This window comes from Eulemur rufifrons, chromosome 24 (assembly GCF_041146395.1).
Source record: "Eulemur rufifrons isolate Redbay chromosome 24, OSU_ERuf_1, whole genome shotgun sequence".
Taxonomy (NCBI): Eukaryota; Metazoa; Chordata; class Mammalia; order Primates; family Lemuridae; genus Eulemur; species Eulemur rufifrons.
The window spans coordinates 31,000,201-31,144,379 of NC_091006.1; the positions used below are offsets into that span (position 1 = coordinate 31,000,201).

A 144,179-nucleotide genomic window follows, 5' to 3' on the forward strand; every position below is an offset into this window, starting at 1 on the left:
AAACAGAAACGGTCCTATAAGATTCCAATATCACTATGGGACAGGAGCCCCTAAATACCCTGGTGAGAATTAGTTCTTGACTGTGGCAATTATAGTAGGGAAGAAGGAGAGACAGATGTACAGAAAAAAAGGAATAACCTTTCACTGAAAATGAGCTTGCAAACCCAAATGCCAAAACAATGAAGAAATTTTATGCTAACAAAGATAGCCAACAAAATAGTCAAAACATGAATTCTCTCCAGATGAAATGAATCTTACGAAGCCTTTAAAATGAGTATTTTTTAAATGATCTAGACCAAGGTTTTTCAACCTCAGCACTTCTCCTTCCTTCCTTCCCTTTCTCCCTGCCTTCTTTTTCTTTCTTCTTCCCTGCCTCCATTTCTGGCTTTTTGTTTTACTCAAAAGCCCAAATTTTCCATCCTGTTTATCTGTGGCTGGGGTTGGAGCCAGATGGGGAGCTATCGAGGTAAAAGAGAAAAAAATCAATAATGTGTAAAAACATTATTCTGCCGTGGCTATATACTGAAACAGGGTAGTATGTCTCCTGCCCTCGGACATCAGAGTGCCTGGTTCTGGGGCTTTCGGACTCAGGCTGAATTATACCACCAGCTTTCCTGGTTCTCCAGCTTGCAGATGGCAGATGGTGGGACTTCTCAGTCTCCAAGATCACATTAGCCTATATAAATTATATATATATATATATATATATATATATATATACCTACTGGTTCTGTTTCTCTGGAAAACCCTGATTAATAAACTTGGTTTCTAATAGAGGAGATGAAGGTGAATAAAAGAATTTGGAAAGTCCTCTCCCAATAAAATAGCCTATTTTTTTGAGACTATTGTTTGGTTGCATAATCTTATTTTGAAGGTCAGAAGCTGAATATTAATTCTTTTTCTTCACATTACGTGTAAATTGCTTAGAACAGTGACTAGCACACAGTAAGCAATAAATGTTGTCATTCAATAACAAATCTCTGAATCTCCGTCTGAGACTGGTTAGTGTCTTGGGCCAACTAAGAAAAATATATGCTAGAAAAAGCAAAAGAGAAAAATCTGGTGAATAATTTCCAAGATATTAACCTCATAAACATTTACATTTTATCATATTTCAAAATTATCAATTCATAGCTTGTAAAGCAATTCAAACAATGTACAAGTGTTAAGATTACAAAGTGAAAGTCCCCATTTATTTATTATGATTATTTTTTAGAGACAGGGTCTCGCTATGTTGCCCAGGCTATACTCCCTGGGCTCAAGGGATCCTCTTGCCTCAGCCTCCCAAGCTGGGATTACAGATATGTGCCACCCAACCCGGTGAAAGTCCCTACTTAACTTGGAACATTTTCCTTGTCCTGGCTCCTATTTTATTCTTTTCTCTAAAGGTGAAGACTTTAAGCCTTTTGGTTGTATCTTTTTACTTATCCATCTTCCCCATGACACAGTGAGCATTTGGAAGTTAGTAACCTTGTCTGTATAGCCACATAGGCCATCAATAACTGTTTGATGAATGAATAAATTATTGAATAATGAAGGAATACAATTATCAAACTATAGTAAACTATAGTAATATAAAGTAAACTAAATATCTTTAAAAAATGTACTGTTACACACACTTGTTAAGATGCTTAGTTATTTTTGAGCTTTTTCAAAGATTGCCTCTGATTAAAATAGAACAGAGATTAAATTATGAGGGCTTTATTTACAGTTTCCTTTTAACTGCTTCTTATATAAGTGCTTCATACATAAGTTACCTCACACTGCATAACAGAATGAGGCGATTGGATGATGACAAGGCATTTCATCAAAGCTCTCGTGTTTTTAATGTGACTATCTGATACCATAGCAGTAATGTCCAAAGCATTCATGGCCTATTTTATTGTTGATGCATTATGTAACATATAGCCAATACAGCCTCTGCTGTCTAATGTGCGAGAGTAAAATGGAATGCACTGGTGATTGATCAATTGGGTTTGTCAATGTCTTAAAAGATAATATATGATTCTTTTTTTAAATTAAAGGAGACATAACTTTGACAGGCTGATTAAAATGGGGACAAGATATGCTAGTCTAGTGAATAGATTATTGGCATATAAATAAGAAACAGGATCCAGTTTACGTCTAGTTTCTAGGACTGGTGAATGGGTCTCATTTTGGAGGATTCTAAATTAATTCCTTGGAAGGTCTGTTGAGGATAAAAGCCCTTCTTCTCCGCTTTGTCCCAAGTGGGCAGGTGGCAAACATCTCTGCTTGGTGACCACCAGGGAAGCACACCTGAAGCCAGACAGGCCTGGCTTTGAATGGTGGCTCCATCACTTCTTAGCAATGTGACCTTGGAGAACAGCTCAAGTGGGCAGTTGACATGCCTTGTGAGAATTCAACTAGATGATACATTTTGACTGCAGTGCTTGGCACGTGGTGCTCTAGGTTCATTACAAACAACCAGTCATTTGGAAACAAGGGCTGTCTTTCTAACTAGTGTGTGTTTGGGTTGCTGCTGGAAGGAGCAAGCCTCCACTTCCTGTTTCCATATCCACAGTCATCTAAACCGCACCCGTCCTTCATCCTTCTCCGGTCTGTCTCACAGGTGGAGTAGGGAGGCTGCGGTGGTGCAGCTATGGTGGTAGCAGTGGTGGAAGCTGTGGATTGCAGAGGTAGGGATGTGATCTTATTTATTTTTTTTTGAGACAGAGTCTTGCTCTGTTGCCCAGGCTAGAGTGCCATGGCATTAGCCTAGCTCACAGCAACCTCAAACTCCTGGGCTCAAGCAATCCTCCTGCCTCAGCCTCCCGAGTAGCTAAGACTACAGGTGTGCACCACTATGTCTGGCTAATTCTTTTTTTCTATTTTTTTTTTTTTTTTTAGTTGCCTGGCTAACTTCTTTCTATTTTTAGTAGAGATGGGGTCTCGCTGTTGCTGAGGCTGGTCTCGAACTCCTCACCTCAAGCGATCCTTCTGCCTCGGCCTCTCAGAGTGCTAGGATTACAGGCATGAGCCACCACGCCCAGCAAATTTTTTTTCTATTTTTAGTTGCTCATGTAATTTATTTTTATTTTTAGTAGAGATGGGGTCTCGCTCTTGCTCAGGCTGATCTTGAACTCCTGAGCTCAAGCAATCCTCTGGCCTCAGCCTCCCCGAGTGCTAGGATTATAGATTTGAGCCACCACACCCAACCAATAGTGATGTGATCTTGAAGCCAAGAAGATCAATGATGGCCCTTTGACTTGTGGCCCTCCAGCCCTTCTACTGATTTTGTAAGCACATAATTTCATGAATTAAATTATTTTTCAAATACTTAGAATGCTTTTCATTTCCCTCACTAAACTCTGACAAATACACAAGCTTAAGATCATTTTAATAAAATCCTGCCTTCGACCCTGGCTACCTGTCTGGGTCACTACTCTTCTTTTCTTCATCATCAAGCTTTTAGAAACAGTAGTTTTTTTATACCATAAAATTTTCTATGCATCTTTGTGCTTAATTCTACCACAATCAGGCTTTCTCTCTGCTACTGAAGCACTGACATGCCTTGACCAAGGTCAGTAATGATCAACCAAATGCCAATTTCAATGGACTCTTTCTGTCCTTGTCTTATTGAGCCACTATTGGAGACTGTTGATCACAGCTTTCTTTCTGGAACATCCTCTCCTCTTGGTTCCTGTGACAGTCTTTCCGGACTTCCTCTTCCTTCTTTGACCACTCCTGGTCAACCTCTGTCGTGAGCTCTGTATTCTCTCTAAATGTTGGTGCTCCGCGGTGTTCCAGGCTCAGAAGTTTTTCCTTCTTAGGACATCGGGCAATTGAATAGAGTTCTGTGAATTCAGCTACTGTCCCAGTGGTAATGACTCTCAAGTCTCCACCCCTCCTCTGTGTGCAAATCCTACATGTTCTGGGCACTGCAGGAGATGAGTTTGGAGAGGTAGGGGGGGATCCAGACTGCACAGGGCCCTACAAACTGTGGGTAGGAGTTTGCTTTTCTAGAGCTACAGGAAGCCACCCAAAGGTGCAGCAGATGGAACGTTCCAAAGATAGCTGCTCTAGTATATACCCCATCCACACGTTCTTCTTACAAAGTGGCTGATGCCCTCCACTGAGGGATCTCTGTTCCCTCAATTTGAGTCTAGGCAAGGGGCTTGTCACTTCTCTGACCAATAGAGTATGGCAGAAGTGAAGTTATGTGACTTTTGCAGGTGGGTTATAATCATTCTCTGTCTCTCTTTCTCTCTCTCTCTCTCCCCCGCTGCCGCCTCCCTTGGAACCCAGCCACTATGCTGTGACAGAGCCCAAACAAGTCTTTACAGAGAAACCACCTGGAGGGGCCCATGTGGAGAGGTCCTGAAGTCCCCAGCCATGAGCCAGTCATGTAAGAAAAGGAATCTTCGGATGATCGCAGCCCCCAGCCTGGGAGTTACACCCGCTGGGGCTCCGGACATCATGGAGCAAAGATGAGCCGTCTCCGCTGTGCCCGAATGCTGACCCACAGAATCCATGAGGATAAAAATGGTTATTTTTCCCCATCTCAGTTTGGAGTAATTTGCTACACAGCTAAAGTAACTGGGACAAAAGGGTATAAACAAGGAAGTTTGTGTGATCTATTTTATTTTATTACTTTATTTTTTAGTTTTAGAGACTCCGTCACCCAGGCTGGAGTGCAGTGACATGATCAGAGTTCATTGCAGCCTCAAACTCCTGGGCTTAAGTGATCCTCCCACTTCGGCCTCCCAAAGTGCTAGGATTACAGGTGTGAGCCACAGCCCCATTTCCTGTATAAAATCTTCCTTGACTTTATCAGACCATATATGTATCTGGCTCCTTTGAGCTATTACAACACTTACTGTCTGTATTATTCACTTGGCATCTATCATTGACTGTATTGTCCTATATAGTTTATTTGATTTTGTGTATATATGTGTTTTGTGTTTGCATCAATGGGGGAGCTCTGGTTGCAAACTACAAGCTAACTTAAGTGCTCCCTACCACCCACCCCCCCTAATATGGGAAGAATATTGGGCAATTCATAGAATCAAAGGAAAACAGAACCATCTGACCATGGGAGGGATAGAAACCAGGACAACTCTGGGAGTCTTTATAGAATAAATTTATGAACAGCCTCTTGGTATGACCACTGGAAGGATTCAGGACACTGCTCAAGATTCAGATGCCTGGTGGAGAGGCAGAAGGTCTGGTTGGTCCAGCTAGTATAATCATAGCCCAATCCTTGAGATGGATATTCCACTGGGATCCAGAATGATTCTAGTGTGATATAGAATGGGAGACAATGCAATTCATTTCTACAGTAATTTGATACATTTTATACTTCCTGGTGAAGAGCAACATAATTTTTCAGGCAGAAAAAGAACTGTGTATGTCCAAAGAGAAGGCTAAGAGGCAGGGAATTATTTAAAAGACAAGGAACCCTGAGAATAAACAGAGAAATCATAGTTCTTAGAGTGATGCCCTAGAGGAACAGCACTTCAGGCTTCATCAGTAAAAATCAAAGTATTCAGTCTATTATACTCTCATTAACTGTCCTCCTCGCTTCTGTTTAGAGCCCTGTTCATTGCAATGCATTTTATGGTTTGATCAATCATACAGATTACTCCTCCCGAATAAACAAATATGAATATGAATTTTTATGAGCAGAGGTTAGAAGTAGTACAATTTATAGCTATAAAGTAAACTTCGTTTATAAATTCCAAGTGAAGTTATCGTAAGTAAATTTGAGTACTGCAAGATTATTTTTATTCACATTAAATTTTAGGACCTACTAACTTTTTTTATGACAGCATGTGGTATTGTGGATTAAATGTTGTATTATTCCAGTACTTTAAAATCCTTTAGAAAGGTCTCCTTCCTTAAGAGCTGTAATATTGACTGGTCAATGTTGACTTCAAAGTAGTTGCACAGTAATCGATATTGGCTTGGTTACAACTTGGCAAAGCCTGGGGCATAAACTAATAAGAATGGCTGGTCCAGAAAAATTAGCAGGAAAAAGATCTCTTTCAAAAGATAGCAAACACTAGACATGTTAAATTCTAATGAAACAACATAAAATTTCTTCTAAAGAACTCTCAAACTTTTCTGCATAAATTATTATGTAATTATACCTACAAAACACAAAAGGATCATGATTGTGCTTCTCAAGATCCCCAAATATTAAATAACTTGCCTAAAGTTACCCACTAAATAAATGTAAAAGTTTGGGGAAGATTTTTTTTATCCTATTTAGTCCATTATGCAATGGAAGTTAAATAGAAACTCCTGATGAATAGTAACATATAGATAATCATTAAAGAAATTAAGAACAGTCTTTTAAAATTTTAAATGATTGCACGCACACTCTACTGTTTATATACATGTTATTTTTACATATTTGTTATTAAAGCAGACGTATCATTCGGGGATCTACAATTTTCTTTGATCCCTCGGTATAATTCTCCTACCTTTCCCCTCATATCAGATACAAGAAACCAAATTAATACCTCTCACTTCAGAAAGCTCCTTCTTCTGTGAAATGCCTAAATAAGTTTTTTTGGTCCTTTTATCTATATTTCTTTTTCTTTCTTTTTTTTTAAAGAGACAGAATCTCACTCTCTTGCCCAAGCTGGAGTGCAGTGATGTGATCACAGCTCACTACAGCCTCGAACTCCCGGGCTTGAGTGATCCAACTGCCTCAGCCTCCTGAGTAGTTGGGACTACAGGCACATGCCACCACATCTGGCTAATTTTTAAATTTTTTGTAGAGACGGGGTCTCACTATGTTGCCCAGGCTGGCCTTGAACTCCTGGGCTCAAGCAATCCTCCTGCCTGAGCCTTCCAAAGTGCTGGGATTACAAGTGTGAGCCACTATAACTAGTCCATTTTTAAACTCATTTTTAGGAATTTTTAAATAAGTTTTGGATGCTAATTGCTTTGTTACATGTGTTGCAGTTATTTTTCTCTCAATTTGTGGATTGTCATTTCACTTTCATCAAAAAATGACAAGTTCTAGAAACATGAAATATTCCTCCACTTATTTAGGCCTTCTTTATTATCTTTCGATAGTCTTATGATTTTTCCATACAGGCCTTATACATCTTATAGCAGTCAGCTTGGGTTGCCATAAAAGAATACCATAGACTAGGTGGCTTAAGCAATTTATTTTCTCACAGTTTTGGAGTTTTGGAAGCTGAAAGTCTGAGATCAGGGCATCACTACAGTCAGGTTCTGGTGAAGGCCATCTTCCTGGCTTGCAGACAGCTGCCTTCTCACTGTGTCCTCACATGGCAGAGAGAGAGCTCTCATGTTTCTTCCTCTTTATATAACGGCACCAGGTCTATTGGACCAGGATTCCACCCTCATGACCTCATTAACCTTTATCACGTCCCTAAAGGCCCTATCTCTAATATAGTCATATGGAGGGTTAGGGCTTCAACATATAAATTTTGGGGGGACACAAAAGCACATATTTTATTAGATTTAGTCCTAAATACTAAATATCTTTGATGGTATCATAAATTGTTTTATTTTTATCTCATTACTCTTATTATAATACTTTTAAGTGTTTTATGGTATATAAACTTGTAATTAATTTTGTATATTGATTTTGTAACAACTTGCTTTTATATAGAAGATAGCATATAACAGACTTAAAATATTATCAAATGTCAACTTTTTTGAAAATTTCTTTATTTCACATTTATTACTACACAGAGTTACATAATCCTCAAAATCTAAGCTTATAACTGATCATCACACTAGCTCCCTTATCTATATACACATCTGTTAGACAGTGGGAAAAAAGCAATTCTGTACAATATTTTAGTAGTTACATGATGTGTAAGCAACAGAGAAGTAGTGAAAGCCGAAGAACTCCCAATGTATTACTCCCAGGATAACCACTCCGAAACACAAGAAACTAGGCAATAAAGGAAAATTTCCTGTTCAGTCACTGAAAAATGCTAACAGCACTTTATGATAAGATAAATGCTTTAAGTTAACACACAACCCATTGGGCAAATAAAACTGCACATAGGTTGTAGTTTTGCACTTAAATATTTGTAGTATGGCACTACCCATTTATCTGACATTTAATAATACATAAAATTTTAAGTATGCGTTCTCACAGCAGTTGCTTGATATTTTGGTATAGTGTCTGGTGTGCTTTCTTCATTTACCTGTTGTTCTTTCACAAGGTTTAGTGGGACTGTGCAATGCTGGAACAATAATCCAGAATGTCCTGAATAGTGAATTCCATTGTAACACCAGAGCCAGGGTAACAGCGAGCTATCAAACCTTCAAAGTGCTTGTATTGGCGTATAAATTCATCTTGCATGGAGTGCCACACCACCTATTATAAAAAAGAGAATAAAAGTCACTAAACTATGAATGGAAATAATATTAATATATAATCACATATGTAGAAATAATGTCAACACATATTCTAAGAATTTGGCATAGTACAGTAGTTACGAACATGTATTCTGAAGCCAGAATCTTAGCTCCTTTCCAAAAAATTTTTTTTTTTGTAGAGACAGGGTCTCACTATGTTGCCCAGGCTGGTCTCGAACTCTTGGCCTCAAGTGATCTTCCCATCTTGGCCTCCCAAAGCAGTGAGATTACAGGTGTGAGCCACCGCACCTGGCCTTTATCCTAGCTCCTTTTACTTACAAGATTTGTGACCACCAGTGTGTGACATCACTACCCTGTATCTCAAGTTCCTTATCTGTAAACCAGAGTAATAATACTTTCCTCATAAGTTTTTTGTGAGGATTAAACAAGTAAATGTACATAAAGTGCTTAGAATAGCGTTTGACACAAGTAAGCACTGATTGCATTTTAGCTATTATTATATATACTCCAAGATCTAACACAGATGTAGATACAGACAATTGTGGATGGAACTAAGACTAGTGATTAAATGAAGTGCAACAGTTAATGCTTCAGTTTCACTTCTGATAAAATTTAAACGTTTCTTTATCTAAAATTGATGATGTAAAACACTGCTTAACGCCATGGAGGACACCAAAATGAGTCCGACCTACTTTCGGCAATCAAGTGATTTATAATCTACTAGTGGAGACTAATATGTAGACAATTGTCAAGACAGACTGTGATACACACATGGACGTAACAGCTCTATTAACAGATTACAGCTTACTCTACATCAGCACAGCGCACAGTGCCTTATGAATGTGTTATCCTATTTAAGTCTCACGCCGACTTGACGAGGGTGGGTATTATGATCATCATTTCTACTTGACAGCTGAGGGAATGTATTCTTTCAGGATTTTTTCTGATAAACCCTAAATCTCATAAATCCCAAATTCCTATCAAAACCAATCACTATTCCCTAACAGTATTGCAATTTTTGCTTTTCACTATTTAGCTCATGCTATTTCTTACACCTAAAACACCATTTCTCCCCAAGCCCACTTGACCTGTTAAAATACTATCTGGCTTTCAGAGGTTAACACAATTAATGAGTTTCCTTCAGGAAACCTTCCATGATCTTGACATCAGAATTATTTTCACTCCTCTCTGAGCCTCTCAGTATGGTTTATAAAGAATAATGGCCTAACTCAGGGTTTAAATCCGGCTCCAGTACCCCATTAGTCATGGGATCTTGGTCTTCTTACTCCACCTCTCTAAGCTTGATTTTCTTACCTATAAAATGACAATGACAATAACAGCAGTGCCTACTATATGAGAGAGGTGTTGTTTCTGCTTTTCAAGTAAGGAAACTGAGGCTCAAAGAGGTTCAATAACTTGCCCAAAGTCATATAGCTTAATCTGGAGCCAGATTATGAACCCATTTCTAACTCCAAACACTTAACCAATCAAACAAACAAAAGAAAAACAAACTTCTGCACCAGAAAATAATAGAAATACAAAATAGGCAGCAACAGCCATATAAGCTTACATAAATATTATTTCTTTCTTCCTTACAATTCATTAATCTGGTCTGTACTTTATGGAACTTTCTTCCTGGTCTAGATCTGTAGCATTTCTAGAGAAATATTTAGACAAAAACAATATATGTACGGATCTTTAAGCAAGGATGGTCAAAAGAACTAAGCATACCTGAAGTAAGTTCTCCTCTTCACACAAGTGTTTGTCAACCTTCTTGTAGAGGTTATCCAGGCCTTTTTTCACTTCTTTTCCAGGATACTCTTTAATAACTTTACGAAGTTCTTGTTTGTTAAATGCAAGTTGGTAGCTTACTTCCTCCTCTCTTATACCCTGTGCTACTCGAGCTTCAACGCCTTCAAAGAAATGCTTCACGGAAATGAAAAGAAACAATGGTTAAGACTTGCTTTTATTACTGCTTACATTTTTTAAAAATCTGATTACAAAATAGTATATATATAATCACTGTGTAAAACTCAGGTGGGAAAGTATAAAGAATAAAATAACAATCACATATTCTCATGCCTCTCAGATAACCACTGTTAACATTTTAGGTTTCTTTATCCTTTAATATGTGAAAAAGTACATGAGACTATTAATTTCATATGTGCTTTTAAAATTTTGTCTCTACATAGGCTTTTAATTGGTTATTACTGGCATAGACAAAATAAATTGTTTTTAAATTTATTTTTAATCCAACCACTTTATCAGAGACCAATAACTTCATTGCCTGTATACAGGCAATGATAATCTTGAAACTCCTTTCCACATCTCTTACTTATGTTTCAGGGCTTGTTGCATTGGCCACGGCTTCAAAAACAATAATAATAAAGGATCTAGCAATGTTTCTGCTTTAAATTGTCAAAGGGAATGTTTCTAATGTTGCAGTTAAGTATCATGTGGGCTTTAGGCCTAAGACATCTTTTATCTGATTAAAAGAATAGCTGTCTGTTCTTGAATTTTATAAGGAATTAGGTCCATATCTGATTAAATGTCTTTTAAGTAATTCTTTGAATAGTTGACAACACATACATATTCTTTACTTAACTCTAATTTTAAGTTAAAAATACATAAAAGATGACTAATCTAACTAACAAAGTTAGTTAGAAGGTTCATTTAAGCGTCCACTATTGTTCAGAGTTCTCTAAAACCATCATTTCTTAACTTTAATTATCAGACTTGCTCTGGGAAATGACTCAAGTCAGGAAAGAAAAGGAAACGAAAGCAAAAGACAATGTACAAAACAATTTTTGGTTTTACTTGTATCTTGATAACGTTTTTGGAATCTCCACCTAAACTAGCCACAAAGATTGGCCATTTATGAAGAAATGGGAAATGGTAAAATGGAAAAGCCTAATCTAGGTTCATCCCCCAGCTTTGTAACTTATAAGCTATTATAACATGAGACAAGTTTATACACTTTTGATTTCTTCATTTGTGAAATGGAAATAATACTACCTTAGCTCACATCATTGTTTATAAGAAATAATGTATGGATAATATTAATTATTAACCAATATTATATTATTATTAATAAAATTATTAAAATATACAGATAATAAATAATATATAGAAATAATGTACAGATAAAAGGTATAATGTATAGGGCATCTAGCAGTGTCTGGCACACAAGCAGCTTCAATAACTGAGTCCTTCCTTCCTTATTCCCCTACGTCAATACACGGGAAAATTTACGATAAATGTCGACATGTTATTCACATGCACACAGACGGATACAGGTTCAAAACCAGGAAAAAACACTGAATGAAAATATATTTACATTTAGCTTTTCAAGAGGTTGTCCTAAAGAGTAAATGACGTAAGACTGAAGGTGATCTGTGTATTTCTGTTTGGCTTCTTTTTTTTCAGCTTCTAGACATGAGATTTTCAAACGAGAAAGAGTTGCAAAAATATGGTGAAAGTTTTCCATCATGACCACATCCCTGGGGGTCTTCTGGCTTTCGTTTGCTACTTTCTCCACTAAAATCAAAACAAAAAATAAAATAACATCACTGATATGAGTATGACCACATTTAGCTACAAACACATTTGTATGATTAATTTTCTTCATTTGTAAGTTTAAGAATTAAGCACATTTCTCTGGACTTAATAAAATATACCATATTAGAGGGTCTTCACATATCTGAACATAATAAAAAGTCATCCTAAAACAGTACCATGTATATATGGAAATTTATATATAATAAAGGTATCTTTTCGAATCAATGGGGCATTGATGAATTATTCAAATTGTGTTAGGACAACCGGGTGGACCTTTTGAATACACTAAAGTTAGATTCTTATTTCAAATCTTTCAGCCAATTCTAAATTGCTCAAGTACTTAAAATGTAAAAAACAAATAAATAAATACAATCGTAAGTACTAAAGAAAATATTGCTAATTAAAAAATAATAATTTTTGTGGTAGTGTGACCATTCTAAGAATGGCCCAAAATGTAGAAGCCATAAAAGGAAAGATGGATAAATTTGACATAAAATTTGAAAAATCCTGTAAAGTAAAAGACATCATAAACAAAATCAATGAAATGCAAATTAAATAGTGACGTAATTTATAGCCTATTAGAGGCTGACAAAGAATAATAAGGCTGGTAACACCTGGTAATATCCAGCACTAGTACAGGTGTGATGGAAACTTTCACCAAGTGCTCATAGCACTAAATGGGTATGAGCTTTCTATACTGCAATTTGGCAACAGCCTTGAGATACACACAAACCTTTTGATCCAATAACTGCATTTCTAGTAATTTACTTTAACGAAATTATCTGACAAGTATATAAAGACATATAAACTATAAACTAACTAAATGCCTATTAATAGAAGATCTGGTAAATAGATAATGATACATGAAAGACTATGTAATCATTAAAAATGATTATGTGCTGACTCGGGAAGGGGGGGTGGGGAAGGGAGGGATATATACCTACACGATGGGTGCAACGCGCATGACCTGGGGAACAGACACGCCTGGAGCTCTGACTTGGGGGGAAAGGCGGTACAGGAGCAACGTATGTAACCTGCAATTCTGTATCCCCCATAACAAGATGAAAAAAAAAAAAAAAAAATTCAGACCCAAAAACTTTGAGAAAAAATAAAAATGGTTAACATTTGTAAAGTAAAAAGAAAAAAAAAAGTATGCATATAAGATATATCCATATACACACATATTTATACATATATATATATATAAGTTATCAAGGAAGAAATAAGGCTTCAGCTCAGAGAAGCTGTTACTTGAAGCAGTTTTTCTTCACATGCTATTGCTCAAAGGGTGGAACTAAGAGGAATGTAAATATAAGTTATGCTTGAAAAACTAAAAAAAAAAAAAAAGATTATGATTATCTAAATTAATTCAGAAGGAAAGACACTAGGATTATACAGTCCAGCAGCTTCCAAAACAGTGTGACATATAATAAAATTTTTATATTAAAGAACACACACATACACATAATATGCCCACACATAGGAAAGAGAGTGAGTGACAATGAAAAGTTTAGAAGAATAAAAATTAAATATTATTTCTGCACAATGAGATTACAAATGATCTTTATTTACTTCTTGACTTTTAAAATCAGTTTTCTGATTTTTGGGGTAGACAGTGAGCATATATTACTTTAGAATCAGATAAAGCAAAGCTACTTTGAATTGATTTGCTTAAGGTTACACGGACATCACTGCCCATCATCTCCAGAAGACCCTTGTTAAAATGCAATTGTTGTAATCTGGAAGGTCATTTTTTGTGTTTAAAAAATGATTTTCAGTTTTGCAAAAGTGATAAGCTCATGTCTGTCCCCAACTTCTGAGTTATCAAAAATAATGAAAATAATAACCACAAAAATTCTTTAGAATATAACAAAAACTTACCATTAACAAACACTCCTCTGATAAGTTTGGTGTATGCTTTATCTAGGTCTCCACGACGCTCAGCATTTTTAAAGATTGATTCTGCGAGTCCAGCAAATTCTTCAAATTCAGCAACAAATGGAAGAATTCCAACTTTACTCTTCTTTGAAATCTTTACTTCTTCCATTTGCCTTATTTGATTGCTCTAAAGTTAGGCAGAAAGCAAGGGAGAGAAATAGCTAAGCAACTAAGCAACTACGTTTAATTAAATAATCAAATATATACATTGTAGAGGCAGGACATTATGTAGTACCTAGACCATTTTTGATGCCTACTAATTGAAGATGAATCAACAGGGATAACTAAGAAAAATTAATCCCACAGATAAAAAAAATTCTTCTAGTAAGTTTTATTTAAGAAAATTTTTAAAAATCCAAATTACTTAAAACAAAATACAATCAAGGCTTGTGAACCATCAAGTCTGTGGTTCAAAGTAAAAATAATCAATATACATTTCTATTATTTATGAAAGACAAGTACAAGGCAATTGCCTATTTTAGGTTAAAGTAGAGCAGATACCAGAGCATATACAGGATCTCTCCAGGTAATTTCTGGCTGGAGCCTATGTGGCCAAGCTTGAGAACCACAGACATTTCCAATTCTCATCACTCTGAAATTTCTATTTGTATAGACAAGTTTTCTATTTTTGGGGTGTAGGGACAGGGAGGATAGGCATTTCTATATGGATTTGCATTATATAGTTTTCCATATATTACTTATTTTAAGTTAGTTCAGCAAAATGCTTGTGCATGATGATGACAAAGTGCAAAAAGAAATGTTTCATGCAGGCAAGAATCCAGACATCTGGGTTCAAAAAGATCCATGGATTCAATTATGGTTCTATGTAACTCTCAGGGGATCTAGATCTGCTCATGGTAGGAATTACACTGCCAAATACTGTTGAGTCATTTCAACTTCTACCTAAAATTTCATTGGGTTGACATTTTGGGGGTATAACTTAAAAACCTATGACATGTGGATTAGAAAAATAATTATCTCTAGGCCGCAGGCATTAATATAAGAAAGCCCTGTGAGTACGGTCAAGTATTTACTGATGTTCCATTTCATCAGTATTGATAACTGTGTGGTATAAAGATGAATGCAGTAGAGAAGATAGTGGTCAGATTGCATGTGCTGGAAACAGACCATGTGGGTCTGTATACCAGCTCCATCACTTTTTAACTGTTGAGTTGGGGAAAGTAACTTCACCTCTCGAAGCACCTATGATATGCAGGGAGTGAGGAATAGATGAGAAAGTGTGTGCAAAGTACTTGGACTTGTGCCTGGTACACAGTAGGCACTCACTTATGAATGTTGGTCTATTGTTTTTATTATGCTACATACAGATTTTTGCTTTGTGCGGCATTTAAATGTACAGAATATAGAATGTAGTCTGAACATATTTGAACATTAATAGGAAGTTCTAAATGACAATTGTCCTCTCTGGTTTTGTGACCAGGATTGAAATTGCATTCATTTATGAAAAGAGCCAACTATGAACAAATTCTGACAAAAATCATCCAAGTTTCTCTCAAGGTGTAAGTATACATTATTTCCAGTTGGTTGCCCAATATTGCCATCACAGAAGGACAGGGAGGCTATTAGCGTTTAAGACTACAACTTTGATATAGCCGTGTATCACTATATTACTAGTCCATCCTTTGTCCAGGGCAATTTATAACCAAATCATATAATTCTCAAAAGTTTAAGAGCGTATGTCTATGTCACTATAGTGCAAGGAATACAGAAAAGTAAACTAAATGCAGTTAAGAAATGTACTAGACTGCAGAATCCAGCTTGGTAGTACTTGACGTTGTAAGTTACTTTCTATTTTAGCTCTAGTTCAGGTGATGGCAGCTTTCTTAGCTCTTTTCCTTGAAGAACACCAGATACTCTGGGCTTGGGCACCAGATGAAACTGCCAGGTGCTATCTGTCCTGTTTTCTGCAGCCACCCAACGTTCATGCTTTTTGCTCAATATTCACAGACCCATTCATTACCTTTTCAACTTCTTTATGCCCTAGGTCCTGCTCTTGTCCCAAATACCAAAATATACAACTTACTAAGCACATATAATCTACCAGATGTCATGAAAAGACCTGAATTAAAATGAAACAGAGGCATGAAAGGCAGAAGGAAACACCCTTCTCTTTAGTGGCAAAAGGTAGGCCCATTTAGAGAGATATGCAATTTAGGAGAAAATGTGAATTTATACTTTTGTCTAGGTTACTTTATTTCTCTACCGCCCTGTCTTGAGAGTAACATGACCATTCTTTAATAAGCTATTATTAATTACTGCTGTTACCACCACCACCACCACCACCACCACTACCATGACAAGCTATGAGTTAGCAGTAAGCTCTTATTCTGTGCCAGGCAATGTGCTAAGCACTGCATTTGAACCCATGGCTACATCTGCCTGACACTACATCCTATGTTACACCAGCTTGGGAGGGCCTGTATGAAGTTATATTTTACTGATGTAAGCAACTAAGCCTTTATAGTCTGGAAATGTATAGTGTCCTTATGATTTAGTAGTCCAGCTGTGTCATGTGGGACTCATTATCTTAGCCTCTGGCAACTCTCTTCCTTTTCCTTTTGGCTATCAGCCTGCAGTCAGACCTTCCCGGTTTATTATCACTTCTGGAGAAGAAGGGGTAGGAGGTAGAGGGAAGATCAAATTTAAATAGCGAAATTTCATAGTTTTAAAAATTCCAAGTGAAATCATTTAGTAGAGAAGGAGGATTGAGCCTATTGAGGTGACATTTAAGTTTCTACAGTGGACGTAGGTTGCTTTTATACCTTTCAAAGACTCAAAAAGTATTATTTTGTAAAAGTATAAAAAAATGACATGATTTTAATTGCCCTGAATATTCTTACCTCCCATTATTTTATGGATATTTAAGAACTGGATATAACTTAGAGGTTAATATAGTAGAAATATTCAGATGATACAAAACTACTTTTACATAGTAAGTATATTAATAAAGTGAAACTTTCTTTAAGGGCCTGGTCCAGACCAATTCATAAATACAAGCTCACCAAAATGTAAGACAAGAAAGTTGCTAATAATTTTTATCTATTAGAAGGAGTGAGATGATGCCTGCTGAAAGTTATTATAAAAACAATTTTTCTTAAACAATTATTAGAGCTAAACTGTTAATTAAAATTAATTTGAACAATCAAATTAATTTTCTTATTAGGATATATTAAAAGAACAACAACAAATCCAAGTGATACTTTCAATTGTTTCCTTAAGTCAGTGGTCGTTGATCAGTAAGCTGAGATGTCAGTAACCCAGTGGATCTCCTAAGCAGCTGCTGTCACTATGTCACTCTCTCCAGAACATGCCGAGATTCACAGCACAGGAGGGAAACAAGCTGGCACGGTGCCATCCAACTAACTCTGTTCATATACATTGCTGCCAACACCTTGCTTCAAGGCTTTGAGGGACATAAACAATAGACCTTCAACAGAATGCTGGAGATCCCTTAATTTAAATACATCTACCTATTTTTTATTTTTTTGCAATGATTAGGATTCTAAGTTTTTTTTTTTTAAACTTACAATGCATTTGTCAAAGTTCCTTTTGACAGTCACCAAAACATTTCCCAATGTAGTACTTAGAAAAGAAGCAGGGTCCACATTTTGGGCAGTCCACACATGATGACTCATTTTGACTAGCATGTAAAGGGAGTTGAAGCTATCAATTTTATCTCCTAATGCAATTAGGTTGTTCAGTTCTGGCTCAATGCAGCGAAATATTTTAGTCATCATTTGGCGGATCATATCTTTCCTGTTCAGAAAACATACAAAATGTAGAAAGTCATTACAAGCTTCATGTGAATTCACCTTTAATTTTAATCCACTGAGTAGATACAAAAAGACTAAAATACCACAATTAAATTTCAATTAATAATGTCCAAATATGATGAACTAATTATTCTATAGCAATTTTGATATAAACATATTTTACTGAAGTTAAGTTTTATCATTCACATCAGCTTTATGTCATTTGTAAAGCTGGGTTCTGAAATGTGCCTTGTGAACTCTAACAAACACACTGCAATTCAAAGCTTATCTCCAATGAGCAAACATGATAATTGATTGCATTTTGTTATTACTGGAATAAAGAAGAGTTGACAAGCCAGACAATAGGACCAATTTTAATCCAGTAAAATGTTCAGTGAGACAACGGACACATATGTCAGCATTCTGAGGGCTGTCAGGTTACTGAGAATTATCTGGACCTCTCAATGAGCAGCACTCCTCTGTGCCTCAATTTAAAGTTGATTTTTCTCCCAGGATAAACAATAGATAATAACAAACACGTACTCAGATGAAACAGGCAGTGGCACACCAGAATTATGTTGCCGTGGTGTTCCTCCATCCAGGTCCTCTGCTTCAGTCTGCAAAAATTAGTCAGGTACTTTACATACTAAAAGACCAACAATTTGACTGGTTCATATAGCAAAAACCTGCTCAGTCTTAAAATTCCTAGGAGAGAATACATTATGAAAAATGATGATTTTTAAAGGTGGATTACTGATAAAGCTAGCTAGATAACTTAGCGTGTTATTTAAGAATGCTTATGAAATGCCTTGTTCTTAGATTTTATCTGAGAGTTTTTGTGGGTGAGAAGCTGCATTAGTGTGTGTGCATGTGAGGGGAAGGAGGGTGCAGGAGGGTGGGAGAGGGGTGGAATATGAAAATGAGAAGGCAATTCAACAAAAAAAATAGAAAATATCCAAAAACAACTTTCAAAAGAGAACTTAAAAAATTAAGGAAATCTCATCAATCATTCTAATAAAACATCAGCATTTAAAAAAATGCTATAGAGTGCTCGCTTTGGCAGCACATATACTAAAATTGGAACGATACAGAGAAGATTAGCATGGCCCCTGCGCAAGGATGACACTCAAATTCGTGAAGCGTTCCATATTTTTTAAAATAAAGCAAATGACAAAATGCAACATATGTGACAAATAAAGGTTAATACTATTAAAATATGTAAGAGCTCTTACACAACAACAAAAAAAAAATAAAAAAATGCTATAGAAATTCTTACAAAAGCTCACACTTAAGCAAATATGCCACCAATAGCACCACTGACAAAGATAAACTCCAAACAATTTGAAATAACAATGAATTTCTCATTTTTATGACTGCTTTTTATATGTTAGTTATGTCAAGGCATAAATTTTTGAGATGACTTTAATATAAAAATGACTCTATTTGCACTGTGTTTTAAAGTTCTTCAAAATAGTCTAGAAAATCTCTCATTTTATTCTTTTACATTTATGCCACCTGAAAGGCATGCTGAATAAGCATTATTATATCCACTTTACAGAAAGCTGTAATGAGTTTAAGATCTCATAGGTGTTAGTAACAAAGCCATAAGAAAGATTCAGATTCAGATCTGAGGACTCACTTTCTTTTCTTTTCTTTTTTTTGCTATACTGTGGTGTACACACTCAAACATCATCTTTTTTTTTTTTTGAATTATATTTTTTCTTGATAACTACTAAAATGTAAAAATTACTTTTTAAATAATGTTCTTTGCAAAGTAAACTCAGACATTTTTCCACCTAATTTAGAAAATGTTTAGGTTTATGACATTCTGAGATATTAAATTATTAATAGCTGCCCAAACTTCAACTATCACTGTTTTTATCATGTGGTATCACAAAAATTGTTTTAAAAATGCTTACATCATAAATTCTCTTCTTTTCTATTCTGATAATGAAATTGTGACCACATATTAATTAGATTAATTAGGTCATAAATACTAGCCAAAATAAAAGTGAGCCATACCATAGTTCCAGGCATACTTTGATGCTGCTGCAGTTTGAAAAATTTACTTATGAAATCCTGTTCTGCCAGACATAGGGGCTCCAGTTCACTCAGCACCTGTTCAAAGATCTGAAGAAAACCAAAATGATCCTATAATAAAAGAACTGCACCAAATGCTTAAAATAACATTTCAAACTTAATTCTCTTTTCTGCAGGGACCATGGATCTATAATCTTAATAGAATGCCAAAGACAAACTCTTCTAACATTGACAGGGCAATGCAGTATTACCAAGGTAAAACAGGGCCATAGAACGTATCTAAAATAAAACTCATACTCACTTCAAATCTGGAAAGAGAAACACAAAGTTAAACTTTTAAAACTTATTTGCTTCACAAGAGCTGTTATTTTCTCTCTACTTTGCAGCTGCTCAAACTTAGATTTGAGATGCCAGCACTTTATAATTTATAAAAAATACATTTTAATAAAGCTTTAATGTTAATTAACTGATGATTCACATTTCAGTTGCCATTTGAGTAGCAGTTTTTTTTTCCGATTCCATTCGGAATTGGAAAGTTAAGTCACGGTTAATATTTAAGAGAGCCAAAAGAGTCCAAATCTTTGAACACACTTAAAGCAATCACAAACTGCTGCTGGAAAAAGAAAACTAATGTTAACGTTTAAGAAGTACTTGTTTTTTATTTTACCTTATCAAACTTGGTTCTGTCGGCAACATCAAGATCAGAGGCAGACATATTTCCCATATCCAACAAGGAAGATGACTGAGATCTGCGACTTCCTGAACTCTGCACACTGAGTTTATTTAGACTAGAAGTAGATCCAGTTAATTTCCCTGAACTTCCATGAAGACCTAAGAAATAATAAGACTTTGAAAGTTGTGATCTTCATGAATAAAAGATCCAGAGTATGAGTCAGGGCTATCTCCTCTATCTTCCATTGGCTTGGAGCTCCAGGGCTCATATGAGTTAGTGCACAAGTTTACCACATGGGACAGGTTGTTAGTGTCCTTATCATTCATTATTATTTGTGTCCTACTCTGAGCATCTTATAAAGAGAAGTGAAACTACACAGATCCATGGAATAGCATTGAAAGGGACCTGAAGGGTCACATAATTTATGTCCTGCCCAGTATGATCATAAAGTTGCCTGGGTATATCTCTAAAGTAGGTGAGGATTTCTTTCCCATTCAAAAGACAGGAATAGGAAGGAAGGTCATTGAGTACTGTGTTACCACACTAGCTAATATGACTTGCTTGTATTTTGGAAGAAAAGAGCAATATCCCAATGTAACTCGCTTCCACATTAAAACGATATATTAAGTTGAACCACAGGAAATTGCCCATACTTGATTATTTTGCCCTACCAAATAAAGTCAATTACATTCAATTTAACATGTTCTGAACTCAGAAACTCTGCTTTTCCAGTAAATGAACTCATTAATTATAGTCCTTTAAAAACTAAACAAGGAAAAAAAAAATACCCTGAAAACTTGTTATATTTAAAATACCACTGAATGAAATACATATATCACTAATCACATTAATATGGGACATCTGTTTTTAGGTAGAATTTAGGTATCCATCATAGACATGGGGAAAAATGAGAACATATGGTGGGACAATATCCCACATACACCAAGAGATTACAGTATTCAATTTTTAGAAGAAAATGTGATTTTTAAATTCAGAATTAGAGATAAACACTATAAAACATTTTAAAGACATTCTTCTTGAGTATTTCTCACTTAACTTTACAGAAGGGACAAATGAAGACATAATAGGGACAATTAAAGACAAACTTTGGCTTCATTAATTCAAAATCTGACCATATCTATAAGAATTTTTATAGATTTTCTAAACACAGCCTGAAAACAGAAGTATAATGGTTAAGTCTTTTCATAAATTTCTGACACAAAGTTCTACTACTCGCCAAATAATTTTAACTATATTACATATTTCTTGGATATAGCCATACCACTACCATCATGTTGGTTTTCTTTCACCAATACCTGGCAATCCAGAGCAATCAGTATTTTTGGTGTTAACTTTTTTCAAGACAAACAACTAATTTCTAGACATTTAACAAACATGCATTGAGAATACCTGCTAATACACTAAGCATACTCACTCTCTGTTTCCTGTTTGACAGCACTTTCTTTTCGAGGCAGTGTAGCTGTGATGGATTAGGTTGCAAGCATCAAAGACAAAGACAAGTTAATAAACTGCAATTTGCACAAACCATGCACAAGAGGAAGTTAAAGCTCTAGTTTAAAAGACACATGCAAAGAACCATGAACATCAAGTAACAAGAGGGGCAAACACATGTTTAGTTGGTCAGCTGTTTGAGAAATTCTATGAGAGAAAAAAATTTAATGTATTGGTTTTACACAAATATTCAGGTAAAAATATCTATATTTGTTACCCCCACACTTTAAACATTTTTTTTAAGTTTATAAGCCGGTACACTTAAATTTAAAAGACTGAATTTGTAAGTTTTAGTTTCCTGAGAAATGTAATTCAAATAAATAATTTAATACAGTGGAAATTTATTAGAATGAAGTTGTAGATTTAGACATCAACAATCTTGTATTCCCTGAAAGCTCCTGAAGTGAATCTCCACTGTACTAAATAATTTTATACTACATCTAATCAAAAAATTAGGGACTTTAAAATCATTTTAATATTAAAACCAACTATCAAGCTGAGTTACTTAGTAACTGGCTTTGTGAACACCCAGAATGAAAGGTATATATCATAATACTAACAATCAAGAGATGTGTGGATGGAAAGGTAAAGTCAAGGAAACAGATGTAAGAATTTGAACGCCTTTAGGGTCATTTGGCATTTCTTTTATTCTAAAACTTCTCTCTATATATTTACTAGATCAATTTTAGAGCTCATTTTGTGAAACATTCTAAACTGAAAGTAGAAGTTGATGTGAAAGGCAAAGAAAGAAATCTAAGGATGAAACAGAAAATTAAAAAATAAAATTATAACCTAAAAATATCTTAAAAACAGAGAACAATGTGTCAACTCACACTATCCCTGCCAAATTTTAAGGAAAAAGCCCAAATATAAGCTACTAACTTGTCACACCAGTGACATGTATATCTTCCCAGACTTGGCTAGCTGAAGCTTAAGGGAATGAATATGAAACAACGCTAGACATTAAAGTGGCAGGCAGGGATCATGCCAGCCAATCTGAACAATACTTTCTAGAGGCCTTAAAGTGTCACTATGCTATGTGCACCAGGTCCAGAGCAAAGCCTAACATTTCATATAGCTTTTTTTTTTTTTTAGTAGCTAATAAAGAATACAGAGTTACTAGTAGTACCTATTAACTATAATTTTGGGCTCATAAAAAGTCTATATCATTTATCAGCAACAAGCAATACTATGCAGGTAAAATGTTAAATATCTTTAAATAATCCCCAGTGGAATATAAGCTTAAGGGTAAGGTTTTTGTTCATTGCTGTATTCCCAGCACTTAAACAGTACTTATTATATAATACATGATTAATAAATATTTACTGAATTAATCTTTCAGCCAGCCCTGAATTCAGCCTTATATTCCAGACTCTCTTTGAAATCAACAAGATCTTTTAGTTTAGTCAAGAAAAAATGATAAAATAATTTTGGCCCACCATTTTTGAGATTTTGGAATATTAAATAGGAGGGAGCGTAATAATTGTGTAAATGTATATATTAAGAGGCTAAAATCTCATGTATATGATATCACATATATGACATATAATCTTAACTGTAGAAAGAAAAAACATGATTTTAAAAATAATTACTAAATTTTCTTTGCCTGTCATTTCATTAAATACATTTGTAGAATACAAGGAGAAAAACACTAAAATATCCATCCTGTGGGGAAAAATTCCATGCCTCTGAGAATATCAAAATAAGCCTATTAATCAAAAAGGGCCATAACCTAGGCCAAGCGCGGTGGCTCACGCCTGTAATTCTGGCACTTTGGGAAGCCGAGGTGGGAGGATCGCTTGAGACCAGGAGACCAGCCTAAGCAAGAATGAGATCAGGTCTCTACAAAAAACAGGAAAATTAGCCAGACTGGTAGCTCATGCCTGTAGTCCCAACTACTTGGGAGGTGGAGGCAGGAGGATCTCTTGAGCCCAAAGTTTGAGGTTGCAGTGAACAATGATGACACCGCTTCATTCTAGCCCAGGCTGCACTGTAGCCAGGTGACAGAACGAGACTCTGGCTTTAAAAAAAAAATCCAGAACCTAAAGACTTTTTTTTTTTTTTTTTTTTTTTTTGGTTGCATCGAGGATTCTGTTGCTGTATAGAACCTAAAGACCTTATCAAAAGAAAAGATACTTTCCTGGTACTTCAACATATTCTGAATTATTTGAATTACGTAGATGTTAAAGACTTGAGTCAAGAATCATTCAAAAAGAGAAATTCCACTGTTTCTCTATTATTATTATTGACTATGCTGTTTCCTTTTGTTAAGAAACATTCATTCTGACCATTCTTATCAGCATCTGTGAACCAGAATTTTAGGAGCAAGTAAAAAGCAAAACAAATTTAAATTTCATTTATAGTTACTTAATTTTGATTCACTGAAAAGTTGTATTTCCAAAATTTAAGGTTTTTATTTTAATTATAATTATAGATGATCCTCAACTTACAATTGTAAATTGGAAATATTATAAATCAAAAGTGCATTTAATACACCTAACTTACCAAATATCATAGCTGAGTCTAGCCTACCTTAAATGTGCTCAGAACATTTATATTAGCCTACAGTTGGACAAAATCATCTAACAGAAAGCCTATTTTGTAATAAAGTATTTACTATCACATGTAATTTACTGAATACTGTATTGAAAGTGAAAAACAGAATGGTTGTTTGGGTACTTGAAGTACGATTTCTACTGAATGTGTATGGCTTTCGCACCATCGTAAAGTAAAAAAAAATCATTAAGTCAAACCATTGTACGTTAGGGACCACCTGTCCTATTAAAAATTAATTTAATTTGAAACATTGAAAAGATATCTTTGAAAAACTGTACATTCTACCTTATTCAGAACTTCTCAAGTCATTGGTATTTAACTTGAAATTTATTTGTAAAATGTGGACTAACAAGTTAGAGCTCCAAAAATAAGCCAAACCATTTTTACCCCCTGAATTGTTTAGTTTTTCTTCTCTAGTAGCTGATATCAAAATAATTAACACTGTAATTTTCTATGCCATCAATTGTCATAAGTTAGTCTCTTATTCCTTACTACTTAATAGATACATAAAAGAGGTGTAATTTTAACACTTTTAAAATTATAAAAATGGCTTCCAAACCTGTATTATGTGATTTAAAAATATTTTTAACAAGATAATTTAAGAACATCTCAAGGAGTAAGCAAAGAAAAAATTTAGGTTTCAGGTTATGCAACGATAACATTAAGATATTACTGCACTTTATTTCTTATATTTTTATTATTTCATTTATCTTAATGTGAATCTTAGACTTGATAAACTATTATATAATGATACTGGGATTAATGGCCTACTCAGGAGATAATTTTAGAAATATTTCCCTTTTACCTCCATTTTTCATATACTGAAGAAGAATTCTCTCAAAATAAAATGGTTTACTAACAAGTGGTGACAAATATACTTAATGAAAACATTAAACATGTAACTGCGTTAATAATAGGCTGTTTACTCAAAAAAAAGCATAACATATCCACAGTGAAACATTAACAAGGATATAAACACACTGCTGTTTAAGAACAATTAACCTTTAGGATGAGTTAGCATTTCTGTTTCCAAAAGCCTATTGTCCCAAGTGTATCAGTATCTTTACCAAAGTGTAGTATATTTACACACAAATTCAATCCATTTCAAATGTCTGGACTTGTATAATCAATATATTAATATTGCATTTAAAAAAGAAAAAACAGTGAATTACAAAATAATTACCGACTAAAGACAGTCACCCCAGCCTAAAGAATGGAAACATGTGCTATCAATTTTCACTTGTGTTTCCTGATGAACTGAAGTTGCTTAGGGAATAGGCTCCTTTCAACAAGCAAATGCTAAACTCATTATTCTAAAGGGGAGCTAGGCAGACACACTAAGGACTACACAATGTAGCCACTTAAGGCCAGGTCTTGACTTGAAAAGGCACAGAACTCCATCCAAAAGGAACTTCAGAGATGGGTACATGCAAGAGCGGAATGTGGCCTCGGCAAATCACCTTCCTCATAACTTGATACTTTCACTGGCTATTCTTTACGTTTTTGTGCATTTCAAGTATTTAGAAGCAACATAAATTAACACATTTCAAAAACATCTCTTTAGAAAAATAAGGTATTATCACAGTAGAAATTTTGGTGACAGTTTTATAGCCCCTTAGTAGGGGGAGAAAACAAACTTTCTTTTTGGTTGAGAACAGCCAGTGAGAAGTAAGAAGTCAGGAATCACTTTCATTTCTCTGTGGAGAGCAATGACTTAAGAGATCAGTGAGTTGCCCCCAGCTGTTATAAAAGGTCTTTTAGGGAATCAGAAACTGAACTCTCTACATCTGTCTCTCAGTCTAATACTTTCTCTACTTGACTGCTCTTGTTTTTCTCACCAACTGCCTTTCTTGTGAATATGTCTTTTTAATTATAGCATGAATGCACAATTGCTGTCATATTCACATCCTGTTGTATTTTAATTAGTAAAAAAATGTTTACAGATATACATATTTGTTCTATGAAACAGCTATAAACCAAGTCAATATATTAGACCTCCTCTTTCATCAATTCTACTGTATCTTCTTCCACTTTGCTTTAAAAGTCTTAGACTCATTTGTCATAAACAAAGTCATTTTTAATAGGAAGACAATAAACTGACATGCCTAAGCTTACCAAACTTCTTGCTTTCTTTAGTTGTGCCAGTCATCTTGATCTTTGCAACTTCAAAGAAATCTTTAATTTCTCTTTCATACAGTCGGGATAAATAATCCATGTAATTCTTAAAATAAAAGTAAGACACACTTTTTAGTAATAAAACACATATAACAATTCCCATTTTTCACCTCCCCAAATTCTTCGTTCTTAATTTAAATTTTGTGGTCCAAAACTTTGATGCATTTCATAGGATATAAAAGCAGGCTATTTTCTGACTTAAAAAAATCAAATAGGCATCATAACAATTTATAAAAATATGAAGTCAAACATAGCCACACTTATATTTTCACTTTTCTATATTATCTGTTGCATATTTTAATTATCATTGCAATCATATTATATAGGATATCTGAATCAGAGCCATCAGATTTCTCCAGTCTCATGCTGTAATGACAGCACAGTATTCCATTTTGTTGATGTACCATAATTTAGTAAACCAAACCCCTAACATAGGACACGGAAGTTGTTTCAATGTTTTGCTAAGATAGACAATGTTACAGTAAGATTTCATCTCTAATGACTTGTTTCCCTGGAATAATTTCTTAAGGGTGGAATTATGAGGTCAAAAAGAGTATGGCAATCTTTATCACTCTTCCTCCATACTGCCATGTTGCTTTAAAAATGGTTATACTGACGATAAACAGCATCAGTGGCAAGGAAGGAGAACATTTTGTTTCAGTGAGCCTTTGTCAGTTCAGGGTATTACCCCAAATAGGTTATTTTCAGTGAGAATTTACTTAGTATACCTCACAGTTTTCAAAATTAAATAATTTATTTTGTTAAAACATTTGATTAATTCTTGCTTAAATAAAATCATCTATTTATTCAGCATACAGACTCATTTCTTCATTCGTATCTGGTTTTTATCACATAAAAATACCTTATACTCTCAAGAAGGGTTCCTCAGCAGTGGAAGATCATTTATTTTTCTGAGTCCTAAGTTAAATGTCACACACAGGAGTTTGACTAAATTTAAATAAATCCACAACAGAAAAATTGTACCTAGCTTTTAAATTTATCATGGAATCTAAATTTTAACTTCTTTTATTATTTCAAATTAATATAACTGCTTTTAGAATAGGTTCATCTTGCTTTACGGATCAACTACACCTTTCAAAAGGTACATATTATGTAAATTCTTGTATATTGACTCATAGTTCACCACTGCTTTTCTTAGATTATTTTATATCCCTATAAAATAGTATTTTGACCAAGCATAATACAGATCCTGCCCTTTTGAAATTTGTAGGTCATATACACTTCCCACATAGTCTCTATAAGAAAACTTAGTCAAATGAGCAATTCTTTCCCACGATCTTCGTACAACTTTAAAAGCAAATATAAATTAAAATCTACCTTAAAATTCCTATTTCATTGGGCTGTCTCACTTTTTCAATGGGATTCAAATGACCAGATACCTTTTTTCTGGTACTCAACAGAACTCACTGATGGCAAAGGCCACAGATTGGTATTACTATATCGGTTCATTCATTTAACAAACACTGCAAGATGGTTCTCACTCTAAGTATAGATTCCTCTTAGCACCTGTATACAGCACCTAACTTAATATTTAACTATCTTGAGTTTAAATACTGTTATCCTGAGCAGTCTTTTCAATTTTATTTTGTGCTAACTATAGAGTCTTCCAGAGACCTCCATGTTTTACTTTTTCTATACACAATAAGATGAATTCTACAAATGTGGAACTCAGGTTGAGAGAAGACACCTGAATAATCTTCAAGACTGACTATCAATCTCAGGAGGTTATTAGAAGAGGAAAGCTTGGGTCCTACCTAAGCAGGATGGACCATCTCTACTAAATGCATAGCCCAGAGTCGCAGATAGGAGCAGCAGTCCTGGGGAGGAAGGAATCCGGGCAGTTGAGCTACCTCTGTTTTCCACAGGCTCTGATTACGTATACCAAAAGTCAGGGTTTTGCTTACATTCAGCCTAAGTACAGCTGGGGGCAGTGCTAATAATAATTATTATTCCTAAAGAATTTGGAACAGACTTTTCCTGTTCCTGCTAGAAAGTATTTCTTACTAAAAAAATACTGGTTTGTTTGTTGCCTTCTTTCTTTTCTTCTTTCATTCCTTCCTTCCTTCCTTTTTCCTTTTTTTATGAAATTCCTGTCTTTGGCAACACTGCGGCAACCAAATTAGTTTAAAAACACATAACTTGTCCAAAGCTCAAACCACAGGATCAGGTAACATTCCTGGGAAAAAGTCAATTTCACCAAAAAAGCTCACTAATATTGACAATCAAAAATATACTCTGAGCAGAGAATAATTCCATAAATCATCACTAGGTTGGCTATAGTCTTGTTTCTTCACTTTGAATTACATTCATGAGTACTGCATTATATATAAAGATAGGGCAATAATACTGAGAACACAATTAAGCAAAAAGCTTATTGATTACTTATTTGAATATTCACTAGGGGACAAAGCACTTGTTGGCACAAAACTCTTGAGGAGATATAATTTATGATTAATTATTCAAAATTATTAATCCTCCTAAAACTCCAAAAGGCAAAGAATTCCAGTAATGTAAATATTTTTCCTTAAGATATTTCTAAATCAGAATTCTGTTGAATGAAAACAAAATAAAATATAACATAATAGTAGAGTTGCACAACATTTAATAAACTAATTCTGAGGAACAAAAATAACTTTACATAAAATAGCTAGCCAGATAAGATGTATATAAATACCTCAGAGGATAAATTTTTTAAAAGTATTTTTCAAGTTATAATTTTAAATATTATTTATTCTACCAGAGTTTATGTCCCCTGTCTTATGACCACAGTTTAGAAACAGAGGAAGCCAGATTTTACTTTTAAACGGGGAAAGGCACTTCAACGAGAAAATACAGGAAGATTGCCACATAAAAATGTCCTACTCTCAAATACGTTATCAATGGATCGATAGGAACACACAATTTGCCTCTTTTAATTCTTTTTCTGTTTAGATAGCCACAGAAGGTGTGAATTTAAAAACAATTTTTTTTTTCTTTTTCAACTTGCCTCTTTCTATCACACTTCTCATAAATCTCCACCTAACCTTCTGTCTTCTCTTGAAGCATGGGTCTAAGATACTATATAGAAGTTGCTTTTATATTAGCAATCCTAATATTCTCATTTCACAGACACAAAATGTACCACTCTTTCCAATTCCAGAACATCATTTAGGGCCACATTATCCACATAATTATTATGAATTATTAACATAGCTTATGCATTACTTAGATTTCTTATTTTTAAACTCCAAATTCACAAAAAAATAGAGATAAAAGATTTTCAAGTGTTTCTCATGGTATTTCACAATTTTAACTAAACTGTTCTTTCAGCCAGGACTACCTAGCATTAAGTATTAGCTATTGATATATCTGAATTAGATAGGTGGTAATTCTTTGGCTACATTTTTTAAAAAGGGACATGATATTCAATTCCTAAACTAAAGGTCACAGCATAAACACCAGAAAAGTAGTCTCCCTGTGGCTTTCTGCTACAATGGCTATTAAATCTAAGTCAGATCGTGTCATTCTATGCCTCAAAGCCCACCAATACCTCCCCTCCCCACCCCACAATGTCATGCCAAAATCCTTACAGTGGTCCACAATTCCTTCCAGATCCACCCTGTTCATGACTCCTTCTCTGACTACCCTATGTGAAATTGTACCCTTCCCCTAGTCCTGGCATTCCCTGCTTTATTTTCCTGAAAGCACTCAGCAGCACCTTCTAACACACTATATAATTAGGATTTTTGTCTTTCTTTCTCCTCTAGAACACATGCTCTGAGAAGCCAACTATTCGAGTGTTTCCTTCAATGATATATCTCTAGTGCTTATAAGTGTTACCACATAACAGGTATTCAATTCATTTACTGAATGAATATATGAAAAAATGACCCTGATATTCCTCAATTGGTGAATTTTAGGCAATGGTATTAATATATATACCACTGTTCCAATTTCCAAGCCCAGCAAGTTTGGCATCATGCTGTTTCTTCTGCCTTTGGAGTTTCTCTTTTGGTTTACATTCTCTCTCTATTCCTACCACCATCTTCCTGGTTCAAGATTTCATTTTATCTGAACTATTACATTAGGTTCTTAATTAATTTTCCTTGTGCTTGAGGAATGCTGTTAAGTCCCAGAGCTCATCTTTTTCAACATAATTTCTCACTGCTCTAGAATATGAAATTTCTGCTTCAGTCACACTTAACCTACTCGTTGTCCTAGACAAGGGCCTATTTTTCCTGGCTTTGTCTGTACATCTTGCACCCCACCCCTGGGATGCCCTTCCTCTTATTTGTGGTTTATCTAATTGCACTCATTATTTAAAACTCAATGGACTGTAGAGTCTAGCTACTCAGGAGGCTAAGGCAGGAGTATCACTTGAGCCTAGGAGGTTCGAGGCTACAATAAGCTATGATTGGTGAAAATGCCTCTAAAAAAAAGAAAAAACCACCTCAACTGAAGTTCAGTATCTTCCATGATGTTTCACCCATGGCTTCAGGACATGAATTTCCCTTCTCTAAACTGCCACATATTTAAACTCATTTCCAGTTTAGTACTTAATTTTTTGCAGATTGTTTTATGTATGATTCTTCCTAGTCAGATTTAAGGTTCTTTGGAGGTAGCAGCTTGTTTGTTAGGCCTCAGGTAACTGGAATAGTGGAATATTTGCTTAATAAAGAGGCATTTTGTATTTTCTTTGCAGAACAGATTATAAATTCTTAGAGGACAAATATCTCACATGTCTTCACACTTCCTAGTTTCTATATTGTACATAAAGAAGCCCAGGAAATAATCAGAGCATTTAATGAAACTGAATGTGCCTTAGTCTACAATATGGTTTAATACTATCTTATACTGAAGTTCAAAATTTAGCTCTTCCTTATCTAAGTAAATAAAATAAATGTTATCCCTGGTTAATGAGCACTGAGAAACTCCATCATTTTCTGCTTTGCTAAAAACATGCAATAGAGTATTTCAAACTTGGGGAACTGAACACATGACCCTTTTCCCCCTTCCCACCTCCAACTTTCCCATACATGACGTTCTGATTCTAAAAGACTACACTTTATATGCAGTGAGTAAAACGGATGTCAAATCCTCACCTTTGTCAGTCCCTCATATTTTGCATAATCTGTACTCTTTAGCCACTCCATCAGCTTGGCATATCGGAGCAAATCTCTATGAAATGGATGATGATTGGGTAGAGTCAGTTCAATAGAATGTTGAGCAAGAGTTGAACTCTGATCATGACCCTAGAGTGAGTAAATATGTAAATAAATATCATTTACAAAGAAACATTGTTACAATAAAAAATTTTCAACAATGACCAAGTGTGACCAAGCAAAACCAACAAAACATAGAAAAATAAAAAACAAATACTTACTTGTTTACTTTCATCATCCAGTCACTGAAAACCACCACCATAAAATAATCATAAACATAGAAGAATGGCACTCTGATAAATCAACTACTCACTCCACCTTTTAAAGGAGTTGAGAATGAATGTTTTAATCAAGGTTATCTCTCCCATACCATATCATTTTATAATTTACTAAGCAAATGAACTTCTTGATACAGTCTGAATTAAGAAACACACCCAATAGGGAAGTCATTCAAAACAAATGGTCTACATTTACAGTACTCACACTAGAGTCTACACTATTGAAAACAACAGATAAAAATATATAGAATTTTAGAGCTCAGAAGGACCATAGCTGGCTATATCCAGGCTTTCTAGGATAATCCTTATAATAACAATGTAATTTAAATTTTTACATTAAAGTGCTTTGTGAAATAAATAACTATTCATGATTTTGTTTTTTAACTTTAACAAGACTTTTATATGAGTAAATTAATAAGTTAACAAACAGGCCGGGCGTGGTGGCTCACGCCTGTAATCCTAGCACTCTGGGAGGCCGAGGTGGGCGGATCGTTTGAGCTCAGGAGTTCGAGACCAGCCTGAGCAAGAGCGAGACCCCATCTCTACTAAAAATAGAAAGAAATTATATGGACAGCTAAAAATATATACAGAAAAAATTAGCCGGGCATGGTGGTGCATGCCTGTAGTCCCAGCTACTCGGGAGGCTGAGACAGGAGGATCCCTTGAGCTCAGGAGTTTGAGGTTGCTGTGAGCTAGGCTGACGCCACGGCACTCACTCTAGCCTGGGCAACAAAGTGAGACTCTGTCTCAAAAAAAAAAAAAAAAAAAAAACAAACAGCCTTAGATGATGTATCTTGACTTTTGCTCTTAAAAATACAGACCTGGTAGATCATCAGATCCAATAATCCTATTTTCTAGAAGAAATTGAGGCTCAAAGGGTAAGTGATTTGCTCATACCACATAGGAAGAAAGCCAGAATTGGAACCTTGGTCATCTGTGTCTCACTTGTGTTTTCTTTTAAAAACCTGTCATATGAAATCGTTTTAACCAAACTCAAAAATTGCAATTGCCTACTAGTTATTGGTATATTAAAAAAAATCTTCCCAGTTTTCTTTTGAAACTGTCTAGTTCTCCTTCTCTGCTACTTGGTCAACATTTGTCATGGGACTCAAAGTTAGTGTCTAAGAGACGGGGAGTTGAAAGATCAAAGAGTAGATTCCCCTGAAAACCTAATTTACCAACAACAAGCAAAGGGCAAAACAAGATAGATTTATTTGAAGCCATTCTCAATTTGATTTGCTTAGATAGAAGTTATTTCTTAGCATTCTGTGTAAACTCTATTAAAATGAGACTGATGGGATTTCACGGTTGGTTAACTCATTTCCTGGTAAAATTACTTAAAGCTAATTATGAATGTGTGTTATACTAGTCGATATACATTTGCTTAATAAGCATCCTGAATTTAAAGAATTTAAAGTATTATTTTTTCTGTCTCTTGAATCAGAATAAATTCTTTTACTTTAAAAGAGATTTCTTTCATCTAATTTATGTGCTTTGCTATACACATAAAATATGAACTTAATGGTTATGGATTTTTTAAAAAATTTTCTTTTAAATACTAGTATCCAGAAAGAAAAATTTCTGGCTCAGAGGAATAGAGTTTCCTAGTAATTGAGGAGTACCTTTAGAGCAAGAAAGATGGTAGTATAAGACATACCAAATACTAAATTTCCATCACTGAGTCCCTTCTTCATTAAAGTTTTCAAATTAATCTGATGGAAAATTTCCTTCATGTGAGACTATATTCCCAATTTAAAATGGAAATTAAAAAAAGGAAGGATCCATTAGACATTACGTATAAAATGGTATAGAACAATCCATATACTTCTCGAATTTGTCTTACTGGTATCTACTTAGGTTAACTTGGGAAACTGAACTAGAAATGACAGAAAAGTATCATAAAACTGGACTGACCAATTCAAAATAACAAGAATGAGAATACAGAGGCAACGGAAGTTCACAGCTATCACAGATGTTATATACAACTGTATACACATCCATAATTCCTTCCTGTAATTCTAAAATCCAAAAAGCTCTGAAAATTCAGTTTAAGCTTGGTACCTAAACTATTTTGTTGGTGAAACTTGACCTGACCTGCCATGGGTCTATTTATAGTGTTTAGAATGACTATTCATATTTTTTGCTGCAGAAACATTATGTGCTTGCTTGGAATGATTATATAATATACAGCATATACACTGCATTACTTTTCTAAAATCTGATGAATTCTAAAAACACAATTACTACTTTGGCGACCTTGTCATCAGGAAAATAAAAAATAAAAATAAATAAATAAATAAAAACACAATTAACTCCAAGAGTTTTGGATAAGGGAGAATGGACCTGTGTGTATGTTCTTTTCTAGACGGCTAAATGAATATAAAACAATTACATCTTCCAACAGAATCAACGAGGACTAAGAGCTACAGTGTTGAAAAATGGAACAATTCTACATATTCAGAACGCCTAGGCACCCATATCTTTTCTGTAAAGGCTAACAATAAACATGAACAAAATTAATATTAAACAAAACACACAGGTATTACCATTATCCATCTCTATAGTTGCCAAAGGTCAACATAAACATTACATTAATGTTTATTAATTGCCACATCAGAAGAATGATAGGGATTCTACAGAATCTCATGTATTAGACACTAGATATACATAGATAGTACAGTATTAGGTCTACTAATGTCTCCAAACTGTGTGTCTTAATTAGTCACACTGACTTAAAGGGGAAGAATATTTGACAGGCTTATTGTATCTTATACATGTTTTCTAAATATTTTGTTTTTATTAACAATAATGTGTCATTATCTAAAACAATCTTCCTCAATTTTTCTCAATGATTCAAGATTCAAAATTATCATTTATGCTCTCCTACAACTGTTTATCCAGGCTAGTAAATGTTAAGTTACATTACGTACTTTAGTGCCAGGAAATCAATCATTAAAAACTTCTCCCGAAAACAGAAGAATTAATTATTATCATTTGTAGAATATTTTACAGTTTACAAAGCTCTTTTACATCTATTACTATTTAAAGCTTTCCTGTGAAAACAGAATTTTAACATCATTATCAACTGAAAAATTCACTTCTAATATAAAGAACATCATTACCTGCAAACCATACCTATTAAAATGTATTAAATGTTACTAGTGTTAACAAAAGAAGATTTAATTTTAGAGAAAAAAACTCCGAGCAAAGTTATAATGAACATCATGAGAACAGATCTTAATCCTAATTCTTTCTCTAGCTTTTAACCAGAGATCAGTCTGTGGTTAGGAAAATGTGACATGCGCTTAAATAATTTTTGTAAAATGAACTGAATAATAATGGTCTACCATACAGGTTTTATTTTACTATATGATCTTTCTGTAAATATATGTTGAAAGAAAATTTCCAAACATGAGCTTATAGCAAAAAATTCCACAACTTCAGTTTTTTTTCTGTTTGTACTTTTAGGCCAGTGCATCTTAGTTCATTTTCATTTTCTTTATTTGCATAATCAGTCTCCTCATGCTGCTAAAGACAGTACAGAATCATGAGGTCTTTGAACCAACAAAAAAAAGGGCTGACAGCAGTTATCCTTTCAAAACAAATCTTTCAAAAAAAAAAAAATAAGAATTTTCAAAAGGACATATTCTTTATGCAAATATTTCCTGAATTTCATTAGCCTTAATTTGACTGTCTGCTTTCAATATCATAATCCTAATTAGATTCTCCTGGCTGAATATCCTTCAGGACACACAAATCCCTATCTAGTAAATGTAAAAATTATGAGTAAGATAATTTCAATGGAAGCTGAATGTATGAGATCTAAAAGATCCAAAAGCAGCTAGCCACCTGTTAAAAATATTACTCTATTATATTATAGTAAGAAGTGAATATTACATAAAAATGCATTTCAAGTTTCACTGAGGTATTAATATGAAAGTTGCATAGATAGCATGCTCTGGATCAGTGATTCCCAAAGTCAATTTTTTTTTTTTTTTTTTTTTACTGGCTTACAACAATATGAGAAAAATAAAATGAAGTGAGTTTCTCAAAGAAATAAATGTATGAATTTTTAAAGTCCAAAAGTAAGTCCTTCCTATTCTTTTAGTGCCAAAGTGTCATTTTTAGAATGAAAAGATAGTGAAAGTAGATGGCAGTATTTCTTTCTAAAGGCCTTTACTTGACAAAATAAAATATTGGTGACTGGGTCAGTCTCCAAATTTTATTTCTTTTAGCTTTACTGATTTGTGAATTTTAAAAAGACTGGGAATCAATGGTCTTCAATTACTGCTATGCTGTGATCAATAGATTATTTTCACTGGGTTCTTCCATACAATATTTATAAATGTTCTAATAACTATACATTTGCTGTAAACTGTACTACATGGACTCTGTTCCACTTCTACCTTATCTGTGATTCTACATCTGACTCCTTAAATCCTCAGTGAATTCACTTTTGATTAAACCTCTTTAGCACTTACAATCCATAATACAATTATAGCAACTGTATTATACACATTGCTGCAGAGCTTTAAGTACATTACTCTTAACTCCATTTTATAAGCAACTCAAGGGCAGGAGTCATTTCTTATTCTTACATATGGGGGACAACAGTGAGTATACAATGGGCATACAATAAAAATTTCATGATTGACAAAGAAATGTATCATAATATGTTAATCAAATTTTCCCAGCTAGTTTCTCTTCCAGCCAGGAATAGAAATACCCATGTTTCCTGACTCTTTTGCTAGGTAACCTGATGCACTGAATTCAACATACAGAACACTTCTTTCTTATACGTGGGGATATCCGCTTCCACCTTCTTCAGCATATCCTAGGTTGTTGTAGCATTCAGGTTTTTAACATGCATCACACACATGTAACAATACATATTATATTGTCAGAAATGGGAAGCATTCATTTTAAAACAAAGCTATTAGTTTACAAGGCAAAGAAGCAAAATCATAAATAACTGCATGTTAAACAGTTAAGGGTACGGAAAGGACGATTATTTATCATATAGTATTTTCAGTATCATCTATTAATACAAATGGGGATAACTCATTGTCAATAGTGTCATTTTTAAAAACTAAGGAACTATGTAGGAATAGATGTTACTGAAATGATAATGTTAGCAAAATGTAAATTAGGATTTCCTATATGTGACTTCTAAGTTTACTTTTTTCTTGACACTTTTCAGGTCAAGTGAAATGTTGAGCGAGTCTTCCCTGACCTCCCCCTCCCATGCTTTAGTGAGGTGGTCTTCCTTTACCTTCCCACAGTACCACTGACACAACATTTATTCTTCCTGAGTATATTTGTTTGTCTCCCTTCCCTAGACTGTGAACTACTCAAGGGCACAATCAGCCTCTCAGTTACCCCAAGTCAATGTCTGGTATGTACCTCAATCACCTGGCAAATAAATGATTACTAAATAAATGAAGGAACAAATGGGTGAAAAAATCACAGAAAGAAAGGCAAGCAGAATGAGATTAAATGCCTTTTTAACCAAAATAAACTCTTATCTACTATGGGCCATTAAAAAGCTGCTACAAATGTGGTTAACGGGTAGCTTAAATCAGTAAGTTATGTTATAATCTATACAGATTCTGCTGCTGTTAAGTTTAGCAAACTTTATAGAAAATTAAAAAAAGGAATTAGAGAAGCTTGAGCCAAATTTGATGTACTCACAGGAACCGAAAGAAAGTAGGACCTGTTATAGAGCTGAAGGAGGGCCTGAGTAAACTAATTGGAAATAAAATACAGTGAATACAATTGTTTTAGAATATTGCCAAGTAAAAACTAAGAATCCAATGTTTTCAAATAGCATTTCTAGATGAACAAGATTACCCCCCAATTTTTTTCACTCAGTAACCCTAATAAAATAAAAGGAATAAAAGAGACAAAAAACCATAAGAAACCTATTTCATTATGCTAGATATTAAAATGCTTTTTATTCAAATCCCTCTAAGGTGCTTTCAATATGGTTAACATTATTACCATATCCTTAATTATAACATTCCTTTCCATATAAAAGAGTAGGCAAAGCATTTATACAAAGATTAAATCAACTGAAGTTCACAGTTGAGCTATAGTCATTTTCTCATATGTATACTATGTATATAAGTACATAGAGCTTATGAAACATTTAAAACACTAAGTCAAGTCCTGATTCTCACCTCAAAATAGTGAAAAATCAAACAGGTCCAACAGTAAACATATAACAAGTTTGGACCTACTTTTATAAATAAGAATGTCTAAATGATATATGCAATTGATACATAGTTATTTATTGATTTCTAGAATCAGAGAGTTCAGCCTAAAGGAACTAGACTACCTACCTAAGGAGGTAGCTAAGCCCAAAGTACATCTCATAAGCAAATAAGCACATATTTAAAAACCTTAAAATCAAATAAACGTGTGAAGAAATTTATTGCAACCTCAGTTAAACACATCAATTTTTTTCTGTGGAAATTTAAGTTTTAGGTAATATGTAAGTGAACTACAGCAACATGCCAGTTTTAATAATAAACGGAAATTACCTGCTGAACAAAAACATTGTTGAGGTGATTGGCCAGTCTCCGGGCAAAATGCTCTCGCAAATCACTGAAACGCTGCTGCTGCTGTTTGACCGCCAAAAGCATGTCATGGCCTAAAACAGAATGACGTTTCTTGACAGATGTAATGGCTACAGAGATTTCCTTGATGTTCAATGAAACATTAAACATGTCTAAAGTTTTGAAGAACTCAGTTTTACCAGTTTATTCATTTGCTTTATAAAAAGTAAGCAGGAGAAAAAAATGGTAAAGCCCAGTGGTTCTCAAAGTGTGGTCCTGCCTCGGCATCACTTGTGAGCTGTTAGAAACGTGGATTCTAGGACCTGGGCCCAGACCTACTGAATCTCGGGATGGGGCCTGGCAGTCTATGTTTTAGCAAGCCCTCCAGGTGATTCTGACGCACACTCAAGTTTTGAAACCACGGCCTAGAAAAACCTTATGCTCTCTGGTCTAACCAGAGCATCTACTTTGTGCTAGGTTCTATGGACAGTACTAAAGAAAGATCATGGTGTTAACTAGAGTCATTGATGGAAATGAAGTGAGAAGGAAATGAAGTCAGAAGGAAATGAAGTGAAAAAGTTCTCAGTGTCAACAGAAATAAGTTGGGCAATCTGTGAAACTTGTTGAGTAGCTAATGATGTAACCCAAACCACGTGTCCCATGCATTTCTTGTCAAAATCTTTATACCAAGTTACAGGATTAGTTTCAAATTCTTGGTTAGATTGTTATCACTTCCAACAAACATACCTGGTCGAAGAGCTACATTCATGCACTGCAGGAGGGCATCAGCAGCATTGGTGCAGGCCTCAATACCTTTGGAAGAAGCAAGATCTCCTTCCTGAAGGGCCTTTATGTGACCTTTGGCTAAGTCCATGTGGTTCTGGAATATATGCCAAATATACAATTTGGACATGTAATTTTGGGAAATTTACAGACGTTACTCAATTCTATCACTAAGTCTTTGAAATTATTTTGAATCCTGTTCTCATAAGGAAATTAGGAAATGTTTGCAAGTGGGTTTTATATATTGTCATTAGTGGGTTTTTTGTTGTTGTCGTTGGTAATTCACACTTACCACAAGGAACTCTATCTCGGACAGGAGTTTTACAATATTAGTGTTACTAAGATGAATTAGGTGGTTGCTTTCAGAGATCTGATCCATTTGTTCTTTTACACTTTGGAGCATTTCCTCGTAACTGCTCAGTTTCAACTCAATCTGATCCACCTCCTTTAGAGCCTCATCCAGCAATTGCATCAGGATGTTCACTTGTTTTTCAGAGGCCATGATTGACTGGATGTTGGCCTACAAAGTTAAAGACAAGAAAACACCTCATGTTATTTAAATGTGTAAAAGAAGTATAAAGATAAAATGTTGCTAAATCTCTCTGAAACCTGAACAACAAAAATGGATACACATGTACCCATCTACTTTGGCTTATCACTTTATGTTTATGCTCCTCCACCTTTTAACAGTATTTCATGATGGGACACTTGCCTCAATGTCAAGGTTAGGTACCATGCCTTAGTATTTTATAGTTCCACAGACGACACAAGTAGGGTTCTGTCCCAGAATGTGTCATCAGTAATGGCACATTCTCAAGAAATTTAGGGGCCGTAGGCCATGTCATTTGTAACATATCTTCCAATTCTACCAGCTACTGAAATTTTCTAGTCTTCTTAACATCTTTGTGGAACCCTAAATAAAAGCACAATCACTTTTGTAATATCTTAGGTGAGAGGGTAGCAGTGGTGTACCAGTCTTTGAATCCTGTATACCATTTTGAAACTAATTTATAACTGTAGTGTGATTGGTACTAATAAGAAGTGGAAGAGCATGTGGCCAAAAGATAGAGCCTTCTATTATCTTTTTTCTTTTCTCTTTCATTTGCAACTTTGGATTTTTTTTCCAGGCAAAGTAGTAATGAATTACCATCTCCATATCACTATTTTCTAAATCAGCGGTCCCCAACCTTTTTGGCACCAGGGACTGGTTTCATGAAGACAATTTTTCCATGGACTGAGGACGGGGGTGGGGGGGGTGGGGTGGGGTGTTTTGTGTGTGTGTGTGTGTGTGTGTGTGTGTGTGGTGTGGAGCTCAGGTGGTGATGCATGGCCTATTTTCTAATAGACTGGTAATGGGCCACAGCCTAGGGGTTAGGGATCACAGTTTTAAATGATTCTGAATTCCCTGAAATAAGAAAATTGCCCAATGCAAAATTAAATTGCAAAGCAATATGACGACTTGGGACATATATACAATATTAATTAGAATGGAAAATATAAATCACGAAGCCATACTAAGATGGCAAGTAACATAGTATGATTAAAAAACTTGGACAAGAAATTAAAATCATATTGTACAGTTGATGTTGTGGTTTCACACATTATTTTATATACTATTCATAGTAATTCAAAGACAGCAGGGCTCAGAACCCATTGATATCTCTTAAGTAACAGAACTGGGGTTTGAATCTGCCCAGGAAAATTCCCACTTTGACACTTTGAAATCTCGTCTAAGCTTTGCTTCCAGTGTATTTTATAAATTTGTAAGGTTGGACTATTCATATAATCTCTCTAGGCCTAATTTAGATTCCATGACTTCTGTACCTTATATGTATAAAACATGAAAAATTTTTAAGTCTTTAAAATGTTCCTTATTCTATAAGGGATTTCTCAAATACTTACCTTTTCTTAAAAACAAAACAAAATTTTAAAAGCCCAAATGATTTGTTTTAGATTATTCTCACATAAGTGGTTCTCTGCATTTAGATTACAGACTCAGAAACTGTGCATACAATTTAAAAGGCTCTATGCTAAAATATTTTAGTGGAGAAGTCAAAGATCTTTTCTCCTGGCTCTCCTGTTTTCACCACACTTACTCTGCTCCCTTTTGGTAAATGATTCACTTATTTCAGCCAACATTCTTTCTAATTCATCCCTGTTTTCTTTTCAAACCAAAAAATGCTATTCTTTGGCACTGAGCTCTTTTGAAGTGTTTCAGAGGCTGGAGCAATCAACCCCCAAGATGTTTTCTGGTTGTCTACTTTTTACTTCCATTACTTTATATCAAGAACCTCCTAAAATCCAGAACCTCAGCCAACTGCCTTCATTGGCTTAATAGGAATGGTTCTATCTTTTGAACAAGAACAGTGCAACACCGATGGCAGCTGCTAATGTGCTTATAGATAAAGACAGCAATAAGTTGTCTATAAAGGCTTAAGTGCTGAGGTAGTAAAATATGAACATCACCAGCTTCCAATCCACTATGAATCACTTATTCATAGATTATAAGCAAATCTTACCCCATCTAGCACCTGCAGCTCTCTGGACAATTTTTCTGCAAAGGCCTCAGCATTAGAGATTGCATATTCACAGCCTTCCATCATTATCTCAATATCCTGCTCTTCTCTTGCATTTAATTCTTGGTATTCGTCTACTGCTTCTTCATCACCTCCTGCCACACTCTGATTTTCTCCACTTGGAACAGACTCTTAAAGAAGGTAAAAATTCAAAATAAAATAGTCAAAAAGTAGGAAGAACTATGACATGGTACTCATAGCTAGGTAAGATCAGTTTTAAGCACAGGTTACATTTAGTGGCTGAAAAATAGGAAAAAATGATTCAAAATATATGAGGAAAAAAACTTATTTTTATAAAGAATTTCATGTTAATGTAATAAAGTCCTAAAAAATAACAAGCATGCAGTCTAACACACTGACTTGTAAGTGTTAAAACAGGCTTTCATCACAATTCCCCAAACACAATTGATCTAAAATACAAAAACAAAACACAAAAACAGGTGGAAATAAACCTAACTGCTTGTTCCTACCTGAGGTGGTTGTTGCCCTAATAAAACAATTACTACGAATTCAATACACATGAAAACAATTTGCTTTCCTTTTTTTCCCAGGTAACATTTTTCTTTTGTCATTTTTACTCTTTTCATTTTTGTTATATTTTGTTCGTTCAAATAACTTTTAATTAAAATGAAAAATGCATCTACAATCCATAATTTATTTTAGACATTGAAAATATTAACTGACTTTTCCATTTCTTAGTTTAAAAAAATGTCATTTGCATTGACACAATTTCTAAAGATGAGCTATAAAAGCTTTTTCGATAACTCTGATATGAGAACACAACATAGCTGACTGAAATGATAAAAATTTAAATAGTTTTCATGCCTCATAACAAAAGACCAAGAGGTCAAATCTGAAGTGTTTTCTGATAAATGTTTCAGTTCATTTCTTTGAGAGAATACACTTAGCATGTGGGCATTTTATATAAAGCTTGAGGCTGGGAGGGCAAAATGAAAGAAATCATTTTTCAGCACTAAGACATTATTTTCCCACTCTAAAAAAAGCTGTTGATTTCATTGGCTTACTGGGACATGATTTAAATCACAAACTCTAGATATTTTCATTATTTTATATGAAAATGAATACTTATACTCAGCATAATTTGAAATACATTCGTTTGTCCCAGAACAAAACACAGCTAATTTGAAGTAACAATGGATTTACTCTTAAGAATAATAAGACATTAGGCAGATTTAGGTAACATCCCAGAAAAAAAAGGAGAGGACTAAACTTTTGGCAAAGGCAATTACAGATTACAGTATATGAATATAAGTTCTTTTTTTTTTTTTTTTTTAAATATAAGTTCTTTAGAGAGGTATCACCAAGCTCCTTCCTTGTCCTTTGAATGAGTCCATTTCAGTTCACTGTGAAAATGTTAAACTGCCAAGTGTGACCACGTATTAGCCACTTAGGGGGCACGGACCGCCCTAATCATTCTGTACAGGTCCTTACACAAATAGGCATTTAAAATAAACAAATATTTTAAAAGATCAAAATAATTGCTTCAGAAATATTTTCTCTCCCATGAAATGTCTTTTGGTAGCCAATAATAAATACTATCATTAATTTTACTATGATATGGATTTTATAAATAATAAATTTGTCCCTGTACATAATTTTATAAAATATGCAACCAACAGTACATAACAATGGCAACTAATAAAAACATATGGAATAGAATAAGAAGAAAAGGTGTTACGCACCTTCTGTAACTTTAGGCAGTTCTGGAGAGTAAAAAGGTATGAAAAAAGCAGAGGAAAGTAAGCAAAGAGTATTAGCTGGGTAGAAAAGTATACAGGTTTAAATTTTTAAAATACTACCCATATTTCATTTGAACTTCATGCTAAATTAAGGTTCAAAAGACATCATCAAGATCAAGTACAAAGTGGAAAGATCCATAAGAAGCTAAATTTCCAGTGTTTATTTCTTATTCATTTTCTGATAGTGACTAAAAATACTTTTATCTTTCTATTTTCTCTTAGTCTTTTAAGAAAACAGCACTAACCACAGCACTAACCAACTCTTAGAAAACTGGAAAACAAATCATTTCCTGGGTATTATTTTTAGGTCAGTTGTGACTCATGCATTTAGTCTAGTTATATTACTCAAGGCCCAAAAGCTTTACCCAGACACTCCCTCACAAAGGATTAGTCACAAAACACTGTTAGAAAGGACAAGATTGAGTCAAGTAAAAAAGCACACGAGGTATCAGTTCCAGCTGGCATTTAAGGATTCAAGTCAAAGATATTTTTAAAATATGGCTGCAAGTAAAAGAATGAAAAAGAAAAGGCCATACAATGACTTCACTCTACTTTAACTGCTAACAAAGTCTCTCTTAAAAACCTTATTCTCTGAGAAGCTCCAATTATTTAATGCAAACATTCAATCGTCACTGACAAAAACTACCAAAGTTGCCACTGCTGGCATTTATAATTAGAAAAGTCTATAATCTTGGATAATGATAGAGCTCTTAAATGGTGGTAGTAATAATTTTTTATTTGTTTTCTAATTATCACCCAAAGCTTAGAGACATTTTTTTTTAAATGAGAATTAATGGCCATGATTTCAAGGCCAACTAAAACAAGTTTGTAGACATTAATAAAGCTATTCCCTCAACTCCACTAAACCAAAGCAACGGTTATTGATCTATAAAAAGTGATTTTGAAAATAAGATTCTTAAGACTCTTCTCAGTATTTTTAAAATTGATTTCAATTAGAGTTAATGTTTATAAACATGAACATATCTTCACTTTTGTTTTATGCCCTGAAAAATTAAATGCCTTTTTCCCCCCTTAAAGTTAGATACTTCAGTTTCAGAAACAGCAATACTCTTCTTATTGATTTTGGTAATATTTCTTAATGAGGTAGATCGAGGTAGAATATGTATTTTCCCATATGACTGTCCTAATGAAATGTATTGGTTTAAGATATGTCTTAGGCAATAAATAACATCTGGAAATACATAATATTTGAAAACAGAACAGCAAGCTTGTGAATCATTGACTGATCAGAATTTCAACCCTGAAATGATAAAAAGCAAAAGCCATTCAAAGTAAATTAAACCACGATTCAAGGTATGAAAAATTACCATAATTTTCTTGAAGGTCATTCCTTCAACGCACTCAATTGCCAAGATGTTGGGGACCAATGTTGGTGAGATGGCACCCTGTGGGCTCCCACATAAGCCCAGCCCTACTGGTGTCTGTCAGATGGAACTTGCCTCTGCCCGTCCCAGCATCAAGCCTAAAACCAGTAGCAGGCTTGTTAATTAGTAAGTGCCGGGAAAGAATACTACATTCGAGGAGATAAAAGTCCATGGCCAAACTAAAAAGGAATAAATAAAACAGAAGTGACAGAGGCAAGTGACTAAATAAATTAATAGTTTGAAGCATCTGAAACTGTCATTTTTGTAAGATAAAATAGCTGAATATTGGCCATTTCAGATGTTTCAACCTGACAGAACAGAAGGTTCTATTTTTAAATGCTAATATACAATTTCAGACAAATTTCAGTTTTTTTCTCAACAAAGAGGAGCAACTCTGTTCACCTGCACACTAGCTGTTAAACTGCTTTCTTTGAGATAAAGAATACAATGCAAATTATATCCATAAGGCATACAGAACTATTTTCTTATAATGTTTGTCTTTATGAAAGGAATTTTAAAAGTATAAACTCTCATTGTACATTTTTGATAATGGTGGAGTTTTGTCTTGTAACACAGTAACATTCCTAAAGATACATTGATCAAAAATATCCTAATTAACTTCATACCTAAGAATTTTATCCTGATAATAGCTAATTATTGAGCACTTACTATGTACTTGGCACTGTTTTCATCTTGTTTGTATATTAAATAATTTAATCCTCATAACAACCCTATGAGGTAGATATTATTATTATCTCTATTTCTGAGATAGGGGAAATTGAAATACAGAGACTAAGTAACCATGTATGGTCACATAGCCAGAAAGTGGCAAAGCCAAGATTTTAACCCAGGCAGTCTGATTCCAGAGCTGTGCTCTTAAGCGCTATATCTACACACTGCATGAAAATACTGCTACAAGGATATTCATCCTGGAGCTGTTTAAAATAAGCAAAGATTGGAAAATTAAAAATAAATGATTAGTTAAATAAATTATAGTATCTCGATATAATGGAATACTATGCTATTATTAAAAATAATGTTGGGGTAAGTATTTAATAACATGAAAAATGTTCATAATACATTATATGAAAAACATGTTAGAAAACAGAATGTAAATTTCTTTCATTCTTAAAAAAGTATTTAAATAGGCAAAGAAGAAAGATAGAAAAATATATAACAAAATGTTAACAGTAGTTTCCTCTGGGGAGTAAGTTCATAAGTGATTTTTATTTATTTAATTTAATGTATTAATATTCTATAATGAACAAGCATCATTTCTGCCATAAAAATTATTTTTAAATTTCCTTACAATATAAGGCAATTCAGTATTCTAATTACTTTGAATAATATCAAATTATATAATCACTTAAAGATCCACTTGATTTTACATATACATTTTTATTTAACTTTACCTTCCAAAAGCTGTGAGCTAACATTCACAAAATCAATTTTCTTCCGAAGATATCGCTGATTCAATTTCCAAATGCATGAAATAAATGCGTTCTTTTCAGCAGTGCTGCTGGCAACCCATTTATATATTTTTTCAAAATGTAAATCAAATTCAGGATTTTCCTGAAATAAAAATATACAAAAGATATTATTTATGATCATATCCCTTTTCACTATTAATGTAAAATCTCTATTAAAAAAAAAGAACTGAAGCTGTTCTTAGAAAAAAATGATCATTAAAAGTCAGTTAAGTGAGGCTGCAGGCAGTGGCTTATGCCTGTAATCCCAGCACTTTGGGAGGCTGAGATGGGAGGATCACTCGAGGCCAGGAGTTTGAGACCAGCCTGGGCAACATAGCAAGATGCTTGTCTCTACCAAAAAATTTTTATAAATTAGCTGGGCATAGTAGTGCGCGCTTGGAGTCCCAGGTACTCAGGAGGTTGAAGTAGGAGGATCTTTTGAGCCCAGGAGTTGTAGGTTGATTGTAATGAGCTCTGAGCACACCACTGCACTCCAGCCTAGGCAACAGAGCAAGACTCCATCTCAAAAAAAAAAAAAAAAAAAAAAAAAAGTCAGTGAAGTGACTTGAAGAGAAGGGTTCGGAGAACTCAATTTATAGCAAAAACTTTGCTTACTACCCAAAAGAAGCTATATGAAAAACAACAACTGTTGTGGTCTTCTTCTTCCTATGGTCTCAAATATGTGACAGGCTATATACTTAGTGGCTTTGTGGCTCAGTTTCCTCATCAGTAAGATGACAATGGTCTCTAGTTTTGATGTGGACCTAATCTTTCTTTTTAAATTGCCTATGGAGTTTTAGAATTACACCTTTTCTTTGATAATGTACTATTACTCATAACTGTGCTTTGCTACTAACTCCTTAATAAGGACTGTATCTTCTAATTGTAACATATGAGAAAAATATAATATACATCCTGGTGTACTTTCTAAGAACAAATGAGGTGAAAAGCAAGGACTGCTCCTAACTGTTTTCTATTTTGAAAATACAGGATGATTAAAGTGGTTCAAAAGCCAAAAATGCTGGTGGGCCTTAAAGTTCTTTCAAGTGATAAAGTAGCTCAACCATTCTGAGAGAATGACACTATGCTTTCTACATGGCTCTTAAGCCAGGTTACAGAGATAATTCCACACCAGGCTAATATTCCCAACCCTTGAATGTAGAACTACTTAACTATTACATATAAAATAAAAACTTATGGATGTATATATTTTTCTTCACATCCAAGGAATTAAAAAATTGGCTCAAATATTCTTAATGTTCTACAAGGTAAAAGGATAATAATATATTTGATTCATTTAAAGACTTATTTAAGGATGGGTGTGCTGGCTCATGCCTGTAATCCTAGCATGCTAGGAGGCTGAGGCAAGAGGTTTGTTTGAGGTCAGGGGTTCAAGACCAGCCTGAGCAAGAGCGAGACCCCGTCTCTACCAAAAATAGAAAAATTAGTCAGGTGTGGTGGCACACACTTGTAGTCTCAACTACTTGGGAGGCTGAGGCAGGAGGATCATCTGAGCCCAGGAGTTTGAGGTTGCAGTGAGCTAGGACAATGCCACTGTACTCCACCCAGGGCAACAGAGTGAGACTCTGTCTCCAAAAAAAAAAAAAAAAAGTTATTTAGGGGGAACAAAGGTTATGTAAGACTTTCACTGTGAGGAATTGAAATATTTTAGGGATCAGGACTTGATCTTTGATACAATAATCATATTACAGCAGCATAGAATAATTAGTTCAATTTATAGCTTAATAATAGAATTGAATCATCAAGAAATTAAAAACCTGCATTTATAATGAAAAGGTATAATAACTGCATTATTACTTATAAAAAATCTAAGCGTATTGGCAACTAATATGAAACTTGATGGGAAATGATATCTTCCCTGGGAATATTTCCCATAATGCCATAAAAGAAGCTGAGTGCTCCAGTGGCACCACTCACACAAATCAATGTGTGATACTAAATGGCTAATGTTAGACTATGTATAAAAATTTTATGTGTTATATCCATATATAGTGTGCACACACCAACGTTCCTACATAAAATGAAAAAAAAAATCCATTAAGCAAGTCAGCAATGAGGCATCAGCTGTGAGAAAGCATTCAAATAAGCATTCGGCAATGTTAGTGAATTATGCAAGTAAACAGGGTTATGAAGTGCAAAATTACTGAAGGGAAAAAGGCATTTATATAAAGGTACATTTTTATACAGCCCTTAAAAGTATTTTCTGTTAAACAGAAACCTACCAAAAAAGTCTCCACCCTTGATCCTTCCCCATGGTAACAGAAATTATTTATGAAACTGTTTTTTAAACATTCCATTCTTATTTTCTTTCTTTCCCCTCCCTCTTCAAAGTACCTGTCAAAGCCTGTTTCCACATTCCACATTTTCCTAAACATCGGGTGCTCTTTAGGGAAAAGCAAAGGCCCAGTTTGCCTAAAATACTTAAAGAAAAGGCATTATCTGCATTTGGAAGAAATCTGAATTGTGCAGTTATGCAGGACTCTCCTAAAATTATTTTTGCTGCTTTTTTTGCACTTGACTCAACTACCTGTCATTTTGTCCAGACTTTTGAACCTCAGTGGTCCGTACCAAGGTAAGGGTAAAACCAGAATTTTATCAGATTGTTTTACAAAGGTAGTTGGTTTTTTTTGACTCTTTGTGCCTTTTTAATAAACATATGAGACTTGTAGAGTTCAAAGGGCACCTATAGTTTCATTAGCATAAGCCCTGCTATTAGTCCCATCAACAGTACAGGTGGATGTGGTACAAGTATTCCCTAGTGCTCTGGAGGGGCCTCTGGGCTGCAAAGGAAGATGAGGGGCAGAGTCAGAGAGGAGGAGGAAACATCTAATTTAATCAAAGGAGTTTTGCTTGGTTTCCTTGAAAAAAAAGAGTATTGCTGTGGAAAGCCTTGAACTGTCAGGAATATAGGTGGTTGCTCCTTTAACATGATTATCACCTTATTCAACTTTCTTTATTTTACTGTAGCTTATATAGCTTGCGTACAAACATAATTGTAGCTTTAAAAAAGCAAAAACAACGAAATAAACATATATATGTACTTATTGTTAGTAGTCCAGGAGTTGGGGGTTGGAAGGTTGAATAATACATTTTAGACTAATTTTTGGTTAGCTGGGAGACCAGTGGTCACAAAACAAGTTTAGATCATCTTAGAATAAAAAATACTATATAATAAAAAATCAAAGACGCTTCCTAAACACAGGTCAAAGAATTAAGAAAAACATACTTTGATAGCATCTTTGGCATCTACCACGGCAAGGTCTCGAAGGGCCCAAGCAATCTGCCTTTTGTAGAAATCTCCCTTATCAGATTTCTTAACTTTGACCACCTTCACTTGCACGGGGCGTTCAGTTGTCACTGTGGAGTAAAACACACACTTCCGTTAGAAATATTATTTCTCTCACTCATTTCTTCATTCACTCTTTGCAAATATAGCTTTTGGGTGCCTAGTATGTGATACAAAAACAGGTGTAATACTTTACAACAAACTGCTATGCCAATAAATGCACAGAATCCTAATAGACTCATATAATCAGACAAGAGAGGCAGAGGCAGATTCTTTGAGAAATAAATCTTCAGACCAGTTTTAAAGGAAGAATATGAGGTAAAATCTAAAGAACTGACATATGTAAAATCAGAGAGGCCTGACAGAGCATAACACCGTTTCAAAGAACAACAATAAATAGTTCAATATAGATAGTACATATAATAAGGTGGATAGAAATGAAGTTACTAAAAAAGATGGGAGGTCAGATCATAAAGGGCCTTTATCTGAATTTGTTGGGGGTTGTTATTAAAAGATCTTAATTAAGGAAATGACATCTTCTAATTTCCAATTTTTAAAAATTAATCTGGAAGCAGAATGGAGGGTGGACTAGAGTGAATGTCAATACATTTGAAAAGTAGGTGGTTTTCCCTAAAAAACCCTAAAAATTCCCTAAAAAATGTAACTTGCCAAAATTGACTCAAGAATAGAAAATACAGAAAGTTCTGTCACTATTAAAGAAATTACACTGGTAAGTAAAAAATCTCCTCTCACCACCCCCACCCCCCAAAATAAACTAGTCTAACACAGTTTTACTGGTACCTTTTGCCAATCTTTCAAGGAATGAATCATTCCAAACACACACAACTATTCCAGTATATAGAAAACGACGGAATGCTCTCCAGTTTATTTTGTAACTTTGGTTATAAAGCCAAAGATAGTGTAAAAGAGAAAATTACAGGACCATGTAACTAATGAACGTGGATGCAAAATCTTAAAACAAATATAATACTGTGGCAAACCAAGCGTATATACAAAGGATAATACTTCATTTCATCAAATCTAAGATGTACTTTTCCCCCCACATTTAAAAATCTCTGAAATCAGGATAAGTCTTAATCAAAGCAATATTATAGCATTTTTAGTAGGACCTAAAATTATAATATATGGTATAATCAATGGCATATTTTATTCTAAGAAGTCAATTTATCATTTGAAAAACCAAGTACAATTATTAACCACACTAACAAATCAAAGGAGAAAATTATGATAATCTCAATGATATAAAAAGCACTTGATAAAATTCAACATCTATTCATAATTTAAAAAAAAAGAAGAAAGAAAAAAAGCATAAGCAGCCAGGAATAGAAGGGAACTTCCTTAATATTGTAAAGCACAGCTCAAAAAAACCTATGGCAAATATCATACTTAAAGGTGAAATCATTCCCTTTGAGATCAAAGCTGTACTGATGGTCCTAACTAGCAACCTATAGCAACAAAGATAAATAAAAAATACAAAGACTATAAAGGAAGGTAGAAAAAATATCACTACTTTCAGAGAATTTACAGACAAATAATTAGAATAGGAAATTTTAGAAAGATTGATAAACATCCATATAAAAAAACAACTACATTTCAGGATTCTAACAACAAATGATTTACAAAATGTATTAATGTTAATAAGGGCTATTACTTATGATTGTATCAAAAAAATCTAAGAATAAATAAATACCTAGGAATAATCCAATAACATATGTGCAAAACCTTTAGAGAAAATAATGAAACTTATAGAACGGCATTATGAAAGACCTAGGTAAATGGAGAGCTGCATGATGTTCATGGACATGAAGACTCAATATCATAAAAATGCAAGTTCTCTCCAAATTGAACTATAGGTTAAAAACAATTCCAATCGAAATCCCAAAAAAATCTGAAACTTGACAAGTTGATTCTAAAATTTAGGTGAAAGAGTAAGAACAAAAACAAAATAAAACAAAAACAAGATATAAGAGAGAACTCAGACACAATCATATGCATCACTACAAATGTGGACACAGACCAATTAAAGACTAAAATGTGAATGATAAAATTATAAAACTCTTAGAAGATAATATAGGAGAATATCTTTATGACTGAGTAAAAGATATATGAGAAGGATATATTAAACACATAAAAAGGGGAGGGCATAAAGGACAAGATTGATTAATTTTATTTAATTAAAATTATAATTTTCATTAAAAGCCATTATAAAAAGTAAAAAAACAAGCCACAAACTGGAGTGCATACAACCAACAAAAGATTAGTATCCAGATTATACAAAGAACTTGTACAAATCAGTAAAAGAACAATCAACACAATTTAAAAAATGAGCAAAAGGCTTAAGATGGTAAACTTCACAGACAAGGAAACTAAAAGGCTAAGAAATTCATGAAAAGATACTCAATCTTATTATTAACTAGGGAAATGCAATTTAAAACCACAGTAAGATACTATTTCACTCCCACCAGATTGGCAACAATTAACAGTCTGTCAGAACCAAGTGTTCAGAAGATCAGATGCTAAAGCAAAGTTTAAACAAAACAAGCCGCCCTCCCTTAAAACCAAGGGTTGACTAGGATGTGTAGACCCCAAAACACATACCTAGAACAACTACTTTTGAAAATAATTTAGTATTAGAGCAGAAATGATAATTCACGTACCTGTGACTCAGCAATTTTAAATCTAGGTATCTACCCTAGAAAATTCTTGCCTGTGTATACCAGAGGATAAGAAAAAACACATTCACAGAAGCACTATCTGAATAGCAAAACCTGGAAACAAACCTAATGTACATCACTATAGAATTGGTAAGTAAATTGTGGTACACTCATACAGTACAATACTACACAGCAGTGAATATGAAAGAATTATGGCTGTAGAAAGAATAAAAATAAAACTCATGAACATAAACATAACGTTGACTGAAAGAAGCCACAAATGAATATATGCACTATGATTCACTTTATGTAAAGTCACGGACATGGCAAGAGACACGCAAGACCAAACAATTATGTTGTTTGAAATTACAAACATAAATATGGTAATATGATAAGGAAACGCAAGGAAATAGTAAATCAAAATTCATGATAGCAGTTACCTCTTAATGGGGAAGGGAATAGGATCAAGGAAGGGCACCCAGCAGACTTCAAAAGTAATGGAATATTCTTTTTATACTGAGAAGTGAGTACACAAATGTTCACTGTATGTTTAGTCTTTACACCTTATATACATATGTGATAGAAATTTTTTATATCTACTCAGTATTTAATAAAAACAATTTAGAAATTAATTTGTTGACCCAACAACTTTCCAATTACAGAGACAATGGGAATATTTAAAACAATATTTTATTCCAGTAAGGAATAAAAAATACCAAACAAGTTACCTTTCCCTTATTAAATACTCACCTGTGGCACACAAAAAGCAGTTCTTTTTCTTTTTTCCTGCTTTGCAGACATTCACAATGCTGAGCAGACGTTCGTCATTTGGTGTAAAAATGTCTCTTTGCAACGCATGCTTGATTGCTGTCATCTTTTCTCAGCTGAAAAAATTCAGAGTATAGATATTAAGCTCTTTCTCGAAATCATCTCACCTTATACTGCCCCATTTATGATTAAAATGATCTTATTTTGATGATTTAATACATTAATACACCTACATCATAAAAATATAAAGCTGTAAATTAGAAAATGAAATTAGAGAACCAGTGTTATCAAACTCTAAAATGTTTGGAAGTGCTCCCCAAGTATTATAACACACAGATTTAAAAAAAAAATTAAAACCCATGTTCAGTCCTTAAATATAGTTTCCTATATAAAGAACTCTTACAACTCAACAATAAAGGAAATAACCCAGTTAAAAACTGAATAAAAGATTTGAAAAGATTTCCTCCAAAGAAGATATACAAATGGTCATAAGCACATGAAAAGATGCTTAACATCATTAGCCATTAGGGAAATGCAAAGCAAAAACCACAATGAGATACCTACCATTGCACACCCACTAGGATGGCTAAAATCACAATGACAGAAAATAACAAATGTTGCTGAAGATGTAGAGAAAATGGAACTACCACACAATCCTGGTAGGATTGTAAAACGGTAGTCATTTTGGAAAACAGTTTGGTGGTTTCTCAAAAAGTTAAACATGGGGTTACCATATGATCCAGCAATTCCACTCCCAAGAGAACTGAAAATATATGTCCACACAAAAACTTGTACATGAATGTTCACTGCAGCATTATTTGCAATAGCCAAAGAGTAGAAACAACCCAAATGTCCATCAACTGCTAGATAAGCAAAATGTGGTATATCCCTACAGTGGAATACTGTTTGACCATTAAAAAAAAGGAATGAAGTACTGACACATGCTACAACATCGATGAATCTTGAAAACATTATGCTAAGTGAAAGAAGCAAAACACAAAAGATCACATATTGTATGATTCTATTTATATGAAATGTCTAGAATGAGAAAATCCATAGAGACAGCATGATTAGTAGTGGCCAGGGGCCAGAGGGGAAGGAAGAATGGCTGCTAATGGGTATAGAGTTTCTTACTGGGGAGATGGTTGTACAATCTTGTGAATATAATAAAAAAAAATCACTGAATGATACAACTGAAAAGGGTGGATTTTATGATACGTGAATATCTCAATAAACCTGTTATAAAAATAGGTTTCCACATATTTACTTTTTCTCATCTAACTCAGTGTCTTTCAAATACCAACTTAAGTTCAAGTATTTTTTAAAAATCTCTATTTTTCATTTGCATATTTGTGTGTATATATTACTATTTTCCAGTGTAAATGTGTAGTATCTCATACATGTGAGCTTGCCAAGGGTACTAAATTCTAAAATACTGTTTCTTTCTATGGGAAATGAAGAAATTATGAGTTTTAAATAAATGATTTACAATGCATTTTAATAACACAATGACACTTTTGTAAACTAGATCTTTCCTATATTTTACTCAATCTGTGCAACTTCTATCTCTGCTCCAACTCCAAAAATTGCTTTTCTCATAAAAAATCACATTCCCACTTCCACCCCTCTTCTCCCTCATCTCAGTTTTCTTTCTGACACCACCCTCCTTCCTGTTCTCTTAATCTATCTGGCTTCTCCAAGCTTACTTCTTTCCCAACCTAGCCTGGAGGCACAGCTCATTTCCCTATATGGTCCAGGGGTCCCCAACCTATGGTGAGTTGTATGAATATTTCATTATATATTACAATGTAATAATAATAGAAATAAAGTGCACAATAAATGCAATGCTCTTGAATCATCCCAAAACCATCCCCCTGCCTCCCTGGTCCACGGAAAAATTGTCTTCTATGAAAATGGTCCGTAGTGCCAAAAAGGTTGGGGACCACGTCTACATCCATACTATCCCCTTCAATTATTTTACCTGGTTGAAGCAGTTCATCCTGTTTTTTATCAGTCTCCATAAACTGTATTTTTTTCTCCACTTCTCTTGGGCAACCAGATGCCACTTTAAAAAGCAACATATCCATGCCCATTGCATGCATTACAAATATCTAAATCCAGTCAAACCTGGACTTTCAATGCTGTTCAGCAATTTTTTAATACTTCCTTTCGATGGCTTCCCCATGACTATTATTGCAAATCCTTATTACTCTCCTTCAGCCCCCAACTCTAGTGTCAGCCTCCTCCCTCTCTGCAAATGACTTCACTATCTACCTTGCAGAGAATATAGAAGCCATAAAGTACAATTCTCCCCAATTGCTTTCTTTCTTCTCTGTTTCTATACCTTCGCCCAACCTAACCTCCATTTGGCCTATTATAAAGTGACCATATTGCTAATCCCTTGATACGTTCTAGGACCTTGACACTGTATTAGAGAACTATTCCATCCTGTGCCCAAGCCTTACTAGACACTGGCCATTTTACTTTTCTACTTTTCTACATTCTACTTTTCTGGGCTTTTGTTCATGTAATTTCCTTTTCTTGCAGTTCTTTTTTTCCCTGGTAAATTCCAACTCATCTCTCAAGGCCATGCTAAAATTTGCCTCTTCTATGAAGTAGTCTCTCCTTCCCTCCCACATACAAAGAATAATTTATTTTCTACTCCTCTAACATTTCCCCTCTACTCTGATATCAAAGTGCTTATGAATTGTATTTTCTAGCTAGTTGTATTCTATCCCCCATTAAAAGTAGTTCTTTGCAGGCAAGGACCATGTCTTAGTCATCTTTGTATTCCTAGAACTTGGCAAAGTAGGCATTTAATAAATGCTTAAATTAATTAACATGACAGCACCAAATAACACAGCAGCTGTAGTTCCTCCAAGATTCCCCCTTTCCAACTTTCACATCAGTATGCAAATGCCCAGGTTCAAAATCCATCATATTTGATTCCCTCCTTCATCACCAACATGAAATCTGCTACCACAGTCTGTGATTTCCCCCATCTACACCTAATTTATTCCTTCCTTTCTTTTCCCACTGCCAACACACTAACCCTGGTTCATATCAGCTGTACCTAAGTTAACACCATAGCATCTGGTTATCTCTTTGCAAGCTTCCCTGACCCTGAACAACAACCACATAATCTTAAAGCATAGTTTCCATCACACTAAGCCCTTACTCAGTATTTTCCTAATGTTCCCCAATATGAACTTTCCACTCCAAGTACTCTGTTCATTTTGGGCTTTAAATCTTTGCTTAGGCACTTTTCCATGCAAGGAATATTATCTCCTCCCTATCCAAAGCTTAATTACACTTTATGATTTACAGGAAGTTGATTCAAGATTAAAGATCTTTAATCCAAATTGATCTCTCCTCTAAATTTCTACAGCACTTATTGCACTTACTAAACAATCGAGCACTTGCTGTCTAATTGGCTCATAAAATTGTAAGCTCATGGATCTCAAGTACTCTCTTAAAAGAGAAAGAGAATGCTGGACAATATAGTGAGACCCCATCTCTATAAAGATAAAATAAAATAAATTAGCTGAGATGGGGTGGCACATGGCTGTAGTCCTAGCTACTTAGGAGACTGAAGCAAAAGGATGGCTTGAGCCCAGGAATTGGAGACTGTGGTGACCTGTGATCCCACCACTACACTCCAGCCTGGGTGACAGAGCAAGACCCTGTCGCTAAAAAAAAAAGAGAGAGAGAAGAGGTAGAAAGAGAGACAGAAGGAAGAGGGATGCTTGCTCTATCATAGTTTTCTGTTCTTAGTGGGTACTTAACAAATACCTGTTGAGGTAACCTGAACTGAATAGTAAAAACTGGTCAAATGAATGACTAACAGTGACCAACGTATACCACATAGACCCTCTTTGGTGGAAGCAACGACTGAGTGTATGGTAAGTGATAAAACAAGAGAGAATGGACATAGAACACAATGACAAGCAGGATGTGTCCATTCATTCAGCAAATACTGATGTCTGTTAAGTGCAAGGCAATGCTTTAGGACACAGTGGGGAACATAAACAAGACGACTCGTGCTTCCATGGTATCGACATTCTACGAGGCGAGTGATTAACTCTTCAATCTTTACAGTACTCTTCCGTAAGTCAATAAAGATATCACTAGAGGTCCTCTAAAATCATTTTCGAAGACTAAGAACCCATGTCTGACCACATTCCAAAGCGAGACAGCCACTGCTTACTCTCTGTTGGTTCTTGTTTCCTTAAACTCCATTGCACCATTACACTGTGTGACAAATAGCTGCTGAGTTTGAGTGCCCATGTGGGTTGGGCCCCAAATACTGTTGCGATATCTTACCGCATGGAGCATTGTTATCCAGAAGAGAAAACTGTGCATGGAGATAGGGAAATGCACTTAAGAGATTTAGAAAAAAGGGTGGATTTGAACAAGGGGGGAGGCCCTGTTACACCCTCTTCTCCTGGTCAACACCAAAAGCGTACGATCAGGGATGTTTCGCACAAATGAAATCTGGTTCCGATGGCCGGAACCGTAGAAGGGCGTGTGAAGATTGCCCCTCCCGCTCCGTATTCTACCCAAACCCAAGGAGGTAGAGGATGCTCCAACAGAACTTAGCATCTTAGCCAGGAAGGGTAGGGGAGCCTGACAACGGAGGGAGCCGTGCCCAACCCCGGGCACAGAGAGAGCACCAGGACCGAGCAGCCGCCTCAGACTCTGGCGCCCGTTTGTCCGCCACCACCAGGACTACTGGGCAGCCGCGGCCGAAGGCTTACCGCAAGGCCGGACCGAGCCCGGCTGTGCCGAGGCGGGTCCTCCAACACGGAGATGGGATGGGGCCCGGGCGGCCACTGCCACTAGGATTCGCCCCTCAACAAAGCGCTGAACGGGAAGCCGCGGTTCCCCTACCACTTCCCATATCCGGGCACGTGACAAACTCCACGCCGGAAGCTGACCTTGTAGAGAAGGAAGAAGAGGCCCCGGGAATAAGGGAGCGGCCAATAGACGCGGAGGGGGCGGGACGTCACCCGATGGGCGTGGCGAGGCGCGTGAAGGCTTCGCTGGAGGGGCGAGTCAAGGAAAGGCAGGGGCGGGGCTTCTAATACTGAAAGACCGGGCTGGTGAAGATTTGATGCTGTGTGGTATATACTTTCTCTAGAAGAGTTATTTATTCAGATATTTGCAGCAATTCAGTTAAGAAGAGATTTGAGTAAATGTTTTCTATTTTGCATATGTAAAGCTCCGTTAACTCTACATACTTGCTACTTAAACCTTGAAAACTTATTATTATTTTTTTTTTGAGACAGAATCTCACTCTGTTGCTTGGGCTAGAGTGCAGTGGCGTCAGCCTAGCTCACACCAACCTTAAACTTCTGGGCCCAAGCGATCCTCCTGCCTCAGCCTCCCGAGTAGCTGGGACTACAGGCATGCACCACCATGCCCGGCTAATTTTTCTATATATATTTTTAGCTGTCCATATAATCTTTCTATTTTTAGTAGAGACGAGGTCTCGCTCTTGCTCAGGCTGGTCTCAAACTCCTGAACTCAAACAATCCGCCTGCCTGGGCCTCCCAGAGTGCTAGGATTACAGGCGTGAGCCACCGTGCCAGGCCTAAACCTTGAAAATCTTAAGTGAGTTACATCAGAATTCTGGGAGTGAGACCCAGACATCAACACTTTTAATATCTTCCCAGATGATTCTAATATGCAGCTGCAATCGAGAACCATTGCCTTCATGATCTCGGTACTCAAAGTGTCGTCCCTGGACCAGCTTTTAAGGAAATACAGCCTCTCTGGCCCATTTCAGATCCACTGAATCAGAGTCTGCATCTTAACACCACGATGCTTATCACATTTACATCTGAGAGGCAGAAATGATGCCAATGTTGCTGGTTACAAGGTAGATGATTTATTTATTCTATCCTCCTGACTTGTTTTATGCCAGACACTTTGATTCCAGGTACAGAGGAGATTCAGGCATGAATCCAACCCTGCAAGAGTTCACAATATGGTAAAATTAGACAAGGTATATATACAAATATATAAAAAATAGGACACAAAAGAAGAGACCAAAGAGAGGTGCAGGTCCGATAAGTGTGCTGAAAATTCAAAGGAATGATTTCTTTGCTCCTGCTCAACACAGTCCTTTGCAAGAAGCTGCAGGAATATATTCATGCATGCATTTATTCATTTGACAAATAACCAGAGCCACCTCTATGCCAGGCATTGTGTTAGATGCTGGAGATACAAAGACAGGGATCCCACTCAGAAGGAGGGCGCACCCACTGGGAGACAGAATTAAATAGATGAATAAATTACAGCCTACTGAGGAAAACGCAACAATGAAGGTAGAGAAAAAGAGACAAAAGTACCATGGGAATGCAAAAGAGGGAGGAACTCACTCTGCTAGGAATGGATTCACTGAGACAAATGAACTGTGCAAAGTATCTTTCAATGTTTATCTGAAGAAATAATTTGCTGGAAAAAGTAGCAGAAATAGCAGGGAACTGTTTGTCACTAAGATTAATATGCTTAAGTCAATGCTACTTGAAATATTTTTCACTTTCATCAAATGACTTCCCCTTTAAGAGCAGGATCTAGTCCTATCTTTACAAAGACCCCTTAGGTCCTTCCTGCTTGGTCCAAGAACACTTACTGTGGACACTCTTTATGTGACAACTGCATGTGTTTTTTTTGTCCTGTTATCTTTTATTTACCTGTATGTTTACAGCCATCCTCAGAGTTGGGAAATGAATTGTATTTCAGAAGCCTGGACCTCTTCCCTGAATTTCAGATTTGTGTGTCCACTGCCCACTACCTGACCTTTGCAATTAGATGTCTTATAGCCATCTCAAACTTGTGTCCAAAAATTAAATTCTCCTCCCTCCACTCCTCTCCTGGATTCCCCCCAAAAAGAGGCCTATGTGCAATAGTTTATTTGGGGATTTGACCCCAGTGAGCAAAAGTGAGGGAAGAGGAAGGGGAAGTGAAACAAGGAAGAGGGAGATGCAGTCTAAGGATGTGTAATTGAGTTGGTCATTGTTTGAATGTTTTCTCAATCTCTTAGGACCTTCTAGGAAGCTTTATGAAATGAGTCTCAGAACTGTCCACTGAAGGCAAGAATGGAGGAAGCATTTTTATGTTGGCTCCTGCCCCTTTGATGGAAGGTTAGTGCTCCTAGGCATTGACTACTCCACACTTAATGCCAAGCTGGCTCCCACATCAGAGACATGCTGGGGCTGAAAGTGAGAGGAGAGATGCTGTCATGTTGCTCTTTCTCAAAGGTCATCAAACCCTGCTCAGAGCAGGTTGCTGCAGCACTGGTTAGAATAAGAGGCTGAAGGGATTTGAAGTGGTGACAGAAGGTGCACAGTAGGTGTTCATTTCAGTCTACTATTTGCACCACTGTGATTTTCTTGTGCCCTCCGTTCAGTCCAGTCCTTCACAAAGGTCCCTTCAAGGTGATGGCCAGCGACAATCTCAGCAAGGACTTACTGTAACAGAGTTCATAGAATAAGCTTCAGTTTCCACTGCTGCACTGATGTCAAGACCACATTTGTGTTCATTAACTCCCTCTTCCACTCCCCACTCAAACTTTCCCTCACTGTTGGCTAGCACATCAGCTGATCCAGGTTGTTTCTCTAGTGAGTAACCCAGACCTTCAGCCTTTATTTTCCGTGCTCTGATTGAGCCATGAGCGCTATAATTGCCTGTTCAATTTATCCGTGGGTACAGAAACACCAAGATAAGCCACAGTGAATTCTTTGGATTCCAGATACATTCCTCCCTACTGCTATTGTGTAGCAGCAATTCCATATCACAGTCGATTACTCCCACCAGCATAGTAACTCCTTACTTTGCCAGATGCTCCACTGCCATGAGAAACACAAAGTGACCAAGTGATAGTGAGAGTTTCAAGTGCAATGAATTCTATACTGGTGGAAGCATTCTCCACCTCAACCCTTGGGGAACCAATTATTGCAATCTAGCAAAGCCTAAACTTGAGAGGCAGGAAATGCAAATTCTGCAAGTGGATCATTGGGAGTGATAATAAAATGAACCAACGCTGCTCCGATCCCTGGGTTTCTGGGAGCCATGTCTTTAGCTGTTGGAGGCTCTCTTGTTGGTTGGTTCAGTGCACTTACCACATCCCGTAGGATCATGCCCCAAGCCCACGAAGGTGTATTAGCTGAGCCTGTAACAGACCATTCCACCATTTTAGAAGGCTAGCTGCATCTAACTGATGAAGGGTCTGGCAATATCCGATTAACAGTGACTTCTATGGTCGTGTGTATATTGTCACTTATTTTTGGGCTATAAAATGGATTTCTTGTTTGAGGTAACATTGATCAAGACTGCTATAGTTCTGGTGATTGTGGATGTTGGCAGAGTCACTGTAGGCAAGAAAGGAAAATCTAGGAGCCTGCGAATATTTTTACTTCAGGCCCTTTCTCCTTCTATATAAAGCAAACAATAAAATGCACTGCTCCAAGCTCTGCCAACTGGAAAGATCCCCCCACAGGCTATCGCTCTTTACAGCTATCCCCGAGTGGGGCTAAAGTGCAGCAGTCAGATTTTAACTACCCACCAACATAGTGTGCCAGCTCATCTGTGAACCAGGCTCCAATGTTTTATTCTGTGTTAGGTAGTCTAAAGAACTCCCGAGAGGCCATAGGAGTGAGTGGAGGAAGAGATGTCAATGCTATAAAAGTAAGTGCCGTGGGAGTTTGAATTGCACATTCTTATAATTTACTTGTGTCTTCTGGACCTACTCGGGCTAGATCCTATATGATTCCATATGTCAATAGATTGTTTCTGCACCTTTGCACTTATGATTTGGTGGGACTGACAACATCTAGCTCTAGTTTCCCAAGGGAGATTACTTCTCTGCCTCAGAAGGCATGGCCCTACAGAACTCCAGGGAACTGTGCTGCAACTGTCTCACTGGTGCTTTCCAGAGATTTCACACAGTGCTCTTATCTGTCACAGATCCTTCTAGCAGCATAAGATCTGCTGGAAAAATGGCCTCAATATTAGGGCAACTTGCACCCCAGCCTTTCTGGGCAACATGTCCAAGTGGGGTGTACTTTAGTTTTATAGTAAGTTCATTCTAACATCCTTACTTCTGGGAAACATAGTCTAGTGGTGGTTAACAGGGTTGGATATTGAGGAAGATTAGGTGCTATTATGAAGCCTTTGCCTCAGGTCTATTCTTTGCAGCATTTCCAGACAAGAAAAGACCGCTTTCTTTTATCAAGAAGAAGAAAACACTTGGTGTAGAGGATGAAAAAAGTCTGGGGATTTAAGATTATAAGGCCCATACAACTGTCCCCATTCTAGATCTAAAAGTTGTGTAATTTTTCTATTAGGGTCCTGGCTTTGACACAGCTGATGTTTCAAGGCTGTGCATTTGGCCTCCTTTGCATCCGTGCAACTCTTATGATTAGACACCGGGGCTGATTTTCAGCATGGTCTGCTCAGTGGCTGCATTGCCCTAGAGGCCCTCTGGCTTTCACAGTGTACTCTGATTTGATAGTTGGATGAATTGAGCCTGTTATTTCCTTTTATTAAGATCTCCAAAGCAGGTAACAGAAGTCAGCCTGCCTTATAATTATAATTGCTTCCATAATGCTCAAGTACCATATCCACAGTATAATCCAATGCTTCATCTTCTGCCTGTACCTCATTCCAATGTATTAATACTATGTTGAGAGTCCTAGTAATTGTGGCCCTATTGCATGCCAGGGGTTATCACTACTTGCAGTTTACCACTCACCACTTACCACCAGCAGGGGTCCTTATTGTCTTGTGATCAGTGTTGTAGGGTCCGTCTCCAAAATTCCATACTGAAGAATTGGCTTACTAAAGCCACTTTTGGTGCCTGCCTTCCTGTGAAAGCAGAGCCCAAGATAAAGTCTCGCATGCTGGTAGTTTACTTGAGAATATGAGTCCAGGGAATAGGATTGGGGTTCAGAGGAAAAGCCAATTCAAGGATACATTATTGAATTGACTCCTGCCACGGGTAACTAGTAGATTGACCTTATGGTACTTTCTGAGAAGCCTTGTGAAATGCATCTCAGAACTCTGCACTGGAGTGGAGAAAGAGGAAAGCATTTATACACTGGCTCCTGTTTGCCACTGGTCCAAGTTTCACCATATTCTTCTAGTTGTGCATATGCATGTGGGGCTGGTTTCTGCAGGTATTCCATGCTATGACGTGAGATGCAATGTCCCATGCTATGGGTGGGGAGTGAGAGAGACAAGGTGTCGTTATATTGCCTTTGAGAGAAGCCAGGTGATGCCTGCACAGAATTGGTCACTGCAGCAACACCTGGAATAAGAGGGGAGTCTGGGAGGATTTAAAATGGTACACGAGAGATGTCCAAACACAACTTGCTCCCCCAGTTTTCTCCATTTGAGTTAATATCTCCATCTTTCCAGCTATCTCTACAAAAAATAAAATAAAATAAAATAATCTGGGTGTGGTGGCATGCACCTGTAGTCCTAGCTACTTGAGATACTGAGGCAAGAAGGTTGCCTGAAGCCCAGGAGTTCAAGGCTGCAGTGAGCTATGATCATGCCACTGCACTCCAGCCTGGGTAGCAGAGCAAGACCCTGTCTCAAAAAAAAAAAAAAAAAAAAAAAAAAGGTGAAGAATAGTAAATATTGATGATTTACAGAAGTTAATTCTTTCCTCAGAGGATCACTCTTGTTACTGTGCACAATAATGCAGAAATGTGAAGCTGTGGAGACTTGATGTTCTCAGGGCATTCCGAGTAACCTACACTCATTTTGTACCTTTTGAAGTGGGAAGAAGTTCCCTTTCCTCAGCTTGAAAGCCCTCAGGGAGTAAGGACAGAAGTGTCCCATTGCCTTGAGGGCTGTGCCTGATAAACTGCCTACGGGTAGTAGGTAAACTGGCTTTCAGGACTTTTTTCATTTATTAGTGAGAAACCTCATAGATCTCATAGAAATGGACTTTCACATAACCTGCTTTTATTGACGTCCAAACTGTCTCTAAGTCTGATTTATTTTAATTTGAGTATGAAGGTAAGGAGCCTTCGAATGTTTCAAATCGTGTGAGTTTATATAATTTCATTTTTTTCTTATTCCTAATTTTGGGGATGTTCATTATGTCAGTTACTTTGATTGTTCTCTTTTATATTTCCTAGCATTGTTTTCTTATAATTTAAAGATGCATGTTCCCGTCTAGGAAAGGAAGAACATTGTGTCAGAGATATAAGACTATTAGCATCAACACAAAAAACACCAAGTAAGGCTGGGCATGGTGGCTCATGCCTGTAATCCTAGCACTTTGGGAGGCCGAGGAGGGAGGATACCTTGAGGCCAGGAGTTCGAGACCGGCCTGGGCAACGTAATGAGACCCCCCAATTCTACAAAAAATAAATTAGCTGGGTGTGGCGGCACATTCCTGTAGTCCCAACTACTCAGAAGGCTGAGGCAGGAGGATCACTTGAGCTCAGATGTTAGAGGTTACAGTGAGCTCTGATGACACCACTGCACTCCAGCCTGGGAAACAAAGTGAGACCCTGTCTCTAAAAAAACCAAAAACAAAAACACCAAGTAATTTTGGTGGGGGAACAACGAGAGTCATAGTGCTCCACTTCTCAGATTCTTTATTTTATAAATGGATTTATCAGTCATAGCAAGGAAGAAGTGGCTGTTTTAGATTTTGTTAGAAACAAATGTAAATAGCCCCACATAATGCTTTCCATTTATTTGCAGCTTTGTAGGAGGAAGTCAGGAAGCCATTAAACGAGAGTGGTAATTACCTACCTCAATATTAATTAAATAAATATCACAAATACCTATTAATTAGATAATAGATGCGTATTTGAACAACATGGGAAAGTAGTATAATAAGGAATACAAATAAATATGAAGAAGGCAAAGGTTGGTTTGCAGAATCACATTGCCCTTGAAAGGTTTTTTTTTTTTTTTTTAATGCAGCTGCCTAATTTAATACATGTGTTGTGGGATGACATTACAATAACAAACAGTCATTACAAATGCATAGTGCTGAGCTTCCTATACACATTCTGGGAGAGTCTCCCAGAAATGCAGAGATCATCTCCCACCTAATTTTGAATCTCTTCTGGGAATCGGCCACCATGGACACTATATAGATACTTTGGCTTTAAGTAGAGGTTAATTATTCTCAGTATGACTTTGTTAATACACCCGGGTCCAGCATGGGACACAGGATTTTCTCTTCTCTGCACTTGGGGAATTCAGGCGCCATGCCACTGCAAGCCTGGGCCTGCACCCTAGAAGTGTAAGCAAACCAAGATAAATTCAACTGAATTCATGGGCTTGACTGCAGTTATTTTTATGGAAAATCAGATTTAAAGTTGAATACTTTAAACTTATACCCCTCATGTATCCCAAAGTATTATTAAATTGTTTACCATTTGTGTGGATAAAATTTAACAGGAAGATATATTTTCACCCACACTAAGTAGTAAGTGTTTAAACAACAGTAAGTAACTTTCTGGTAAGTAGCACTTAAACTGTGCAGAGGTAAGGGTGTTGTTGCTATTATTACTTAGCGACAGGTAGTGCAGATAGTTAATTTCTACCATTAATGAAGATAATGAGAATCAAAGACTTCCTAGGAAAGGCATAAAATGAGTCCCTAAGATTATAGTTACTTAGAATTGTGTATAAAATCTGATACTTATATAGTGAGCTTATTACCTATTTTCCCACAGAATTTTCAGTCTTTCAGGCAAAATGTTTAAATTTGGTAGTGAGCAAAAAAGGAAAATGTAACCATGAAATAGAAAAGCACAATTGTTTGGAGAAATTCAGTGAAAGTGGTCTGCAGTAAGTCCTTTAGCCTAGAATAGCTATATTAGAACAATGTACAAAAGCTTGACATTAGGACCAGCCATCAATACAAATTTCGTTTATTAAAAGCTAGTTACAAAATTTCCATCTGCATGGTTGAAATAAAAGGTTTGTTTCTGAAAATTATGGATATCTGCAAAATTTACTTTGTTTTCTTGGCAGTGAAACATAAATGGAGCTTGTCAATTTCTGCTTTGGGGGAAAGTTATAAGTGTTTTTACTTGGCTTCATATTCTTGTCAGTGGTAATTTTTAGGACAGTGTATGGTTTTTCTATGGTCTAGTTTTTTGTTTAGGGGTGGGGAAATTTTTTGAAGGCACAATGGATTGTTTATTTTCTTAATATTTTCAATGATATTTTCTTTTTAAAATTTTTTTGTGTTAAAATACACATAACATAAAATTTACCATTTGAATCATTTTCAAGTACAGTTCAGTGGTACTAAGTAGATTCATAGTGTTATACAACCGTTACTACTATCCATCTTCAGAACTCTTTTCATCTTGCAAAACTGAGACTCTGTACCCATTAAATAACTCCCCATTTCCTCTTCCCTCAACCCCTGGCAACTACCATTCTATTTAGTGATATTTTCTTTTAGGAGGATGTTTTTGGGGTACAGAATTAGATGATTGTGTAAGATAAGCAAATATTTGTCTCATTAAGCACCCCTACATTATCTGGGAAATAATTATGTTATTTCACAATTTCATGGCCAAAACTTTTCCAAAAAGGGGAAAATGGCTATTCTCATATCATGGATAAGCTACTGTCAGAGGTTGTGGAAACAGGTGGCCAAAGGGTCCATCAATTCTTTTTTTATCAGGACTTGACTTCACTTACCCAAGAACTGAAAGTTTTCAAGTTTCTTCCACAACCAGACTTCAAGGGTAATCCCAGTGCTTTGGGAGGCCCAGGCAGAAGGATCACTTGAGGCCAGGAGTTTGAGACTAGCCTGGCAACATAGCGAGACCCTGTCTCTACAAAAAAAAAACCAAAAAATAGCCAGGAGTGGTGGCACAGGCCTGCAGTTCTAGCTACTCAGGAGGCTGAGGCAGGAGAATCTCTTGAGTGCAGGAGTTTGAGACTGCATGGGCTATGATCATGCCACTGCACTCCAGCCTGGGTGACAGAGTAAGACCATGTCTCCAAACAAACAAGCAAACAAAAACCCATCCCCTGCCAACAAATTTGCAGAATTGTAGACTCATTTACTGCTTACTTAGGATAAAAAATGTGTATGTTACAAACAGGAAGTATGGCAAATATGAATCAAAGACATACCTTTAAAATTTAGGTCACCTTGTTATAAAAAATAAATCTTGTCTTCCAAATAAAATATCACTTACTTCAAACAATGAATATTTATAAAACATCTGTTGGGGCAGACACTGTACTATGTGCCACGAAGAACCCAAAGGTGAACCATGCCTTTAAGGACCCTGGGATGAAAACTGATGACCACTGGAAATATCCAACCTATGGGGCTACTGCTTCCTTGCCTATGCAATACCTTGGTATGAATTTAAATGAAGCGTACTTTTTACTTTTTAAAAGTAAAAAAAAATTTTAAGCAGTATGTTATTGCGCAACTTGAATTACTCCACCTAAGGGAGATTTCCAGAGCCCAGGCATGCAGAAGGCATCATGTGCATTCACCAGCTGTCCTCCCAACCCCCATGTAGGTGAGCAGACAACATCAAGTAGGGCTCAGGCTTCTGAGAGTAGCAAGTGAGCAAGAGAAGCTACATGAGGGATCTACAGATTGAATTATCGGTCTCTATTATTCTCCTTTATTCCTATCATACATTCACATCCTTGATATGACCTCATGGTGGGTTTACTTCCCTGCTGTTTGACTTTGGGCTTGGCTTAGTGACTTGCTTTGACCATTGGATTGCTAGTGGACATGACATAAGCAGAAGTTTGAAATAATTGGACTTGCCCTTTGTGTTCTTGCCTTTGACAGAAAACAAAGAAAAAGTTTTGGGTAGTCGTTGGTCCAAAGAGGAAGAGAGGTGTGGGGCAAACCTGAACCTGGCCTGAAGCTTGGAGTGCAGCCCAGCCGGATCCAACCTAGATCAGCCATATTCTAGTCAACCTACAGATGCATGAGCAAGAGCTAAAGGCTTCCTTTTAAGCCACTCAGAATTAGTGTTGTTTGTCACACAGCATTGTTGTGCAAATAGCCAGCTGGTACAAAGACATGATCAGAATGTAGTCAAGAGAGGGCGCAGACAGTTGCTAGGGTGTGTTTGTCGGTACTCTCTGTGAGTGCTGATGAGGGTTTATGAAGAAGACAGCTTTTGTCCACTGCTCCAGAACTGCGCTGGGTGGCCTGAAATTAAAGAGCTCACTTGTACATTGTCATCTAAATTAATCTGTGTCTGTGATAGGAATGAGTGTCCAGCGGTTGTGGTGTGCAGCCTGAATGTCTGTATGGATGTCTCTGCACTCTTGGCACCTAGGTCCTAGGAGTTTCAAACTGCTTGCAGTGGTTAAAGTAAAAGAGGAGTAAAAGAAAAAAATAGACGAGGAAAGAGCATAGAGAAATAAAGACATTTTGGCTGGCAGAGGAATTAAACTTAAAAAGAGTAGGGGAAGAAAGAAGACAGAGAAGGCAAAGGGGAGAGAGAAGAAACATAAGAGGAAATAATGCTAATGTGATCAAGTTTTCAGTAAATACCTCAAAAGTCAGATTTCCAAGAATTACATGTCAAAAAAATAAATCCACATATCTTGAGTGCCTCCTGTGTCTAATCTAAAGGTGAATAAGATATTATCTTTATTCTCTCTATAAAGACATCATTCTAATATAGGAAGTGGTCGCTTTTGTTAACCACAATCTGAACTTTTCCCCCAAGAAGAAAACACGTGAGCTATATGGATAGGTTTTTATTTATTGGAGAAGGCAATGCAAAGCTTAGCGTAGACTAATAAGATTCTTCTAGCATTTTATCATCATTTTTACTGCCTGCTTTGATTAAAAGGTGGTTTTACTTCTTGACATCCTTATTAATTCTCAACAATACGAATAATTTTCAACACAACTAGATAAGTAGATGACTTGGTTTCAGGTTTCACAGTGTGAGACTCAACTAACTCGTTTTTCCACATTTTTGTTTTGTTTTGTTTTGAGACAGAGTCTCACTCTGTTGCCCGGGCTCCAGTGAGTGCCATGGCATCAGCCTAGCTCACAGCAACCTCAAATTCCTGGGCTCAAGCAATCCTTCTGCCTCAGCCTCCCGAGTAGCTGGGACTACAGGCATGTACCACCATGCCCGGCTAATTTTTTTCTATATATATTTTTTAGCTGTCCAGATCATTTCTTTCTATTTTAAGTAGAGACAGGGGTCTTGCTCTTGCTCAGACTGGTCTCAAACTCCTGACCTCAAAGCGATCCTCCTACCTCGGCCTCCCAGAGTGCTAGGATTATAGGCGTGAGCCACTGCACCCAGCCTATTTTTTCCACATTTTGATGCTGTCTGTAAATGGTGGTCTTCTTGATAGTTTAGCTGCTGCACAAAAAATCAACTCAAATAGATCTTTAAAAAATTTTGTTTTTATTTTGAAAAAAAAGTTTGCCTTACAGAGCAATTGCAAAGATAACACAGAGAACTCCCACACTCTCCTCACGCAGCTTCTCCCACTGCTAACATCTCACATAACCATGGTACCATTATCAAAACTAAGAAATTACCTTAGTGTAATACCAATAACTAAATTACAGACCTTATTCAGATTTCTTCATTTCTTCCACCAATATTCTTTTTCTGCTCCAGGATCCAGTCTAGGAATCCGTATTGTATTTAGTTGTAATGTCTCCTTAAATTTTCTCTCACTGGTTCCTCAGGGTTATGAGTTGAATTTTGTCTCTCCCCACCCCCCAAATTCACATGTTGAAGTCCTAACCTCCAGTACCTCAGAATGTGACCTTATTTGGAGATAGGGTCTTTATACAGGCAATCAAGTTAAAAGGAGGTCGTAAGAGTTGGCCCTAATCCAATGTGACTGGTGTCCTCATAAAAAGGGGAAATTTGGACACAGACACGTACGGAGGGAAGATGATGTGAAGACACGAGGAAACAAAGGCCATCTCCAAGCCAGGAAGAGAGAGTCCTGGAACAGATCTTCCTCTCACAGTTCTCAGAAGGAACCGACCCTGCTGGTCCCTTGATTTTGGACTTCTGGCTTCCAGAACTGTGAGACAATAAAATTCTGTTGTTTAAGTCACTCAGTTTGTATTTCTTGGTTATTAGCAGTCCTAGCAAACCAGTACACTTATCCTTCCTTGTCTTTCATGACCTTGACACTTTCGCAGAGTGGTACCCTGTAGAATGTCCCTCAATATGGGTATGTTTGATGTTTTCTCGGGGTTGGACTAAGGTTATGCATATGAAAGAAGAGTATCACCGAGGTGATGTGCCTTTCCCAGTGCATCGTGTCTGGTGGCACCTGATGGTGCTTTGTCCCATTACTGGGCATGTTAACCTTGATCCCCTTGTTAAGATTATCCAGGTGTCTATCACCGTAAACTTACTATTTTTTCCCCTTTTAGCCAATAAACATTTTAGGGGAGACACTTTGAAACTGTGAAAATATCCTGTTTCTCTTTAAACTTTCACCCACCAATTTTAGCATTCATTTGTTGATCTTGCCTGCAGCAGTTACTATAATGGATCTTTAAGAATTGACAAGGCCGGGCGCGGTGGCTCACGCCTGTAATCCTAGCACTCTGGGAGGCTGAGGTGGGCGGATCGTTTGAGCTCAGGAGTTCGAGACCAGCCTGAGCAAGAGCGAGACCCCATCTCTACTAAAAATAGAAAGAAATTATATGGACAGCTAAAAATATATATAGAAAAAATTAGCCGGGCATGGTGGTGCATGCCTGTAGTCCCAGCTACTCGGGAGGCTGAGACAGGAGGATCGCTTGAGCTCAGGAGTTTGAGGTTGCTGTGAGCTAGGCTGATGCCACGGCACTCACTCTAGCCTGGGCAACAGAGTGAGACTCTGTCTCAGAAAAAAAAAAAAAAAAAGAATTGACAAATAAAAACTGTATATATTTATGGTATATGACATGATTTTTTGAAATATGTTTATATTGTGGAATGGCTAAATCAAGCTAGATCTACTGTCTTAACAATTTTTAAGTAATCAGTATACTGTCGTTAACTATAGTCATCATGATGTACAATAGATCTTTTGAACTTATTCCTCCTGACATTTTGTATCCTTTGAATAATATCTCCCTAATTCCTTCTTTTACCCTCCCCCTGCCCAGCTCACCTCTAGTAACCAACATTCTGCCTTCTGATTCTACGAGTTCAACTTTTGTAGATTCCTCATATACATGAGATCCTGAGGTATTTGTCTTTCTGTACCTGGCTTATTTTACTTAACATAATCTTCCAGGTTTATCCATGTTGTCACAAATGACAAGATTTCCTTAGTTTTTTTCTGATCTTTTTCCTTTTTAACAGCTTTATTGACATATAATTCACATATACAATTCATCCATTTAAAGTATCTAGTTCAATGGTTGTTGATTTATTACATTATTTCTAAAAATTATGGTAATATATATGTTAAATTTGCCACTGTACCCATTTTTAAATGTACAATTCAGTGGGATTAATTACATTCACAATGTTGTACAATCATTTCCATTTTTCAAAATTGTTTCATCCCAAACAGAAACTCTAAATATTAAGCCTTGACTCTATTCCTCCCTCCTCCCATTCCCTGTTAACCTCTAATCTACTTTCTGTCTCTGAGTTTGCCTATTCTAGGTATTTCACATAAAAGGAACCATACAATGTATGTCTTTTGTGTCTGGTTTATTTCCCTTAGCATAACATTTTCAAGGTTCATCCATATGGTACCACGTATCAGAACTTCATTTCTTTTTAAGGCTGAATAATATTCGATTGCATGGCTATACCACATTTTGTCTATTCATTCATCTGTTGATGGATACTTGGGTGTTTCCACCTTTTGGTTGTTGTGAATAATGCTGCAGTAGACACTGGTATACAGATACTTGTTCAAGTCCCTGCTTTCAATTCTTTTGGGTATATACCTAGCAGTAGAATTGCTCGGTCTCATGGTAATTCTCTGTTTAGCTTTTTGAGGAACTACAAAACGATTTTCCACAGTGGCTACAACATTTGATTTTCCCAACAGCAATGTATGAAGGTTCCAATTTCTCTATATCCTTGCCAACACTTGTTATTTTCCATTTTTTAAAATAGTCATCCTTAGTAGGTGTGAATTGCTATCTCATTTTGGTTTTGGTTTGTATTTGCCTAATGACTAATGATGTTGAACATCTTTTCTTGTGCTTATTGGCCATTTGTATATGTTCTTTGGAGAAATGTCTGTTCAAGTCCTTTACTCATTTTTTAATTGGGTTGTCTTTTTGTTACCGAGTTGTAGAAATTCTTTATATATTCTAGGTATCAAACCTTTATCAAATATATGATTTGCAAATATTTTCTCCCATTTTGTAGGTTTGTTTTTCACTTTTCTTGATAATGTCCTTTGATGTAAAAAGTTTTTAAGTTTAATGAACTCCAATTTATTTTTTTGCTTGTGCTTTTGATGTCACAAGAATTTATTGCCAAACCCAAGGTCCTTCAGATTTATCCCTATGTTTTGCCCTTAAGAGTTTTATGTTTTTGGTTTTTATATTTAGGTTGTCAATCCATTTTAAGTTAATTTTTGCATATGGTGTGAGGTCTAACCTTCATTCTTTTGTGTGTGGGTATCCAGTTATCCCAGGACTATTTATTGAAGAGATTATTCTTTCTCTTTTGAATGGACTTGGTACCCTTGTCAAAAATCAGTTGACCATAGATGTATGAGTTTATTTTGGAACTCTTAATTCTGTTCCAGTGGCTTATAGGTCTGTTCTTATGTAGGTACCACACTGTTTTGATTACTGTATCTTTGTAGTAAGTTTTGAAATCAAGAAGTGTGAGTCCTACAACTTTGTACTAATTTTTTCAAGATTCTTTAGCTATTTGGTGCCCCTTGAAATTCCATATGGATTTTGAGAATTGATTTTTCCATTTCTGCAGCAAAGGCTGTTGGAATTTTGATAGGAATTGCATTGAATCTGCAAATCATTTTGGTTAATATTGCCATCTTGATGATATTAAGTCTTCTTATCTATGAACACAAGATGTCCTTGTATTTAGATCTTTCATGATTCTTTTTGCTATTCTTCAGCAGAATACTAATTTAGTCAAAACCATCCAACTCCTTCCACAGTTACCAAGGAACACATTGGCAAAAAGTCCTAAATGTTGAATGACTGCATTAAAATACATTTCACTGCAATTCACAAAGCATTACTTTATTTTCATATAAATAATCGTCACTGATGTATGGAAAAAATTATGACTATCAATATTTACTTGGGGAATCGTTTTCATAGGACACTGATGAAGGAATGTGATATACATTTTTAGAGTGGCAAGGGACATAGGGACAAGCACACAAGATTGAAAGCATAAAAGCATATTCTCATAAGGACCAAGCAATCCTTGTTGTTGGAGGACCAAATGGAATCATCATTAATGTAAGTAGCATCAAAGTTCACGATCTGTAAGTCCTTCTTAAGATATGCATGATTCAGCTTATTTACTGTTCGAGCAAAGGCATATTTAGAAGCACAGCTATATGCTTCCAAACTGTACACTTTCTTGAAGTGCAGATCAAAAAATGGATTGTCCTAGAAGAAAAAGAGAGACATGGTTTAGTTTGTAGCCAAGAAAGTAGCTAGGTTTCCTGAATTCTCTCATATTCTTTTGGATATGTTTATTGAATGTAAAGCATCAGTATCAAACATACTTCTAAATTCTACAAACGAGTTTTCCAAAGCTACCTGTTTCAAATAGAATTGCTTCTAAAAATTCAACAAGATTATTTCTGAAACATCTATGTTTTTTCAATTATACAAATAAAAGGTGCCTCAGAGTGTGCAATTATCAAGTCTTCCCAATGCAGTGAATTTGAGAGGATGAATAGGGATCAAAGAAGAGAATAAACCTACTCATAGACTTCTGGAGGGAGAAAAGGTTTCTCCCTTTGTTTAGTAGAAAGTTGGTTCCTTGTGCTATTTCAAAGGTAGAAGGAAGAAATACAGGATGGCTAATTGGACATTAGCATGCTACAGATCACCAACTTGCTGTCTTTGAAGTTAATAACAAGGAATTACTTTTGAAGGTAATAGCAAGGACCATTAATTCATTGACTGAAACTGACAAATTACTAAAGAATGCCTCTAGTCTTTTGCTATATTTCTAGTGGAGGAAATGTTTCAAGAAAAAGGGGACATCAAATCTAATCTAGGTCCTACATGTTAAAATAATAATTGCTACTGTTATTAATAGCAGTAACAACAATGCTTTGCATTTATAAAGTTTAAAGAATGCTTTCACATTCATTATCTGCCTAACTTCTAACTCTCCTTTAGGGAAGAGATTTTGCATTATTTATCTTCATGTTCCTAGTGCTTATCCATGGCAACTACTAAGTTCTCAAATGTGTGTTGAACTGATCCGAAGTAGTCCTATGAAAGGAGAAGTGGAGGTAAACATTGCCCTAAATGATAAAGAGGCAGAGAGGAACCAAACCTAACAGAAGTATTAATAATTCATTAGCATGTAGTATGTAAATATTATATACAAGCAACTTATATATTTGCAACTTCTGTTTCAAATAGGAAAATTCTTGCAGGAGGAGGAAAAAAAGCATGGGTTTTGAAATTAGACAACCATTTTGACATATAATGTAACCATGGGCAAAGTACTTATCTGACTCTCACTTTTCTTCTCATTTTAGATAGGGTTGCTGTGAAATTTACATGAGAATCATATAAATTAGTGTGAAACTTAAAAAATAATAATTCCCTTTCTTAGATCTGCCTCTAAAGATTGTAGTATTGGTATTAATACCACCTTGCTTTACATCATTAAAAAAACTTGAAAACAAAACATAACAATGCTTTTAAAAAAGAATGTACAAGGGTGATGTGATTTTAAACACAGCACTCCCCTAGTCACACTTGCAAATTTTTTCTAGCTGTCATAACTGCAGCTTCAAAGACAATTCGGCCAAGAATCTCCATATCACACCCTTCCATCACCAGATACTAATCATGCTCCTTATGGTCTTTTGCTCCCAAATGTTTGTTCCTCATCAGGTAGAAAATACTCCTTATGCCTTTGAAATGCTTAGAGAGGATTAATCTTTTCCTTTAGCCTAATAATTGAAGCCTGACCATGCATGCACACAGAATACAAGTCTGTCTGTCTGTCTCTCTTTCTTTTTATAGAAGGGACCTCACAGATCATTTAGTGATTTCTTGTTTTTAGCTGGGATAATACAGTAGTTTCCAGAGAGGTGAAGTCCAGGCCACATATTTAATCATTGGCAGAGCCAGGATAAAAACCAAGATCTCAATCAGTCCAACCCCAATTTTTGCTACATCATCCCGTCTCCTGTTGCAACAGTCAGTTTCCAAATCCCAGGTCATTTTGATTTCTGCTTTATAAATTGACTTCAGTTTCAATTCCATTCTGTTCTAAAGTTGACAACTTTCTGGCTTGAAATTTCTCTATTGAAAACTGTATCATTGCTATTGAGAAAAATGTAATAAATGCTGACTTCCGAGGATTCAATTCCGAGAGAGAAGTGGAATTCCCAGAACATCCAGGATATTTTTACTTCACCCATAGGAAAGAAATCTTTAAAAGAGCTCTTTGAGTATTATAGTTTTTCTTCTGGCAATTTAATATTTTAGGTCTTAAAGTGATGAGAAAAACAGAAATACTCAACTTCTCTTTTATATCTAGTGCACTATCAAAGGTAATAATCTTCAAATTGAAAAGAGAAGAATCAACAATGTTGGAATGGAGTTAAAGGCCAAGAAAGGTGAGGAAAAAATAGAGCACAGCTCGCTGCTTGAAATGGGTTTGTTGACAGGCCTGATGAACGTATCCCCAGGCATTGACCAAACTTGTAGAAAATAATTATGACGTCAGTAATATTTGAGAACTTGAGGAAAAAGAAAAGAAAAATGGGCCAAAAATTAGGTGGGGAGAGTTAATTCATGAAACTACAGATTGGGGAACTTGACACATTTTTTTTCTTTAATAAGCATTTGAGTTTGTTTTTTTTTTTTTTTTGAGACAGAGTCTCACTCTGTTGCCCGGGCTAGAGTGCCATGGCATCAGCCTAGCTCAGAGCAACCTCAAACTCCTGGGCTCAAGCGATTCTCCTGCCTCAGCCTCCTGAGTAGCTGGGACTACAGGCATGCGCCACCATGCGCAACTCATTTTTTCTATATGTATATTTTTAGATGTCCATATAATTTCTTTCTATTTTTAGTAGAGACAGGGTCTTGCTCTTGCTCAGGCTGGTCTCGAACTCCTGAGCTCAAATGATCCTCCTGCCTCGGACTCCCAGAGTGCTAGGATTACAGGCGTGAGCCACCGCACCCGGCCTGTTTTTGTTTTTGAGACTGAGTCTCATTCTGTTGCCCAGGCTAGAGTGCCATGGCATCAGCCTAGCTCAGAGCAACCTCAAACTCCTGGGCTCAAGGAATCCTCTTCTCTCAGCCTCCTGAGTAGCTGGGACTACAGGTGCACACCATCATGCCCAGCTAATTTTTTCTATTTTTAATAGAGATGGTGTCTCGCTCTTGCTCAGGCTGGTCTCGAATTCATGGCCTCAAGTAATCCTCCCGCTTTAGCCTCCCAGAGTGCCAGGATTACAGGCTTGAGTCACCGCACCTGGCCATGATCCCAGTTTTGAAGGAGCTTTCCATCCAGAGGGCATATGGAATAACTCAACAATTTCAGTCTATAGGATTATGGCTATAATACATTTATATCCAGACTGCAGTGGGCATATGGGGGTGGAAATCTGGATAAGAGATGGAGGAGATTAGACATTCCAAGCCTCAGGAGTCCGTACTTAAGCACTGTGGATGTACAAAGTTCAAGGGAGGAATGAGTTCTGTATCAACAGAAGAGTTCAAGGACAGACTGGGAAAATCACTTGTCAAGTGGTCAAGTGGGAGACTGTAATATCCACTCTTTCTCTCCTTTCAACCCTAAGATTGTAGGATTTCCACAAGTTATATAATCCTTCTGGAAGATGAAGTGGGCTTGATGACAGTAAAATTTCAAGATAAGGGAAGGAATTCCAAAAACGTGGAAGAAATCGGGGTGGGGAGAGGGTGGTCGTGGAAGCGTCATATATTTGGAAAAATGGCATTTAAAGTTTCAGCATTGACTCGTAGATTGTGTTAAACCTGATAAGAGGCCCTTGGGAAAGATGCTTTTAAATTTAATAGACAAAATTCTAATTTAAACTCATAAAAACAGAACCAAAAAACCAGTAGATCATCCCAGCAGATTAAACCACACCACTTAAGAAGCAAATAATGTCATATTTACACTTAGTACATGCCAAGAATATATGAAGCAGGATATTGAGCATAAAGATCTCCAGTGTATTGATTCTGTATCACCTTATAAAATGTAACACTTACAGTATCTGCTTCTTTTCCATCAATCATCTGCAGATCGTTCAAAGACCACTTTTTTGTTACTTCATATTTTTCATCTAACCCTATTCTGTAGTGTTTCACCATAATTATTTTTACTTCTTCATTTTTGGTCACTGCAGAATAGAAAAATAGTTTATTAATGCATACATTTTTAAAAGATAATTTATTCAAGTCACACTTTTCAATATGTATGTGTGCCCTTTTTATATAATGACCTTGAACCCACATTATAAATGCACCCCAGTTTTGAACCCTGATGTATCTGAATCTTCATGAGCATGCCTCCAAATTTGCTCAGAATGTTAACTTTATTTTTGCTACAATTGTGGTTACATACTGCCACAGTAATGTCTGTCACATAGAATATTGAGCTATGTGCTTTGAGCTCTGAGCTTTGTGGTGGAGAATGAGGTTCAACTTAGGGCAGAAAATAAGAGGCTTAGCATTAGCATACAGTCAGTGCCAAGTGTTTATCAGAACAAGTTGGAATTTTAATTTATGACAATATAAGAAAGATCAGGAAAGTAAATAGTTCTGACTTACATATTAAGCCTCTTTCCTCCCTGAGCAGGAGACTAATAAAATGGTGCCGTTAAAGGAGTATTTTGGGGGACAGCAGTGAGGCACAGGACATGTGGAAGAAGACACAAAAGAGGCTCTGGGGTGCTCTGGAAAAGGCAGCTTAGTGGTTTCCAGCATTAGATGTTTTAGAATCAAATCATGACATCACTTCTTACAGTACAGTCTGAGTAAATGACTTAATCTTTGGTGGGATTAAACCTCAGTTTTCTCATGTTGTAAAGTGGACATCAGAATGATACAAACTCACAAGTATTAATGTAAAGAATAATGTAGACAATGTATAAAAAGGACTTAGGATAGTGCCTAGTTTATAGTAATTAAAGTGTTTTGTTTATTTGAAGAGGCTGCTGTAGTAAGCAGGGCATGGGATGTGGGCAATGGAAATAGAAGTGGAAAATCCAGGATTTTAAATGAGGCATTGATAACACTGGATGGAAATAACCCTGGATGAAACCCAAAAACCGGATGCAAACTCGAATGGGAAAGTATGGAGGAGGAGCTGGTTTGGTGGAAAAATGAGTTTTAACATACAGATGAACTATCCATAAATTATCTCAGTATATAATGAAATGGAAGTTTTGTGGTTTAGGTCTGGAGATACAGACTTGGGATTTTTGTGTGTGGAAAAATTTGCAAGACCAGGTTTTTAGGGAACAAAGAGGTGAGAGAAAGTGGAAAAGAACGAGATAGCAGCCAAGAGGTCTGAGAAGGGGCCTCAGAATAGAGATAGGCCCAACAGTGTAATGCTGTGGGAATCAAGAGGATGGAGAATTCCAAAGCTTTGGCGACAATCCCGTGAAATCACTTTGTTACATAAGGCAGAGTTCAGCTCTCTCACTGCATCTGACTTGGGGAAGATCATGGATTTCCTCCAGGAGGGCAGTTTCTCTAGAATTTCGAGCGTACAGAGAACTCCTTAATGAACTAACACTGATTGAGTATATATTGTGTGCCAGTCCCTGGGTTAGGTAGGTTTGAAAAAAGGTAATGGGAAGGAAGACTAAAGGCTATGGTTGAGATTATATATTCATTCCAGGAGGTTGGAAGAGGAGGGATTGCACATTTTGGGGATAGCAGGAGAGATTGAGGAGCACATTCTGAAGAGGACCTCAAGCAGAAGATCTTAACCTGAGGTCAATGAACTGGCTCAGGGTCTGTGACCCTCCTGACATTGTACAAAAGTTGGTGAGCTGTGCCCATCTATGCTTCTCTAGTGCTAAAAGAAGTCCACCTCCACTGGTGTAGACATTAGCTTTGGGAGGAGGAAAGAAGTAGAATAGAATCCCTTAGGCTAGTAGGCTGGTGCATTGAAGTGGAGGCACAGTAGATTCTGTCATACTTCCTAAGGCTAAGATCTTGGGGACAGGCCAGGTGCAGTGGCTCACACCTGTAATCCCATAACTTTGGGAGGCTGAGGCAGGAGGACTGCTTGAGCCAGGAGTTCACAATCACCCTGGGCAATATAGCAAGACCCTGACTCTACAAAAAATTAGCTGGGCATGGTGGTGCATGTCTGTAGTCCCAGCTACTCAGGAGGGTGAGGCAGGAGCATAACTTGAGCCCAGAAATTCAAGGTTACAGTGAGCCATAATTGTGCCACTGCACCCCAGCCTGGGCAACAGAGCCAGATCTCTTTAAAGAAAAAAAAAAAGATGTTGGAGACAGTTCCTTCCACCAGGAGGCAGTTGCGTTGGCATGAAGTGTTGAGGGGATGGGTGCTAGGAGCAAGTTAGGCAAGTGCTAGTTCCTGAGGGGTCTGGAATACCAGGCTAAGGAGTTCAAATGTTATTCCAAAAGCTGTGTGTGTATGTGCACACGTGCAGAAGGGGAGAGTGTCCCTGAAGGAATTTAAGTGAATGGACAGGCTGAACTTTAAATTTTAGAAACTTCTTTTAGGACATTCCATAAAGGATAGGTTGGAGGTGGGGGATGGAGAAAAGAGATGTTAAGAAGGTAGGATCTACCAGTCATCAAGTTTTCTTACATTAATGGTCACTGTCCCACTGATACCAAACTAAGAAAACAAAAGAGCATTCTTTAAAAAGTTAACCTTTTGATAAAAGGATAGCGCACAGAGAGAGTGCAGCCTTTTTAATTGGACGAAATAGCCTCCTTTAGAGCTAAGAAGGCTCCAAGAATTGTCTTTAGTCATGAGCCAAAGAAGTCTGCTCAGGTTGGAGTAGACCCAATCTCTAATTTGCACATTTGCGCTTTGCTGCCAGCTAAAATTAAATGGCCGTATCCACATTAATGCAATGGCAAAGTGGAAACTTATCACATTGTCTTAAAACAAAAATGTGTTTATGTAGTGAAAATGTTAGAGAGTTGGTTTCAGTAACATCAGCACTTCTGTTATAAAATTATGATTTAGTGAATAATATCTATAGACCCAGGGAATTTCAGAATTAATTTGCTCTAGTTTTAATATTTTAGTCAGCATTTTCAGAATTATAATCTTAACCTCATGCCAATCATTTACTTTCATTTAAAAGTGAAAATAAACTTTGTCCTTCACAAAAGCCTCTATTACCATGGTAAAATCGTCAGTATTATTTGTAAAGCTAAATGGAAAGATTGGCCAATTGATCCGATATAATTTAGCAGAACAGAAGAAAAACGGTAGCTCACAAGTTGCACAGAAATGCTTTAAATAAACAACTCTGTTATTTTATATCCTGGAGTCACAGAATTGTTTTCATCATTTCAGTTATTTAATAAATACTAGGAAAAAATTACTACGAGATATCGAAGAAAAGCAGCATCAGTGAAATGTTACAAAGTATTGGTGATATCTTAGGTCATTGAGAAGGCTGTTGCCCAGGCTAGAGTGCAGTGGCGAGATCATAGCTCACTGTAACCTCAAACTCCAGGGCTCACATGATCCTCCTGCCTCAGCTTCCTGAGTAGGAGGACTGAGGCAATAGCTACCATGCCTGGCTAATGTTTAATTTTTTGTAGAGATGGGATCTTGCTATGTTGCCCAGGCTGGTCTCAAACTCCTGGCTTCAAGCAATCCTTCCATCTTGGCCTCCCAGAGTGCTGGGATTATAGGCGTGAACCACTGTACCCAGCAAAGAGTAATTTTCAAATAATATTTTTTCTAGAAATATTTTTATAAAATCAAATTTCGGGCTGTACTAAATATCTTTAAAATGAAAATGGTTGGCTGCAAGCAAGTTAGGACGTGAGTTATTGATGTATTTACAGAAATAGGAGATAGAGTGGAAGAGAAGGAAAGTGATTTTATAAGAACAGAAGCACCAAAGAAACAAAGAGGGACATTCAGTCAGGCTTATGCAAGGTTTGGTTTTATGAGGTCCAATCTAGCATGTTCTCAGTGCACTCACTGCAAGCAATATAGCATAGTGGTTAGACACAAGTGAACCGGTATTCAAAGCCTCCATTTGTCACTTATTAGTTGGTGATCTCGGGCAAGTTATTCAGTCACTATAATCCTTGATTTTAAGGATTTTAAGAAGTGGCTACTATGATAACGTATGTGAAAGACTTACCAGAGTGCCTGGCACATATGTTAGGAAATGCAGCTATTTTTACTGGTTAGCAGCAGTGTGGCAAAGTGGAAAGAACTTGGGTTTTAGAATTAGATTTACTACCTGTGACCTTGGGGTAGTTACTTAACTTCTTGTGATCTACGTTTCCTCATCTGCAAAACAGGAATTTTATCTATCTCATAAGGTTGTCCTGAAAATTAAAAGGAACCATATAAAGGTCATTAAGTAGATTTGTGCCTGGCACTCCGTAGGCATGCCTTATAACCATCCCTTTCATCCCATCATCAAGAACGTCATTCTAGTAATGAAAAATTTTTAATGTTTTTTTCTCCTTCAAAGCTCTGCTATAAAGTTTCCATTCACTCTACAAATGATGTGGCTTGGAGCTTAGAACTGGCAGGACATCCTGATTTCCACATTTATATCTCCAAAGTAGCAGATTAGCCACTGGGAAAATCTGTCTCATGAGTTACTAATTGATGATGATGTTGTAGATCGTTGGTTTTAGAGATAATGATAATATTCTAACTCTAAAATCCAAACTCTTGGCCCCTTTAGAACTAAAAACTAAGTCATAATAAATACAAGATAACAAGAGGACCCAAATGGGAACATCAACATTTCCATATTATAGTTCCGATCTACAAGTATCCTGATTTGGAGAGTCAGAATATTTTATTTAAATCCCCTCTTAGAGACATTTAGTGATATTCCACAAATGTACTTGCCTTGTGTGTGTGTGTGTGTGTGTGAGAGAGAGAGAGAGAGAGAGAGAGAATTAAGCAAAAATAATGAAGTGTGTTTTTTCTGCATTTAGAAGATAAAGAGTATGAATTTTAAAGTATAAAATCTACTTTGGTATTCAAGGTTTGTTCCCCATCTTACAATCCTGATTGTAACTAAGTTTGTGGTAAATTTTATGATATTTACAACAAAATCAATTTTAGAAATCAATTTGTAAATCAATCCTATACTTTCTTTTCATAATTTTTAGAAATAGAGAATAAATGCAGTCAAATTAGAATTTTCTTATGTGTTCTTTTTGAGCACAAGATTCCTATTGTCGCAGAACCAAATGTATTAATATTTATTAAAGGAAATATTATAGGTCATGAAAGGCAAGATGTTAAATTATTATATATTGGAACAGCCTTGAGTAAATCTGCAACTTGAAAAATAAAGAATATGTAGATATTAAACTACGGTTAGCTCTATATTCAGAACATATGTATACCTGTTTGGATATATTTTGGCCTATGTAGTTGAGATTCTACTACTGAATATTATTAACAACATCTTTCATTGTATAAAAACTTTTCAAAGCATTATCCCACTTTTTATTCTTACAAAACACTATGTACTAGAATAATTTGTCCTCAATTTAGAGCTGAAAAAGTTAAACTAATCTCTCCCCAGACAATATTTTTATCCACTGAAATGAAAACTTAAAAAAAAATTCTTTAGTTTATGCTGTCATTAAGATACTGAGAATTCACAATTTAGCAGCAGTGTTTTCAAATGAAGCCTTTTAAATTGCTTTTAGCAATCTCTCTTTCTTGTTAACTGATTCTTATCTAATACTCTTACTGTTAAAATTCTTATTGTAAGTGATTTGAGAAAATTATTAGATTCTTTGGTTCATAGAGAAGAAGTTCTGTTCTGGCATCAAAAAGTAATACATGTAGAGAACTTATTCATACTATTAATATTTTTACAATTGTAGTGAATGTCATTTATTTTTAGATTAATATCTACGAATGGAAAATGTTTTTCTAAAGATATGAGAATACTTACAAATAATCTATATTTAAATATGCACATAACTTTTAATTCATATAACAAACAATATATTAAAGTACGTCTTTATTAAAGATGTACTTATATTTACTATAAATATATATTTATAGTATATACACATGTACATGTATATTTCAACATATATTTTTACAGTAAATATATTTTTCCTGTATGTTTCAAAAGTATAACTTTTATCTTTTATTTTATTTATTTGGAACATAATTTATCCTGTCTGGTTAGGATTTAACAAGGGAGCACTGTATGAAGATATAGGTATTTTTATTTCTGTTTCAGAGATGTCAACACTGAGGCCTGAGTAGCTAATTGTCTTGCTCCAAATTTCTCAGCCAGTAGGTGGGCAAAGAAGGGCCAGTTTTTACATCAGATCTGTCCAATTCCAAGCATTTCACCATACCCTGTTACTTTTCATTCAATTTTGGCTAATGCTTGAATATGCTATTTCAAGACCTTAAGAATTTCTTTAAGTCATTTGCACACTCTTCATTGTACACACGACTTATTCCTTTCGAGTGCTTGCACATAACAGAGCTCCTCCCTCCATAAGAAGATGCTGCTTTTAACTGCCAGTGATAATGATGTTCTAGGCTAGGGGAAGCTAATCCCAGGGAGAAATGACCAAGCAAACCCTGAGGAAGGGGACTGAGGTCCCAGGAAATCTACAATGTACATCCTAGCAAACTACAGAGAGGGAAATTGAGTTTTTGACATCTGATTTTGACATCAACCAGGAAAACATCAAGATTTAATAGTAAATCACAATCCTCTGGTTGTGAGACCCCTGCAAAAGACAGATTCTGGTCAGATAAATAGAAAGTTTAACCATATTTAAACATAATTTCATTAACTGGAAAAATACATTTGGCTACACTGGACTCATGAGTCTCACAAGTCCAGAACTGCTGGAGGTGGGGTATAAAGAGGAGATCCTGACTACGCGGCCCTGTTCCCTGAAGGCAGCCAACACTCGAAGTACAGAGTTACTTGTCCCAACAAATATGTGACCTGTTTGATTCATATAAATGAAAAATTCCTGAATAAAGCGTGGTCAAAGATTTAGGAGTATTAAGCATCACACTGACTTATTTTAAATTACTATTCTGTCAAAATGTATTTGCAACTATCATAAAAACATGTTACATTTGGGAAAAGTGCTCTCAAATTGATGGCTGTGATATAGAAGAGAATTGTGAAAAGTTAGTGAACTAATATGGCTTGTACTGTTAACCTGTATCTGGAATATCACAATATTGTCTTCTCTTCCTCATCTCTGAGAAGACCTTGTTTTTTCCTTGCTTTTTCCATGACAGAATCATTGAATTATTTCCAAACATTTACGTCTAGGAGACTTTTTTTTCCATGTCAGGTAGAACAAGTTTAGTTAATTACATAATTTTGAGAGAGGCACTAAGATATATTTGGTAAATTAGATATGTAAACTTTTGTGATTTTTAAAAATAAGTTTTTCTTTAAAAATACTTGTATACTAATGTTATGCAATAGAAATTATCTTTATAAAGTGAGAATTATAATAAGTATAAAATTATTAAATTCTAATGTTGGAATAAGCATCTTCTAGTATATTAAGTAAAAATACTTTAAAATACAGTGATCTGATGGTTAAGATACAATATAGTTTCTTAAAGTGTTTTAATTGACTTTTTTCCATAATTTAATTTCTTTTTCCTGGGCCGGTTAAGTTTTTTACATTGCTGATATGCCAAGTCTCCACGCTTCATAGTTATATAGCAAAATATGCTAAACTGTTAGATAAATATTATTATTATTGGATAAATATTACCATATTTATTAGAAATAATAGAGTTTTAAAGAATTCTTAGCACTCCCTTTAAGGATGTTCTACTTCCCTTACAGTACTCCCTCTTGACACCCTTAGAAAGTCCTTCTAAGGCAATTATCAGAAAGGGAATTATAATAAGTTGTTTTCTGAAAATAGGTGTGGGCCTTACATAGGCAAGTCCACAATGAAACTTAAAATTTCTAAGCTCTTTCTTCCTAAGCCCATGAGAAGTATTAAAAGGCATGGGTTGGGGAAAGGGAGTGCTGTATATTAAATTCAATAATGGCATGAGCATTCCTATGTAAATTCAGCACAAAAATCACAGGTTAGGCAAATCGTAATTAGGTACAAAAGCCCATTCCTAGCTTTGGACAATTTTCATGAATTTTAGAAGCATAAAGGAAAAACCTTTATTTTAGTTAAATAGTTTAGAGAACGTCCTCTTATCCTTAAAGTTCCATTTTCATAAACGAAATTTCTATCATTACAGTATTGTTTTTGTGAGCATACTTCTTATAAGAGAAAGAAATTTTAAAAGATAATTTCTCTCTTCAAAATAAACCACCAGGAAGTCTGAGCCCTCAGAAGGAAATCTAAGGTTTTGTTTCTCTCTGGGAATGAAAAGGCAGAACCCCAGTTGCCCAGACTGATTGCAAATAGAGCTGTCTAACTCAATTCTCCCATGAATTTAAAAATACACAGAGAGCTCTCTGTTGCACTTTTAAAAATGAGTTCTTACACAATAAAATTGCATGCCACGTAAGTGAATTAAATAAAAGAGTGGAGACAAAATAATCAAATCAGGAGAAGTACATATCCAGTTTCATTTCTGAATGATTAACTCAAATATTCTCAATACAATATTTTGTTCTTTTTTCCATCTTTAACACTTTAAAAAAATTCTGTAGAATCCAAATTCTTAAACTTGGCATAGGTAAGCTCTATCACAAGAAGACACATGTGTTGTATAGGAAAATAAATTTTTTAAAAATCTCCCTCTATCACCCAAGCATCTTTGGGCGATTTGCTTTTTGAAACGGTAACAGAAAGAACAGATTACCTGACACGCAGAGGTAATACCTGTCTTGAACCGAGAACTCTATTTCAATAAACTCGTACAGATTCTGCGAGAGTGGCTTAAACAGTTTCTTCTCCAAGTCCTCCTTTACCAATGATGACATTTCCTCCAGTTCCACTTGGCGTGATATTTTGGCTCAAGCTCACTCTTTCTCTCCTTTTGCTCCCTGGATTTCTTGTTTGGGTTTGCAGCTCCGTGGTGAGCCCTGCCCACCTCCCAGCCCTCACTCTCTGTAACTTCTCATTCCCAGCCACAACCCAGGCTCCTGAGAGCACTCGGCGCGGTCAGACCCCTCACTGCGGTATCTGCCCAGTGGCAGCAGCGGCAGCAGCAGCCAGAATACAGCAGCGGCACTAGCCCCACCGTCAGTCTTCAGCAGCCAGCCTCAAGCTGGCTGCTCTCTGGAGCTCTCCTGTGGCTTGCAGCTGGGGGAACATATTTACGACCACCAACTGCCATCCACAGATCTACTTGTGGCGTCCCCTGGTTATTCCAGTACGGTAGCCTTTTCCCCTTTCACGGCACTATGCAGAGAAAGACCACTACTTCAGCTTGATGCCATTATATAAATCAGCTGTCTGGCTGTATCGATTGGGATCATCTTTCATTAAGAACTTTGCCATCATCGGCAAGAGAAAAGGCATCTGTGCTTGCTCCCAACACTTCCAACAAGTCTCTTTCCCTCCTTTCTTTCCCCTCCTGCAATGCATTAAGACCATCGCTTCCATGAGAGTCTGCACCAATTGCTGGGTCTAAAGTACTTTTAAAATGGATATTTTAAATAGGCTTGCTTTAATACTATTTATTCTCCACTCACAAATAAAAATGTATTAGGTACCTACTGGGGTAAAGCATTATATAATATTTGTTTCTTGGGTCAATTTCCTAGCCTCAAGGAGCGTATAATCTAATAGAGATGAGTACACCAAGTAATTATTGTAAACGTGTAAAAGTGACATATGGCTCAAAAGAGAAGGGGACACAGAACAGAAAAGGTATTTACACCTGGAAGGTATCAGCAAAAGTGCTCTGGGAGAAGATCTGGAGCTTAGAGAATGAGAGAAAAGTATAGAGGTGGTGGAGGAGGAGCATGTGCCAGTCCATTGAGCCAAAGTCCTACATCAATAAAACAGGGGAGTGTGCTATGGCTTGAATGTGTCCCCTCCAAAATTCAGGTGTTGCCAATGCGATAGTATTAAGAGATAGGGCCTTGAAGAGGTGATTAGGCCCAGTGGGCTTCTCTGTCTTGAATGGGATTAAGGCCCTAATGAAAGAGGCTTCACACAGGCTTGGCTGGCTTGCTCTTCTGCATTCTGCCAGGTGAGGATGCAGTATTCCTCTCCTCTGGAGGATGCAGCCTTCATCAGACAGCCCGACCTGCTGATGCCTTGATCTTGGACTTCCCAGTGAGAAATGAATTTCTGTTTCTTATGAATGACCCAGTCTGTGGTATTTTGTTATAGCAGCACAATTGGACTAAGACAGGGTGTTTGGGAGGATAGGAAATAGTCTAGCTTTCCTGAGTTGTAGAGTATGTAAAGGTAAAGATAAGGCTTGAAAGATGGACTGGGGCCAGATCATGAAGGGCCTCAAACGCCAGGTTGACCTTTTGGACTTTATTTACAGAAGTAGAGAACTGATGAAGATCACCGGACATTCATTCATTCAACAAATGTTTACCAAGAATTCACCATATGCCAGGCTATGTTTTAAGACCTGGGGATATGGCAATAAAAAAATAGGCCAATTCCTTGCTCTATGGAGCTCAGTGGGGTAGATGGAAAATACAGAAAAAAAGTAGTGGTATGTTCAGGATGCACTCTGCAAGTACAGAATACGTGACATAAAGGTGTAAATAATCTCATGGAATAAGTGGGCTAAAGGTGGGCAGTCCCAAGGGATAGCTCAAGGCTCATAGATGAGGGTTTCAAGCGCTTTCTCTTCTTCTGATCTACCATCCTCAGATGTTGGCTTTTTTTAATCTTCAGGTTGCTGTGGTTCAGCTTCAAAGACAGAAAGAAAGTGGGGAAGGTGGATTTTTTTTTCCTCTTTTTGTTAGGAAGCAAAATCTTTTTCAGAAATCAGCAAGCAGACTTCCCTTTACAGCTCAGTGGCCAAAACTGGGTCATGTGGCCATCCCTAGGAAAGCATATGCTGCATAATGACATTCTGGTCAACGATGGCCTGCAAACAGGATGGTGATCTCATAATATTATAATATAATGGAACTAAAAAAATTCCTATAGCCTAGTGATGTCACAGCTATTATGACATCAACGCATTACCTTTTCTATGCTTAGATACAAAAATACTTACCATTGTGTTACCATTGCCTACATATTCAGTACAGCAGCAGTCCCCAACCTTTTTGGCACCAAGGACTGGTTTCATGGAAGACAATTTTTCCAGGGACCTGGGGTGAGGGATGGTTTTGGGATGATTCAAGAGCATTACATTTATTGTGCACTTTATTTCTATTATGGTTACATTGTAATATATAATGAAATAATTATACAACTCACCATACTGCAGGATCTAATAGGGCCACTGATCTGACAGGAGACAGAGCTCAGGCGGTGATGGGAGCGATGGGGAACAGCTGTAAATACAGATGAAGCTTTGCTCGCTCACTGGCCACTCACCTCCTTCTGTGTGACCCCGTTCTTAACAGGCCACAGCCCGGGGGGGGTGGGGACTGCAGCATTACAGTAACATAATGTACAGGTTTGTAGCTAGGGGCAATAGGCTATACCATACAGCCTAGGTTTGTAGTGGGCTATACCATCCAGATTTGTATAAGTACACTCTATGATGTTGGCACAATGACAAAATCGCCTAAGTATGCCTTTCTCAGAACACGCCCCTGATATTAAGTGACATGCGACTGTATTTGCCATTTTTTTAGTCTAAAAATAGTCCAGATCTATTTTATCCTTATTAATTATGTTTTCAGAGACCAAGGAACAAGTTTCAATGTTCAATTTTGGAATCTTGCTTTAATTGCTTCCCAACCTAGTGTTTAAAATTTTTACATTCTTTCACAACCATAGAATTATTTATTTGCTTAAGAAATCTGGAAGTGCCTTATTCATGTATAAGTAATAGGATAATCATGTAATCAAAAGAGAATATGAATCCCTTTTGCACATTCACAAGTTGTAGGAATGGGCCAGGCACGGTGGCTCATACCTATAATCCTAGTACTTCGGGAGGCTGAGGCAGGAGGATTGCTTGAGGTCAAGAGTTTCAGACCAGTCTGAGCAACAGCATGACCCCATCACTACAAAAACTAGAAAAATTAGCCCTGGTGGCACGTACCTATACTCTCAGCTACTCAGGAGTCTGAGGCAGGAGGATTGCTTGAGCCCAGGAGTTTGAGGTTACAGTGAGCTATGATGATGCCACTGCACTCTAGCCTGGGCAACAGAACAAATACCCTGTCTCAAAAAACCAAACCAAAAACAAACAAACAAAAAACAAATTATAGGAATGATAGGTCTATATAGAATTGAAGGCAAAGGCTATTAAATGGTCCTCTGGAATTACAGAGTTGATATCATTAGGAGATGGCTAAACCAAAGTTCTTCTCAGAGCTGCTCTGCAGCTGCACGAGGAGGTATTGGGAGACACTATGCCAATAGAGGCTAGACCCCAACTTCTGTGTCTTTTAGACCCATAACCCAAAGCCCTTTTGGTTTCAAATCACTACGTCCTTGAGTGATCTCCAGGGCAGGAGGGAAAATACTACTTATCAGCACTAATCAATGCCAGGCTCTATGTGTTGGCATTTGAAATATACATTGTTTCATTTAATCTTCCAACAAAGCTAAGAGGTGGATATCATTGTCCTCATTTTATCTAATGAGGAAACAGGGCATTTTGTGGAAACATGGTGGCCCTCCCTAAAACTTGACAAGGAGAATAATGCATCTCTGCCCCATATTTGTTGCTTCTACCTTTGGTAATAATGTCTTCAATAAAATGTTACTGTAACTAAATCTTCATTAACAGAGTCCTGAATTTGATACCTTTTAATGTGTGATTATAGACCAGATTGAAAATGCCAGTTCTATGTTGTATTTCTTAAACTTATTTGTGAGAATCAGAACAATGCTGTTATTAAAATATTTAATCTCCTATTACATACAAAATTCTATTGTATCATATCATAATTTTTACTTACTACAGTACTTCTGATTTAGAAATATGTAGTATGTGTGTATATGCACATGAGCATGTGTATATATGTGCATGTGTGTAGACACTATGATGATTTAGGATAAGCTCCAAATGCATGTGCTTTGTGAGGTGTTTTCTCTTGTTTCTACCTCTTTTCAAGTGGATACTCAAGTATGAATACTGTGTATAGTCCTGTAACTCTATTATAAGAGTCGTTAAAGAATACACCCCTATTTCTATAATTTCTTCTTTTTGTGACTACTCTGCCCTGACATCTTAACATTCACTGATGAGGACTTGCTGAGATATCTGATATCTCAGACTTCAGTTTATCACTAATATTGCAGAATATGTCAAAATGGGAAGGCCTCAGAGGTTCATAGTCAGTGCCAGAGTCCTCATTAAGAAAGGGTTTCTCTGACTCAGCCGGAGGTGGAGTACATCTCTTGCTCGGAATGCCCTGGTGTGATTTTCAAACATTGGTTTTACAGAGGCAGTTCCCTTTTAAAAGGGAAAAAGAAAAATCCTAAAAGTACTCTATAAAGAAAACATTCTTTTGACAAAATATATGTATACAAATTGATTTTCAGGGAAGATTTTGTATTTCAAACAATTTCATAAATATTTAAAGATTATAAAGAAAAGGTTTGTATCTTCTTATGTATGCTGTAGAATAATACCAAGAACAAGTTTTGTTTTGTTTTTTGGTTCCATGAGATCTGTGGTTTTATGTTCATAAAGAGGCTACTCCAATATCATAATGTAGTGAAAATAAATTTTTTTCCTACACAATGGCCTCTTTTGTGGGTGCCAACATATATATATAGCAGTCAGATGGTTTTTACATTTTTTTTTCTTATTTTGGAACTACAGGGATTTCAAATTAGCTAATGGAGTGAAAGCCATATTACTTGATATCATAGTCATCATCAATTCATAATAATGGCTATAAAACCAATTCATAATAATACCTATAGGCATATAGTGCTAAATACTTGCCAGGCACTATTCTAAGAGCTTTACACATGTTAGCTTATTTAATCTTCCAACAATCCTATGAGCTAGGTAATATTGTTTAAATTTTACATATAGGGAAACTTGGACACAAGTTACCAGTTTTTTGTCCAATGTCACATTGTAGGAGGCCTGAATTTAAATGCAGGCAGTCTTGTGCTATAGTTTGTGCTCTTAACTGCTAGACCATACTGTCTTGTTCCAATTTGACCATGAGTAGTATTTAAAAACTTAGCTACAAGATCATATACATATTTCTTAGGACATTTTAATCATTAAATAAAGGTACTATTTTCTCATCTCCACCCTTTTTGTGACTGCCTTTTCAGTTTTAGACCACCTAATTCTGCCTGTGTCCAAAAAGGTGCCAGTAGTTCAGGACTGGTAAGGATGTTCTTCTCTTATAATAGGTGTTTAATAAATATCTCTTGAATGAATGAATGAATGCAGTTTTCTTAGTCTTAAAGAAAAGGCTTACTTGTCCCTTTTTTGTACTAACAATCTCAAATGGAATCAAATATTTTAAGGTCAACATATAACATACAGAGGATACCTAGTGTTTTACTTTGCCTAGTGTTCTTTCCTTTCTTCTAGTAGAAGAATCCATCTTTTCTATGGAGAAGCAATTTTGTTACCAAAAGTTTGGTACTTGTCCTCAAGGCTGAGACAGTGAGAACGAAGAATGAGGACAAGCGGTTTGAGGAAAAAGAGAAGTTTATTAATTTACCGGCAAATGAGGAGGGTGGCAGACTAGTGTCTCAAAAGACTGCCATCCTGCCTTTAAGCAGAAATACAGGGCTTTTTAAAGGGGGGCTTTCAGTGGTTGGGCTTGGGTCTATGTGACCAGTGTCAACATGTTGTTGCTTAGGGCTGTTGTCATTTAACTATAGTTGGTAGACCTTATCTCCAGTGAAGATGATCTGGTGACCTTTGTCGGACAATTCCGTTGAGCCATATCCTGTAGTTTATGATACTATTAATAGAAAACAAACAGCAACGAACATTTTCCTACCCCTTTGATTACTTGCTTCGGGGCAGGAATGTAGGTTTTAATTCCTGCATGGGGTTTTAGAGAGACAACCTGTAAAAATTTCCTTGCCCTTTTCCCAGCCTTCACTGCTGTTACAAATCCATGTGTAGTACAGGTGGAGCTGCTTTCCCTGCTCTTTGCTTGACCACAGGAATGAGCTTTGCATGAACCTGTCCTGGACTCAGATAATCAGAGGCCTCTTTCCCCTGGTCAGTGATTGGGTCAGGGCTATGCATACCACTGAGAAGAGGAAAGAAAAATGGCTCAGAGCAGTCTGAGCTATATGTGAGGTGTATAAAATTTATCAGGCTCGGAGAGACAAGAACTTGGGATTTCAGTCATGCCTCCACGACTGAGGGCAATTGTTTAAAGGCATTTTCTTCCAGGCTAGCATCTTTACCCATTATACTCAAGTTCCTGGAATTAGAGATACAAAGAACAATGTATAGCCAATCAATATGTTATGCTATTGTAATGTAAATTCTTGGTAAACAACTTAGGAACTGCTTCTTCTTTTTTCCTTAAAAACTCACTTGTAGCTGTTGTTAAATGGAGTATATATTCAGGGCAACGTGAATCTATGCTCCTTGTGGCCATCCTCAAGTTTTGGGCTCAAATAAACTCTATAATAAATCATATTTTCTGAATTTCATTATTTAAGGTTGACAAAACCCAAGCAGGACTGTGCCTAACTTATTATCTCCCAGCTTCAAATCTACCCTTCTTTGCCTTGTTTTGTGATCTCGGAGTTGAGCCCTGTAAATATTTCTCCAATACCTGCCAGCAGAATGTGAAATTTCATCAACGGAGGGCAGTGCAGTGACCAGCAGGAAGATACTTCTCTTTCAGGTTCTGGTCCTATATTATTTCTATTTATTTAGGGTGATGTAACAGAGGTAAAGGCTGGAAACACAGCAACAAAATGTTTTATGGCTTGTCTTTCTAAAACCCTCCCACCTTTTTGGGAATTAAAACCTGCATTTCTTCCCAGAGGCCAATCAAAGGGGCAGAAAAATGTTCTTTGCTATTTGTTTTCTAGTGTCTTACACCACAAGAGATGTCTGAGATCTTCCTCACCAGGAGATAAGGTCTATGGAAACCACTAATTATAGTTAAACAACAGTAGCCAAAGCCAGGACATGCCTGACTGCCGAAACCCCCCCTTTTAAAAACCCATCAGCAGCTACTTCCTGGCAGCTTTGAGCAGCCACACCCTCAGACAACAGTGGGCTGCTTCTACAGACCAGTGGCAGCCTGTCCATACCCTCCCCACAATGGCAAGCTGCTTCTATAGACTGGCTCTGGCTCGTGCCCTATGGCAAATTTCCTCAAAGTTAGTAGCTGCTCGTTTATACCTGCTATTTCTGGACCCATGAAAGTCCTTGTTTTTGTTTTAGTCACTTTTATTTTTTAAAAAAATGAGGTTAACTTACTAAACTACCTTCTACTGTTCTGGTTAAAAATTGTTGGTTAAATTTTTCCTATTCAATTAATGAGTGTGGTTTCTGTGTCCAGACTGTTTCTGTGTCCTGACAGATATAAGTGTGCATCAGTTCCCTCTCTGAAATTTTATATAGATTCTGGAAAAAAAGGTGATTTTTTTTCTTACTGGATCGAGATCTGTAAGAGTAAGGTAAGCTGGAGCTGCTTGAGGCCATTGTCCCCAATGACACAAAGGCTATTTTCAGTTAAAAAAAAAAAAAAAAAAAAAGATGAGGTCATGCACAGAGAGATAAATAGATGCAAGACAAATGAAGATGGAGACAATTCTGATGACATCATTTGATCCCTTGGTTCCAGCCATGCCTGAAGATAGCTCTCCTACGTACAGACCAATCAATTCTTCTTAAGCAAGTTTGAGTTGGATTTCTGTCTCATAAAATTGAAAGAATACTAATTATGACATAAAGAGCTTTGCCACAAAAGACATAACCATTCATTCACCTTTCTTTTTTGGTCTAATTGGGTGACCTTTGGAAAAGCATTAACTTCTCTGAACCTCAGTTTCTTTATCTGTAAAATGGGGTTGTTAATACTACTTATTCTGCCTACCTTATAGGCTTACTCAATTCACTAAGTATTTATTGATCATCTATAGGCAAGATCTGCAGTAGGTATCCAAGGGTATAGTAGCATAGGTGGGATTAGAACCCAAGTACTTTGCTACCTACTCCAGAGTGTTTCCCACCACCCATCATCACAAAAATAGCTAGCTTAACTGAGTGATCCTCATGTGGTAGGAGGATGAAGGTGTCATTGAGAAGTCTCTCACAGTGTAAGATCTTTCTCTCCAGTATATGTATTTTTGAAACCCTCCCAATTTTCATAAGATTAGAAAAGTATCATGACCTTTATTGACAACAGATACTTGGATATGTCTCCAGTATTGATTTAATAAAAGGTGAAGACAGAATATCACTGCTGTATGAAATGAAGAATTGGCAGGTATAAGGGATTTAGCATTATTTGCTTGAGACTGTCACATCGTAAGTTGATCTGAATCTATTTGTTTTCCCAGAATTTTTACTGGCTCGGTTTATTTCAAACACACCTCCCCCAACCTTGGCAATATCTTATGAGCTATTGATAAATTATTAAACTTTGATGCAAATCCAAGTGCCAGGATTAACCATAAGATTGTGTATTCGTTAGGATCTAGTCGAGGGGCAGAAAACATAACAGTTATTTTAACAGAGAAAATTTAACATGAAGGATTGTTGACTAGGTATAAAGAAATTTTGCCTGCAAAGGCAAAAGAAGAACTTTCTGTTATGGATATAGCAACTGCAGAAAGCAACAACTACTCTTAGGACTGGGGAAACAAGAGAGGTTGAAATGATTAAAAGTTAAAAATTTAGAGGAGGGACCCTCCCCCTTCCCCAGGGAGCTGAGACTCAGGTCTCTGAGGAGGAGGAGGTGCTATTCAGCTGGGCTGGTGCTATTGAGTTCAGAGGAGGGGCCCTGGGGCCTGGGACCCTAACCTCTGTGGAGGGACCTTCCGCCAGCTAGTGCTGGATGTATCTGATGAGAATGTGATGAAGGTGGTTCTACAAGTGCTAGAAAAACTGAAAATTAGATTCCCCCACTGTTACAGGAAGGCACTGCCCCTGCCAGGAGGGAGAAGTATTGCTGGGGTATTGCTCGCTGGAGCAGGAAGCCAGAGAGCAACAAGAAGCCCACAGGAAGCAGACAGGCCCCTTCTTCCTCTTCCAGGCTTACAAGTCTCCCATGCAGCCCCCTGTTGGCAGGGCTAAAAATGAGCCCTTTGGCAAAAGGCGGAAATGTGGTTTGCAGAGTCCTAGCGCCAGCATCACAAAGCCAGGTATATATAGAAGGATGCGTTTGAAGCTGAGACACAATAGCTTAATAATGGCTACCGACGAATATTTCACTCTGTCCCCACCACAGGCTGGGGTTTCTGCAGCTGGTCTGGGGTTGGCTAGCACAGTGTCACAATGGCTAAGAGAGTAGATTCTGGAGTCAGTTTGACTGGGTTTGAATCCTGGCTTTGCCCCTTTCAAGCTGAGTGAGTTTGAGCAAATGTCCAAACCTCTCTGTGTTTCCTTATCTATAAAATGTGGATAATAATATTACTTACCTTAGAGTTTGTGGTAAGGATTTAATAAGTTAACTCTTGTAAAGCAGTTAAAATAGTGCTTACCAGATAGAAAGTGCTGAGTAAATATTAGCAATTATAACCTGAGCAGACGTGCTCCTACCAGATGCCTACTTGCCTGAGTCCTGTCCAGGTGCCCCACATAGACACCCAGAGCCATGTGCTGCTGGCTCAACTTCCAGGCCTGCCAGCTCCTTTCTGGAGCTTTCTTCCCATCAGTTAAACCTCCTCCCTCCTCCAGGGTCAGAGTGGGTAGCTAACACCTAGCTTTCAAGAAGCAGAGAATTCCTGGTCCTCAGGCAATGAACTTAACAGCAATCCAAAGATTCCATACTCTAAGTGATTGCATAGATATTTTAGATATCCGAGAAGAATATACACATCCACTGCCTCTCCTTGCTTGAGGACCTTCTCTCCTAGGTTCGCCACATATCTGCTGAGAGCAGAAGTATTAAACTGTCTTTTTTTTCCTTTTCTTTTTCGTTCTTTCTTTCTTTTTTTTTTTTTTTTTTGTGCTTTTGTTTCTATTACTTGGCTGCAGCAATCCTATCTTATACAACTTTCCATCAAGTTATCTTCACTTATTTCATTCAGGTAAAGTTATATTTTTCCCATAGTATTTTTGTATTTATTAGAAATCTATGTGTTCTTATTAATAAGGGTCTTTTAACTTCTAATGTGTTCATTGGGATAGTTTTTTTTCTTCCTTTATTTTTAATTTTTTTAATTTCAGCATATTACAGGGGTGTAAATGTTTAGGTTACATATATTGCCTTTGCCCCACTCAAGTCAGAGCTTCAAGCATGTCCATCTCCAGACGGTGCACACCACATCCATTAGGTGTGTATATATCCATCTCTACTCCCCTCTCCCGTCTGCCCGACACCCGATGAATGTTATTACTATATGTGCACTTAAGTGTTGATCAATTAATACTAATTTGATGGTGAGTACATGTGGTGCTTGTTTTTCCATTCTTGTGATACTTCACTTAGTAGAATGGGCTCCAGCTGTGTCCAGGATAATACAAGAGGTGCTAGATCACCATTGTTTTCTGTGGCTAAGTAGAACACCATGGTATACATATACCACATTTTATTAATCCACTCATGTATTGATGGGCACTTGGGTTGTTTCCACATCTTTGCAATTATGAATTGTGCTGCTATAAACATTGTAGTGCAGATGTCTTTTTTTATAGAATGTCTTTTTTTCCTTTGAGTAGATGCCCAGTAATGGGATTGCTGGATCAAATGGTAGTTCCACTTGTAGCTCTTTGAGGTATCTCGGTATTACTTTCGACAGAGGTTGTACTAGTTTGCAGTCCCATTAAACTGCTTTTTAAAGTAGAGGAAAAATGGAGATCTGTCATGAGCATTACAGTCCCTTTGACCTACTCTGTGCTGCTTCCTGCAGATCCTCCCTCCCCTCTTTGCCAGGACTCAGGAGATCTCAGAAAAGAACGCTCACCCATAACAATTGCCAACTGAATTTGTGAAAGGGTATTTTTAATTTGTAAATTTTATTCCTCCAAAACTCACCCACTGCTATGAAGCTTTTGTGATATGAGTTGGGTAGGGAGCAGGGTTTGAGGCAAAGCATTTATGCTGATGTTTTGTTGGGGAGTGCAACCCCAGAGCAGCAAGAGTGAGGGGCCCTGCAGAGAGGGAGGGTGGAGTGGTAATGGACACAGCTTCAAAAGAAAATACAGCTGATATTTTGCTCACAAGGATGTCTCCAGAAAGGCTATATGAAACCATTGTGCCTTGATGCGGTCCATGGAAAAGTCACGAGAAAGAAATGAAATGAAATGAATTTATCTGTTGGTTCCTTCCTGACTTATGGCTCTCATTGGTCAAAGTTTGCCTCATTTTTGTGCTTTATTTGACCTCTTTGGGTAGCTGATGGGAAATCCATATCCCATGCTGCACAGCACGGAGCCTCGGGGGGTCTGTAAGGCTGGATTTGGTGCTGGAGCTGCTATGGCTGCTACCATATGGGACACATTGGAAGTCACACAGCCTCTGGCCTTCCCCTTGGAAGGAAGAGACCTTCGGCACTGTTAGGAAGAGAGGCAATGGTGGCAGCAGCCAGAGCTTTCTACTGAGCAAGTGGCAGAAGGCAGATGGCAAGAGCTAATCTGGGGATGTGCATAAGTTGGATCTGATATAGACAATAACAGATAAGGAGTAAATTAGAGATTGGAAATATTTAGAAATATAAATGAAAGCAATTGGGGAAATGGAAAGTTCTAGAAGAAGGGTATATCTGTAATATGGATTTATAGAGCATGGGAGACAGAGGCCTCTGTTAACACATGGAACCAGAATGTGGGGCAGGCAGCCCTGCCCCGGGAAGCAGGAGGCCTGGTCCCAGTTCCCTTCCTTCCCTTATCTGTGGGATGGTCTTGGATTAGTGTCTTCATCTCTTTGAGCCTCTGTTTACTTATTTAAGAAGTGGGAGAGAATGAATCAAAGCTAACTTTTTTTCAGTTCTAAGATGTATGTTTTAGAGAAACAATTTTGCAGCAGTAATTTACATGTAGAGTCTTTTCAAATTTTGCTATATAAAATATGAGGAATTATAGTCAAGAGTATCTCCAGACAGAAACTTATTTTTATCTTAAAATATGCACTAAGTGGGTCCCATGATGAGCTACTGCTCTGGGAAGTCAGCCAATCTGAATTCTAGGCCTGTCAGCAGCCAGCCATCTTATTACATGTAAATCAACTAACATCTATCTCTGGGCTTTAGCAAAACACAAACTCTAGGCTCCAATCATGTTGGCTGCAGTCCAAGCATAAGCACTGACCAGCTGTGTAACCTTGGGCCTGACCTGTGCTACTTGACCTCCCTGATCCTTCTTTTCCTTGTCCTTAACATGAGGTAAGAATAGTATAATACCTATTTAGAGGGGCAAATGCATATGAAATGTCTCACATGAACATACACCCAAATGTTCATTCATATTTCTTTTTTTGTAAAAAGAGGTAGGTAGAGCCATGGATCCCTAAGACCCATTTCAGCACTAACATTCCATGATTCCTACCCTGATTCATTACTTAATTATTACAATTGCTTAAAGAACACTTATAATTAATAGGTGTTTAGTCCTGTACTACCTTGCCCTCAAGAAGCACACAACCTGGTTGAGGCAGTCACATAAGATGAGAAACCATACACAGTAATCTATACTATTATGGTAAAGGACGGTATCTTAAAAGCACAATAAATCTTATTTAGAGTTCTAACATTGATGACTTATCAAGCACATTATTCTGAGAAAAGCCACTTTGTCAGTGTTGGAGAATATGCTTATGACAGGTCCTTACAGTTCTTTAAAAAATTATTTTATAAATGCCCATTAGTATATGTTCAACTGATAACTAATGGAGTATTATTGGAAGCACTGTTCATATAAGAGTTTTCTTCTAAAGTCAGAAGCATGGTAAATTATATATTATTGCTTAGTCTAACTGTTCTTTACAGTGATATCATATTTCTAATGGAAAAATTAATATTAAAATTAATATTAGATTGGTGACTTGAGTTGAATTGAAATGGAAATGCTTTCTGTTGCCTTAACAATGACCACGGATAGCTTTTTGGATTCAGTTAGCACAAAATACTCCAGGCAAGAAATACAGGGCAGTGTCTTATTATTCATCAATAGCAAAGCCTCTCTAACCATTTAGGGAGAAAAACTAAATGCAGGACTGAAAAACCCCACTCAATTTTAATTATGAAGATAGAGAAAAAAATCAGAAAAAGTATATTATTTCAAAATTATGTTTGGATTAGGAAAAAATCATGTATTAATGAGTAATGCTGGGCAAAATGGAAAAATCTGCGGTTTATTAGGCATTTAATAAAACATGAAGAAAAGTAATTTAAGAAGGTTTAAGGCAGGACTCCTAGAAAAGTTTATTTTAGGGTACTTAGGAAGATTCTGTTGTAGGCTACAATGTGTTGTGGTGGTAAGGATGCTGAACTTGAATTTAGAACATGTTGGTTCAAGTCTTTAATCTGTCAATTACTGCTTTTACTTTGGTCAAAGGTCTTACCCTCTCCATGATTTGGGTTTTTTTCCCCCTTTTTATTTTACAGATCATTCATATGGAAGCTATCCATGATTTGGTTACCTATAAAATTGAGGGCCTTACAATTATTTCAAATTTGTTATGTGTCATTTATTTATAGTGTTATCAAATTTTACATGCACATAATTTAAAGAGATAAGTAGTTTTATAAAACCTCTTTGAAAAACAGCAGCCCTTCCCCCAAGATTTTCCCATCCTCAGAGTTATTTCTTTTAATATTTGCCTCTGTATCTCTTAAGCTACAGGCTTAAAGTGCTAGTTTTTAAAAAATTGTGGTAAAATATACATCAGACCATTTTAAGTGTACAATTCAGTGGAATTAAGTACTTGTCCCATTGTCATGCAACTATCACCACTATCCATCCAGCTTTTTCATCATCCCAAACTGAAACTCTGTACCCATTTAACAATAACTCCTCATTACTCCCTGCCCTCAGCCTCTGGTAGCCACTGTTCTACTTTCTGTCTCTGTGTGTCTCACTACCCTAGGTACCTCATGTAGGTGGAATCATACAATGTTTGTCCCTTTGTGATTGGCTTATTTCACTTAGCATAATGTCTTTCAGGTTCATGCATGTTGCAGTATGTACCAGAATTTCCTTCATTTTTAAGACTGAATAATATTCCATTGTATGCATATATCATATTTTGTTATCCATTCATCTGTCAGCAGACATTTGGGTTACTTCCACATTTTGGCTATTCTGAATAAAGCCACTATGGACATGGATGCACAAATTTCGTTTGAGTCTCTGCTTTCAATTCTTTTGGATATATACCCAGAAGTGGAATTGCTGGATCATATGGTAACTGTGTTTAAGTTTTTGAGGAACTGCCATACTGTTTTCCATAGTGTCTGCACCATTTTATGTTCCTACCAAGAGTGCACAAGGGTTCCAATTTCCCCACTTTCTCTCCAATACTTGTTATTTTCTGTTTTGCTTTTTTAAAATATGGAATGCTTTATGAATTTGTGTGTCATCCTTGCAAGGGGCTATACTAATATTCTCTGTATCATTCCAATTTAATATATATGCTGCCCTAATGAGCACACTATGTATTTTTGCTTTCTACTTTCTGGAAGATTTCCTTATCTTCCAACCCTTCTATTAAGTTTCTATTTCTGCTATTATACATGTCATTTCCAAAACCTTTTGGTTTGCTGAATATTTCCTTTTTAAGAGAACATCTTATTCTTTTTTATGGATAAAATAACTTTTCCTGTCTGTCTGAGTACATTAATTATAGTTAATTAAGGCCTTTTTCTGCCCACAATGGTCTTTACTTCTTCAATTTGCCTTTTCCTTCCTATTCCTTTGTTTTAGCCTCTTTTATGCTATAGCTTTGCCTTGGATATCTAGTGATCCCTGGCCATTTGCTCATATATAGGAGCACTGAGCTGTTTGGAAGTTCTGGGCTTGTTGATTATGAGATCAATTAGAGGGTGATTTACCAGGGACACTTTGTGGGTATCTTTGAATATATTAATTTGGACTACTCATGTTCCCCAGAGAAGTATTTTTTAATTTCCTACTTAAAAGACATAGACCTGGCTCCCTTTATGTCAGACCTCATCAAGAAAAGAGATCGGGGAGGAATGGGGTGTCTTCTCAACATTCAGTATGTCAATGTTCTGTTAATACCTCTGGGTTCAGTACAATACTCCCTTAACTGTACCTAATATCCCCTGGTCCAGAAACTCTGTTTTCTATCTCCAGACAGTAAGCCTTCAGGGTGTAGACAGGGTGTTGGAGAGGCATTTGATTTGCTGCACTGAGTGGGAGAGAGTGATCTGAGGACCTAACTGCTTCTTAAACAAACATTAACCCCATCCTTCAATAGCCTTGGTTTTGTCTCTACTTTCAAAGCTACCTAGTGCTGCCAATTCCAGAGACTTCCTGGATTCTGCAGTGAAACTGGTTTGCTTCTTAGCTTTCCTCCTACAGGTTTAGGATTGAGGTCCACATCAGTTATCTGAGTCAATTACCTCTCATTCACTGTTTTCCAGCTTATAATATTTTGTTGCAAAGTTTCCTCTCCAAGATGCTTTTTATCTTGTATGTTTTACAGTAATCATTTACTATCATTTTCATAGAATTTGGAGGCAGGGAAAGTAAATATGTAGGCATTCAATCTTCTCCGTTTCCCCAGAATGCTACATATTTCCTAGTTCTAATAGTCTGTTAGTCTAAAATGTGGACGACAAACTGTAAAAATAACCTAATCTCAGTTATCCCAGGTTGTGTTGTAGAAAGATATAGATTTTCCTGATTTCTAGGACCTATCTTCTCATACTAGCTGTTCACTTGCTTACCACTTGTTATACTAGTGTTCACCATCACTGTCATAGTAGACAGTGGCTGAAGGTGTGATGAAATTCCTAACAACTTTTTTTACAACTTATCTTTTCTGGTAAAGAGGATGCAGAAAGGAAAATGTTAAGGGTCCTGGGTAAAGTGAGGCTTTACTGTTTTAAATTATTTATGGTCTCTCAGCCCCCAGTTAGTTTTAAAAATTTTAATGTTTTAGAATCATATTTCTTTAAACAAATAATAAGAAAAGAATATCTCATTTCAAAATGCTATATTTGCACAAAATACTTTCATGCTATCCTTTGATCACACTAATGACATGAAACATGTTCACATTAAGAAACTGAGGCATGAAAGAGACCAGTCAAATAACCTCCTTAAGTATATGCAGCTAATAAGGATCTTTCTGGGGTCAGGAGAAATCATAGTTTTCTTCTTCATTTTATCATCATGGGGTGATAAGAACTGTCTACTCTCTTGGGAGGAGTCCAGTCTGGGAGGAGATTTGGGGCAGAATTCCTACCATTTGTAACTACTATTTACTGAGCACGTACTAAGTGCCTGGCTATGTGCAAAATGCTTTACACACATTATCTCATAAATATTTATTATGATCCTCTTTCTTTACAGATAGGAAACTAAGATTAAGAGAGGTTAAAAAGGCTGCTGAAGTGCACATAATTGGTAAATGCAGGATCTGGATTTGGAGCCAATGTCTCTATGACTTAAAAGCTCAGGCTCTTTCCACAAGCAGCTTCCTTCTAGGCACGTGTCAGCAGCTTAGTCTAGTGGTGAAATAGAGGAAAAAGGGTAATTATAATACGATGTGATAAGGGCTGGTGGGGTTACAGTGTGGGGTTATGAGAACCTGTAGGAGGGAAATCTGGGGAGCTACCTGTAGGAAATCATCTAATCAGAGACCTGATGGAACAGTAGGAGCTTGCCAGGGAAGAAAGGGCTGAAGAGTGTTTGAGGCTAAGTGATCAAATGGACATTCCTGTGCCTTAGGGAAATCAGAGCAATTTAACAATGAGTGCCACTGGGAAGGAGGGATGGCAGGAGGCAGAGAGAGTAAAAAGGGGCAAGTGGAAAGGGTTGGGGTGGGGAAGTGGACTACAAACAGCCTTTAAAATCTAATGAGGGAGTTACGACTACCCTCAGTCCTAACTGAGGAATATGGGGAATTATTTAAGGGCTTTTAGCAAGGAAGTGCATTTTATACAGATCATTCTGTAGCTGCAGAGAGAATGAATTTGGGAGGTGCTAGAATGGGGGAGGAATAAAAAATGATTCCCAGGTCTCTGTCTTGGACAAGTGGACAAGGTGGTGCCATCCACTGTTTCACAGGGAACAGCCTCAGTGGGGGGAAAAGTGTATTATAGTACTAAGGGGAGTGAGCTGATTGATTAGAGCTGATTTTGCACAAGAAAAATCAGTGTATGTTTAGAACTATCATAACCTATATCAGATTCAGAATCAACTTAAATTTTAAGAGATTTGGGCGTCCTTGTACTCATTTCTGTATCCTTTCTCAGTTTTTAAAAAAATTAAACTGAATTATACAAGCAACAGTGGCTTTCATAGATTTACTGTTTTAGGTGAGTTTCCTTATAAAACCACGTGTACGTCTATATATTTCTGGCATAATTCCATTCTGAGGCCTTTCGAATGGAACGAAAAGGTGAAAATTGCGGAGGACGTTAAATTCTTTAATGACCAGTTCATTATATAGTTGTTGCTTAATGCCATTGTAAATACTTATAAATGACTAAAGTATATTTAACTTCGTTTCCCAGGAAACTTAAAGCAACCGGGGCTATTCTGTTAAGTTGACCCATCAAAATGGCAGTGACATATGAATCAACCGAATAGAAGGAACTTCCAGGACCCCTTGAACCATCCGTGCCCACAGCGCTGTTTATCCTAGAGCCTTCGCTTTCACCGCTCAGTTCCCGAAAGTTCTGCTCACGGCGTTTTATGCCTCCTTTCAGTTTTCTCCAGGAGGGGCCAGATGCAGGTTGCAAGCATCCTGCCTCCCACCTGGGCTAGTGGGGGGTCAACGCCGCTCGCAGCCGAGGGCATTTCCTAGATCCAGACGCAGAGCGAGCTGCGGGGAGCATCTGCGTACCTAACAGCGCTTCTCAAACTTGCACCCAAGGCACCTCCGCAGAACGCTACCCCAGGGGTCTCTCTCACCGCACTACATGTATTTCAAAGTCATGCATTACTTTTAAGAAGGAATGAGAATGTTACATTATTCCTCCGCAGCTTGTCCTTATGAGTTTGATATAAAAATAAAAGTTCAAATCCCCCCACCGCCCCGCATGCCTTGTCAGGTCCAGCTACAGCGCCACAGCTTGCGCCTCCACTTTCCCCCATCCCCGGCTCTCCGCTGGGGTCCCGCTTTGAGGAGCCGGGAGGAGACGCACAGGGTCTTTCAGCCTGAGGGGCGGGGCCGTGGGCGTGTCCTCCCCAGACCCCGCCCCCTGCTGCCTCCCGGGTGGCGGCGCCCAGGGCGTCCCTGAGGACCGCAGTCCGGAGCGCGGGGGGCGCCGTGGTTCACGCCCCAAGCCCCACGGGCCGCTCCGGGCCGCGCCCGCCGGGAGCGCGGGGAAGGCTGCGGCGGGCCGCCAGGACGCGGGCGCACGTCTGTGGACTGAGCCTGTGCGTGAACAGGTAACAGCAGCCCCGATGCCGGCCTGCAGCGCCCAGGGCCGCCGCCTCCCCTCTCCCGCAGGGGCTGTTTCCGAACGGCGGCGCGACAACCTGGCTGCGTCGCCAGGGCCGTAGGGGACCCAGTCACCTCAGGGAGACCCGCCCCCGCCTCGAGTTTGCTGGCGTCGCGTGAGGAGGAACATAGCCGCCTTCCCTCTCCCGAGAACCGCATTTAGTCACCACTGACCCATCCCGCCTTCTCCAGTCAGGTGTGAGTCGCGGGTACCGATTTGGTTCCCACAACTCGGGGACAGAACCGAAGGCAGAGTCCCGAGTTCTCCGCGTTTGCCTCTGGAGGGCGCGAGAATCAGAACCGGGACCTGGATTTTACACGTGGGGTAACTTTGTGGGAACACTGTCGCCTGAGGAAGAGTCTGGCTTCGTGACTGAGGTCAGACAGCACGGGTCGTGAGGAAGCGTTTTATTTTTGCTTGTTTTTCCTGTCAGGACTAGATGAGGCATCTACCGACCGAGGGTCTCTACAGAAGTAAGAAGTAGCCATGTCGAGATAGTACGCGTCCCTCCTCTTTCAAGAGAAACACACAGAGGTTGCTCTTGTTTGCCTTTGAACTTGGAGAGACGTCAGATGCGGTGGATGTGTGTATTATCTATTCAGGCTGTCGCCTCGATGTGGGATCTCTAGGTCGCCCTTAAATTCAACGCTGGGGAAAAAAAGTCTCGCTCGAAAATCTCGCTCCTCTTACTGCTCCTGGTGTCCACCGTGCAGGGCACTTGGGCAGCAACAATAACATTTATAACGTTTATTGAGTGTTACGTGCTACGCTTGATGCTAAGGGAATTACAAATACAATTCAATATGACGTGCTGTGCTGAGTGTTTTAATTTAGCGTTAGGACAAGCATATGAAGTAGCTGCTCTCGGAAGACCCATTTTACGGAGTAAAGTAACTTTCCTGAGGTTACGCGGTGTCTAGGCCATCTTGTGTTGCCATAACGGCATATCTGAGACTGGGTTGTTTGTAAAGAAGTTTATTTGGCTCATCCTTCTGCAGGCTGGAGAGTTCAGGGGCGTGGCCCTGGCTCCTGGGAGGGCTTTCGTGCTGCATCGTAACACGGCGGAGAAGGTCAAAGGGGAAGCAGACACGTGAAGAGAGACAAAACACACGAGGGACAGCCTGGCTTTGTAACAACCTCCTCTCAACAACTAATCCGTTCCCGTGAGAACTAATCCAGTCTCACCAGAGTGAGGGGGACACCAAGCCATTCACTAGGGGTCCACCCCCATGATGCAAACACCTCCTCCTAGGCCCCATCTCCCAACACTGCCACACTGGGGGTCGAATTTCAACATGAGTTTGGTGGAGACAGATTAACCATATCCAAACCATAGCACATGGCTAACAAATGGTGGAAGCAAATGCAAACCCAAGCAGTCCAGCCCATCACTAGGGCCTGGGAGCCCCCTTACCTGCAGACAGGTTCCCAACAGCTCACAGCTGCACCTTCTCTCAAGAATTGTCCTCGCTGATGGAAGCTACCTATCAGGAAATGCCTAGGAGGTTGCACCCTAGGACTTTCAGGTGTGGTCGACAGCTAAAGGATTACTGATAAGGGAGTCCTCGGACCAACCTTACTGCCTGAACAGGGAACACCTGTGTGGCATCATTCACTCTCCACAGCTCCCTGTGGGATCAGGCTGGGGCTACTGCACCTGGTCCCACATCTTTGCCTTGCATCTCCCTTTTCTTTGTCCTGCTCACTCCGCTTCCTTAGTTCTCACCTGACAGCCTCAAATCACTTGTGCAAGATTCCTCACCTCAGGATCTGCTGCTATGAAACCTGACCGAGGACAACTACTGCACTGTACTGGGTCATGAAGTTTTCATTCTTTCTCCACTAGAGGTATTTCTTTTTCATTTCTTTCTTTCTTTCTTTTTTTTTTTTTTGAGACAGAGTCTCACTTTGTTGCCCAGGCTAGAGTGCCATGGCATCAGCCTAGCTCACAGTAACCTCAAACACCCTGGCTCAAGCAATCCTCCTGCCTCAGCCTCCCAAGTAGCTGGGACTGCAGGCATGCACCACCATGCCCGGCTAATTTTTTCTATATATATTTTTTGTTGTCCATATAATTTCTTTCTATTTTTAGTAGAGACAGGGTCTCGCTCTTGCTCAGGCTGGTCTCAAACTCCTGAGCTCAAACGATCCACCCGCCTCGGCCTCCCAGAGTGCTAGGATTACAGGCGTGAGCCACCATGCCTGGCCTAACTCTTTTTTATATAAGTAGAAAGAGTATACTCTAAAATAATGATTAAAAGTATAGCATAGTAAATACTAGGTAATAGGAATTTTCAGCTCCATCATAATATTATGGGACTATCATTATATATGTGGTCTGTTGACCAAAATTTCATTGTGTGGCACGTGACTGTATATAGCCATATGTATTTTTATGTAGACATTTTAATTTCTGAATATGAAAAAAAATCTTTCTTAAAAATGCTCTGATTTCTGTGTTTGTTGGGTTGGAGCAGTTGTAGCTCTAGACTTAACAAGAAAAAATTCTTAAGGAAGATGGTAATTCCATTCTCAAGTGCTTCAAATGCTCCGGAAGTATAAAATTAATTTTTAAGCCTGAGAAATGTATTTAGTATTGGCATTTCTTCACATCCCTCAAGTAGGCTGTTGCGAAATCATTGTGGAATTATAGTATAATACAAATGTAGAGTACAGGTCCATATGAATATTTTATGGTTTATTGTATGTCAATTTAATGCTGCAGAAGCAATGAGCATCCCTGGAATCCCTGTGTCAATGAGATATGGAAGAGGCTGGTGATCCAATTAGTGTAATGGGCATCTGGCAGCCAAATGCTGCACTTCAAAACCTGGCTGAGAATGACTGGCCCTCATCCACACTTTCACAATATAAAGGAGAGAGAGCAGGATGTAGAATCCTCCTGCTTTTTCTTGATGCTTTAAATCCAACTGGGCCTTTAAAACCAGACTTTTTTGCATTGGCGCACTTGTCGTACATATATTAACTCTTTCCCTCTGCCCTTTCTCCTCCCTATATCCTCTCTCCTCCTTTCTTTCCCATCACATACTTATTATTGGCCTCATTCTCCTGATTCCACGTGGTCCAGTGGACTATTCTCTTATTCTTAGTTCATAGAAACCAACCATTATCTTGAGGATATTTCTGTGATGTGGCAGTTATTGCAGCAATTTTTTTTTTTTTTTTTTTTTTTTTTTGAGACAGAGTCTTGCATTGTTGCCCGGGCTAGAGTGAGTGCCGTGGCGTCAGCCTAGCTCACAGCAACCTCAAACTCTTGGGCTTAAGCGATCCTACTGCCTCAGCCTCTCGAGTAGCTGGGACTACAGGCATGCGCCACCATGCCTGGCTAATTTTTTCTATATATATTTTTAGTTGGCCAGATAATTTTTATTTTTAGTAGAGATGGGGTCTCGCTCTTGCTCAAGCTGGTCTTGAACTCCTGACCTCGAGCGATCCGCCCACCTCGGCCTCCCAGAGTGCTAGGATTACAGGTGTGAGCCACCGCGCCCGGCCCTATTGCAGCAATTTTTAATAGTTTTTCGAGTTTAGGGAGTTCAAGAAGTGATTTTTAAAAATTAGAATCTATTAACATTAACCAATGGAAAGTCAGGAGTCTTCACACGTTAATCCTGTGATCCTCTTTCCAAAGGCAGTGAAAATAGCCTTGTGAAATTTCTTCCTTGCATCTTTTTCTTTTGGAACTAAAATCATGATTCTTTAAGTAACCGTGTAACTTCATTTTAAAATTCTACTCATTTGCATCATTATGCCCTGTGTGTTGAGATACAGTCAGGGATGGGCCTTGCTGCATGTGTCAAAATCCTAGGGCTTTGACTGTTTACCTAGCTCACTTCTCAGGATTGTTCGTATACCTGATAATCCTGAAATGATAGTGCACTGAAGTTCTTATATGGCACCTGGGTTCCTTCCAAACAAAGAATAGACTTGCTTACTGCTTGTTATAAAAGCAATGGATGCCTGAGCTCAGATTCCTCTCCTGTGACTCACCCTGCTGCATAGGCAGTCTCCCCTGGGCCCTCCATATTGCTCTGTGGGATTTGGGATTTGGGGAACCAGTGAAACCATGCTGATACTCTCATTACTGCTTCTTCTGTGGCTAATAAAGTCCTTTGTCTCTAGCTCAGGAGTCTAGTACCTTCTGTCAGTATCCATGGTATTGGTAGACTAACTTGTTAGCCTGTATAGTTATTTTGGTGGGAGTTTTCTTACCTAGAACACTCCTTCATACTGTCAAACCTATTGAAGTAGGGCAAAATCCTAATACTTTATTTATAAAATTTCTTCCTTTTGAAGAATCCAAATCACTGTTATATGTTCTGGATTTTCCTCCTGAAAACATTATTGTCAAGTATGTAGGTACAGGTTTATTCCCATTTTATAGATGAGGAGTGGGAAATGAATGTAGGACATAGCATTGTGCATGTTTGTAGATCATGCTTCTGTTTTAACACATGAAGTATTCCAGAGTAAGGAATCATTCAACCTGGGGTTCTGTTTTTGTACAATATTTTGTACAAACTAATGCTGCAGGGACTGATGGATTATGTGAAAGTAAAGTCCAGGTCAGTCCTTATTTATTAATTCTATAAACTCAAGATTTATTTTTTAAAAACTATTTGCTTAAAATAATGTATACTTATAATTCTACAGTGTCCCAGAGTTTCATTATAAGAATAATGTCAGAGCTGAAATAATTCTAGAATAGTTGCATTTGTTTTTGTTTTTCAGGAAATCTGCCTTTTAATTAATACCAATCAGCCTACTTTAGTTTTATGTGACACAGATGTAAAACTTCTGGTAATAAATAAAGAAGTAAGTATCTGATGATACTCATTTAAAAAATCTAATATTTTAAGGAAACCTTTTCAGGAAGCTTAGATAGATTTCAAAGCCAAAAAGATTTACATTGAGAATGGATACTAACAAAAATTTTGCTTATGGAGTAAATAATGTTAGATTTTGATGCTTTGTGCTTATAGATCAGTAGCCTTAATCAGATAACAAATTGCCACAGACCATAAGGTGTTTTCAAGGATTATATTAGATAATCCATGTAAATGTGTTAGATTAGTATCTGGCAGAACAAAACTGAATAAATGGTAGTAGTTGTTAAGTACAATAAAAACAAATAATTACTTTCTGTTGGTGACAAACATGTCTACCAAATAAAAAAAAAATTGTCAGACTGGGCACCATGGCTGACGCCTGTAATACTAGCACTTTGGGAGGCTGAGGCAGGAGGATCGCTTGAGGCCAGGAGTTCGAAACCAGCCCGAGCAACATAGCAAGACCCCATCTCTACAAAACATACAAAAATTAGCTGGATGTCGTGGTGTGCACCTGTAGTCCCAGCTACTCAGGAGGCTGAGGCAGGAGAAAGATTGCTTGATCTCAGGAGTTTGAGATTCCAGTGAGCTATGATGATGCCCCTGCACTCTGCCCTAGAAGGAGAGCAAGACCTTATCTCAAAAAAATAAAATGAAAATAAAAATAAAATTGTCAAGTGATTATAAATGTTGTGTTGTTTAGGAAAACGGTTCACTGATTCATTGCTAGGTTTATAATTTGAAGTTAAAATAACTTGTTCTCAGGGACATGCTGTGCTGCCGCTGAAACCCTTATTGATGAGGCAGGAGCCGTGTGTGATTCTGCTGTTTGGCAATCCCAGTGTATTTTGTTACACAAGCCTGCATCAAGTGGAAAGCAAAGTTTTTCATTTCATTATTTTGGGGGAGTAATTATGTGTTTAACAATTTCCATAGCAAGCTCAGGGGTGTACTATAATTCTCTTTTATTTAAAAATATTTATCAGCTAAATCTCATGAGACACGCAGCCTTAGTGTGAGGATAATGGTGATCTAACAGCAGCTACTCTAAGTTGGTTTTTTATTACTCATAACAAATGGCTTTCTGAAGCTATTTAGGCCATGCATTCCTACTCTGCCTTATAAATCTTGATGTGCCAGGTACTGGAACGATTGCTTAGTTGATCCCTTGGGAAGGCTGAAGTGAAAGCATTGATTAGAGTCTTTTGGGCTGAGAGCCCTGTTCAGCTATTTAGCTAGCAGGAAAGTCTTTGTTTTTTCATTAGGGAACCTAGTGGCAGCAGAATCTTGCCTGCTTAGATATATTTATTATTATTAGTGTGGTCATAAGTACTGTCTACTGTCTATTCACAATAGGCCATTGTGGAAGTAAAGGAATGTGCTTGAGTCTGTGTTTGATTAGAATTTTCTAAATGGATATCTTTGTCAATACTTATCAGATAAAGCTCATGAGGTTTTCTGTGTATAAATCATTCTGTGATAGTCTCCTCAAATTCAGAGCAGAATGTATAGTAATCTGATTTGAAAATGTCATGAGAAATTTCTGGAACATTTTAGTATTGATGAATATCAACTTAATAGATGCGTGCTACCTGCTTCTTTACTGACCCAGTGCTATGGGAACTTGATAGATGGCAACTATTATGGCCATAATAAGTGCCATATACTCAAATTCCTATGAAAAAAAGCATCAGAACTACAATGATATATAGGATGTGGTTTTCTTTTTAAATACTATATTTGATGTATTATTTATGGACTAAAAAAGGTGAGCTCCATTAACCCAGTGACCTTTATTTTTTCCCAAGCAGGATAATTGCATTCTAAATGGAAAATAGGAACAGAAAGTATTGTAAATACAACTCCCTGAACACGCGGGGCTGCTTGCTTTAGCCTCTGAAAGCATATTCAGAGGGTTTTAGCATAAATTTATAAGCAACTCAAATTCTTTACCAAACCAAGTAGAGAAATGCTGCCAACCTGTTCGCATCAGGAAAATTTAATAATGTTCCTGGTGTTAACGTCATATTTTCTTGATGCATTTATTTCATGTTCTTTTTAAAGTAACAGTCGTCAGTTTCATTCAGGACTGAAATTATAGCCTTACCCTAAGTGTCACTGTGATGTATTTCAGCCACTGCAGGGACATGCTCGTGTTTGTGAGTGTTGTGTGCACCTTGTGTGAAGATCATGAACTGAGAGCCCCCACTCAGACTACCTTTCACAGACCTTCTGGGTTTTCTGATCTGATCACATTGTCTGGTTCTTAAGAGACTAATTTTGAGACCTTCCTGGGATCCCACCAGGAGAAGGATGGAGGCCTCAGTTCAGCTCTTAGGTCCTTGGTGTTCTGAGGCCATAGAGAGAATCCAAGGGGAGTTGTCAGTGGGTTCTCAAATCCTATTGTAGTTCATGCACCACTGAAATTCTCTGACTGGTCTTCATCAATCTGAGGTCAAATGAGAATGACATGGACAGTGTACCTTTTTCTCAAAGCTGAATTTATTCACATTTTAAAACCAAGGTCCTCTGTTTTTTAGATTATGCCTTTTTTTTGGTGCTTAACATCATTTATTTTATGAGAAACTATGTTGAGACTCCCTGCTAGTTTTAATGTTTTTACCTGGCATATACAAAGAAGAGGTTGCCAGTTGTATATCATATTCTTCCACTCCCACCATTAAAAAAAAAAATTAACCGATCTGGGAAACACCCAAATGTGGAAACTAGTATACTTTGTCAAACTGTTTTGTCTTTATGAGGATGTCGATCTCAGTGTTAGGAAATGCTTCTTCTATACTGCTGGTTTGCTATTATCTGTGCCACATTCTCTATGAAAAGTCTTGTTTAGCCCTTAAAAGTATGGGCTGTGAGCCCAGGCTACCAGGGTTCAAATTTCAGTGCTGCCACAGTGAACACTGGGCCACTTATTTAGCCTTTCTGAGCCTCAGTTTCCCATCTGTGTAAACAGCAACAACAATACTGATTGGTAGAGGTGTTAACAGTGACCATTAAGTGAGTTAATACAGTTAAAATGTTTAGAAGAGTGGCTGACATATATGACATATACTGGCATATGTGAATTTTGCAACTGATCATATTATCCTTCTTTGCTTTGATAACAGGATATTTATAACCAGATTTGCCCACATCTAGCCCAAGATTGCCTGAGATGTGATTTGATGAAATACTATAGCCAGCTTTCTATTTCCCTGTGTCTTCTTTCCTCCCTCTGACTCCCTCACCTATTTATTTTTGCCAATGTATTATGTGTATTTTTAACAAATCCCGCAAGTATTCGGGATTGGAGTAAGATATACATAAACTGAATAATTAACTTTAAAAGTTCCATGTCCTGCTCCAAGCCTTCCTGTATTGTTTCAGGCCAGAGTGACTTCACCATCCTCTGACTTCAGAGCTGTTTTGATTATACAATTCATTGTTATTGTTTGAGGCCAGAGTGACTTGTTTCTGTATTGTTTCAGGCCAGAGTGACTTCACCATCCTCTGACTTCAGAGCTGTTTTGATTATACAATTCATTTAGCCATCTGTAGACTCTTAGAATATTAGAGCAGGAAATGTAAGAGAGGTGGCCATGGTCGTGAGGCACTATGGGACCCAGGGAACTGGCTGCTGGAGAAGAGGCCTTCGAAAGAACCGAGACCAAGTGGGAGATTACGGGAACTATTTAAGTTGTAACTCAGTGTCAAACACTACCATTTATTGAACACTTAAAAAAAAAAAAAAAAAACACTTAGGAGGCTGAGATGGGAGGATCCTTTGAGACCAGGAGTTGAAGGCTAACCTGGGAAACATAGTGAGACACCATCTCTACAAAAACAAAATGAAACAAAAAACTGTCTGTGTTAAGTATTTTACTTGTGTTATCTCATTTAATTCTCACGATCACCCTATTAGCTATTATTCTTTTTCCCTTTCATAGATTAAGGAAGGAAAGCTAAGAGATGTTAAATAAGTTGTGCAAGATTCCAACACTAATAAGCAGTGGAACTGGGACCTCACACTCAGAGTCTACTCCTAACCACTATGGTTTCCCTATGTTAAGTTATGCCCAGTGAGTGAAACAATAAAAGTTATAGGCCTCCTGGTAGAGTCCTAAAAGATTGCACTGATAAGCTTGCAGAGATGGTTGTGGAACTTCCTAACTTTCTGGATAATAAAAATGGTCTTTCTATTCATTTCTGCCAAGACTTGCTGTATAACGGCACATCCTATACTATGGCACCAGAATACTTGTGCAGACCTAGCTTTTTTGCCTGACTCACCATCTTAATCATAGACTTGTGCATGCTGTGTGTACTGTCTGGTTCATTTATGGGTAGCAGTGTTTACTTATTGTTGTATATGCCTGGAAATTTTCCCTAACAAAGCTGGGGTTGGGTACTGAGAAGTAAGCAGTTGGCACTCCTATGCCACCTGGCACTTGGCAGTCAAGCTCCTCTTCTGAGCAGTAAGGGAAACCTCAGCGGTAGGAATTCATCTCAGGACATTAGCAAACCTCAGAAATCAACAACCACCCTGTATTTTGGAAAGCAGTTTTGTGCTGGTGCATCTAGAATGACGATGAGTTCTCTCCTCCGGCCAGGCAGTGGAGCAGTCTCAGCAGTGTTTGCCTTTGGAGGAAAAACAAATAGCTGTGGCCGGGACTGAGTAGCCACAGGAAAATTGAAGTCCTTGTTTTGTATTTTGAACATGCATTACAGGTTGTATCTAAAATTGAATGGGTGGCTATCAGTAGTACTGGTGTGGTTGCCTAAGGAAGTCAGAGTTGGCTATTACAGTTCACAATTTTCTCTTCCTGGTTTTGTTTAGTTTGTTGTTTGCTCAGACACTTGATACATCAAAACCATTTTCAATTTTTATTGGATCTGGAATACTAGAAAAGAGAGTTCTAAGCACTGAGAAATAAATGGCCCTCTGGGCATGGTGATTAATCCTCTTTGGCAGCATGTTGCTGATTGTTCATCTGAGGTCCAGATTTTACAAAAGCTTGTTCCCAAGAAGTACTTAGGAAATTGAGCGATCTTTGGACGTGTTTTACCCAGTTATTCACAGTGCACTTATCGTTTCTAATCTTGCCTTTATTTCAGACTTATTCAGTAGGAATAACTTATCTCTTTCTGAGCAACTTATTCCAGAAGTCAGAAAGCAGTATAGAATGAACAGAATTTTGCAGTCAGAGAGGTAAATTCTAATCCTGACTCTGCTATTCACTTGCTGTGTGACTTTGGGTACATGACTTAGCCTCTCTGAGCCTCATTTGGCTCATCTGTAAATGGGGATGATAATGCCTGTCATGCACAGGGGACAAATTTAACTCAAGAAAGCAACTCAAGGTAGTTACTGAGTCCTTACTATGTGCCAGGCACCATTCTAGGCCTTGTAGATACCATGGTAAACTTAAGCTTCAAAGGGGAGAGCCAAGCTATCATGTGATTATAATAAAATAAGAAGATAGAGTTAAAAAAAATACCAATGCCTTGGTCACACCACAGAACAGTTAAATCAGAATTTCTGGAGGTATAGCCTGGGATCAGTAAAGTTTAAGTTCCTCCCCAGGTGATTCTAATGTGGACCCAGGTTTGAGAAACACTGGTTTAGGCTGTGATCAGGGATGTTTACCAGAGGAAGCTGAAGTCTTGAACTGAATGAAGCCTGCTGGATGTGCCAGAGGTGGCTAAATGTAGAGAGGAAGGAACTACCTGCAAACAAGAAAAGCTCTGCATGTGTGTGTGTCTGCGTGTGTGTTTGTACAACGAGTGTATGTGTATGTAGAGCTACAGGGGGGAAAGAACATGGTACATTCTAGGGAAATGCAGTGAGTCAGACAGAGCTAGAGAAGAGTGAGGTAGGAGAGTCAAGCCAGGGCCAGAGGTTCTGGAATCTCATTCTAAAGAAGTGGCTTATGTACAGGGGTCAGTGCTGGCACACAGCAGGCCCTCAGAAAACGATAGCAATGGCTGTTAGTAGTAGATGCTTGAGTTCTTAGAATCCTTTACTCCCAGGAAGGAAGGGACATTCTAACTATGTCTGTTTAAGGGTCACAATGGAAGACTAATTCTCAGAACATTTAATCTGCCAGCCATCTGAATAGGAAGAAGAGGTTGCTACATCTGGATGGCTGGTTTCTCCTCATTCAAATTGTACCTTCACAGTCTAGTGAGTGACTAGTTACTCACTAGATATTTTTTTTTATCATAGTAAAATATACATAATGTAAAATTGACCATCGTAATCATTTTTTAAATGTATGCTTCAGTGGCGTTAAGTACACGTACATTATTGGTGCAACCATCACTACCGTCCATCACCAGAACTTCATCATTCCAAAATGATACTCTGCACCCATTAAACACTAACTCCGCATTTTCCCCTTCCCCTGAGCCTATGGTAACTTCTATTCTGCTCTCCGTCTCTTTGAATATGACTACTCTAAGTACCTCATGTAAGTGGAATCATGCAGTATTTGTCCTTTTGTGACTGGCTTATTTCACTTAGCGTATGTCCTCACTAGATTTTAATAGGTCTTTATTTTGGACCCTAAGCCTTAAACTTATAACAACATAGGAATAGCGTAGATGGTCGGGAGCTCATAATGTTTCAGCAAAGCATAATACAAAATGACACAGCACTGCCTATACAGTGTGTTAAAAGCTTGCTGAGTCTCTGTGACAAAGGTTTGAGCATCCTGAGTTATCTACTATGGTTTATGTTCCCTCATAACATAAACGTAACAGAAAGGTAGCTGTGTATCACCTCTTTGGTGTCATTATTCTCACTTTATTTTCTCTCCATCATTTTTTTTTGTTGTTGTTGTTGTTGAAACTTAACTCTGTAGACTACTGTATACCTGAGTCATATAAACACAATGGACTTTCAGATATCTCTTTTCTACAGGCAGGATAGTAAATATAAATAGGAAATGATTTAAAGATAACCTCAGTTTATGTTTATATTAAAGCAGGAAGAACTTGCATCTTCACAGCTTTGTACCATAAGGAACAGTTAAATTACATGACTGTTCTATTTTTCTAGTTCTATCATCCAAAAATGTTTATGAATGTCTCCTGATAAAGAATGGAAACCACTTGGTATAATAGTCATATGTAAAGTCATCACATCTCATCAGTAGCTTAATCTTCTGGGAAGAAACTGAATTCTTTCTTCTTTATTTCCTGTCTTTTCTTAAACATTTTATTTATTCAAAATATACTTCATGAGTTCCTAAAATGTTAACACTATGTTAGGGGTCCACAACAAAAAAAGATAGATAAGGTGTCTATCCTTGCACAATCTAATGAATTTAAAATTAGTTATTGATTTATATAGTTGATTTCTGATTCACATCATCACTGCTAAATTCACAGGATATCAAGTGGATCATGTATTCTTACATGTTTCTTTTTTTGTAACATGAGATGACAGAGCCACTTAAGGGGGCTAGCCAGCTGGCCGCCAAGCTGACTCACGAGTGCTGGAATTCCCATCATCCAGGTCTGACTTTAGATCTGCAGTTCTGGAAGTTTCTGTGCCAGCGCCTCGAGGCTGCCTTGTGAGACAAGAGGAGAGGACAGGTTCATATTAACTTACAGGGGAATGATGTATAAATCCATTTGTGGATTTAGTAGTTTTGATGGGGAATATCTCTTTCCAGTCACTAAAATATTCATTTTTATCATCTAATGAATCCTTTGAGTGTCAGGAAGACTGAAAGGCTGATTAACAGTCAGAGGGTTGCTAAGTGAAGACAGAACTGAAGTAAAGTTATGTAAGTGGTTTCAAGGAATCTTTCTTCCAGTTTAAGAGAATACCTGGTGTAAATCCAAGCCCCATAGCTGGGAGCACCTCTAGAGTGAATCCGTCCTATCCCCAGATTCTGCGTCTCACCAATGCTGAGTACTTACTGCTCACTCCAAGGCCCCATTTCCTGGGTTTCTAGGCTGATTCCTCTTCTGACTGGCACATTCTCTCATCAGATATGCTAATATCATCAAGGTTAAGTTATAGTCAGATCATGCTCTTAGCCATTCTGTCTCTTTGAAGTGCCTTTGCTTATTTCTAATTTAACTCATAAAGGGCTATGATTAGGGCTTTCCTTGTACCTCTATCTAATCAAATTGTTCTCTTTGCCTCCACCTATCACTACATTCAAAAAAAGTGCTGTATTTCTTTACAACAGGAACATTATCTATAAATAATCCGTGAATTTTTTTCTTTGGTTAGGCCTTTTAATTCCTTTAACCATTTAATCCATTTCTACTATATTTGCCCAAGGACTACATTTTAGACAAGTTCTTTGAACTGAATTCGTCCCCAGTCTCTCAGAGAAAGAAAATCTGGTTCTTAACCATGACCTAGACTCCAAGAATTTATTTAAAAATAATATCAATAACCTCCATTTTCACTCTTTTATCACTTTCTCAGGAATCCTTCTTTGCTCTTTGGCTGGGTCAGTTTCCCTGGTTCTGGAGGCTGATTTTCTTCCTTTTCTTATGTGCCCATTCTAGAGAGCAAAATTGGCACATAAGAAAAGGGCCTGTGTAAGTTATAGCCATCTTGAGTTCATGGGCCCTTTTTATGAGTCTTTGAAATGCATTGAGGTAAGCAGTCACCTGCTTCGTCTGTTCTAAGTCTGAGCCTTTGCCCAGGTGGCTAGTCTTTATATTTCCAAAATAATCTTGAACATCATACTTTTTTATTATATCCTTGATAATTTTATGTTATCTTTATTGCTGCATGAAATCGAATTCCTCTTGTTCATGGGCTTCTAACAGTGAATTCATGCCCCTGTATCTTATCATTCATTTGCCAACATCTGTTGGTAAATGCAAACTAGTTCAGCACTTGACGCTTCCTTCCCAGGAGTCTAGCGCTTTGATATCACCTTTGTCATCAATATTGATATTGCTTATTTCACGGAAATTAATGTGTTGGCTAGTGGCATTTTCACTTCCCTTTTTAGGACTTGTGGGTATGGCATGTTTTAAAAAACTCTATCTAGTAGATTAACAAGGGAAAAGAGATGGCATCATGCAAGCACACAGGGCCTTGAAGATTAAAGTCTTGGGATTCAGAAGAGCAAATATTATAGACTACATTTTAAGTCTTGGAAAAGGAACAGATACTATAATGATTTTTTAAGCTAGCAATTTGTTTAGTCTCCTGGCAGCTTACTGAGGTTACAGGGGTAAAAAGCACCTGCAGAGAGGAATTTCTCAGTCAGAACCAACATTTAAAGCAGTGATGTGTTAATGCTTAAAAAGAAATCCTGCATGCATTTTTTATAACTTCTAGCTTTTGCAGCTGGATCTCATGAATGATGCTCCAGGAAGCCGAGCCAACTTGCCATTTTCCAGGCTCCAGTTTCCATTATTTATGTCCTTTCCAATAGAGCCTATAGCACATTCTTAAAGACTTAGTTTTACTAAAAGTACAGCCCAGTACCTGAATGCAGACATGGAACAAATATCATTAAGCCTCCATTTTTTAAACCCCACTATTCTTATTTAGGAACAATCAGCCCTTTAACTTAAAAATCACGTGTATCCTCAAGGATTCTCAGTTCACGGGTCTGTTCTTTGAAAAATGAACCCTTATGTGATCAGTGTTGATCAAGTGCTCAGAGAGGATGGTTTTTATCACAATGTCAAGTAGAAATGGATGATAGAAAATTAGATCAAAATTCAAAGGTGAATTGAAGATTCTGTGAGTTTCTATGACATTAGCATGGAGTAATTTGAGTTTAAAAAGAAAAACCAAGTACTTTGACAGTCTTCAGCAATAGGCTAAAGAAGTTATGGCCTAAATTCAAGTATAGTCTTATCGTAAATCATAGTTTTCTAATGCACCTGGAATATGGAAATAAAGAATATGCAATGGAACCCCCAGCAGAGAAGGAGAGAGGGACCCACACTCTTGGACAGGCTGACTAACTCTTGATACCTTGTTTGATAGTGTACACATGAGCCCCATCTAGCCTCCCCCGGGCCTGGGCTATAAATGCAGCTCTGTTAACATCGATGCCCAAACCGTGGTAGCACTTGGCCCCTATTTCATTCCCTCCCTGGAATCTCCCTCCTTATTTCAGGCATCCCCAAAGTGGTATTTGCTTGTGTTTAGAAACTTCTCCACTCAAATTTACCAGCTCTTGCCTCCTCACTGAGCTCCTTTGGCAGCCCCGAGAATGCCTCTGGGCACCGTGTCAATTCTACACTGTGGTCTTTTGTCTGTTTTGGGAGGGGGTGGGTTTCTTCTCCATGCCCTTCAGTTTTGTGGTTAAACCTTCTCTCCATCATGATTCAAAACCAGAGCCTTGGACTCCATCTGATCCCATTCATCTCCTTGTTGTCCCTCTTCGGGCGTCCCTGCTCACCCCAGAAAAGAAATACATCTCCTTCTCAAGGCAAACATGAGCCACCTTGATGATCAACTCACACTGATTGATTTCTACGAAGATCACTAGGTCACCAATTCTGCAAACCACAGTCTAGTTTAGGACACCCTGCTGCAAATGTAGTTTTACTTGAAGAACAAGAAATGTAAGGCACTATGGAAATACACAAATCACTGCAACAGTGAGTTTTAAGATAAGTTTAAATGACAACTTTCATTCAAAGAACATTAAGACTTTTTGATTAAGTTTTGGGATTCTCTACTGGCCACGATAAATAAAAACCTTATTTATTTGTCCCTTATTCCTCTGTGGTACACCTGAACATTGTAAAAAAGATATAAAGACTGAAGAAACTTAAAAATAGAACATTCAATATTTTGACCCTTGAGAGGTAACCCCTAAAAAATAATATTTTATATATATACAGGTATATAATCTTTTATATATATAGGTATAAATCTCCTAGTGTGTGCTTTCATACTCTTTTCACGTAATACTTCATTTCTACATAGAGATATATCCCATTTAAAAACATATATCATGTGGTATGTTATCTAGAAACAGAGTAATCTATCAGAAGATTATCTGTTATAAATAACAGCTGAATGCCCACCAATGTCACCTTGCAATTTTCGGCAGAATCAAGTCTGAATACTTTCTGTTCCGAGGACTCTAATCAATGTTCACAGTAGGAAAGAACCCTCAAGAAGGGTCTCATTTGTGCTTATGCTGTCTAAGTAAATCATTTGTGTGTTTTAATTCTGGATTCATTCAAGTCATTAGTGTTCAAGTGTAGTTGAGGGCGTAAGTTCATTTAAAAAGCATGCTTGGAATTTTGCAATTTTACAGTTCACAGCAAGAACCATGCCAATTTGAATCTTTCAAATAACTAACACCTTTAATCACTATCCTACTTGAGATGAATTAATTTTCTAATTCTTCCTCCCCCTGCTGTTGTGCCTGCATGGCCAGCCCCCTGTCAACAGACAGAGACAGAAGGCCCTCACACCCCGGCTGCCTACTTAGGACACCACACTCTGGGGTCAGTAGGAGAGGTCTGTTGCCCAGGGCCCATGCTGTTCAGCTTGAGCTGGACATCTGCCCTCCCTAGGGCTCATCAGAACTAATCCCATCAGGCCACACATCCACCAGAAGGCCACACTCCCAGGGCTTCCATATTCTCTGTACCCTCCACTACCATTCTCTACTTCCACTCATCTGACCCGATTTCCTGTTCCACCCCAACCTCTAAACTCTGCCATGTGCCTCTCTCTCTCTCTCTCTCTCTCTACTATCATTCTTTCTCTCCTATTGTTGGTTCCTTCCATATCCAGATTACTTGATCTGTTGTTATAATCATACCCCTACAAATATCCTTACCCTCCTTCTCTCTCCCTCCCTCTCTCAAACCTGGATAAATTCTGAACCTGAATAGCTGAATAATGTGGAGAAGAAACACTCAAGCATGTTAGCTAGCCTCTCTCTAAATTCATGGCCACAGCACCATAATTCTACTTTATTTCCTTACTATGTTAGTGTTATTTCATTTCTTTTCTTTTCTCCTAAATGCTCCCTATTTGCTTTGATCTGATGATCTTGTCTTATATAGTATTTAGTTGAGATAAATAACGCAGCAGGCCTCCCCATCATTCCATCACGGTTCCGTCACACACCTTCCCTCTATCTCTAAGTGTAGTTTCCATTTCGTTCCTGTTTCTGTGTGCCTGAGCCTTACTTGATGTCAGCCTCTCCTCATCTGCCCTGGTCCCATCCCCTGTCACTTCTTGAGGACATGGCTCCTGTAGCACTTTGCCCTGGTAGCCAAAGCAAGTGGGTTAGCTTAGGAAAATTATGTAACTTCACCATGCCTCAGTTGCCCCATCTGTGAAATGTGCAAGTTAATGTTTTGTTTTTCGCAGAGTTCTTGTGAAGATTAAGGGGATGAATTTCTGGGAAGCACTCAGAGCAAGACGAGGCGTGCAGCAAGGGCGGTGTCTGTGTTTCCCGCTGCTGCCCGAACGCTGCTCCACACTCCGCCTCTCCCTCTCTTCTGGGTTCTTCCCTTCAGCGTGCGACTTGCCCACAAGATTTCATTTCTTGAATGACACAAAACCTTCCCATCTCTCCGCATGCCCCCAGGCTCCCAGCTACCACTCCGTGGCTCTGCTCCTCTTGCCAACAGAACTTCCTGAGGGGCTGTCTCCACGCCACCTTCTCAGTCTCTCCTCAGCCCGTTCCACGTGCCCTTGTGCCAGTGTCTGGATTCTTCTCTTACTGGCCATCTTGGTATCTTTGCTTCCCTTGTCTTAGTCCGTTCCAGCTGCTGTATCACCATAGACTGGGTAGTTTAAATAACATTTATTTTTCATATTTCTGGATAGTGGAAGTCCAGGATCAAGGCAACAGCTGATTTCGTTCCTGGCAAGGGCCCACTTTCTGGCTTGCAGATGGCCATTTCTTGCTGTGTCCTCACAAGGCAGAGACCAGAGGGAGGAAGCAAGTTCTCACATGTCTTTTCATAAGGGCACTATCTGCATCATGAGGGCTCCACTTCTAAGACCTAACTGCTTCCCAAAATCCCCATTTGCAAATACCATCACAGTTGTCTATTCTCTTTGTCATGAAATATTTTCTTCTCTTCTGGGACCCATCACTACTGTTTTCCTCTTATCTCAAGGTCCACTTCCAACTGTGATTTGCTGAGTCCACCGTTGCTTGATGTGTAAAAGTGGAGTGTCCCAGGGCTCTTCTCTGTATGTACAGCTCTCCCTGGATGGCATCACGTAGTCCCACGGTTTTAACTATCATCAGGGTCCCATCTCTATGCCCATCATTTGCAAATCTCTCTCCATCCTCTCTCCTCTAAGTTCCAGACTCAGATAACCAACTTGATGTCTCTACATAAATGTCCAATAGATATAATTGGTTTGTTGAGGAGTCTCAAGTCATAGAGATATAAAGATAAAATAGTTTTATTTACTTACTTATTTTACTGTTTTTAATTGTGTTTGCTTGAATTCCTTTTCATGGGTTAGTGGCTCATTTATGTTGTCTCCTCTTGGGACCAGGCACCGACAGGCAATGACAGAGCACAAGAGGCTGTACCTAAGCATTTGCACAAAATTCTTGTCACATCTGCAATATCCCGTTGACCAAAGAAAATTTCCTGGCAAACCCAAAGTCTAAGAGTGGGAAATATACTTTCTCTTTCATGGGAGGTACTACAAAGTTACATGTCAAAGGACATGGATATATGTGTGTGTGTGAGAGAGTGACAGATTGGGGCTAATAACTCACTTTACCACCCCATTCTCTGACATCTCACACCGGTCACCTCCTCACCCACCATGCTGTTGGTGTGTGGGGCCTTCTTTCTGTTCCTTGCACACAGCAAATGCCTTCCCACGCTGGGGCTATTTGTACTACATTACACTATGCTAGCAATTTATTGGTAGTTTAGCCCTAAAGTTTACTTTCCAGAGGACTCCAGTGACATGACAGCTATTCCTTTTCTTTCTTCATTTTTAAGCCCCTATGATGTTTTATTTTAGATGATCTATATGCTTAGAGCACTCATTGACTTGGGGATAGATCTGAAAGCCTTTCAGATTCACCATCGAATCAATAAAACACTTTTATTTTCCTTTAATACTGTGAAACCTGCCAAAAGATGAAAAACAAATTAATTTGCTCTACATTTGCTCAATAGGAATAATGGGCAGTAGGCAGAACACTGTGAAGAAGGAAAAAAAAAGTAATGAAACTTTAGAATCTGGGAGTTAAGATGACTTGGATTTTGTGAGCATGTGAATTGAATACATGTAATTTCCTCAGCATTTTAAAGCTAATTTTTATTTTCTTTATTCACATTGTAACCCATTCAGTGGTTCACAGAGTATTAATTTGCCTGGTGTGTAGCAGGCATCTTGTGGAGTTTTCTGTAACTATGGAAGAACAAGGTTTGCAAAGACGGAAGGACTGAATAGAAAGTGCAGGTCTGGGCTAGGGGGTTGGCCCAGGAGGCACTTCAGCCCCAGGTTCATGGATGGAAGGGGGTAGCCGGGGGAGTTCAAGTCATTGTACTTTTGCTTCTGAGAGAAGAAGAAAATGAGAGGAGTCTGGAGTGGGGGCCGGCATGCACCTTCCTTACTCTGCCAGGTTAGGGAGAGAGTGCAGGAGCCATTTTCCTGGTGGGATAAAAGGAGGGCTTTACAGCAGGGCCCGAGACCCAGGCCCAATGAGATATGGTCTGCACAGCTCAAAAGCACATCGTAATCATCATGATGCTTAACATAACAGTGGCAGCTAGCATAACTGAGGGCTTTCTGCAGGTCAGACATTATGATAAATGCTTTACCACCAGAACTCATTTGACCCTTGCAACAACCCTGGGCAGTAGGTGCTGTTATTATCATTTCCACTTTAAAAATTAGTTAATGGAAGAGAGAGTTGAAGGACAGTCACCTGGCAAGCGATGGAGGTAGATTTGAGCTCAGGCCTGTCTAATGGCAGCACCTGTGTGCTTACATACTGTGCTCCATTGCCCAGTGCCTCTCACTGGGACCCCACTTGCTACACCCCCAGGGAGTGCAGCACAGCACCTGGAGCTCCAGGATGGAGGCACTGACCCAGGAAGGAACAGAGGGACTCAGTTTACAAGCTGCTACTGTGTGCATTTTGACCACTCTAGGAGGGAAAGGCGCCGTGACTATGGTGACTATGGTGAGAGGAATTTACCTACAACTGTGGCAGAAGCAGAGAGCCAGGTTGACAGCTGGGTCAGGAGTGACATATAAGCCACCCTGGGTCCCTGACCAAAGGCCTAATGCCACTGACAGCACTGGCTGAGTTTTATCAACTAAGAAGCATATGCTCACTGTTCCCCGTTACATCATGTTATTATTAGCATTTATCCAACAAGGGTTTGGTGGGAGCAGGCACTTTGTGTTCTTATTATATATTTCTGTCACTAGCCAGGGATGTAGCTACACTGTAGCATAGCTCAATGACCTCAGAGTAGATGACTTCTCATCCTCCCGTGGGTCTCAGCATGTCTTACTGTATCCCTGTCCTGTCAGTCATCTCCCCTCGGGCCCCTCCCACTCCATTCTTTGGGCTATGAGAGAGCATGAGGACTTGGGAGCATTCAAAAGGCAGAAACTAGGGTGTGTGAAACTGGTGGACATGAGAGCAGTCTGGAAGCAGCTGTGATTTTCCTTCTAAAATTGGTCTGGCTTTGTCCCACTCTTTGCTGCCAGACCAACTGGCTGATGTGGAAGACCAGAAATAGCAGAAGCAGTTAGCACTGATGAGTTAGTTCTACTTCAATATTCTGCATTGCCCAGCTGTTGCTGCCCACCACCACCCTTCCTGCACGTGACGTCACCCCGGGTGTTATCAGGATCTAATGAGAATGTGCAGATGAGCCTGTTTAGTAAACTACAGTCCTGGGTGTAAGGTAATTTTAAAGCTTGTGGAAGACTATCACCTATCAACATTCATTACCTCTTCCTGGCGAAGAATTGCTCCCCACCCCTACCCTGACCCCCACCCCACCCTTGTGTGGATGGCAGCCATGGTCATGTGACTTGCTTTGGCCGATAACATGTAAACAGGGCCATTCTACAATGTATACGTATTTCAGAACATCATGTTGTACATGATAAGCATTCAAGTTTTGTCGATTAAAACAAATCAAAATTTTAAAACAAAACAAAAAAAGCACACACAAAAAACATGCAAGTGGAAAGGATGTGTGTCATTTCTGGGAAGAAGCTTTAAGAGCCAGCACAGGGTTCTCCATGTTCTCTCCTTCCTGCCTCTGTGTTTGTCAGGACGGAGCCTCTGTCAGTGATTTCCATGAGCAAGCAAAGCTCATTGCTGATCCGTGCTGGATATGCACAAGAGTGAGAAATAAATGTTGTTGGCTTAAGCCTCTCAGACTTTTCAGGTTGTTTGATACTGCAGAAAAACTTAGCCTATCCCCACTGATACACAGCTAAACCCTATAAGTCTTAGGAGGATTTTGGAAATTGATGCTCAGTTGTGAAATGTAAATGCTACTATCAAGTAACCAGGATCGAAACACTTAGTAAAAAAAAAAAGCAAGGCAAAATCTTTAGTATCTGTTTGAACAGAAGAAAAAGATGCTTTTTTTAACATATTGTTGTATCTTTTCTTTTTCTCTACATCTTGTGCTTTGGTCTTTAACTGGCATATACATATCTCAGGGTATAAAAAATGCAATAGTGCATTTATTTTCATGTTTTCTTTAGTGCAGACCTTTAAGGTTATTCTAAACCAACTTTCCTCTCTCTCAGAAACCACTGGATAGTAGAATCAGAACAATAAGCTAACACACTGAAAATCAGTCAACTTTAGCCATTATTTACAAATAAAATAGGAAAGAGGGGTCCTATTAGAATGAATGTTAATGTGTAAAACAGACATACAAATAAAAACTCCACCTTGGGGAAATATAAGCCCATCCCTGGGTAGAAAGATTCAATCTCTGGAAGATAACTGAATTTTACAACTTCCGAATATATTTGCCTTTCTGCTTGAAATTTAGAGACGTCTTAGATGTTTACTAAATCAGGCATAAGTAAGCAAGTTCCTCAGCCACTCTGAGGACTCAGCAATACTGATAGATGGCATGGACAAGCTTAAGGTGTAAACAGAACAGGAAAGAGAAGTGGTTAGGTAGGAAATGGAAACAGGGAGAGAAGGGGGGTGGGTGGAGAAAGAACAAGACCTAAAAGAAAAGAAAAGAGAAGGAATAGCATCATAGGGTCCCAATATCCATTATTTCAGAGCTGGTTTTAAGATTCGCTTTCACTCTGTACTGTTATTGTTAATTAATCCACCAGGTGGTGCTCTGAAATACCAAATAAACTTTAGTCTTTAAGACATTACATTGCCTGGACCTTCCAGTGTTGGCTATTATCAAAGGTAGAAAGGATACAAGACTGACCACCCTTTAGTTTAAAATATTTATGGTATATAAATACATAAAGTATTTTTATTAGAAAGATGACATTTAGGAGGAAAATTGGAGACTGCCATTTAAATTATTTTCAGTTTTCTTGAACATAAATTATAAATTTTTAAAAATCAAGAGAATTGCAATAAGTATTTACACCAAAAAAAAAAAAAATCTGTATGTTTACATATGCTTCTTGCAGTTCCTTAGGGCTGAAGCTGGACCTCGTTAGAGCCATCTGCCCCCACTGTGTGTCTGTGAAATACTGTGGAATGCTGCAAAAACTTCACTGGAGGAGCCAATGTTTTCTGCATCCAGCCTGGGTGCACCAAATGCACTCTAGCCCCATTCTTCAAGTTTTGGTCTCTGCTTTTGGTTCACATTCTTCCTCGGGGACCCCTCAGGAGCTGAGGTTCCTCCAGCACCCTACTTTCCTCTTGGCTGCCCCTCCCATGGCCACTGGAAGCAAATTTAGACTAATTTTTAAAAGTCTCTAATTTATGACAATATAATTTAAAGGGGAAAAATAAATGATATATGTAGAAATAGGCATTGGGAGTTACGTTCTCAAAGATTTGGCATTGAATAAATACTAATTGTGACAAATGACAGTGTGAATACAGCAATGGTATCTTTGGAGGCAGACTGTCCTGAGTTCAAATTCTGACTGCCCCACATGTTATGTGTGTGATTTTGGCAAAACTAGATAGCCTCTTTGAACCTCGGTTTTCTCTTCTATATAATGCTATGCTCCCCTGAACTTTACTCCTAGCTTGGTCATCTGCTTCCAAATCTTCCTGACGATGACTACTGCCTGCATCTCTACCATCTTGCTACTTACGGTTCCTTGTTGTCCTGTGCTCTGTGCTGCTGGGACAACCAACTGATGTGATTTTCTTGTACCTCTCTGTGGCCAGTTTCCTGCCTCCCTTCCTGAATGACTGCTATCCCTGACAGCATGCCATCTGGGTCACTCTGCTTGCCCCAGTGAGATCCCTGTTCCAGTTGTTGGGTTAGCCACCCCACATTCCCTAAATAATTGCCCTACCCTGAAGGCCTCTTCAAAATCACTAGGCCTAGTGCTTTAGAAAAGAGCTGTCCAGCTGCACTGTACATATTGTCTCTGCCTCCTGTGTGTGTGCAGAAAGGCTGTGATTTTTAAATTGGAACTGGGAGATGTTCTGTCTGTCCTGATGGAGACTGCTGCCTCTGATCATACAGCTTCAGGATCAGCAAGAATGCCACCTGGGCTGCGGCGGCGTCATAAAACCCGGTCCTTTGTAGGCAAGGGACCACCTAGGGGAGCCCAGGCAGCATTGCCAAGATTGTAACAGGAAGTCTGGAAGGTGAGATGGGGTGAATGCAGAGGAGACCAAGTAAAGAGCTCCACATCTGTGTGTATTCAGAACAGGTAGTTCAGGCCAAAGGCCTAATATCCGGACAGAGTGAGTCACAGTGAGTCACAGGAGCCTGCCCATCTAGAAAGCTGCCAGCTAGGAATACCAGTTAGGATACATGTTACTGTTACTGTAGTGGCTTAGCAGGAGGTTCCTACTTACATTTATTTAAAAGCCAACTCTATAGTTTCTGGGTGTAACTTTGTATCATATTTCTGAAACTGTTTTTATGCCTCCAAAAAAGCCCTTTAGAAAGTCCATTTATCTGACTTACTTTTTATTCTCCAAACTTGTATAGCCACAAATGCTTTTTGTGTTATGAAGAATTGACTCTTTTGTTAAAATTTTGCTTCCTGCAGATTTTACACTAAATTAAGTTAAAATCTAAGCCTTTAAAATTCTGAGAGAAGTAATAAATATATTTTAATGCAAACATACCACTTTGTTAATGATAGAAATGGTTGTGAAAAATCTTCTGCTTTTCATAGTGTTCCCATGTCACAGATACAGAAATATTGTAGTAAGTAGCATTTAATCAAGTTCAGATCCTATGAAACTGGTTCTTAATGCAAATTTTATGTCCAAAACTTTAGTCTGTTCTCCAAAAATAACAACAGCTATTTCTAAAAATTATTATAGGTACATAATAGTATATCTTTATAGGTGTTATAGATGTTTTGATACAGGCATACATTGTGAATTAACCAAATCAGGGTAATTGGGGTATCCATCACCTCAGGCATTTATCATTTCTTTGTATTAGGAACATTCCAATTCTATTCTTTTAGTTATTTTAACGTATACCCTAACTTATTGTTGATTATAGTCACTACATTGTGCTATCAAATATTGTTCATTCTAAGTATATTTTTGCACCCCTTAAGCATCTTCACTTTATCCCTCTGCCCTGTCACCCTTTCTAGACTCTGGTAACTGTCCTTCTACTCTCTGTCTCCGTGAGATCAGTTTTTTGTGTTTTCTTTTTTTGAGACAGAGTCTCACTCTGTTGCCCAGGCTAGAGTGCCGTGGCATCAGCCTCGCTTACAGCAACCTCAAACTCCTGGACTCAAGCAATCCTCCTGCCTCAGCCTCCCAAGTTGCTGGGACTACAGGCATGTGCCACCATGCCCGGCTCATTTTTTCTATATAGATTTTTACCTGTCCAAATCATTTCTTTCTATTTTTAGTAGAGACGAGGTCTCACTCTTGCTTAGGCTGGTCTCGAACTCCTGACCTCGAGTGATCCTCCCACCTCAGCCTCCCAGAGTGCTAGGATTACAGGCGTGAGCCACCGCGCCTGGCCTATGAGATCAGGTTTTTTTTTTGTTTTTTTTTTGTTTTTTGGAGACAGAGTCTCGCTTTGTTGCCCGGGCTAGAGTGAGTGCCGTGGCGTCAGCCTAGCTCACAGCAACCTCAAACTCCAGGGCTTAAGCAATCCTACCGCCTCAGCCTCCCGAGTAGTTGGGACTACAGGCATGCGCCACCATGCCTGGCTAATTTTTTTTTCTATATATATTTTAGTTGGCCAGATAATTTCTTTCTATTTTTAGTAGAGACGGGGTCTCGCTCTTGCTCAAGCTGGTCTCAAACTCCTGACCTCGAGCTATCCACCCGCCTCGGCCTCCCAGAGTGCTAGGATTACAGGCGTGAGCCACTGCGCCCGGCCCGAGATCAGTTTTTAATATTTAGCTCTCACATTTGAGTGAGATCATGTGAGATTTGTCTTTCTGTGCTTGGCTTATTTACTTAACATAATGTTCTCTCATGTTGTTGCAAATGGCAGGATTTCATTCTTTTTGTGGCTGTATAATATTCCATTGTGTGTATGTACCACGATTTCTTTATCCTTTCATCCAATCATGGACATTTAGGTTGATTCCACATCTTAGCTATTGTGAATAGTGCTGCAGTAAACCTGGGAGTGCAGGTATCTTTTCTATATACTGAATTCCCCTCCTTTGGATATTTATCCAGCAGTGGAATTGCTGGGTCATATGGTAGTTCTATTTTTAGTATTTTGAGGAACTTCCATACAGTTCTCCATAGTGGTTGCACCAATTTACATTCCCACCAACAGTGTATGAGGGTTCCCCTTTTTTCACATCTTCATCAGCGTTTGTTATTGCTTGTCTTTTTGACAAAAAACATTTTAACTCAGGGGAGATGGTATCTTGTAGTTTTGATTTCTCTGATGACTAATGGACTCAAATACTTATGGTCCCAGTGATCCTAATGTCATAGTTTGTAGAGAGGTTAAAATAAGATGCTTCAACTTGCCAAAGCTCTTTCTTCTTAATCACCTCCAAAAAGTAAAACCATTAACAACTCTGCAGTTCATTCCAAATTGCATGTCACCATTCTCTCTCTCATTTAGTTTTAACTTAAAATGAAATAGCTATTCTGAACACTTTTTTCTTCCTGAATAGTGCACATGGAAAACAATTAGATCAGTTTTGATGACAACAAGGTGTTGGTCTTATTTTAAATTTTACTTAATTTGAACATTAAAAATCAAGTAAAGGATGGATCTTAAGGGCAAGTCTAAAAAGCCAGTCTCAGCTGGGCTTGGTGACACACGCCTGTAGTCCCAGCTACTCGGAAGACTGAGGCAGAAGGATCACTTGAGCCCAGGAGTTCCAAGTCCAGCCTGGGCAACACAGCGAGACCCCCATCTCTAAAAAAGAAAAAAAAAAACAAGAATCAAAGGTTTATATCCTATTAATATATGGCTATATAACAATCTCCAAGTGACAAAATTATAATAATGGAGAACAGATCAGAGGTTGCCCAGAGCTAGCATTGGGGGAAGGGTGTGACTATTAAGGGGGTGGGGGGTTTCTCTGTGGTGATGGAGCACTTCTATATCCTGACTGTGGTGTTGGATACTCCAATATACATGTGTGGTAAAAACTTCACAAACTACAGACCAAGAAAAAAGAAGAAGAAAAAGAGTAAATAAAACTGTGAAATCTGAGTAATGTCTGTACCTGAGTTAATAGTACTGAGCAGCATCAATTTCCTGGTTTTGACAATGTGCTCTGGATTTATGTAGGATACTGTCACTGGGGGAAGCTGGGTGTAGGGTATGTGGGAACTCTCTGCACTCTTTTTCCAATTTCTTGTGAGAAACAATTTCAAAAATAAAACTTTTTTTTCCAAAAAAAAAAAAAAAATCAATGGAAAGAAGTAATTAGGGATATAAGGGCTTCTTTTTTTAAATGCCAGAATGTGAGTTCTTTGAGTATTCGTATAAGGCAGTGACACTAAATGCTTTGGGAAAAAGGAAGATTTACAATAATCCATAGCAATTTTCTGATAACAGTTTCCTCAATAATGTTTCCTTTCAGTGTTAGCTTCTTTCCCTCCTGTTGGTCCAGTTTCTGTGACTCTCCTGTGCTCCCTCCTGATATGTGAAAACTCCCTGCCTCTCTCTTTCTTTCCCACTGTCTTCTATTCCTTGTGCAGAATGGAGTCTCCTTTTCATCCCCATAAAACCCAAATCCAGGTCAGTAACTTCCATTTATAGTTATAAATCTGGTCTCCATTTGTGTGTGCTCATGTGTATTTCAGAAGAGAGGATGGCGTGTTGGGGGAACTCTAACTAACAGAGGTAGATGAGGAGAACAGAGCAGAGAAGTTCCTTTGATTTATACTTTAGCACTAAGGGCAAGAGTCTCAGCATTTAAATGTCCGAATTATTCCTTTGCATGGCAAGAATGTGTCTAGATATAAAAAAAATCCAGCAACTATAACTACAAATGAATAAAGGCACATCCAGGTTGGTAATGTTTTCTATAACACTGGCCTTGGTCAAAATGTTGACAATATAAGGGTACAGTCAAAATTGCTAATGTTCTCATCCCAATGCAAGGCCTCCTGATCCTACAGGGGTGAAAGCAGATCTTCCCAAAGCTGTTTTGGAGTTGATGCTTACCTGAATCTTTGGGTCGATTATGATACCAAATCTCAAGACAATTATCCAGAGCTGATTTTTATTCCATACTTAAAAGGAAAAACATTGTGAGTGCAAAAGAAAGTTTCTGTTCGATATTCAAGAATGATTCTATATTGCTCAATTATGTAAATGAACATTGGCGAATCTTGGAAATGGTTTGCGAAATTCAGTTTGCTTTGTAGTTTGGGCCACTCTAAATTCTTCTCCAGAGACTTTGGAAGTTTTGAGGTCAAGGGAAGGCCAGAATACAAAGTGCAATTTCAGCTACCTGGAGTGTCTGTGTGGAATGGAGACTGTAACTTCTTTTATTAAATATGACACAAGAAATAAATACCAAAGTGGACCCTGGTATCTAGTGATATATAATGCAATTTGGTGTTGTGGAGTAGTAGTAATAGCAGCAGATGAATCTGGCCTTTTCTAATGTCATTCTCTGCATGTCATCTCTGCCTTTCGTTAATTTTGAAATAAAGAAAAAATTGCCTTAGTTTTAGTGAACCTTGGAAAAATGAGTGTAAAAAAATCTCTGGATGGGGTTCTTGTTGATTTAGGACTCCGATAGCATCATCATTCCTTTCTCAGTGTCTGTCCAGACATTTTAAAGATATCTTAAATGATCCTAAATATTTTAAATTTCCCAAATGATGCTCTGGGAATCCCTAGAATGTAGACTCCTCAAAGGCAGGGATTTTGTCTGTGTTCACTGCCCTGTCCTCAGTGCTAGAACAGTGCCTGACATAAGTGCTCAGTAGGCTTTTGCTGATGTTGGGAGTCAGACGGACCTTGGTCAGAGTCCTGACTCTGTCACTGGGAGACCTGGGACAAGTCCCTTCACTTCCCAGAGCTTCAGTTTTGTCACGTGTAAGGTGCCGTTGGACTAACTGCAATACTGTGCACAAAGCACTGAGCACAGAGCTTGGGTGTCCTGGATGTTAAATGTTAGTTAGTGTTAGTCAATGACCGTTTCCTTATTAATTACCTCCACCCCGTCCTTTTCCTGTCAGAATTTTCTATTTTTCTGAATGCGATTGATTCAAAAGGAAGCATTTTCAGAGAAGGCTATCGTGATTTCTAAGAGGAGTCTCTAATAGCAGAATTCCTAGGAAATGGAATGACCATTTCCATGTATTTCTTAGTTTTGTAAATACTAAATCAGCCAATCATTTCCCACAGGATGTATACCAACATAAACATGGAAAACAGCATTTTTCAGATTTCTACCAACCTTCACATTCAGTATTTTTCAGACAAGAGAGGAAGTTTTGGTTTAGCTGAATTTTTGTTTAGTTTTGTTTTTATTTTCCACTTGTTAAGTAGATTGATTTATGGTCCTCTTTAATGTCTAGGATGACCCAGGAGGCTAAAAATGCAGACCTTTCTTCTTTTTTGACATTTAATGGTTGACATATTAAATTCTCTAACAAGTGATTTCCAAGCATTCTACTCCTTGAGGTTGATTATGAGTTCTCACTATCACTCAGTCGTTGTGGTGTACCTTAAATCCCTCGTTTATTTTTTTAATTAATGTTATAATCAGCTATTTATTGCCTACTTTGTATCTGTGGATTTTAGTACTGTCAGGGATAAATAAGGATAAGAAAGAAGTTGTTCTCAAGGAAAAAAGAAATATAAAGAAAATAAAAAATATACTTATTGTATTATATGTGTTTCTAAAATAGCATACATAAATAAAGGTGCTAAATAAGTAGTTTTCATTATAATTACTAGGCTTGTTGTTAAACTGGAGAGACAGATCTTGTATATATTACACAACTAGGAAAAATTATTAGAGAATATAGGCATATGCATGACAGTATGGTAGAGACTCTATTTATATATTGTTTTAAAGTGCTAGAATTATCATAAATAGACTGATTACATCATAGGCGGTCCAGCAAAGTGGAAGTTGCCAACAAGGCTTAAAAGAAACTAATGAATATTAAAAGCAGGAACCTTCTCAGGACGGCCCAGAGATTAAAATCATCATGTCCATGGAGTGTGGAAAACTCCATTCTGATACAGGCCTGCAGTACTGTCCAAGGGGACTGATCCAAGGGGCTGGAAGGTAGACACGGTTCTCTGCAAGGCCAATAATAGAATCTTAGCGAAGTCCCGTGTAAAAGAAGTGTCATGCTGAGGGTGACCTTGGCTGTAAGACATGATGGGAAGTGGAAGGAAGAAGGGTGGGATTGAAGAGGCTGGGGTTGGAGCAAGAAGAAATTAATTGGGACAAAAGGGTTGACCCCTTACAGAAGGGGCCTAGAAGTCCAAATCACCAGATCTAAGAAGGCATAGCAAACTCAAATCTAGTATTTCCCTAAATTTCAAGAAGTGCTAGGGATTTAGGACATTGCTAGAAGTACTTCTCCAGACCCTGTCCTGCATCTCCTGCAGCAGATCTTCAGGAGGGGATGTAGGAGTCTGTGTTTTCACTGAGTGCTACTGAGGACTTTTTTTTTTTTTTTTTTTTTAAAGGCAGGGTCTTGTTCTGTTGCTGAGGCTAGAGTGCAGTGGCACCATCATAGCTCACTGTAGCCTCATACTCCTGGGCTCAAGTGATCCTCCCACCTCAGATTTCCAAGTAGCTAGGACTACTAGAGTGTGCCGCCACTCCTAGCTGGTTTAAATTTTTTTTTTTTTTTTTTTTTTTTTGAGGCAGAGTCTTACTCTGTTGCCTCAAGCTAGAGTGCAGTGGCATTATCATAGCTCACGGTAGCCTCCAACTCCTGGGCTCAAGTGATCTTCATGCCTTGGCCTCCTGAGTAGATGGGATTACAGGTGCACACCATCATGCCTGGCTAATTTTTCTATTTTTTGTAGAGACAGGGTTTCACTCTTACTCAGGGTGGTCTCAAACTCCTGGCCTCAACCGATCCTCCCACCTCAGCCTCCCAAAGTGCCAGGATTACAGGCATGAGCCACAAGCCCTGGCCCTGATGACTTTTTATGACTAGGTAAATTTGGAAAACACTGCTTTAGTCCAACCCAGTCTGGCATCAAAACTCAAGTTCTCTCACCCAGGAGGCAGGGCAAGGCTGGGAAGCAAGGAGTTTTTGGATTCAGAGGGGTGTGTCAACAGTATATCAGGAAGGGATCCTGTAAGCACCATACAGCCTTGAGAAATGGGACTATCATGTTCTGGATGGGGGAATTAGGGCTCCAGTGAACTGAAACTGTTTAAGGCAGGGCTCTAGTGCTTGTGGGAAACCAGAGGAGATTCTGGGAAACACAGCATCAGTCAAACACTTGGCCATGGACGGGTGTGGTAGTAAAACTCCTCTAGCGCTCTCAGTGCAATCAGAAGATTTAGGCTTGTGTGGTGTTCTTGTCTTGATGGCCTTTGGAAGCCGTGGGGTAAGTCTGCACCCTTATGGCTAAGAAGCAGGAAGCGGGTGGTGTCTCTCTTGAGAAGGATCTTGTTACTGAATGGCAGCCATTAGAGTAATGGAACATCCTCAGGACACCAGATTTAACCAAAGAGGCTGGACAGGCAGTGAAAGTACTTCAGGTTGTCTCAAGGCTTCAGTCCTTTGGGTCCAGGTGTAAAAGGATTTGGGTGTCCTTGAAGCTTCACTCTCTGGAGTCCCGCAGAGTCATAGTGGGGGTGATCACATGCTAGATCTCCCTAAGGGGAAGGAGAATCTTGGAAGGCCAGAATCATGCTATCAAGCCCAGGAGACCCTTCCCACAAAACAGCCTTAGTCCCCTGCAGCCTTGGGGATGCCCTTGTGGTGGTCATCACTCTCAGGTGAGGCTAGAGCAGGCAGATGGAGGTGGGTGTGAGATATAAGGAAATGATTAATGTGTTCTGTTGGGCCAAGAGTAGGAATTGATAGATTGGAAAGTGATGCATTTTGACTTTGATCATAGAATGAACAATAGAAATTATAGCCACTTTAAAAGAATTAAAATCATAGCTTTGAGTATCCTTCCAATTTCTGATCAATTTGTTTCCCTCCCTCAACAGGAATCTCCCATTATTCTCTTCGTGGCCGAAAGAAAAGATAGACCTTCTGGTTCACTGTTCCTCATGCTGATACACAGGTCATATTGTTAGATTTTGTACTTTAAGGTTCTCTTTTAGAATCAATCAATATGTATTTGAGTAAAAATTTTTAATGAATGATTAATAGAAGACTTGGCTCTCTTCACCTTTCAGAATCCTCTGTGCCAGTCACTCTTCTACCTACTGATTGTAACCATGTCAAAAGTCACCTCTTCTGTGAAACCTCTTCTGGCTCCTCCAGCTATATGTGATTTCTCCACCTATGAAACCCCATACACCTTTGTTTGTAAGTCCCTTCTGGCCCTCACAATTTACATTCTTCCTTTTACTCTTCAACATTTAATTTACCTGTATGCAGTATGTATTTACAACACTCCTTGTTCTGTGAAGGAAATCTATAGAAGAAAATATAAAATAAATGAGAAAATGGTAATGAAAGGAAAATAAATATAGGCATATAAGATGAAACCAAGTGCTATACGTATTTATTGGGTACTAGCCACGTCCCACATGCTAGGCAGTGCCTGCTCTCCTGGAACGCAGATCGGAGTCAGGGCAAAGCTGTGGTTTATGGACCAGTTCAACCCTAGGAAGCTCTGAGAGACCAGCTTCAAACCATCACCAGAGTTTTGGTATTAATAATTCAGCCCTGACCTACCCATCTTACTCACTAAATAGCCCACTTCTTACTATTGTTTGTCCTGGAAATTAGGCAACAGCGTATTCTTGATTGTGTTAGTATTTTTCATCCAAGGGCTTTCTTTCTAATGCCATAGATAATGTTGGTAGCTCTTCTCTGAGCCTTTTTCAAGTTTTAATGGCTTCTATGCCAAGATTGTAAGGCCGTTGATAGAATCATGCTGGGGAGAGAGGATATCCTTCAATGTTTTTCAGGGAACTTCCATTCCAGCTTGTATGCACTTAATACATAATATCTAGTAAAATGAATCACTGGCAGCGTTTTCATCAAGTTGCAGCTGCCTCTGTAAAAGAAACATTTATATGTTGTTTTCTCTACATTGGCTAAATGGCAGCAAATAAGATAAGGACATGGTCCTCCTTGTCCACATGTTGTGAGAGCATTTGATGGTATCAGTATGGTCATTTCTGGCTCCAGGGAAAACTATGGGTAGAATGTTATGACTGTACAAATACATAGAAATGGAGATTATTACCACCACAACAAGAAGAGCTCCACATTTCCCCAAATCACCTCCTAATTGTTATATTTTAACCAAAATAATTGTAGAGGAAATTCTCTTCTAGGCCATTTTTAAAGCAAAGCATTTGCATTAGGAAGATTTAAGAAATTATATCATCTCAGATAATAACTAGCAATTACATTATTTTCTCACAGGACTTATTTCTTCAAAAATGCTAAATTTTTTGCTGCTCTTTTTTCAATATCTACCAAGTTACTAATTGACGATCATGAGTTTAAGGACCCCTCCATGAATTAAAGTTTTACTCTCAGGAAGCTCTAAGAAATGTTAATTTTCTGAATCTTTTTTCCCCATTATATAATAAAATCAGTTATCTGGAATTGAATACATTAACATGGAAAGAGGATATTGGACTCTGTTCCCAGAAAGAGCCAGGTGTATGCATTTATGTGTATTGGGACTTTTGCCATCATCATCTCTGGGCTTTTTCTTGGGGCAAGGTTACATCTGGTACAACATGGGGCAGAAGGGTTTGAGACCAGGGGTGTAGGGTCAATGTGGACAGTAGCATACAGGGGTCAGCCTGTGATCCAAGGGACAAACGGGGTCTACTCTGGAAGATCACTTGGTGATGCTTGGAGCCAACTGGCTGACATCAAAAGCCTAAGGGAAATAAGCCAAGACTATGGGAGCAAATGCTAGGCATTCCGAATGAATTTGCAAAAGATAATTTTCTTGATTCAGACAGATGCTCAGTAAGTCCTGGGCCATGTTTCTCAAGCTTTTTGGCCACAGCTCATAGTAAGAAATATATTTTATATCATGGCGTAACATGCACCCCTTTGTCAGAGTTTCAGAAGGATACTTGGCCTTACCATGGGTGAGGCATTCTGGTATTTCAATTCTCTTAGGTTCAATTCTATTTCATTTAAAGATGTTGGTGGGAGACTTACTAAACTGATTTTGTAATCTGCTAATTGATCGAAATTCATAGCTCAAAATGTACTGTCTTAGAGATTGGGGAGATGGGATAAAGAGAGTACAAAAACAAAAACAACACAACTGAAGGATATGATTTCTGATTTCAGGGAGGCTGAAAGCTCCTTAGGAAGTTAGAATGTAACATGAGAGATGACAAAATAATATTTTAGAGTAAATAAATCAAAACAAGCAAGTTAACAGGCAAATCAATGTTAATACAAGTTAGAGAAGTGTTGACTCCAGATGTGAAAAGTTAAGTTAGGGCCGGCGATTAGAAGTTTCCTAGAATAATGAATGTAAAGCCAGCTTTTGAGTGACACTGATGGATGGAGAGTCCACAGAGTTAAGTAGCACAGATAGCATAACGACAGGCTTCGGCAGAGGACCCCGTGTTGTGATTCTGGGTTGGAGTGGAGAGGTGGGTAGTACAGAAGGATGAAGAAATTAACTTAGGAGAAAGGAGGTAGATGGAAGCTTTCAATACTCTAGGCTCAGCCTCAAAAAAACATTAGGAGAAAACTACCATTTATCTATATATTATAAATGACATGGTTGTATTTAAGGATTATTCTAGTGTCTGCTGAGAGAGGATGCATTGCTGTCAGATTTATTGGAGACAAGGAATATTGTTATCACCTAGAAGTGTGAAAAACCTGATCTAATGTCCCAGAAGTGAGAAGAAGCCAGGAGTCTTGAGGATGCATTTGGCTCTTGTAGATAAGTTTTGTGACCTATCTTCTTGTTTAAGCCTCCAAACCTGAGTGTGGCTTGAAAAGTGATTAAAGGTGGTACCCACAGTTGTCTCCTTGTTGCCCTGCCACGGCACTCTGTTTCCTCCATCCTGACCTGGAATTATCAGTATTCATCATTACTGACATAAACCACAAAGATTAAACTCATTTGAAAGTCTCTGGACCTGGTAGGGTGGAACAGTAACCTTTCATCAGCTTCCCTCCCACCTTTGAAAGCCAGGTATGAGTTTAAGGAAATCTGCCACCTCTTTGGAAAAATTGAGCCTAGACCCTTCAAGGTAATGAAAGAAGGGAGATTCTTCATGTGGCTGGGGATGGGTATACCTCAGAGCCCTGCCTTCTCTTTCTAGAGGTTTACCTTTCCCTTGGGGACCTCACTAATTGCCCTGCTCCTCTGTCAGGGCTAGGGTCATCCTTCTCCACTAGATCTGGGCTTGGTTTCCTTAAGGGAGTTCAATAGCAGGTTTAGCTATGAGGACCCACTAACATCAAGCATGCTGTGCCTCAGAACCTCGGGAGTGCACAGTGACAGCTGGCGTGGGTGAGCCCTCAGCCCTCTCTGGCACTGTGCCCATCCCGCCCCTGGCATTCACTGCTTTGATCAAAGTTGCTTCCGTATCCCCCTTACTAGCTGATAAGGCCCCTGATAGACAGAATTAACATCTTATTCATCTTCGTAGCCCTTTATTTATTTATTTATTTTACCTTTTTGTAATTTTATTTTTTTTTTATTTCAGCTCATTATGGGGGTACAAAAGTTCAGGTTATATATATTGCCCATGCCTCCCCATCCCCCCGAGTCTGAGCTTCAAGCGTGTCCATTCCCTAGACAGTGCACATCGCACTCATCATGTAGGTATGCACCCATCCCCTCCTCCCACCCCCCTCCCTCCCAGTCAGAACTTCAAGCGTGTCCATTCCCCAAGCAGTGTGCATCCCACTCATCAAGTAGGTATACACCCATCCCTTCCCCCCCAGCCCCCACCTCTGTCCGATACCCAATTGGTATTATTCCCAAATGTGCACTTAGGTGATGATCAGGGAAACCAGTTTGCTGGTGAGTACATATGGTGCTTATTTTTCCATTCTTGGGATACTTCACTTAATAGGCTTAACACACAGAACCTTGTCCTGACATTTGTACATAAATTAATAGCACGATCAGGATATGAGGTGTTGTGATTGTTATTTCAGGTATCTCTGCAAGGCTGAAGCTAAAATTCATATCTTTTATTTAAGAGACTAGCCCTAAGTTATTTCCCATGACAATTTAGTAGAGATTAGTTTATCAAATTAGATATTTGACCTTGGATTAGCTCTGAGGCCCCTGCTGGAAGAGGATTTTCTGCTTTCCTGCCAGCATTCGCTACCTCTTCTTAATTCATTGATTCATCAACTATTTATTGAGCACCTACTTACTCTATGGTGCTGCTGTTCTCTGCTTATTATACCACATGTCTTAGGCCCAAGGCATTTCCTTGCTCTTTTCAAAGTCACAGTTTTAATAATTGTTCCAGCATCTGTTCTGGATGTAATAGAAATTTTTCCTGGTACTTGGACTAACAGTAAAGTTACAATAACTTAGGTTTAATTGGATTTGGGGTGTCTTACTTGATTGAACTAATGAAAATTACAAGCATTTAAGAATTTGAATTATTTTAATAAAGATAAAAACAGTCATTTCCTAAATTAATTATCATTTATTAACTGTCATTAAACCCTTATTAATTAAATAGGATAGTAAAGTTAAATTAAAAAGATGGGTGATTTCCTAAGGGAGATGAAATTGTAATTTTGAATATCTTTCTTAATTGGTTTAATAGACAAGCACAGCATTGTGTATTTCATCTGAGACTTGGAACAACAGGATGATGAAATACTCCATGCTCCAGGTAGAACATTCTAGGGGCAGAAAATAGTGAGGATTATTTTCCAGAGCATGACTGAATTCTATTTTATTCAATTTCAGTTGTTATTAACTTCTCCTTGGTTGATAACTTGACACATATAAGTCAACTAATATTTTCTGAGTATTTCTTATATGCCAGACATTGTGCTGGGAGCTAAGGATTTATCTGAACAAAAATAGATCCCCTTTGAGAATTTGACAAAAGCTTGGGATTCATTCTAATAGAAAAAATTAAAATGTATACATGCACATTCACACCAGTTTTTGTGTACTAACTCTTAGCGGGTATGATTAAAGACCCCTTCCCTGTTTGAAGTTATTCAACCAAAGAATAATGTATGTGTCTTAGGACTAGTTGCCTAAGGCCCCTAGGCTTTCATTTCTTTGTTAAATGAGGGCAGTAGATGAAAGCCTTCTATTTCTAAGAATCTATGAGTCTGTGAATAGGTGTTATAAATACACTTGTCTATTTATGTCATTGTCTTTCTGTTGCCCATATTTGCGTGTGGGCATAGAAAAGAATAGCACAAAATAGAGCATCACCACATAGAGTAGGAATCAGAGACTCACTCTGGAGTCTAGAGATCATATCAACTCCTCCATGAGAAGAGGCAGTGGCAATCCAGATGGTAAATGGTCCCACGGTTAGTGAATGTCAGAGTTACGACTCAGCTCCATATTTCCTGACCCCCAGCTCTTTTTGCAACCCCACAGTGTGTATGAAAATTTATTCTCCACTAATGCCCACATATAGATTTATTTTAAGGAACTGGCTCACATGATTATGGAAGCTGAGAAGTCCCACAATCTGGTATCTGCATGCTAAAGCCCAGGAAAGCTGGTGATGTACTCTGGTCTAAGTTTAAAGGTCTGAGAACCAGGAGAACCAATGGTATAAATTCTAGTCCAAGTCTAAAGGCCTGACACTGGAGAGTTGGTAGTGTAAATTTAGTCCAAATACAGGAAAAGACTGATGTTCCAACTCAAAAGTCAGGAGGACAAAAAGAGAGAGAGAGAAAGAATTCTTCCTCCGTTTGCTTTCTTTCTTTCTTTCTTTCTTTTTTTTTTTTTTTTTTGACAGGGTCTCTCTCTATCATCTGGGCTAAAGTGCAGTAGTGTCATCATAGCTCACTGCAACCTCAAACTTCTGGGATCAAGTGATCCTCCTGCCTCAGCCTCCCAAGTAGCTGGGACTACAGGCATGTGCCACCATGTTCAGCTAATTTTATACTTTTTGTAGAAATGGGGTCTCACTGTGTTGCTCAGGCTGGTCTCGAACTCCTGGCCTCAAGTGATCCTCCTGCCTTGGCCTCCCAAAGTGCCAGGTTATAGGTGTGAGCCACAGTGTCAGGCCTCTTTCCTTTTTTGTTCTTTTCAGGCTCTCAGTGAATTAGGTGATGCCCACCCACATTGGGGAGGATGATATGCTTTACTCAATTCAGAGATTCAAATGCTAATCTCATTCAGAAACACCGTCAAAGAAACATCCAGAAATGTTTAACCAAATATCTGGGCATTCTGTGACACAGTCCAGTTGACTATGGCTTGCGTTTTCACTTTTAAAAGTGATGTCTTTTGGCCGGGCGTGGTGGCTCACGCCTGTAATCCTAGCACTCTGGGAGGCCGAGGTGGGCGGATCCTTTGAGCTCAGGAGTTCGAGACCAGCCTGAGCAAGAGCGAGACCCCATCTCTACTAAAAATAGAAAGAAATTATATGGACAGCTAAAACTATATATAGAAAAAATTAGCCGGGCACGGTGGTGCATGCCTGTAGTCCCAGCTACTCGGGAGGCTGAGACAGGAGGATCGCTTGAGCTCAGGAGTTTGAGGTTGCCGTGAGCTAGGCTGATGCCATGGCACTCACTCTAGCCTGGGCAACAGAGTGAGACTCTGTCTCAAAAAAAAAAAAAAAAAAGTGATGTCTTTTGATGAATAGATGCTTTTAATTTTGATGAAATTATTTTTTCTTTTATGATTATTGTCTTTTGTGTCCTGTCTAGGAAATTTTTGCCTACCTCAATGTTTTGGATATGGAATATTCTTAACAGGAATAGAGGAGAGGATGTATCTTTTTCAAGTTCCGAGTTCACACTGATTCTTTCCATTTACCTTATTGTTGTTTCTTATTTGTTCCATGTTTATCTATTACTTAGCTTATTATTCTCTACTTTCCTCATAGCATCAACCACTAAGACTTTCTACTGCATTTCTTTATGTGAACTTTTATTTGAAAACAGGGTCTTGAAACTTAAAAGAAAATAAGTGAAAAAACCCCCACCAGACTATATGGTA

The 144,179-nt window shown here is 37.8% G+C and overlaps 2 protein-coding genes and 2 non-coding genes across 6 annotated transcripts; 1 reads left to right on the forward strand and 3 right to left on the reverse strand.

Moving 5' to 3' along the window:
- Positions 1-7,584: 7,584 nt before the first annotated feature.
- EXOC1 (exocyst complex component 1) lies at positions 7,585-58,200 on the reverse strand. 2 transcript variants are annotated; one of them, XM_069458568.1, is made up of 19 exons: positions 58,037-58,200; positions 53,262-53,395; positions 49,777-49,907; positions 46,473-46,632; positions 41,859-42,046; positions 39,632-39,859; positions 39,304-39,436; positions 38,542-38,651; positions 31,662-31,811; positions 26,500-26,605; positions 21,752-21,796; positions 20,311-20,474; positions 19,626-19,733; positions 18,147-18,220; positions 17,379-17,607; positions 13,774-13,957; positions 11,672-11,871; positions 10,066-10,260; positions 7,585-8,332 (listed from the first exon to the last, which is right to left on the reverse strand). In XM_069458568.1, exons 2-19 carry the CDS (start codon positions 53,383-53,385, stop codon positions 8,180-8,182), a joined length of 2,682 nt encoding a protein of 893 aa, XP_069314669.1. In that variant the 5' UTR covers positions 53,386-53,395; positions 58,037-58,200; the 3' UTR covers positions 7,585-8,179. The 2 variants fall into 2 exon arrangements, with proteins under 2 accessions (XP_069314669.1, XP_069314670.1); XM_069458569.1 differs by lacking the exon at positions 21,752-21,796.
- LOC138375232 (U6 spliceosomal RNA) lies at positions 18,651-18,757 on the forward strand. Its single transcript, XR_011231475.1, has one exon. It is a non-coding gene; the product is annotated as a U6 spliceosomal RNA (small nuclear RNA).
- Positions 58,201-73,467: 15,267 nt separating the features above from the next.
- Positions 73,468-86,840, reverse strand: EXOC1L (exocyst complex component 1 like). Of its 2 annotated transcripts, none has more exons than XM_069458413.1 (3): positions 86,503-86,840; positions 77,695-77,825; positions 73,468-73,866 (listed from the first exon to the last, which is right to left on the reverse strand). In XM_069458413.1, exons 2-3 carry the CDS (start codon positions 77,794-77,796, stop codon positions 73,600-73,602), a joined length of 369 nt encoding a protein of 122 aa, XP_069314514.1. In that variant the 5' UTR covers positions 77,797-77,825; positions 86,503-86,840; the 3' UTR covers positions 73,468-73,599. The 2 variants fall into 2 exon arrangements, with proteins under 2 accessions (XP_069314514.1, XP_069314513.1); XM_069458412.1 differs by having other exon boundaries at positions 86,483-86,840.
- A 14,546-nt stretch (positions 86,841-101,386) lies between these two features.
- Positions 101,387-101,491, reverse strand: LOC138375161 (U6 spliceosomal RNA). The gene has a single exon (XR_011231423.1). It is a non-coding gene; the product is annotated as a U6 spliceosomal RNA (small nuclear RNA).
- Positions 101,492-144,179: the final 42,688 nt, after the last annotated feature.

Coding starts and splice junctions, on each gene's coding strand:
- EXOC1 (XM_069458568.1), bottom strand. CDS start 53,385: ATGACAGCAATCAAGCATGCGTTGCAAAGAGACATTTTTACACCAAAT. Junction 46,633..49,776: donor ATGCCAAAGATGCTATCAAA/GTATGTTTTTCT, acceptor TTTTTATTTCAG/GAAAATCCTGAATTTGATTT. Junction 39,860..41,858: donor AGCTGCAGGTGCTAGATGGG/GTAAGATTTGCT, acceptor TTAACTTTGTAG/GCCAACATCCAGTCAATCAT.
- EXOC1L (XM_069458412.1), bottom strand. CDS start 86,603: ATGTCATCATTGGTAAAGGAGGACTTGGAGAAGAAACTGTTTAAGCCA. Junction 77,826..86,482: donor GTATTACCTCTGCGTGTCAG/GTAATCTGTTCT, acceptor TCTATTCTGCAG/TGACCAAAAATGAAGAAGTA. Junction 73,867..77,694: donor ATGGAAAAGAAGCAGATACT/GTAAGTGTTACA, acceptor TTTTTCTTCTAG/GACAATCCATTTTTTGATCT.